The sequence below is a fragment of the Lontra canadensis genome, unplaced genomic scaffold (genome assembly GCF_010015895.1).
Source record: "Lontra canadensis isolate GAN:19392208 unplaced genomic scaffold, GSC_riverotter_1.0 scaffold52, whole genome shotgun sequence".
NCBI classification, from domain to species: Eukaryota; Metazoa; Chordata; class Mammalia; order Carnivora; family Mustelidae; genus Lontra; species Lontra canadensis.
The window spans coordinates 10,012,972-10,145,653 of NW_022631046.1; the positions used below are offsets into that span (position 1 = coordinate 10,012,972).

The following is a 132,682-nucleotide window of genomic DNA, read 5'->3' on the forward strand; positions in this document are numbered from 1 at the left end:
CTTCCAGCAGCACTCTGCAGTTAATCACTCCCTCCGTCTTCAGACGCGGTCTTCCCTTGCCTTCTCTAATAATAAACCCGTCCTGACTGCCTCTTCAATATCTCCTGCAGGTTTATCTCAAGTGCCTGGACAGCCTCGCCGTGAACTGTAATTATGAAAAACAACGCAATCCTTTTGAGTCATAAAAAAGGTGTACAAGCAAACACATATTTGGGGGGCTTCTCTTCGCTTCCGGTACGCTTCATATTACCGCGAATATAAAACTTTTCCGTTCCAGCAGACACGCCCTTCCCTCTTGCGCGCTGGACCTGGCCACAGGGCAAGAACAGGTATTCAACTTGACCCAACGCCGACACATTTGCCCGGGAAACGCCCAAGGCGCGGGACAAAAAAGGGCTTTCGGTCCAGCTCTGGCAGCGCTTCAGAAACTACACCCCCGAGCGACTCTTCAAAGTGTAGTCTGGCGCTCTTTCGCTCGCGAGCGGCGCAGATGAGTCCTCCGACATCCCAGCATTCCCTGCTCCCCAACCATCGAGAGCAGCTTCCGGCGTCGCTGGTGTGGGTGGGTGAAGAAGGAGCGGGCCCTCGCCGCTCTGTCTCACTCTCTCGCGCGCTCTCTCGGGCAACATGGCGGGCGTGGAGGAGGCAGCGTCCTCCGGGAGCCACCTGAATGGCGACTTGGATCCAGACGACAGAGAAGAAGGAGCTGCCTCTACAGCTGAGGAAGCAGCCAAGAAAAAAAGACGGAAGAAGAAGAAGAGTAAAGGGGCTGCCACAGGTAAAGGGAGTTTTATGTGTTCCCAGTCGCCGCCGGGGATGGTCGAACGGCTCGGCCCAGGCCCGGCGGGGGTGACAGAAACTGGGGACTCGAACACTGCCCGGGACTGATTCCCAGGACAGAGCGTGTGTCAAAACCAGGTTACAGATTTCTAGTGTGGGGAAAAGGCAGCTTCTCTTTCTGTGGAACTAGGGAGCTGTTGGGGTGGGGTGAATAGGGTGCCTCAGCTGGTCGTGAGGTAGTTCTGGGGTTGCTGGGCCTGAGCCCTTAGACGTGCCAGAACTCAGCTCCCACACAGATCGTGCAGCGGACTCGAAGCTGCGCACAGGGCTCAGTCCTGTCACCCTTCTGGCGGTTTGCCACACTGTCGCCTCTTTGCTGAAGGTATCTGGAACATACTTTTAAGGATGGGGGTGGAGTGGGCAAATCTCAGTGCGCTGGCCGCACCTCCCCCTACCTCCCGGGTTTACAGAGGGATTTTTGTTGCCGGCTGCACTTTTTGAGGTGTGTGTATATGTGTGTATGCCCACGCGGTCATGTCACCGAGTAGTAATTGCAGAATATGTGGTAGTGCTGCGAATTTTCACCTGCCTAAACCATAGCATCGTCAAGCTTCAGGGCTTTCAGGCCTGAATTGTGTTGCCATTTGCAGGTAGTTCGGATAGAATATTCTATAGATTGGAATGGAACTTCTCTAAATCCACTGGATTACACTTAGATTACATTATGCGTTAGGAACTTAAATGTTTTATTTTAGGAAGTCAGTGTTTTTTAGTTGTACGTGGTCCTTCGTTTTAGGAAGACAATGTTTGTGCCTGTTTTTAAAATCAGCCACACGAGGATTGAGAGACAAATGGAGAGGCCATAAGTGATGAAGATAAAGATGAGAGAGGTTGGAAAGGGTTAATATGTATCTTTCTGAAATTCTTATTAAATGGAAGTTGAAAAGGGAAAGTTGTGGGTGCTGGGACCCTTCCAGAGAAAATTTAATCCCGGACATAGTCTGGTGGCTGTTCCTGGCTTTCAGATGAAATCCGAACTCCAGTTTTTCCATGCAGATGCCCCTAATATTTAACAATTTTATCTCTCAACATGAATCCTCTGCAGTAGCCAGAATATCACTTCAGTATGTGCTAACTCGTAATACTATTTCGTTCTACACACATCTATTGCTACTACAGCTAGATTGTATTCACTTGGTGAAGGGGGAGGCTGGTCTTGTGCTTAGCTATTCAAGAATTTTGTTTTTTAGCAATGGAATTATCTTTTCGATTTATTTTGATTTTACCTAGCCTAGCTTGATGACTTACTTCTCATGAAAACTTGAAGTTCCCAGTGTTCTGTAGAAATCCTCCTCTAAGACCTTCAGCATTTATTACCTATCTCAAGTACCTGTTTTTTAATAAAGTGTTTGTTGTAGTAGTCTAATTGTTAAATACTTTTAACAATTGGATAGGGACCAACGCACGTTTTTGTTTATCCTTTAGTTGCTAGCACAGAGAAAGTGTAATAGATATTTTGTTGAATGGACAAAGCTACTTAGATGTGGGGGGTTTTTGTCACTAAGTGAATTCTGTAATGTTCACAATAATGTTTCTGTGTTTGTTTCCCAAATACTTATCAGGCAGGAAAGGACTTGTGTGTTCTCCAGGATCCTTAGAACATATTCTGATTGGAAACTATCTTTTTTAGATTTGATTTATGTTATATTTGATCAGCAGGGCAACAGGAACCTGATAAAGAATCAGGAGCCTCAGTTGATGAGGTAGCAAGACAATTGGAAAGACAAGCATTGGAAGAGAAAGAAAGAGATGATGACGATGAAGGTAAATGGTAAATTTGATATTTGTGGTTGGAAAAGCAAGAAGATATGACATTCTTTAAACAAAATGTATTTGTCCATATGGTTTATGGTTCTCTGATGTTTTAATTAATTAACATTAAAGCCTCAATGTCACAGATAAAAAGGGAAAGGTATTAACAATTCTTAAAAAGTTGGATAAGTTGAATGACTGCTCCAACACAGATCTCAACTTTTTAAAAATGTACTTGGCAAAATGCCAAGTAGGGGGTATTAAGATGATAATGAAGGACTGCTGGGGGACACGGGTGGCTCAGTTAGTTAAGTGTCTGCCTTTGGCGAGGATCGTGATCCTAGGGTCCTGTGATCTAGCCCCATGTCCATCTGCTCCCTGCTCAGCGGGGAGCCTGCTTCTCCTGCTCCTTGTGCCGCCTCCCCTACTTGTGCTCTCTCACTTTCGCTCTCTCTCAAATAAAGAAAGAAATCTTTTAAAAAAAGAAGAAGAAGAAATTGAAGGACTGTTTAACATTTATTGAACAACTAATATGTACAGGGCACTGTCCTAGGATACTTTCACATGTGTTCTCATTTTACTTTTCAAAACCTAGCAAAGTAGGTACTCTTCTCAGGAAGTGATGGTTATTATGTCATTTATCCAGTGTGACACAACTGCTATGTGTAGAGTGGAGTCAAGGTTTTGAACCTAGAACCTGATTTCAAGTCTGTTCCTTTCACTCTGTATGAAAGCCCCCCTCACTTTATTCTCAAGGAGTATATTGGCGTCCTTCTGAACTCTATTATAAATTCCCTGACCCCTAGCCGCTTATGGTATGTTGGTCCTGTAAGATTTCTTAAAGATAGTAATTCTTGAAATTCTAGAAATTGATGCTATCAGTAAGACAGTGGAGGTAATATTTGCTAGTTATTCTACAGCCTCTTTAGGTAGAGGGAGAAATGGAGCTTTCCCATACTCAATTATCTACTGTTGTGACCTACTGCTCTTCCTTAAGCATTGTCAACTTGGGCTCGTGTCTTCCAAGCCTTAGCAGAAAATACCTGCTGTACTTTGTCATGTTAGGATAATGCAGAGTAGATATTTCTCCTTCAGAAACATAAGCTCTCTGCTTTCATGGAGCTTAGAGTCAAAATTTTGGTGGAAAAGGTGCCAAGGTTCAAGAGAATAGTTAGCTTTTCCTTAAGCAAACCCTTTGTCCATTTTACCTTGGTTTGTGTTTCAATTTATGAACATATTTTGAGCTCTTAGCAGGAAAGGGGCTTGTAATTTCAAGGTTATAAAATAGATTGCTATAGACCTACAGTGTAGAGTATCACAGTATTAATCTTGAAGAGCATTCCTTGTTCCATTGCTTTTCTACAAAGTTGTACGAATCTTTTGACATTGAAGGAGAAACTTTTGTCAGATTGGAAATCGTTTTAACGTTGTTTTAAAGATGATTTTAGAACTATTGTTTTTCTCCCGTAGAGTTACTTTCCTAATTCGCTTCAAAAATCAGTATCAGTCAGTACTACTAATCTGTTGCGAGAGTTCTTTAAGAAGATGGAAAGTTAGTATTTCAGAATCTTTGTTCTAAAACAAAACAAAGAGGGGCTCGGTGGAATTGCAGGCTGAATGCTGAACAAAGGCTCTTTGGAAGGAATGGGACTTGTATAATGCCAAACAGAAGAGACCACTTTGGGCCAGGACAATGCTGAGAATGGATTCAAAGTGTATTGAATAGTGCATACTGGCCATATAAGATGATTTGTTGAGGGAGCCTTGGAGTATTTTTAAAAGAAAGTTATAGGGGTGCCTGGCTGGCTCAGTTGGTAGAGCATATGACTCTTGATCTCAGGGTCAGGAGTTCATTCCCCACATTGGGCATAAAGTTTACTTTAAAAATAATGTTTAAAAAAAGAGAAGAATGTTATAAAAAATAATTTAGTCCTCATACATATGCAGTGTTGTTAGAAAAAAAGGAAACATCCAGGAAAGGCTTGGAGATCATTTTGGAGGGCACTTAACAGCCCAGGCATGTGGTAATCATTATTTAAATTGGTGGGAAGGCAGCTGGGTGACTCAGTTGGTTAAGCTTCCAACTCATGATTTCAGCTCAGGTCATGATTTCAGTGTCCTGAGATTGAGCCCCATTTCAGGCTTTGCCTCTCCCTCCCCCGACTCTTGCACACGCCTGCATGCGCTCTCTCTCTCTCTCTCTAGTAAATAACTATCTTTAAATGGGTGGGCATAAATGAGAATGGAAGGGAAGAGTTCAGTGGAATAGTGGTTGTGGAAGCAGAATTCAGAGGACTTTTAAAAGAATTTGAATCAGGGGCGCCTGGGTGGCTCAGTGGGTTAAAGCCGCTGCCTTCTGCTCAGGTCATGATCCCAGGGTCCTGGGATCAAGTCTTTGTTGGGCTCTCTGCTCAGCAGGGAGCCTGCTTCCCCCTCTCTCTTTCTGCCTCCCTCTCTGCCTACTTGTGATCTCTGTCTTTCAAATAAAAAAAATCTTAAAAAAAATAAAAAGACTTTAAATCAGGGGAGAAGGAAGGAGAGGCATAGATGGACTCTAGAGGTTTGAATTGGTGACAGAATATTGGTGCTGTTCACTGAAATTGTGAAGTAGGGAGAGTGGGTTAAGAGATTGACTGGGGGGGTATAGGCAAAAAAGAAAGTATTGAGTTAATTTTAGATGTGTTTAATTTGAAACTGGAGTATTGGTATGAAAAGTTAATCCTGTGGGCATTTGGCAATGTGCTAGAAGTAATTCAGTGAAGTTTTAAGTTAGATTTATTAAGGTACATATATTGCCCAGGACTAAATTCACTATTTTCAAAAAATAGACTTTATGTTTTACAACAGTTTTACTTAGGTTCTCAGCAATATTAAGCAGAAGGTGCAGAGATTTCCCATATACTCCCTACCACCATACGTGCAAAGCCTCTCCCATTTTCAACATCCCCCACTGGAGTGGTGCATTTGTGACAATGGATGAACGTACATTTGACACATCATCATTCTGCCAAGTCCATCGTTTATATAGATTTACTCGTGATACTGTATATTCTATATATTCACCCTTTATAAGTCTATAGTTTGATAAGTTTTTACAAACATGCATTTGTGTAACCACAACCAAGATACAGACCATTTTCATTTAACATTTCCATCTCCACAAAAAAGTTCCCTTTTACCCTTTTGTAGTCCATTCTCTTGCTCCACCCCCTGGTCCCTCACAACCATTGATAACATTTTCTGTTATGTAGTTTTTTCTACAATGTCCTATAAATGGAATTATTATAGCGTGCAGCTTTTTTTGGTTGTTTGCCTTAGCGTGATACTTTTGAGAGTCCTCCAATTGCATATGCATCAGTAATAATTCATTACATTTTATTGCAAGTAGTATTCCAGATTTGTTTATCCACTTACTGGTTGATGGATATTCAGGTTGTTTCTGGTTTTTGTGTTATGAATAAAGACAACGTTTGCATACAAGTCTTTGTGTGGACATAGGTTTTCATTTCTCCTGGGTGGGTACCTAGGAGTAGGATTGCTGGTCATATGGGAAGTCTATGTTTTTAATCTTATTAGAAACTATCAAACTTGTTCAAAGTAACTTTATCATTTTGCTTTCCTGTCCACACTGGTTGAGAATTCCAGGTCCTTTGTATCTCTTAAGCACTTGGTATTGTTATTTTTTTTTTTTTAAGATTTTATTTATTTATTTCACAGAGATCACAAGTAGGCAGAGAGGCTGGCAGGGCGGGGGATGCAGGGGGAGCAGGCTCCCCGCTGAGCAGAGAGCCCGATGTGGGGCTTGATCCCAGGACCCTGAGATCATGACTTGAGCTGAAGGCAGAGGCTTTAACCCACTGAGCTACCCAGGCACCCTGGTATTGTTAATTTTTAAATTAGCTTTTCTAACAGGTGTGCAGTGGTATGTCATTGTGGTTTTAATTTGCATTTCCCTAATGACTGAAGATGTTGAACATCTTTTCATGTTTTTGCCTTCTGTATTTCTTTAGTGAAATATTTGTTCATATCTTTTGTCCATTTTTCAGTTATTTGTTGTCATATTGAATTGTAGTGGTTCTTTATTCTTGATAAAAGCTCTTTATCTGATACATGTTTTATCAATATTTTCTTTTATGCTGGTATTGATTGCAGCAGAAAATATTTTAATTTTGATGAAGTTGCATTCATTTTATTTCTTCATGGGTCATGTTTTTTATGTGTTATCCAAAAAGTTAAATAATTGCTCTCTGTAGGTTTATGAAGATAATTTTCTTGTATTCTCTTCAAGCAATTTTATATGTCCATTTAGAGTTAATTTTTGTACCTAGTGCAAGGTAAGAATTGAGATTTTTTTTTTCTTGCTTATAGCTGTCCAATTTTCATTCAACAAATATTAACTAATTTGGCATAATACAGAAATAGATATGAACAGCTTCTGCCTGTTAAGAATATCCTGGGATGCTGTGAAAGAAAGACTTATAAAAACATGAATTGTGGCATGGTATAATGCATGGGAGGTTAAGCATATATAGTTCATATTTGGATCCAGGCTTTACTGCTGTCTTGGCACAAGAGTTCAATAAAGAGTGGCTGTTATCCTATACTGAATACAGACCTTGAACACTGGATAAAGTAACTAGTCTCAGAAGGATGACTGAGTATTAAAGGAGGAGCTTCATCTTACCTCATTTTAAAGATGAAAAGACTATGGTAGAGAGAGGCTAAATAATTTTGCCCAAAGTCACACAGCTGCAGGATTTAGTAAGCTTTTACAAAATTGATTAGGGGCACCTGGGTCGCTAAGCGTCTGCCTTTGGTTCAGGTTATGAACTCGGGGTCCTGGGATTGAGCCCCTCATCGGGCTCTCTGCTCAGTGGGGAGTCCGCTTTGCCCTCTGCCTGCCGCTCCCCCTGCTTATGTTCTCTCTCTGTCTCTGTCAAATAAACAAAATCTTTTAAAAAAGAAAGAAAAAAACTGGTTATACTTTTTTTTTTTTTTTGAAGATTTTACTTATTTGAGAGAGGACACTTGCACTCATGTGCACAAGGGTGGGATGGGGGGGCAGAGGGAGAGGGAGAAGTAGACTCCCTGCTGAGCAGGGAGCCTGATGGGGGACTTAGTCCCAGGACCCTGAGTTCATAACCTGAACCAAAGGCAGATGCTTAACTAACTGAGTCACCCAGGGACCCCTAAAACTGGTTATACATCCTGAAGCATTCGTTTCAGGTTGAGTCTAGTGTATGTAGCAGTATGCTAGGCACTGAATATTCTTCCAGAATAAAGACTATCTTGTTTTGCTTTTCTGTCCTTATTACTTGGCACTTAAGAACTCAGCAAACATTTATTGAATGAATGAAGGTTATTTTATTTTATTTATTTATTTTTTTAAAGATTGTATTTATTTATTTGACAGAGAGATCACAATTAGGCAGAGAGGCAGGCAGAGAGAGAGGGGGAAGCAGGCTCCCTGCTGAGCAGAGAGCCCGATGTGGGGCTTGATCCCAGGACCTGAGATCATGACCTGAGCTGAAGGCAGAGGCTTAACCCACTGAGCCACCCAGGTGCCCCAAATGATGAAGGTTATTTTAAAATTGTAGTGTAGAATATGTGAATTAGATTATATGACACATGAGGAAATTGCAAGTTGTGTTTTGGGCTTTTGAATCTAGAAACCAATAATGAGTAAGTCAGCCATATTTGTGTTTCTGCTGTGTTCCTATGTTTCGTGTACCCAGTTCCATAAGACTGACCATAAACTGCAACTTTGTGGTTTATCTGGCTGGCTCAGTTGATAGAGCATGCAACTCTTAAATCAGGATTGTGAATTCAACTCCACATTGGATGTAGAGATTACTTAAAAAAGAAAATCTTTAAAAAAAAAAAAAAAAAGGTGCCTGGGTAGCACAGTGGGTTGAGTTACCAGCTGTTGATTTTGGCTCAGATCAAAATCTTAGGGTAGGGAGATGGAGCCCTGCATTGGGCTCTGTGCTGAATGTGGAGCCTGCTTGGGATTCTCTCCCTCTTTCTCAGAATAATAATAATAATAATAATAAAAGAAATTGCAATTTCATAAGTAAGAAATTGTCAAATATTGGCAATTTTCTATCAGTCCATTAAAGCCCTCTCTCATGTTACCTCCGTCTTTGCTAAATTGCTGTTTCCTATTTATCATTTAGGTGGAAAAAAACAGGATAAAATAAACTAAAAGAACATTTGTTGAGAAGAATATTTATCACATGCTTAGTTAGCCCTGTGTCTTAATTTAGGAAATGGTATGTAATCTTTAAGGAGCTCACAGACAAGTAGGGGTCATAGTAAGCCCCTAATCATTTTTCAAAAAGAAAAAAAGGTTGCACTTTTGTGTGATAATTGTAATAGAATATAGTGGTGAGAAGATTTCTTTTATGGCCCCTGCTTATCTGGGAGTAAAAAGGGAGGAGCTCTTTGAGCAGAAAATGTAAGCAGTCATTTGACATTGTTTTATGGGTGTGGATTTCATGATTTAAAATTGCTGATGCTAGCCATGAGTTACTGGCACAATGTGAAACATTTAAAAAGCTATATGGTGAACATCCTATTAAACTGTCAACTTCTAATTGTCTGCCACAGCTTCCTTTTCATCCTTATTTCATAGCAGTATGATTTGTGGATAGGTTGGTGTGCTTCATGATGAAATTTATTGAGCAGTGTTTTTAGAAATTCAGACACTTCAGTGTTTTGATACCTTTATTTAAAATGTTTTAAGTCACTATTAATCTTTTTTTTTTTAAGATTTTATTTATTTATTTGACAAAGAGAGATCACAAGTAGACAGACAGGCAGGCAGAGAGAGAGGGGGAAGCAGGCTCCCTGCTGAGCAGAGAGCCCGACGTGGGACTTGATCCCAGGACCCTGAGATCATGGCCTGAGCCGAAAGCAGCGGCTTAACCCACTGAGCCACCCAGGCGCCCCTAAGTCACTATTAATCTTGGCCATAATACCATTCTTGATCTTTTCTCCAAGTTCAGGAGTATGGTATGGACTTCATAAAAGATAGTTATAAAAACTGCCGGGGAGGTGGGGGTGCCTGGGTGGCTCAGTGGGTTAACGTCTCTGCCTTTGGCTCAGGTCATGGTCCCAGAGCCCTGGGATTGAGCCCCACATTGGGCTCTCTGCTCAGTCGGGAGCCTGCTTCCCTCTCTCTCTGCCTGCCTCTCTGCCTACTTGTGATCCTGTCAAATAAATTAAAAAATCTTAAAAAAAAAAAACCAAAACTGACAGGGGCACTTGGGTGGCTCAGTCAGTTAAGCATCTGACTTTGGTTCAGGTCATGGTCTCAGGGTCCTGGAATCGATCCCCACGTCTGGCTCCATGCTCAGTGGGGAGTCTGCTTGTCCTTCACCCTCTGTCCCTCCCCCACTCATGCTCTCTTCTCTCACTCAAATAAATAAATAGAATCTTTAAAAAGCAACAAAAAAACCCTTACAGGCAGATACTGGCAGTTTTGGATGCTCTTTTGCCAACTTTGGCTTGAATTCATGACCCTGAGATTAAGACTGAGCTGAGATCAAGAGTTGGACACTTAACCGATTGAGTCACCCAAGTGCCCCTTGCAAGCAATTTTTTGAAGTAGTTCTTAATAATCCCCATTTTGGGGCATCAGGTTCTACTATGAACCTAGGAAAAGTATATATGCCCTCTAATTTTTTCATATAATTTGATCCAGAAGAAGAACTCTTTTTCTCTAATAGTAACTATTCAGGAAAAGGTATTTTAAAAATATGACACCCCAAATACTCCTCCCTGGATTAGTATCAGGTGACATATTCTTGGTCTGGTTCTGCCATTTACTAATTGGGATTTTCTTGGACATGTCCCTTAAACATTCCTTGTTTTATCTCATAAAATTGATTTGAGAATCACATGAGGTCATGAAATATAAGTGTTGAACCACAAAGTGTATGTAAGCAAACTAGTATTTTAGGTAAAGTCACACAGTCATTATTATTGGAATTAAACTAACACTAGCTCTTTTTCCTTTTGAAAAAGACTACTAATGCATTTTTTATTCTTAAGAGTATCTTATTCAAAGTTCTTTAATTAGATTAAGTCAAGTAAAGTTTCCTTAGTGCTTTTGGTTACACAAGTCAAATTCTTAGACATTAGCAGTATTCAGAATTCTTTTCTAAGAGTATTGGGTCAGTTTTATTATATCTTGTTTAAGATGCTTTGTGTGTGTGTGTGTGCTTGCTTTGTTCCTCTGCTTATGAGGTTTAAATAAATAATGTACTTGAAATGCTTTTTTCCTAGATGGAGATGGGGATGGAGATGGAGCAGCTGGAAAGAAGAAGAAAAAGAAGAAGAAGAAGAGAGGACGTTAGTGTCTTAAGTTGATCTTACCTGACAAATAAAAAGTATCTATTAACCAGCAGGTTTGAATAGGTTTGAAATGGCTTAAGATCCCATTGTGTGTCAAGGAAATAAATTTAGGCTTATTAGAGGTGGAATTTAGTGAAACTCACAACTGTTTTTTCATTTAACAATCTGTTGGCATTTTCTTTATCTTATTCCCTTATTGAGCTAAGGGATGTTAATAATAAGTTGGTTGCATTTTACTGCAATTTAGGAATGAATTTATAATTTAAAACTTGAATAATACAGGTAACAGTTCTGTCAGGGATGAATAAAGTCCTACTACTGTGCATAATAGGATAAACATAGTTTGCAGTTCACCTGCCAGCTTTGAAATAATGAGATTCTTGATAAATATTTAATGAAGAGTACCATTATTTAAAATTTGTGTATATGGTTGAATTTTATTAATTACATTGTACTATTTTGTATTCATTTAAAATATGATCCTGCTTGTTGTTTTGTTTCTATAAATGGCAAACCAAACCTCTTGAGGGATCTGATATTCAATTAGGGAGACCAAGGGGAGATTGTATAGTCTTGGGGAATAAAAGTTGGGTTGAGAATCAGAACAAGTTCTAATCTTAAGTGCCCTTTAGGGTATAGGGACCACTGAGTATCTGGTTATACCTTCCTTTAAATCTTTCAGGCTAAAATTTTATGAATCAAAATATTGGAGGCTTGACTCATTTTTATATCTATGTTAAGAGAAATACTTAAATGTTTTTTAAGAAAGCTTTTGGCTCTACCAGGAATTTTCCAGATGTGTCACCAGATGAGGATGGGATAGCCTTCTTTTTATTCAGGCATCTATTTTCAGATCCTTCTAGTCATAGGATGTTAGTTCTGTCCCTAGCATAGTTGGTACTTAATGAGCACGGGTTACCCATGTTTTAGAAATCTTCCAGTGATTGTAATGTCATATTCCCTCCATTCAAAAATTGTTAAAAGTGTGCTCGTGAGACATGGTATTACCTGAGAATGGCTTGAGAGAGAACTATTTCTCCCAATACTCTTATATTACTCCCTAATGAAGGTAAATAAGGGGCTATTTTGTATTTGCCCTTGGTCAAATTCCTCCACTGACAGATGTTTTAGTATGATGCCATCATTTTTTATTGTGCTTCCTCTGAGGATGTTGAACTTACTTTTCATTTTATTTCTTTATGAGTACTCTCAAGAGACAGTCTTTTGTCTGGTCTTGGTATCAAGAATAATTGTGCTTTTCCTGAGTACTTAATGTGCTTTATCTTATAAACATGACCCATGCAAATAACCAAGCCTTTTTTTTTTTTTTTTTTTTTTTTTTTTAAGTATTGGCTCCTAGAGGGCTTAGAGTCAAATCTGTGGTTTTGTATTGGTAGTATTTCAGGTACTATTTTATGTTCTTTCCATGTTTTGATTTTTGTTCTCTAATTTACTGTCTCTTATTTGTGTATTTTATATATTCTTGTAGGCTATCATAAATCGCTTGTGGAATAAACCAAATAATGTAATTATGGACTGTTCACTGCCCTCATTTTCCTCATCTCTAAAGTGAGAGAATTATAAGTGATAGTTAATGGTAACTGCAGTACAAATTGTTATGCATAGTTTTAGATAATACCTTGGACATAGTATATAATAGTTTTCACAGGTTACCCAGCATTTCATCTTGTTCTTCATTTTGTAGATGAGGAAACTGAGGCTTGGCACATCTAGCCATTTGTCCAAGTCACAGTTAATAAGTGGTTGAGGCTAGACTTCAGCTCTCATATTTTGATTACAAATTTTTTTCTCTAATGATCTTTTTAGTTTTTTATTCTGTGTTAATAATTCATGGACATATAAAAGGCATCTTTATCAGAATTGTAGCTGAGATAAAGCTGAGGGCAGTGCAATAGTACTTTGTTGATAAAACTCAAGATTTCAAAAGATCAGGAAAACTGAGAAATAGGCAGGTATTAACAAGCTGAAATTTAATAGACATATATTAAGTTAGTACAGAGTGATAAGGTCTAAGGATTTTGAGTGTTAGTATAATGTGAGCCAAAAAGCAGGGAGTCGTAACTATTTAATAGGTGTAGGATTTTTAGAATCAGTAGTATAGCCTTATATTAATTATACCTTATTTGGGCCATTAATTTAAGTCAATTCTAATACCAACTTAAAAGGAACATTGACAGTTTCAGGGTTGGCAAATAGAGGTGAAAGTGTTAAGAACCATATCCTTTAACGTGATTTCTCATCATACAGAGGAAGGAATCAGTAGAAATTAAAAATAAAATTTTTTCAACTGTGAAGAATAAAGCTAGAACTAACAGATGAAAATAACAGGGAGAGAGAAGTGTAGGAAGAGCTTTCTAATAGAGTTCTTTCAAAATGAATGGATTTTCACTTCAGAGATAGATTGTCTGCATTGTTGGGAGCACACTGCCATATGTCAGGAGTATTATGGGATTCCTAGATTTAAGTGTAAAGCAAAATTAGGTGATCTCTAAGATCTTTTTTTTATATAAATTCTGCTGTTTCCTCTTAGGAGGAACCTTAAAGCGTTTCCCAAGTTTATGCTCCCATAGAGCACTTTTAAACATTATGTAAAGTCAAAAACATTTGGTGCTCATGAGGTACTGAGTGTTTGAATTAAAAGAAGAAACCAAAATATGGTTCCATGGGTAAATGATGTGGTTCAATAAATGGTTATACTTTTATTTATATAGTTCTTTTTCCCCCATTGCAGAACAAAGAGAGCAAAATGGTGTTAAACTTTAAGACACACAAAATCCATAAGGCCAGTTACAATCAAAAGGATACCACATATTTCACCTCAGTAGTTAAAGTGCTACAGAAATGCATCAAGTGTCCAATATCACTGCATAAATTAATAGACTTCCTGGCATTTTTGGGGAACAGCATTCATTACTAAAAGGCAGTTCTTTATATAGTGGGAATTCTATAACTGGTTCAGTGTATTTAAAAATTTTTTTAAAAGACAAATCTCCAGATATTTTTAAAAATCATCTTGGAACACTGGTGTCTTTTAGAATATAGTTTGGGAAATAATGTTCTTAAAATGTATGCTAAGGACTATAAATTTTTTTAAGTATCTGGGAATTTGTATATGTCTACCTAAATTCTTTTAGCACTGGGTATGTATACTCTTAACTTTTATACCTAATATACCCTTGAAATAAGTTCTTCACTTACTAATATGTAATAGCGTTATATTTTTACCTCATTGTTGTAGGGTTTCTTTCATACTTTCTTGTTTCCTCTTTGATTTTTATTTGTGAAAACCAGCCTCTCTGTGTTATTCTATTTCTGGTATAGTAAATGAAGACAAAAATACTAGAAATGTACTTTCTGCCAAGATATATTCTGTTTAAATACATAATGGAGTTCTAAGGAGTTGAATATTTCTATTCCCAAGCAACAGTAAATTGGAGAGGAGGTGGCCAGCATGGTGAAATATCTTCTGTTTTTAACCATAAGGCTATGATAGCAAGAAGGTTCCTTAAATTAGGATATACAGCAGCCATCAGGAACTGAGAAAAAATGTAATGATAACTGCTTAATTTTATTTGTAACTACAGAAGTTAATGTTTTATTTGTATCTCACAGCAAAAGTTCAAACAGACCCTCCCTCAGTTCCAATATGTGACCTGTATCCTAACGGTGTATTTCCCAAAGGACAAGAATGCGAGTACCCACCCACACAAGATGGGTAAGAATCATAAGATAACTTCCAGTTTGACTTTTGAAAGTTGTAGTTTAGCGATAAAGCAGATTTGATTTTTCTCAGAACTTTGCTCCACTACCTTAATAAAAGCTTGTGAATTGTTATAGAAAATACAGTAGAAGCCGTCTTATCCAAAATGATTGGGACCAGTAGTAGTTCAGTTAGTCAAAAAAGTATGTTAAAGTGGGGATCACAAAACTAAAAAATCTTTATTGATAAAAGTTAAACATTTGTTTTTCATCAGTCTCAGTATTAGAACATGGATTTGTATCGTACTCCACTTTTTTCTTCCCATAAGCTATATCCATAATACATTGTCTGTAAATGTAATCCATTTTGAGCTTCCATGAGGAATACAAGCTAAGTAATCTGAGGGCTGATATTGGATATTTACATTTTTTTCCTCAAACCATTTGCAGCTGCGCTTAATTTGACAGGTATTTTTTGATGACTTTATTGAGATTTTTCTGAGTAGTCAATTTAGTTTCATTGGGAAAATTATTTTTATGTACTATATAACTAAATTACATAATTATAGTAACAAGTACAGATGACTTAACACTGGTTTGCAGATGCATCACCTGATTGTTGAAAGTGTTTTGAAAGGATACATTTCACCTGGTCAGCAGACACTCAATAGTGGCATTACGCTGACTGGTTAAGAACATGGAAGCTGGGATTCAAATGAATCCCTGCTCTAACACTTATTAGCTTTGTGACTTGGGCAAGTAATTTATCATGTCTTTGCTTTCATTTCTTCATCTATAAAATGAGCACTTCGTAGGGTTGTGAGGAATAATAATATATGCAAAGCACTTAGGAGAGTAACACGCATAGTAAGCATGATGTGTTAGCTGCTGCCGTCAGCCCCTCATATTCAGCATACAATGAGCATTGGTTAGTATATTTTTACAGAGAGAATCAAGAGCATCAGTTAATCCAGTGGTTGCAATAGTTGGTTAAGAAAGCTTCTACTGTAGCCTTGTTTCATTGACCTGTAAAGACATCATTGTTTTTCTTTAAACTTTAGGAAAGAACATGATGTTGTTACATTTAATCCCCCTCCTTCAGTCCTAGTACTTTCAGTGAATAAGTATAAAGTTCTGAAATTTTGCGTCATGAGCATCTTTTCTTTGAATTTGAATTCACCAGTCACTATTCCTATCTTAAAGTGTCTATTTTTGAAATGTCACAGACATATAATTTCACATTAATTAACTTAAATTTTCATAGTAAAATAATCACATTTATTTTTAAAGACAGTCTTTTTATTTTATTTATTTATTTTTGCTTGTTCCCTCTTCCTTCCCTTCTTTCCAGACCCATGTAAACACCTAGCAGGTAGCCCTCCATATTTTTATACACTTATTTATGTGTACATCTATGTCCATTTATGTGAAGGGACTCTTTTAGTCTTGTTTTCCAAAATGGAATCATAGGCACACTTTCCTCACCTTTTCTCCTTCAGGACTATCTCTTAGAAAGCCCTCCAACTCAGTCAGAATAGCAGTTATTCCTTTGAATGGTTTCATAATATTCCGTAGTGTGGCTGTGCCATACTTTATTCCACCATTTTCTAATTGATCAGCCTTCATTCTGTCTCTGTTTTTTGCAATACTACAAACCATTCTGTAATAAAAATTTCTAAGAATATACACGTGTGTGTGTGTATTATCTCCTTATGTTATGGCAGTTTTATTATGGAATAGTTTTCCAGGAGTGGAATTGCTGTATCAAAGAATATATTAATACTTTATGATTCCCAGACTAATAACTTTGAGCATTTTTTTATTGTTGGCTTTATTGTTTTTCAAGATAGAACTATACTACAAACAGCTTTATAAGCCTTTTTAAAATTTGTTTTCATGTTAGTAAAGAAATCAACAGTATTTTTATATGTCTCTGTATATGTATGTGTTTTCTACTGATTTTTCTTTTTTTGCTAGAACATTTAAAAAATAAGTTTGGGGTTTTTTGTTTTTGTTTTTGTTTTTACAATTTTATTTATTTGACACACAAAGAGACATCACAAGTAGGCAGAGAGGCTGGCAGAGAGAGGGGGAAGCAGGCTCCTAGCTGAGCAGAGAGCCGGATGTGGGACTCTATCGCAGGACCCTGAGCTTATGACCTGAGCCGAAAGCAGAGGCTTAACCCTCTGAGCCACCCAAGTGCTTCCCAAGTGCTTCCCCCCCCCCTTTTTTTTTTAAGTTAGATCTCCAAGCCCAGCATGGGTTTTGAACTCATGACCCTGAGATCTAGAGTTGCATGTTCTACCAACAGAGCCAGCCAGGTACCCCAAGTCTCTTTTGAGTCTTCACTTCTAAAAACTTCAAGCAATGGGGTACCTGGGTAGCTCAATTGTTAGGTGTCCAACTCTTGATCTCAGCTCAGGTTTTGTTTTTTTTTTTTTTTGGATTATTTAATCATTTCAGAGGGAGTGGGTGGGGACATATGGAAAGGGAAAAGGAAAGAAGCAGACTAAGCAGACTCCCCCTCTGAGAGCTGAGCCTGTTGAGGATGGATCTCACAACCCTGAGATATGACCTTAGCCGAAATCAAGAGTTACAAGCTTAACCAACTGAGTTGCTCAGGTGCTCCTCAGCTCAAGTCTTAATCTCAGGGTAGTGAGTATGAGCCCCAAGTTGAGCTGCATGCTGGTTGTGGAGCCTACTTAAAAAAACAAACTTCAAGCATCTCGCAAGAATTAGATATTCTTCAAATTATCACACTTCATAAATTAACAGTAATTTTCCAGTATCATGTAAGTACCTAGTTCATATTTAGAATTTTTTCCCCTATTATCCCTGAGATATGTCTTTAGCAATTTTTGCCCTCTAAACCATGATCTAGTCAAGGTTCATATGGTGCATATAGTTAGAATCTCTACCTTCTTCTCTATTGCACTGACTTTTTGAAGAGACCAGGTAGTTTAGAAAGTCTTATATTTTGGGATTTCTTTTATTGTTTCCTTGTGGTGTCATTAAGCTTTTTTCTCTATGCCTTTATTTTCTGTAAACTGGAATTAGTTGTAAAGGGTTAGATTAGAGTTAGATTAAGCACTTTGGCAGGAACGTAAAAGTGATACTATGTTCTTCATATTGTATCATAGTCTGTTGCATCAGGTATAAGGTCAGGTTTTTCTCTTACTAGTTTTACTGTATTGATCACTTGGTTAATGTGGTAATAGCCAGCTGTTTCTTTTTTAAAGGTACTTTTTCCTTTTTGTAGTTTTCAAATAATCTGTGTGGGTAGTTTGGTACCATTGGAATATCCTTTTCTTCAACAACTTTTTTATTATTTCGGTATCTATCCATGCTTTATCAGTTATTTCCTTGGGGACTGCAGAATGGTGGATTTCTAATTCTGTTGTTCTTTCTACATTTATTAGCTGACCTGTAAGAAGAATTTTCCCTATCCACTGGGTATCACTTAACTTTATCAGTTAACTACAGTTTCTTATAGACAGTTAAAATATGCTTTATTTTTCCCCTTTTAAGTACCAGTTTTCAGAGGAAAGAATTGGTGTCATGTCTGTGTGTGTTCTTATTTCTGGGTTAAAAACATGCATTTTTATTTTTATTTTTTTTTAAAGATTTTATTTATTTATTTGACAGACAGAGATCACAAGTAGCAGAGGCAGGCAGAGAGAGGGAAGCAGGCTCCCTGCTGAGCAGAGAGCCCGATTGCGGGGCTCGATCCCAGGACCCTGGGATCATGACCTGAGCTGAAGGCAGAGGCTTAACCCACTGAGCCACCCAGGCACCCCAAAAGACATGCATTTTTAAATGGCTTTTTATAAATGTGGCATTTAGTGATTTAAAAATACAAATATAACTAGTTTTTAAGTTATCTATGCAATGAGTTCAGAAATGTTTTGACTGAAATTAATTGGATTCCTTTGTGTCTTTTGGTTTGACTTAGTATTTTATGCTTTTAATCTAATAAAAATGATGAAACACTGAAAAGACTCAGAAGTATGAAAGAGGTGTGAATTTACATACTCTATAAACACTTCTGTAAAGATTCTTTCAAGCAGTTATTCTGATAGTTTTGTTGCACAGATATGTTTTAAGCATTTTTAACCCACCTCTGTCAGTTGGATGAATTAATTGCACTTTCAGAGATTTATTATGAGCTCAGAAGGTTTTTTCCATCTTATTAATTTCTCTATTTTTGCTAAATAGACTGATGATCAAAATGTTATATTTAGGAAAGGGGAGAGGCTCCTTCATCATATTTTCTTAGAAATAGTACGAGCTTGGAATTATGATTTAGAGCTTGAATTCACTGCTTCTAAAAATCAGCTATGCAGCTTCAGAAGTATAAGATCATGTGAGGCATGTTGATTTCAGTATTGGGGATCTTTATTGTATTATGTTCTGATTCTAAAATGTAGTCAAATAGCATTTGGATTTTTTTTTTTTTTTAAGATTTTATTTATTTATTTGTCAGAGTGAGCACAGGCAGACAGAGTGGCAGGCAGAGGCAGATGGAGAAGTAGGCTCCCGCTAAGCAAGGAGCCTGATGTGGGACTCGATCCCAGGATGCTGGGATCATGACCTGAGCCGAAGGCAGCGGCTTAACCAACTGAGCCACCCAGGCATCCCTAGCATTTGGATTTTAATTATACTATACTTAACATTTTAACCTACAAGAAGTGAATTTGAGGAATTGAAAAGAAATGCGAATTGATAGTAACCAATTTCATTTTCATGGCTGATACCCATCAGTTCCCTGTGAAAATAGTCTAATCATTCTAGAGAAAACGTTTGAAGATATTTTTGTTTTTCACAAAATGTTTGGCTTTTGGGGCAGGGCTGTCCATATAGGTTTGGCTGTAGTATATGTGCCGGAGTTATGTCTATGTAAGAGATGTGATATGAAGAATTGTGATATGTTTAGTTTAAAAATTGATTTGAGACTTTATCCAGTACTCTTAAGCCTGAAAATGATGTTTTCTTAGAATATTTGGGTTCTTGGTTCCCAGGAAAGATTTTTAGATTCATGGGAGAGAATGGACTGGAGTTCTGTCTGGAGGTCAGGAGATATAGTTTGTCTGTCCCATCATGGAGTGAGCAACTATATTGCCGCTGAAAAAGATTGAGCCACATGTCGAGAGTATAGTTTTTAAAGGATCTTATCCTGTTACCTTCTTGTCCAAGGATGTTTGTTTGAATACTTCTATTAGGAATTGCTTCTTGAGTCTTCACTATTCTGATAAAAGTAGTTTATATACATTTAAATATTTGTGGAGTTTAAAACTGACCTTAACAGATGGTGTTGCAATATTTCAGTTTTCTGATAACATCACTATACAGATTCAAAATACATTTCTGGGGGGGGTATGAAGAGGGTGGTTGGGTTATGGACATTGGGGAGGGTATGTGAAGGTGAGTGCTGTGAAGTGTGTAAGCCTGATGAGTCACCTGTACCCCTGGGGCAAATAACACATTATATGTTAATAAAAATAATTTAAAAAATACATTTCTAAACAAAAGAAACCAAAGAAGGCTCTGTGATGCTTAAGTATCCTTAAATAGACATTTGAGTCTTTATAGCAAATTAGAGGTGTTAGATGTTGGCACACAGGTAGCTGCCGCAGTAGAAAGTAATCATAATGAACTTGACAGTGACAGAAAAACAGCATTTGGGGCCATTAACTTAGGGACTTGGTGTAGAGCAGTTGTATAAACTTCTTTAAAGGCCCATATAGGAAATATTTCAGGCCTTGGGTGTTACTCATTTCTGCCTTTGTAGCATGCAAGTAGCTAAAGACAGCATATAAACAAATGGGCATAACTGTATTGCAGTACGATTTTATTGACAAAACAGGTGCTGGCTGGATTTGCCTGTAGACCATACTTGGAGACAAATAGTAATTCCTTGAAGGCATCACTTTTGTAAGTGAATATAATTTATATATTGGTGATCACTGAGTTTGTGAGCTGTATATTCAATATTGCTTAATGTGTGAAAGTTACAACTTTTTAAAAGATTTTCATTTGAAAACAGTTACTGCTTTTGAAATATGCTGCTTAAAGGGAGTCATTGGATCTCCTCATTCCCAGATACTGGATAAAAAATGTTTGTTACTCCTGACAGCTTTTTTTTTTTTTTTTAAGATTTTATTTATTTATTTGACAGAGACACAGTGAGAGAGGGAACACAAGCAGGGGGAGTGGGGGAGGGAGAAGCGGACTCCCTGCTTGAGCAGGGAGCCCTCTGCATAGTTGATCCCAGGACCCTGAGATCATGATTGGAGCCAAAGGTAGACACTTAACAACTGAGCCACCCAGGCGCCCCATACTCCTGGCAGTTTTAAAATATGACCCATATTCTTCAAGGAAGATCACTTCACATATAGATATATAGATATAGATATACACATATATACATACATACATACATACATACAGTTAGAAAAATCCTACAAAAACACACAATATTTTATGTTTTGAGGGAGGTGTATAAAGATTTCCAGGTCAGGTTTTTGCATTAGTACTTACCCTGTGTATGAAGTTAAATGCTAATTTTGGTGTGGTCTTTTGAAGTCTCTTAGACTATAACCTTGAGTGGAAGGATGACTATTTTCTCCCATTCCTTGGTTTCTAGGACTCTCTTCTGACTTAAGATTTTTGTCTTTTTGTGTGGCAGAGTTTTAGTCTCTATGAATGAAATCTCACTTGAGGTTGTTGGGGTTTTTTTTGTTGTTGTTGTTGTTGTTGTTTTTTTCTTTTGAGTCCTAAAGAAGGTTTAACTTGATTTGGCTGGATTGCAAATGTGTGACTACTTGTATTTCAGAAATTTTGATGACATTTAATAAGAGAAGCTGAATGTGTATCGTTTTATCTAAAATGTCTTAAATTAGTATATTTTTATCTCTCCGCTTTTAAGTTTATCTGCTGTTTCTTAATGACTAATACTATGCTGTACATACTATAAAGGCGAACAGCTGCTTGGAGAACTACGAGTGAAGAAAAGAAAGCATTAGATCAAGCTAGTGAAGAGATATGGAATGATTTTCGAGAAGCTGCAGAAGCACATCGACAAGTTAGAAAATATGTTATGAGCTGGATCAAGCCGGGGATGACAATGATAGAAATCTGGTAAAAGAAATATATTTTTGTAAGAATATGATGGTTTTTTTTCTTTAGTGCTTTTTTTTTTTCTTTAGTGCTAACTCCAATTGTAATGTTTGGCATTCATTATTTGCTAAAACCTGAAAAAGTGAAGCTCCTAGAAATATCTCTGAGTTCTTGTACTGTAGATGTAATGAGGAAATTGTAAGAGGACATTTATACCTCAACCATCCTATTTTGTATTCATGTACACTTACATATGCAAATGCACACATTATTATGATTCTTATGTTCTGCTTGAAAATCTGTTATTTTGCTATCTAACAATATCAAAATTATTGGTCATAAAACATAGTTATAATGCAATGAAGAAACCAATAAAAGTAGTTATTTCTCTAGTTTTCCCTGAGAAGTAATTAGTTGTAAAAGGCAACAGTCCTCTAATTCAGACAATTTTTTAGGTGTGCAACATTGAGCAAATAAAACATAGTCAACATTTAAATTAGTCTAAGTCAAGAATCTCATTTCCTAGAAAACTAAATAAAAAGTGGATCTTGTGGTTCTGTTTCTTCAGACTTCTAATGGAAATAAATTCTTTTTATCTTTTAGAGATGAGCTGCTATTTTCATAGCATCAGAGAACTATTTATTCATATCTAGGAAGTGCTCAGGTCACTCCCAGAAACTAAGAGTATTTAGTAAACTCTCTGGACCTGATGACCTGTAGGTTATATAAGGATAAAAATGTAAAAATAATTTTTTTTTAATAGTGAAAAGCTGGAAGACTGTTCACGAAAGCTAATTAAAGAGAATGGATTAAATGCAGGCCTGGCATTTCCTACCGGATGCTCTCTGAATAACTGTGCTGCCCATTATACTCCAAATGCTGGTGACACAACAGTATTACAGTATGATGACATCTGTAAGATAGACTTTGGAACACATATAAGTGGTAAGTTCTTGGAAATAAGCCTCCACTAGCCAAAAAAAATCTAGTCTTCTTTCTGCTGGATGGGGCTACATGTTTTGAACTCTCCAGTTTTCTTCTTTAGCCTTACTTTTCAGTAGAGCTGTGTTGAGGCAGATTTGGAGATTTTTTAAGCATCCTGCTAAATGGAATATAATGGAAACTGTTGGGTGGTTGAGGTTTATTATTTTTTGTATCAAAGTGTGAAGAATTTAGTCATGCATTTCTTCATGTTGTTTCAGACATTTATCCGTATAACAACAAACATTTACTTAGATCCTTTAAGTTTCAACCTTTATATACTTGCTGGCTTTTCTAAATTCTCTCTCAAACCTCCTCAGGTTAGTATCTTTTTATCTCACTTTAGGTGAGAAAATAAAGCTCAAATAAAGTATTTAACCCGAGGTTTTGCTAAATTGGAGGAACTGAACTGATGATTGACCAGTGTCTGTGGACCCATACATTTTCTCTGCCCACATTGCTATTCTTTAGTTCCCCAGGTTTTTCTCTTTGATTTCTGTTTATAATTTTGCTTATCCACCTGGGTTAGTACTGGATTGGTACTATCTTGAAGTAATATATACTAACACTGGAAATAGTCTTTTTATTATAAAATCTTTATGTAACTAATGTATGCTTTTTTCCACTTGGATTGTGAATACTGTCTGGGTACTTGGACTGTTGCCTTCATCTGAACGCATCATTTTATTTTCCTCTTAACTAGTAAGTTTAATAGAGTAGATGCTATGAAGTAGACAGATTGACTAGTGGATAAGTCAACTTAAAGAAGAATTTTCTCTTTCAGGTAGGATTATTGACTGTGCTTTTACTGTTACTTTTAATCCCAAATATGATACATTATTAAAAGCTGTAAAAGATGCCACTAACACTGGAATAAAGGTATGTGAACTAGAAGCACAATTTCATTCAATGTCTTTTGAACCTCTTCTAGCCTGTTTAAGGTCTTTGGATTATGTAAGACCGGTCTGCTGCCCTTAGGGTTTTAAAGTGGGTAATTCTAATACACTGTACCAAAGACTTACAGAGGAAGTTATAATGTGCAAAGCAGTTTATTTTAAAATACTAATAAGTTGCTATAAAAATCTTCATTTTGAGTAAAAATGTATACATCATTTTGTTTTTAGTGTGCTGGAATTGATGTCCGTCTGTGTGATGTTGGTGAGGCCATCCAAGAAGTTATGGAATCCTATGAGGTTGAAATAGATGGGAAGACATATCAAGGTATGCTTTTAAAAACTGTATCTTATTTTGAAATGCATGTGACCTCTTACAGAATTAATTTTGCAGAATCATGTTGAGTGCTTTCTTTGGGTCAGCAGCTTTATCTCTATGTCCTGGGAATACAAAGAGGGAAAATGGGGGAGGGGGGAAATGAATGACCTCCTCATATTAGGAAAACTGTGGTCACTAGGTGGGAACTATTGTCAAGCTACTGTGGTGTAGGTGATGGGACACCAAGGGATTTATCCCAGAATGGCCAAAAGGCAGACTTGGTTTTCTGTACAGGACTAGTCAGATTGAGGCTCAGAGACAAGCCAGAGACTCTTTCCATTGATGCCTCCACCACCACCCCCGACTTTTTGCTTTGAATTCAGAATTTAGAGTCCAGTTAATTTCTTGTGTGTCTTTCCTTTAATCTCTATTCCCTTTGCCTCTTAGTCTTTCTTAGCTACTGCCTTAGGTACATAGTCCCAGAGTCACCTATGCTTTCTGCTGCTTTCCCATCATTCCAGCCTTTCTCCAGTCTCCGGGTCTGACCACTATCCCCCTTCCTAATCTCTGCTCACTGTTTTCTCTAACTGCTATTCTAATAACTTTCTCACAGAGTATTTCCTACATTTCCTTTAACCAAATCCTGTCTCTTCTTTATATTCCTCTTTGCAGAGACACTCATGCTTCCTTGCCCTCAGTAAATTCACATCATTTAGCATTTTTTGCATAACCTTGCTGATAGTGATAGAGTACTGTTTCTACCAACTACAGAAGGGGTTCTTCCTTTGGAACCTGATGTTATCTGTCCTTGTTGCTCTCTGTCAGATCCTGTGAACACCAGTACAAATCAAATTACTCTCTTAAGGCTGCTCACATGTGGATGGGAGGTATTACGGGATAATGAAGAAAACATATTGTAAGGTCAGACAGGTCTATCTGACTTAGATAAACTTAGTAATACTGTAGGGTCAGACAGGTCTATCTGAACTTAGATAAATCCTGTAAACAGAACCTAAGTTTCTTTGACTGTAATAGGATTAAGGATGTCATGTTTTCTTTTTTTTTTTTTTTTAAAGAACTGTAAATTTTATGACAATGCATGGAATTTACTAGTGTGCAATAAATTTGTGATTTCCTTCCCCCAGATTTGGGATTGGTGTCACAACAAACAATGCTTACTCAAGTCCCTCTCAAATCATCTTTCCTTCTGTTGTTTTCTAATTCTATAATTTTGGTTGGCTTGTGTTCTGCCTTTCAGGATGTATTAAGTGACAGTTTGACTTAATATTTAGTTACCACATAACATTGCCAACCTGAAATATTGGAATCAATATCTGCCTTCTTACACTTTCCATTAACCCAGTGCAAAATTTTAGGTTCTGTTGTTTCAGCACCCCTTTTTTGATACCAGTTATTGTGTTGATCAAGGTTTTTAGTGGAGGGTGGCATAATTAATTTTTACTAATTTGAGTAGAAAGTATATAGACAAATCATGATGTTGGGAAGATAAAAAAATGGACAGTAGGCTGTATTCCCAGCAGCAGTTTCCAAAAACCACGTAACAGAATGAGCCATCAAGGGAGTGGTTTTATTTACCTTGATCAGGAAGCTATAGAATTGGAAAGTTACCTTAATAGTTATTGGTCCCAGAATTAGCCTGCTACAGTCACAACCTGTATAATATACAAATGGATACTCCTATGCCCTGCTCCTTCTGTGTAACTTGGTTTTTATGTGAGGTTGGTATAGCTAAGAAATCTTAAGTAAATGTATTTTTGATTGGCCTGTGGGGTAAGTTTGCCAGGTCTTGGAGAAATAGTGATGCTTACTGAATTTTTATTTATTTATTTATTTATTTATTTTTATTTTTATTTTTTTTAAGATTTTATTTATTTATTTGACAAGAGATCACAAGTAGGCAGAGAGGCAGGCAGAGAGAGAGAGGAGGAAGCAGGCTCCCTGCCGAGCAGAGAGCCCAATATGGGGCTCGATCCCAAGACCCTGGGATCATGACCTGAGCCGAAGGCAGAGGCTTAACCCACTGAGCCACCCAGGTGCCCCTGCTTACTGAATTTTAAAGTAAATTTAACTTACCATTTGTAAAAGAAGGTGAATTTTTTTGAAGAGCTAATTGAGAGTTTTTTCTGTGCCATCCCCTAAATATAATTGTCATTTTTTCATTGTCAGTGAATTGAAAAAAACCTTGCTACCTACTTCTGCCCTGAAAGAAGGGTAGCTTGTACTGAGAATTCTAGCACTGGTAAAGCTGATTTTTTTTTTTTTTTAAAGATTTTATTTATTTATTTGACAGAGAGAGATCACAAGTAGACAGAGAAGCAGGCAGAGAGAGAGAGGGAAGCAGACTCCCCGCCGAGCAGGGAGCCCGATGCGTGACTCGATCTCAAGACCCTGAGATCATGACCCGAGCCGAAGGCAGCGGCTTAACCCACTGAGCCACCCAGGCGCCCCTGATTTTTTTTTTTTTTTTTAAAGATTTTATTTATTTGACAGACAAGAGATCACAGGTAGGCAGAGCAGCAGGCAGAGAGAGAGGAAGGGAAGCAGGCTCCCTGCTGAGCAGAGAGCCCGATGCGGGGCTCGATCCCAGAACTCTGGGATCATGACCTGAGCCTAAGGCAGAGGCTTTACCCACTGAGCCACCTAGGCGCCCCTAAAGCTAGATTTTTTAAAACCCTTTTTTATTGTGGAATTACGTCATGTGTGAAGAGATACATGCAACATAAAAATTCAGTTAAGCAATTGTGAAGACTACAATCCCTTGTGGAATAGAATAATCCCAGCAGTTCAAAAGCCCTTCAGTTCTGTATACCCTTTTGAATTATAGTAGCCTTCCTCTAGCAAACCACTGCCTGGAGTGCTGAAGTATTTGCATTTGCTTTTCTTAATGTCTTTATCACCTAATTATGTATCCCTAAATAATAGTATTGTGCTTAATTTTGATATGTTTAATAAATAAAATAGTATGCGTACAACTGTGCCTTCCTTTGTTCTTTTTTTCTTTAGGTTTTATTTCAGTTGTTCACTGTATCGCAACTTTTTGTTTTTATTATTGTATAGTGTTCCATTGTGTGAATATACCACAATTCATTCTGTCATTGGTCTTGGGACCTTGGAATTGTTTAAATTTTCCTCACTAACACACGAGCTGTGCTATAATAATAAAATTTCATTTTATATTTCTGTCATTTTGATACAAAATTCTCATTTTCACATTACCTTTTGGTCCATAACTGTATTTTTTGTTTGTAATCACAGTGTACATGGCATTTTATAACTTTTATTAACGATACCTCCTTAGATGGACCCCCATTGTGTCATCACATAATTTGTTCTTTTCCCAGTATCTCCCTTCCTCCCTTCTAGTTTTTGGTAACACTGTAAACATCTTTTCATATTCCACTAGTTTTCCAGTTTGTATGTAACTGTGCCAATGTGGGGTTGTTTAGTAGAGCCATGTCTTATTTTTAAGTCAATACTTGAAGTCTGTGCCAGAAAGCTAAGAGATCTGTTTGTGCTCCTGAAGGCCCTGAATAACTGTCTTTTCCTGTTACGCCAGTGAAACCAATCCGTAACCTAAACGGACATTCAATTGGGCCATATAGAATACACGCTGGGAAAACAGTGCCCATTGTGAAAGGAGGAGAGGCAACAAGAATGGAGGTATGTGTGCCATTAATAGTGTTTTTTATGAAGCATTTTAATTTTTTTCCAAACTGAAGTTGGTGGTAGTTGAGTATGTAGTATGTTGAGCAAAATTAACTTGCCATCTGTACTCCAATAGGAATTGGTCTACGTGAATGTGCAGATCGTGTCTGGTCAGACAACGGCTCAGTTAGATGTGGAAGTTGGCTAGCCAAAGGGTGGTTTTTTCACCACTTATTAGGCATCTCTTAGGTGCCAGTCCCTTTAGTAGTCACTAAGGATGCAATAGTGAACAAAATAAAATTCCTGCCCATGTAAAGGCTACATTCTTTTTTCTTAAGTAGGCTCCATGCCCAGTGTGGAGCCCAGTCCGGGGCTTGAATTCACAGCCCTGAGATCAAGACCTGAGCCGAGATCAAGAGTCAGACACTTCACCAGCTGAGCCACCTGGGTGCCCCATAAAGGCTACATTCAAGCAGGAAGGGTGGATAATGACTACCAGGGGTTATTTCATGTTGTTTCTTACATGAAGTAAATAATACCTCAGGCTGACGTTAACAGGTGGCAATTTAATTAGTTCTTGATTTTTCTTCTCTCCCCTGACTCTTACATATTCTTCAGGAAGGAGAAGTGTATGCCATTGAAACCTTTGGAAGCACAGGAAAAGGTGTTGTTCATGATGATATGGAATGTTCACACTACATGAAAAACTTCGATGTTGGACATGTGCCAATCAGGTGAGAGACCGTTGTTTTTAATATGTTTCTTTTCCCAGTTAGCAGCATTTTTTAAAATTTGACAAATATCCGCAGTGGTACATTCATTAAGTGTACAGTTCTATAGCCTATCAGTAAGTTTTATGGATTTTTATAATACAGCAAAGAAACTAGCCTGTTAAAAATCGTAACCGCAATAAAAACGACATAGGCAGGTATTTTCTTAAGATACAATTTCCGATGGTAATTTGAGAGGTCATAATTTTGCTAGCATTTCTAGGTTGGTTTTTTGTTGTTGTTGTTTAAAGATTATTTATTTATTTATTAGAGCGAGAGAGAGAGAGAGAGAGAGAGAGAGAGATATCACAAGTAGGCAGAGAGGAAGGCAGAGAGAAAGGGGGAAGCAGGCTCCCCACTGAGCAGAGAGCCCGATGTGGGGCTCAATCCCAGGACCCTGAGACCATGACCTTAGCCGAAGGCAGAGGCTTAACCCACTGAGCCACCCAGGCACCCCTAGCATTTCTAGGTTTTTGTTCTTAATATTTTCTTATTGGTAAACTTTCTATTTTTACCTTTTTTTCCCCCCTTAACCTTTTTGGAGAAGATGGTTGAAGGATGGATTTATACCTCCTTTATGTGCAGGTCTTTTCAGCTTGATGCACAGAAAAGGAAATTGCCATCATAGTACTGTTGACGAGTCTCTATGGGGAAATTAACACACGTGCACATAGACACATATAAGACAGCCTTTAGCAGGTCTCCCATTCAGCTGCCATGTATAATTAGGTATGGGCTGTTACACATTCTGACTTTTGAATGTTAAAAGAGGCAACAAAAAATTTTTTGAATTACTGAGTAAAGCCACATCAACTGTATAAGTTTTCCTTAATGGGGAAACTTTTTTTTTCCTTAATGGGTAACTTTTTAGCTACCTTTAATTCTGGATTTTCTCTTCTTAGGCTTCCAAGAACAAAACACTTGTTGAATGTCATCAATGAAAACTTTGGCACCCTTGCCTTCTGCCGCAGATGGCTGGATCGCTTGGGAGAAAGTAAATACTTGATGGCTTTGAAGAATCTGTGTGACTTGGGCATTGTAGATCCGTATCCACCATTATGTGACATTAAAGGATCATACACAGCACAGTTTGAACATACCATACTGTTGCGTCCAACGTGTAAAGAAGTTGTCAGCAGAGGAGATGACTATTAAACTTAGTCCAAAGCCGCCTCAACATCTTTTATTTTCTAAGCTTTGTTGGAATACGTTATACCAGAAGTAATTTGCAACATGTCTGTTTAACAGTGGACCTATGTAATGCTTTTATCCATGTTTAAAAAGGAAGGAATTTGATCGAAGGCAAACCATCCAATGTAATTAGCCAAGGAAAAAGCTTTCAAGACTTTCAAATGTTAACTGTTTTTTCCCATCTAGGAAATGCTATAAAGCTCAAATTAGTTAGGAATGACTTATACATTTTTTGTTTGAACACCTAAGAGATGCTTTTCAGATATTTATATTGCCATATTCTTAATTGAATGCTTTGAATGACTACATCCAATTCTGCACCTATACCCTCTGGTATTGCTTTTTAACCTTCCTGGAATCCATTTTCTAAAAAATAAAGACATTTTCAGATCTGAGAGCTATATTTCAATGTCTGTGGTTATAATTGTGCACAGGAATTAGCTAAACGTAAGTAGCTGAACAGGTAGGGAAACGTAGAGCCTTTTATCTTGACTGTAGACCTCTACACTGAAACTTTTCTTCCGATAGAGCGGCTAAAACAAGTTCTGTACGTGCATAAAGTGGGAGAATCTTCAGAAATTAATATAGAGCTTTAGGAATAGTTTGCCTTTATTTTCTTTTTAGAACCATATTAATCTTTGTCTTTCATTTTTTTTCCTGACATTGGAAAGATTGAGACATGCTAGTAGGACCATTATACCAGCTCGAAACCTTGATTTAGTAAAATCTCAACGTACAGATCCTTTGTCCAGTGGTAGTACTTACCAGGAAACGTATTCAGCTTACTCAGTAGACCAAAAGAGCATTTAAAACTACAAATACTAAGGGAAACTTCCTGTACTTGGATTGTGCTCTAGTTAGAAAAGTTTAATTGCATCATTGGGCTTTTTCATTAGTGAGCCAAATGACTTTAACACCCTGCCCTCTGCACTGGCTTGAATTCAAAACTATGGTGGCATTTCAGGGAGTGAGGTTACGGTAACATTATGGCAGCTAAGTGCATAAGTTGAATGTAAGATGCTGAATACTTGCTTGAACTGAGTCCCACTACAGATTCTTGAACAAATTGCTTGAATTCTTTGTAACTGATTTTTGGGGAATGTTCCAACATAATTTTAAAATTGTTTATGTACCAAGGTAAAGCCTTAATTGTATATGCTTTAGCACAATAAGATTCACTGCCTCTGGGATGCTGTTTAGTTTGTATTTTGTTTAATGTTTTTCTCATAGGAAGAAAAACCAGACTTCTGTACTTAGATCTATTATACATTAAAAAGCTGCTCTTTCAGCATTAGAGCTATAAATGAATGTTATCTTATAGGATAAACAATCTAGTTTTTAGCTATATGAGCCATGTTTATTATGGTGCTAATGTTCAAGAGCTACTTTTGGATTATTTCCTCCATTTTCTGTGATGTGCCTAGTGGCAGAGCTCACCAATTCATGCTTGGGCAGGTCTTGGGGCCTCCAGCTAGTTCTTTTGGGGTTCTGAGTCCACACCTTCTTGATGTGTTTTGGTGGGAGACAGAAAGTACCTTGATTTCTAAGTTCAAAGAGTTTTACAATTGACCTTATGAGTGAAGAATTTTGGAGCTTTGTAAGACCTCTTTAGCAGTAGTGATCTCAAACCCATTATGAGCTCCAAGCTCCCCCTCCCTGGTGTAACTGTTGGGAGCAGTAACATCACTGCAAGCCCCTGGAATAGCTGGAAGGAATATGATCTTGTAAATAGGAAAGCTGTCACTTAAAAAAATTGTATTGTTTACCTACTAGCCATGTATCTCTTGAAATCATTTTGTCATGTTTACAATGATGTACCTTACTGGTAACAAATTAGTTTGATGTTTAACAAATAGTGCCTTTAGTAAATTATTTTACAACCAAAACATGTTGTTTTTTGTTAGATCAACTTAGCTGAATGTAAAGTCTACACTGAGATATAGAACAAGAAATCTAAGTTTCTGTTCATTGGCTAGGTTTTAGTTTTGTTGTAAATTTAAGAGACTTACTTTTTTTTATATCAGTTTTACATTTGTACCAAAATTGAGCATAAAGTACAGAGTTCCCATATACCCCCTTAGCCACACACAGCCTCCCCTCAAAGGTTTTGGTTTTGAGGGATTAAAGTAAAAGGCTAAGTCACTTTCTCTCATATATTTTTACAATGAAGTTAAGTACTGAAACAAGCAACCTATACTATTAGAAACAACATAGCTTCCAGAGTGGTTTTTAAAATAATCTCCCTAAAATTAGGTGCAAAAGTGTACAGCAGCTAACCCAAATATAAAGTAATCCTTGAAATTAAAAGAGGCTAGACTCTAGTATCTTAACCACATAAATTTTTAATGAGGTATAATTACATTAGCAGTTGAGGTAACAACTTGCATAGGTATTTAAATGAATGATTTTAAACTTTAGCCATTTAATACTGAAGCTGTATTTTTGGCATAAATGATTTGTCTGTTCAGAGATAAATTCTCATTGCACTTCAGGATCAGCTGCCCCAATGACTCGTTCTCTGAAATTTAAGTAAAATTTGCTAATAGAGGTCCTTTTCAAGCTTATACTTAATAGATGATCAGTAGCCGAGAACAGCATTCCACAGGATATTATCTTTCACTAAGATTTCAACCTGTAGGGAAACCCCTTTAAAAAAGGAAAAAATGATCTTCCAGTGGTTAACCCTGAGCTAAGATGTTAAATAGCTGATCTATAGAGGTTAGTGAATAGTTACCAGCAGTTGGATTTTGAAGAAATCTAGTAAGATTATTAAGGAAGAGCAGAATATTTCATACTGTATTTTTTAATAAGATGCAAGTTTAGATAATTTTTAATTAAAAAAGTAAGGGCCCAGTGTTTGAGTATCTGAGGCTCCTAATCTTCACATAATAGGAGCAAAACTTATCCAAGCCTTTAGCTATTTAGAAATATAAAATGCTGAACATGTTGCTCAGTTGCCAATTTTTTTTCTCTTCAAGAAGACAATTTTTTTCCTTCAAAAATCTCGATATGATATGGTACAAAGCTTTTAAGAGATCTAATGTTAAACATATAAAATGAACTTATTCAAGTTAAACTGTATTTGTATATCATAATACACTGCTGAATTCAGATTTTTGATAAGACTGTTTATTTAGAATCTGGACAAACCTGTTTGCTGCCAAACAAATCATCATTGTAAGTCCCAGCCATCATTGTTTTCATGTCCACAGTACTGAAGTAATTTAAATATACTATTTATAAAGCTGTCATTTTCATTTTGGACTATGCCAAATAAAGAACAATTATTAAAACTTAATAAATTTTTGGAAAAATGGAAGTTCCGTTCACCAAAGTAATGTCTATTCTGAGCCCTGTAACACACAAAGCCTCAGGAATATAAATTAGTGCGATTGATGATTATTTAGGTGATACCTTGATATTTCACAGTAGTAGTTTAACTCCCTTCAAATGGCAAAGATAACTTCAGCAACAAATGGCCTGAAAGAAATTTTTTTTTTGGTATGACTATTAGTAAAGAAAGTATCTAATTTTCCATCTAATAAGAATTTGTATGGAAAATGCCTATAAAAGATAAATAAATGTATAAAATGATGCCACCTGAATTTCGGTAAAAGATTGCACAAATTCATGATCTGAGCCAATTAAGACATCAAAATAAAAAATGTCTGAAGTAAACACTAAAAGTTTAAAACTCCCAAGTACTTGCTTGCTGTCATTGATACACATATTTATGCTAATCTTGTTCCTGTAAAAGGAGTTTTGTTGTAGATACAAAATGTATAAACAGTGCACTGATTCCTAAGTAAAAAAACAATGAAACTCCAAATTGTAAGCCCTTTTAAAAAGTATATATAAAATCGCAAGAAGAAAGCCCCACTGTCTTTGGATCAGCTAAGGATTTCATTAGAAGAGGTATCAGCTTCTTCATTGGGATGTTGGCTACCAGACAGGAATTCTGGAGGCAAGAGTTTAGAATGTCCATTCTCAGTAACTCGCTGGGTATAAAACAAGATATAAGCTTGGGCCTTGCATACTTCATCCATAGTGCACATGCTTAGCTTGGAATCATTGCAGTGTACCCAGAACCCTAGAGTGAAGCACAGAAATACACCAATGTTTATAAAATAACTTTAGAAGTTTCTAATATAAATTAAAATGGATTTAAAGGCATTATGGTCTCAACAAGAGTTACGTTTCTTTGAAGGGAAAATAATCAGCCAATTCATTTCTATTAATGAGAAATACAGCTTGGCAGTATGTTATTCTGGAATCATCTACCTCTATTCTAGAAGTAGTCTGAAGTTAAAAAATCTTATTAGTTCACTTGACACTATCTTTAATTCTAGGTATAATCCGACCAGTTAATGCTTTTGCTGCTAATCATACTGTAAAGCAAACAGTGTGCAACTCTCTTGGTAGTTTACTGTTAAATTAATTGCATTCGTGGATTATGTGGGCTTTCTCTCCATCTTTTTTTTGGGTGAGGGGGAATGGTATGAATGGGGAGGCTCAGTCCTCGTTCAGTAGTAGTTGAAGGAAGGGGAAATAAGTGAAACCTAAGTCAATTTTGCCACCTATGAAGACTGTCCTTGAGGGTCCATGGAGGCAGTAAGTGAAAGTGAGTTTTAAAACCTGAACTCGGGGTGCCTGGGTGGCTCAGGTGGTGAAGCGTCTGCCTCTGGCTCATGTCATGATGCCAGGGTCCTGGGATCCAGCCCTGTGTCGGGCTCCCTGCTCAATGGGGAGTCTGCTTCTCTCTCTCCCTCTGCCCCTCCCTCCCCATCCTTTCTGCCCCCTCCCTCTGTCTCTCTCTCCCTCAAATAAATAAAATCTTTAAAAAATAAAAAATAAAACCTGAACTCAGAGTTTGTTCTAAATATCTGTGATCCCCAGTTCATTAATGCTCTGTTCTCTAACAAAATTAACAAGATGGAACCAGTAGACAGAGGACTTGTCCTTACAAATACACTTAAAAGATAGCAAAAAGACTTTTAATTAATGTGACCATCCTTATTATCCTATTGCTACAGCCTCTGAAAGTCAAAACAACTATAATCCTGCAGAAAATATTCCATTTTCTGCACAAATCCTTGATTTCTTTTTGTTTTTTAAGAAATGCAGAAGTATTTTTGAAAAAAAAGGGTCAGGGGTGCCTGGGTGGCTCAGTGGGTTAAAGCCTCTGCCTTCGGCTCAAGACATGATCCCAGGGTCCTGGGATTGAGCCATGTATCGGGCTGTCTGCCCAGCAGGGAGCCTGCTTCTCTTCCTCTCTCTCTGCCTGCCTCTCTGCCTACTTGTGATCTCTGTCTGTTAAATAAATCAATAAAACAAAACAAAACAAAAAAAAGTATTGTTAAAAAAAAAAGGTCAAGTGGCTTCACTTAAGGTGATTAGTGGCCAATTTAGAAATTATAAAGCCTGAATACCAGTTTCCAGGTGTGACCCAAAATAAAATACTTTCCCCATCTATATACCTCCTTCAGAATTATAGCAGTAGGCAGTGTAGTGTCCTGAGCCAAATCCTTTCCCATGGTGCATTACTACAGCAGATAAATCATAGATAAAACATTCTGGTCTGAGGGATTTCAGGGATTCCCTGCAGCAATAAGGCTCCATGTTTAAGATTTCTTCAAAGCCAACATGAACACCAATTTTCTCTCGGTTATTACGTCCTGACCACCTGTGAACAAACCAGGGTAAAATAAAAAAAAGTCAAGGGAATATAACCATGTACTAGGTTCAGACAGTCATAATAAAAGGCCTCAATATAGAATAGAAAGTGTCATATGTAAAATAATGTAAATATAAAATCCTTTCAGTGCTGAAGTTGGCTATAAATGGAAAAATTTAGGTTCATTTAACAGGTCTGGTCAGGTTTTAGAATATTTGTCTTCTGCAGCTAATTGATAGTGGAAGTAAATCAACTTTCAGCAAAGGAAATTATGGCCTAGTAGCAGTTTCCCCCTTCTAATAGACTAATTCAGGGTACCAAAGGGTTTTTAATTCTCTCTTGCCTTGTCACACCATGTGGAAGATACTCCAGAATCTAGAATTTGTTCTTGGGAGACATAACCTGGACATTTCCTGGCCAGGTATATGGAAAAAGCAGGACAAAAAAAAGGCACCTCTAATTCTTTGGAACACTTTAGAGCTCTTCTAAGAAAAAAATAGGAACTGTAACCCTTCCCTGTAAGTCAGCACAACACTCATTAGGGATAGAACTCAAATAATGCCTCTGTACTGTCATTTTCTCAGTCTGTTGGTCATGCTTCCTCTTATTGAACCAAAGCACAGCAAGCAATGTTTTTATCATGCACACAGTATGAGCTGGTGCTACGGGGGAAAATAACGTGCTGTTCAAGAAACTGTAATGAAGCCTGGTTTACAGTGGTACAGAGACAAAAGACAGACACAGATGAAAATATGATAGCATTAAAGTACTAAAACATGAGGTTATGAGAATAGTAAGCAGAGAAGGAGAAAGGAAGATGGGTTTTGTGAAGTAGGAATATGTGAAAATGCTATTAGCACACTATAAAATTGTGTGGAACTAAAGATGAGACTTGCAAATTAAATTATCTGGTGGGAGTCAGAGTCATATCCCAAAACTTCTCCCATGAAATGTATAAGAGATCCTACATTCAATGTACCTGTTAAGTAGTCAACATGGAAGTCCAAGCATATAAAAAAATGGGACTTGCTTAACACAAGTTCCTATAATTCCTATCATTCAAAAGATTCTTTTAGTTTACCATATCATTCAAACTTTACATTATTTAATGCTAAATAATGCTAAATAAATATCATTTAGATGATAATCCATCTAAATAGACAATACTCATTCCTATTGATTAAATTGGGTACCTAGTTTCTTTTCTGCTGATGGAAATACAGTAAAATGATAACAAGATAACACTATACCCCAAGTTCATAGTAGTTTGCTTCAAAGAGAAGGGAGAGCATTGAACTGGGAGGCACACATGGGGAGTGTCTAAGGTACCAGAAATGTTCCATTTCTTACGCTTTTTCAGAGGCTCCTCTATACCCCTCCCCTATCCCATTTTCCCTTTTATATTTTATATATCCGATATATTTTATACATTGGCAAATACAATAGTGCTTTTGAACAGATGAAGAAAAAGGAGAAAGATAAATGTGGTAAAGGCAGCATAAACAAAATCTCTGAATCAGAAATAAACATGGCATGAAGGGTCAAAAATGTTTTGAGCAAAAGACAGAGATAGGGTCAAATAGGTTTAACTCAAACGAGAGCTTGAAATACCAGATTAAAGCTGCAATTAGGAAGAACAGGAAGTTCTTCAACAATATCATAGCCAATTCAGCACAAATTTAAGCAACCAAAATTTAAGTCCTTTCAGTTCTGTCTTTACAGAATCTCGTTTATGCTCTTACTTCTCCATGCTCCCTGACCCTTCTTACCTGGTCATGGACTACAATATTAACCTCCTAACTAATCTTCTTGTTTTTATTCCACTTGATTTAATGCACAGTGGCAGGTCTCACCTGATTTCACTAAACTTTTTTTGTATACCCTTCCCTGTTCTTCCTCCATACTTCATGTTACTCCCTTAGGCTAAAGTGCTCCTCCTCCTGCATATGCCCCATTAATTCACTTAATAAATATTTTGGGGCAACTACTATGCATAGAACTCGGTTCTGGGCCTTGAGACACAGGCATAGACAAAGTCCTTGTCATTACTGAGTTCTTGTTCCACTGCCAGAGGGAGAGGGGTAAGTAAATAAACTACAGATTGCAGATAGTGGGTTTTGCCATTTATGCAAAAATGGGGTAATGTGATAATGAGGGTTGGGTGGTGCTACTTTTAAATAGGACGGTTGGGGAAGTGTGCTCTTAAAAATGGACATATGAACTGAGACTTGAATGACACAAAGACCCCTATGCCATCAGACTTTGGGAACATTTAGACATCAGCTAACTCCCTCTTCCAAATCTCTGATAAATCAATTTGTATATAATTTGTGATACTTAGCATTTTTCTTTCTTCTTTTTAATTTTTAAAAAATTATAACGAGGCTCCATGAACAACATGGGGCTTGAACTCAACCCTGAGATTATGAGTCATATACTCTACCAACTGAGCCAGCCAGGTGCCCCCATAGTATTTCTATTTCACTACTATTTCCGTGCATGCCTGACTATAACTTGAGGAAAGACTCCTACTTTATATTCCACAAGGAATATAGAACAACATCTTGCATGTAACAGCACTCACATGTTACTTGTTGACTATATCTTTAACAGCTTCCATAAGTAACTGAAATAACTGGGAAGTGGGGTTGAGAAGAAAGAGGTACTGGACTTTTACTTTACCTTCTGCAAAGTTTGGATTGTTTTAAAATATTTTATTTATTTATTTGGCAGGGGTAGAGATCACAAGCAGGCAGGCAGGGAGGGAGGAAGCAGGCTCCCTGCTGAGCAGAGAGCCTGATGTGGGGCTCGATCTCAGGGGACTCGATCCCAGGACAGAAGCTTTAACCCACTGAGCCACCCAGGTGCCCCAAGTTTGGATTGTTTTAAAAAACATGTATTATTTTAATTATTTGAAAAAAAAGAAAAACTTTAAGGGGAGCCTGGATGGCTCAGTTAAGTGCCTCCCTTGGGCTCAGGTCATGATTTTAGAGTTCTGGGGTCAAGCCCTGCAATCAGGCTCCCTTCTCAGCAGGGGAGCCTGCTTCTCCCTCTCCCTCTGCCCTGGCTCATGTGTGCTCTCTCTCTTGCTCACTCAGTCTCTCAAAAAATAAATATAATCTTAAACACACACACACACAAAACTTTAAACAAGCCAAAAACCAGTATGTATGAAAAACATAGTCTCGAAAGTTTTCAAATCATCACACATAAAGTAACTTAAGATCAAGCTCTAAGGTTAACATGGTTATTGTGAGGTATGAAACCATATGCTTTGCTTAACCAACAGTTTTGCAAAGTAATTTGTCTGACTAAATGTATTTCTGAACTCTACAGTCTTTTTTGTTTTTGTTTTTGTTAACTGCTCTGAATTGAACTGCTATACCTTAGATATTTTCCAAGAATGAGGCAATTGGGTCAAATACTCTTAAGTTATGAATTTAAAACTTTTATACCTAAAACATGTTGAATATTAAACTCTGTAAGCAGAAGCTTACAAGAATAATATTACAGACCAAAATGTGAAGGGTCTACTCATTGGCGATGCATTCTACAAGGGAAACTAACCAGACGCTTAGTTACTGAAAATGGTGTCTATTGATTAAGGCTAGAGATAATGACAACATTTTTTTTATCTTTAAAAAAACACAAAAGTAGATAGATGTGAAGTCATCTACTAGCCAAGTATATACTATTAACATCTGATTCATCACATGTGTTAAATTTTGAAGTACTATAAGCACAAGGAATGGTTAACTTCAAAGTGTGTATTTGGAGGGGTGACTGACTGGCTGGCTCAGTTAGTAGAGCATAAGACTTGATCTTGGGGCTGTAAGTTCAAGCCCCAAACTGAGTATAGAGATTACTTAAAAACAAAAAAATATTTAAAGCAAACAAACCAACATACAAAAGAAGTGTGTAGTTGGAATACTACTACTACTAACCTGAATCGTTTGAGATGTAGTCTGAGAACTTGAGGTAGGTGGCAAATCATAAGCTGTTTTTGTGCTTCTGTGAGTACAACTGATTTTGAAGAAAACCTTCTACGCTTTGCTGTGATATCAAAGACAGAATGAGAATCAAATTTAAAGATAAAAGGAAATATTGAGTAAACTTTAAGCACTTTAGATATGTATTACTAAACATTTTCTCTGTTACAGGTATTGTATTATGGTACAGATAAAGACATGGCCTCACAAAAAACTTAGAGGCACACAATTTAAGAGCTAGTCAGGCAGACAGACATGTAAACAATTAAGCACCTGATTTAATATACTCTTACAAATAAGGCCAAAAAATGATCTAGTGCTATAATACTTAAAAATGGATTTGGCTATGCCAATTAGAGGGTAAGTTAAAACTGTCCCTAAACATACTTTAATATACTCTTCTCAAATTCTTAATTTAAAAAAGCATCACAGTTCATCTACTGAGGCTAACTGGAATGCCGGGGTGGGGTCCTTACTAGTTCAGAACATCCTTCCCCACTTTCTGACAGAGCAGTCCTCTTCCAGCTCTGAGCCTAAGGCCTCCCTCAGTGTCTTGCTTTTGCTATTTTTGTACCAGATCTTAAACAAGCGGCACTTAGGATTCTTTTTGTTGTCTCTTCTGCTTCTCTGGAGGTCCACCCATGAATTGTGCCTGCAGCTTCTGGCTGCGCCACTATCCACTAGACTTTGCTCCGGATACCCAGGAGCTGTCCTTCAACTGATACAACAGCTCTGACTCAAGCCACAGCACCAGCTGCTTCTCACGCAGGTGGTGGAACCAGCCCCCACGAGGCTGTCCTGTAAGCTGTCTACATTTGCCACAGGTGGCCTGTCCTCTAGGTCTCTATCCCTGAGATCCAGCTATCCAGTGCTGCTGAATGTCCTGTACCTACTTTTGGATCATCTCCCTGAATACACGGCCCACGTATAGCTAGGTAAGTGATACCAGGGCGCCAGGTTGGCTCAGATGGTTAAGTGTCTGCCTTCAGCTCAGGTCACGATCCTGTGGTCCTGGGGTTGAGCCCCACATCAGGTTCCCTGCTCAGTGGGGAGCCTGCTTCTCCCTCTGCCTCTCTCTCAGTCTCTCATGAATAAATAAAAATTTTTTAAAAAGTGATATCAACTCCCTGACTTATAATTTTAAACATCTGCCTTTATATATTAAATTACAGCAGCTCTTTTAGGACTTTATTTGAGAGACCCAGTAAACACACAGAAAAATGTTATAAAACCGTATTCTGCATTTGTTCATGATATCTTTCTATTCCCAGATTTGGTGGATGAAAGCATCTAGGACCATTCACATTTATGTCCAAGCAAAAAAGTACGTCACCATTTGAATTTGATAAAGGTTCACTTTTTTTCAAACCTTATAAATCCTAGGCTATTTATCACAGAGTTCATATTAGATAGCACTCAGAAAATGTTCATATAAGTTATTCTAAAAAAAACATCAACTGATGTGACATTTCTTCAATGCTGGACTATCCAATACATCTTTTATATTATCTTAGAAGTTTAGTATCTAAAACCCTAAGATCATCTTTTTCAAACATGGAAATTAGAGAGAATACCTAAAAATGTATAGCATAAACACTAAGATACCACATACACATTGATAGAGAAGATAAAGACACCAGAAAAAGATACAGCAGCTCTGTGATGTTTTATACACAATTTCCCTGAAGAATGACGCTTCCCTTTAACTGAAAGGATTATTTCATTCCTCAATGCTGGGGGGGAGGGGCTCTCTCTAGTAGAGAGAATTTCTCATAATAGATCTTAATTGTTGATTTCTTCCATTACATATGTGAGTACCTTGAAAGTGTTTTACTTCTATCCAAAGCAATTAGAACAATGACTAATATAGAAGAGATAGTCAGTAGATGGTTTTTCACTAAATCTTTGTTTTTATGAAGCCTATCTCTATAGCAGTAGTCCAGCTATGTATTTCCTATTGTATAGGTATGCATACATACTTACATACATATATTATCTATACATCAGTGTTCTGATATGTAGCAAAAAGACTCTTAAAGCATTTTACTTAGTACTAAATAATGCATTTTCCTTTTACTAGTCCTCATCGCTACTTTATTCTACCTCACATATTAAGTTCAGATTTCTTATTTCATTAATCCTTTCCCTCCATATTTGACTATGGGATCAAAAAAAAAATTTAACGTCACCAATAATGCAAAACACATAGTTCACAAATGCCAGTTATAAAGTAGAAATATCTATCCCAGTTTCTTTTGATGAACTAACAAAATAACAGTTATTTCCAGAACTGCTACTTCAGGAATTTCTTTCAGCTTCCTCTCATTTGTGTTATCCTTGTTAATCTTAGAAAAGCAAAGAGAATATACAATCTCTACTTACAGTTACAGTGGTCACATATGTAGATTTTTCCTTCTAAAGCTTCAGTTTCTGTGAATTTGGCCAGCATTTCAGTAACCAGACATGGCTGGGAAGCAATATCTTTTCCATTGCATTGGTATCTTTCGGGAAATTCCAGTGATAAGTCCCAGAAAGGTTCTATGGTATTTGATTTGTTTTCACATGCAAGACATGTAACCTGCAAATAAAAAGATTAGTTTCTCAGATTACAATCCTATCAAAACATTTACTCTCTTCACTATAGAAGTCACTGCTGTAAATTAGCTTTTCTTCTGAAAATACACTGTCAGAATTCTGAGTAATCTGCTTCATATTATTTTCAGGGATTTTTTTTCATTATTATAATTTTTCCTTTCAATAACTGTCATTAAACCCACTAGGTACTGGTGGGGTTTATTTTATTTATTTATTTTTAAAAAGATATATTTGTCAATGAGAGAGAGGAGATAACAAGCAGGGGGAGGAGCAGGCAAAGGGAAAGGGAGAAGCAAGCTCCTCTCTGAACAGGGAGGTCAATGTAGGGCTTGATCCCAGGACCCTGAGATCATGACCTGAGCAAAAGGCAGAGGCTTTAAGCCACTGAGCCATCCAGGTGCCCCTTTCCTTACTTATCTCTCATTAATTTTCTCTCCCCAAATCCCTGTAACTTTTTAACAGTGATACAAATAAAATACTATTTGTATATTTTTATATATAGCCCTACCAGCTGATAACTTCAAAAGACAATACATTTAATGTAAATGATGCCATAGTCTCACAGGCATCCTTGCACAATTCAAAATATGAAGTTGTAACTTTCTGGAAAGAAATTTGTAGCCAAGGATCAAAAGTCCTACCCTTTGACAAAGTAATTCTAGGACTCTGTCTTAGTGAAATCATTAGAAGAAAATGTATTGAGACATTATAATAACAGAAAAATTGGAAATAGTTTACAAGTCAACAATACAGGAATGGGTAAATAAATTATGGTATATACATATAATGGATATTGACATGTTGTTAAAAAAATGATCAAATATCTTAATGACTATGAAAAACCTTTACCTTAATAATGAAAAAATGAAAAAAGCAGATAAATTTGGGGTGCCTGGGTGGCTTACTTGGTTAAGTGACTGCCTTCGGCTCAGGTCATGATCCTGGAGTGCCTGGATGAGTCTCACATGGGGCTCCCTGCTTGGCAGGGAATCTGCTTCTCCCTCTGACCCTCCCCCTTCCCATGCTCTCTCTCTCTCTGATCCTCCCCCTCTCAAATAAATAAATAAAATCTTTGGGGGGGGGGAAAGCAGGTAAATTCATCATGATTGCACAAGTAGGAGAAAATATAAAAATGTACAGAAGAGGGGTGCCTGGGTGGCTCAGTCAGTTAGCATCTGACTTTGGCTCAGGTCATGATCCCAGAGTCCTGAGATAGAGCCCTCTCTTGGGCTCCCTGCTCAGTGGGGGATCTGCTTTTCCCTCTCCCTCTGCCACTCCCCCTGCTTAAGTTCTTTCTCTCTTCCTCTCTTAATAAACAAATTTTTTTTAAATGTGCAAAAGAAAGGGTTGCGTGGGTGGCTTAATCAGTTAAAATGCCCTTTTTGTTTTTTTTAAGATTATTTATTTATATGATAGAGATCACAAGTAGGCAGAGGCAGGCAGAGAGAGAGAGGGGAAAGAAGGCTCCCGGCTGAGCAGAGAGCCTGGTGCAGGGCTTGATCCCAGGACCCTGAGATCATGACCTGAGTTGAAGGCAGAGGCTTAACCCACTGAGCCACCCAGGTGCCCCATAATGTGCCTGACTCTTGATCAGATCTTGATCGCAGGGTCAATGAGTTCAAGCCCCGTGTTGGGCTCCACATGGAGCCTACTTAAAAAACAAAAACAAAACTTTTTTTTTTTTTAAGATTTTATTTATTTGACAGAGATCATAAGTGGGCAGAGAGGCAAGCAGAGAGAGAGAGGAGAAAGCAGGCTCCCTGCAGAGCAGAGAGCCCGATGTGGGACTCGATCCCAGGACCCTGAGATCATGACCTGAGACAAAGGCAGAGGCTCAAACCAATGAACCACCCAGGTGCCCCAACAAAAACAAAACTTTAAATAAAAATAAAAACAAAAATTTTAATGTATAATAGAAAAAAAACCTAGAAGAAAGTGTACCAAAATATTAATAGTTTTATGTGTGGGTTGTGGGGTTATGGGAGAAGGGGATGATTTTTCTTTTGCTGCATAGATTTACCATATCATTTGGGTTTTTATGACTATATATTACTTCTGTTTATAATAGTGCATTTTAACTTTGTTTTAAAGTAAGCTCTGGGCCCAACATAGGGCTTGAACTCACCACCTCAAAGATCAAGAGCTGCATGCTCTACCGACTGAGCCAGCCAGGCTCTCCTATTAATGGTGCTTTTTAAGCTTTTAGATAAAAGTGGTGGAAAATAAAATTGCATGCAACACAAGAAACAAGTCTTACTTGATAAATGGCACAATGTAGAACTTTGCATTTCTGAAACATTAAGTAGAATAAACATCAAAGATAAACCCTAATAATTACATATGAAATACTTAAGAAACCTGGCTGGCTCAGTCAGTAGAGCATGCAACTCTTGATTTCAGGGTTGTGAGTTTGAGCCCCACGTTGGGCATAGAGCTTTAAAAAAATTTAAAATATATATATTTAAGCTACATTCCAGAAAAGTACACTATAAGGACAAAAGATTGTATCATTACTGTGAAAGTAGAACTGAGGAGCAGAGGCAGGTGTACAAGGGGAAAGAAAGGACCTGTACAGCCCAACTGCCTAAAACAAAAGATTTTTAAGCTCTGTGTGATGGAAAAGTAGAGAGCCTTATGTCTAGTAATATTTTACCAATAAGTCCACTCATTATAGAGAGCTATTAATTAGATGGAAGATTCTGGTTTCGTGATTCCTTTTCACAAGGGAAACTTTTATAGCTGTAATTAAAATAAAGGAAAACCATTTAGGATTATTCTCAATGAAATCACGTCTATTTACTTTAAAACTTCCCTACTTATTTGTTAAAGCTTTCAGGCTTTTCCCCCTTTGGTTTTATAGAAAGTCCTCCAGGGCTACTTCTTTATTCCTGAAATTACTAAAATCCATTCTCAGGGCAGCAGCATCTTCAAATCTATTCCTTGTGGGGTTAAACCCTCTCTTCTCAATCCCTCAGAAAATGAATTTAATATTATCAACCTAAAAAGCTGTTTCCTGATTCCCTCTCCCCACAAAAAAAAAATCATTGATACCATAGGTGAAAAACTACTTCCGGTGATTCATGAAGGAAACATGTAAATCAGTGAAACACTGTAAATGAGTGAGCTGACTTCTGTAAAAGTAATCTATTTTTTTTTAAAGATTTTATTTATTTATTTGACAGAGAGAGAGATTACAAGTAGGCAGAGGAGGCAGTCAGAGAGAGAGAGAGAGGGAAGCAGGCCCCCTGCTGAGCAGGGAGCCTGATGCGGGACTCGATCCCAGGACCCTGAGATCATGACCTGAGCTGAAGGCAGCGGCTTAACCCACTGAGCCACCCAGGCGCCCCAAAAGTAATCTATTTTGATGTGAAAATAGTACTAGCTCTAACGCACTAGAAATACAGAGAAAATGCATTTTTAGGCTTCATTTTATGAATTCCCAAGATGAAAATAAGTTAAAAAAAAAAAACCATACCTGACTAAGAAGTTGTCCATGAAAAATATTATTCACAACATTCAGAACCTGTTTGATAAGTTTCCTTTGAGAAGAAGGGATAAGAGCTGGTAACCTAGTACCAGTTGTCTCCAGTTCATGTTGTATTTTATCCAAAAGTTCACAAAGAAATTCCTGAGCATCCTGTTGGGCATAACCACGAAAAGCTGGAATTAGTCTCCACACGGAGTGCAGCATGGCAAATGGTGAGACCAAGGCCCACTTTCCAGACCACATGACTTGGAACAAAGTATGCAGTTCATGACAGAGAGAAATGTACTGGGAACTTGGCTCCCTTGGCTGAATAAGTTCCATCTTTCTACTCTTTGACGCTCCACCACTTAGTCCTAATGACAAACTTGGATGTCTGGAGGGAGAACTGCCTGTATCTTTTTCTTGGCATTCATTCATTTGATATACTGTATCTGTGATTGGTGGGTGCTTATAAGGTGATCTTGTCTTATCACTAGCTGTCACAGCCAGCCATCGGTTCAGATCAAGTTTTAAAAAACATTGCCGAAAAATAAGTAAATGACTCAACACTTGAAGAACAGAATTCATATAGCAAGTATTTCCCAAATTTCTCAATCCCGTTACACCAGGGGTTACTATTGGTCTTCTTTTACCTGAGGAGTCACTGGCTTTTTTTAATCTTACATCTTCTGAGGTAGATACTATTTTATCTTTTGCTGGTGATGCTGGGGTTTGTGGTGAAACTTGAACAGGAACGATTTCTACTGTGGTAGACTGAGCTAGACCTTGCAAACGTAAACTCTTTCTAGGAGGTATAGTTTCCAGTTCTGCTTTAACCTGAAACTCTAATTCTTGTCGTCTTTTCCTTACTTCTCTTTTTGCTATTTTTTCCTGAAATTGTTCCTCTTGCCGTTTTCTTCCAATGGGTGATTGCTCAAACCAAGTTCGAAAGATTTTACTCATTAATATCCTTCTCCTGTGCCAAAGAGCAGTATACATTTGATCTTCATTTTGAAGCAGAGATCGGGTGCCATCCTGTAAGTAGTAATTATCATCACTCGTACCCATAGACCGCAAAACCCTTCCACTACGAGTGGTGCACTGATAATTTTGACTTTTGATTGCACTTAACATACTTCGTAGTAACTTCATGTCTCCAGTTGCATTATCATTAAGAACATAATCATCACAAAGGTAACAAAAAACATACATCTCATTCACCTCCAGCGCGACAGGATGACTGCTTTCTTGAAAGTGCTTGAGTGCATGTTCTTCAATGTATCTTCCACAGGCAACATGAGAACAGCTAAGGCAAGCCCAAATCGACTCAGTTGTATTGCAGTCCACACAATGCCACTTCTGAGGGTTGAGGATGGAATGGTCTTGAGCAAGCCGCAACTGCCCAATATGTTTGCACTTATCCATTGTTAACATTTATTTAGTCTAGCTGAGAAACGCATAATCCAAACAAGTCTCTGTTCACGATACCTGAAGCATCTGAAAACTAAGCAGAATAATACCATTTTTTAAATAAAAGAGCCAATATTTTTATAAGGTATTTTACCAAGAATTATTTTATCTATTTTTTAAGATTTGATTTGTTCATTATTCATCTCAGAGAGAGAAAAGGGGGCGCCTGGGTGGTTCAGTCCATTAAGCATTTGCCTTAGGCTTGGGTCATGATCCTAGGGTCCTGGGATTGAGTCCCTCAAAATAGGGCTCCCTGCTTGGCAAGGAGTCTGCTTCTTCCTTTGCCCCTCCCCCCACTCATGTGCGCACGGTACTCTCTCTCTTTCACAAAAATAAAATAAACAAAATCTTTTTAAAAAAGAGACAGAGGGAGAAAGTGGTGGGGTTATGGACATTGAGGAGAGTATGTGCTATGGTGAGTGCTGTGAAGTGTAAACCTGGCGACTCACAGACCTGTACCCCTGGGGCTAATAATACATTATATGTTTATAAAAAATTTAAAAAATTATTTAAAAAATAAAAGTATTTTTTACACAATATATTTTTTACACAATATTTTTTTACACAGTATTTTTTACACAATATTTTTTTTTACACAAGTGCAGGGGAGAAGCAGAGGGAGAAGCAGACTCCCCACTGAGCAGGGGTTCCTGATCCTAGGACCTAGAGATCATGACCAGAGCCAAAGGCAGAGGCTTAATCATCTGAGTCACCCAGGTGCCCTTCAAGAATAATTTTATAGGGGCACCTGGGTGGCTCAGTGGGTTAAGCCTTTTCCTTCGGCTCAGGTCATGATCCCAAGGTCTTGGGATCGAGCTCCGCTGGCTCTCTGCTCGGCGGGAAGCCTGCTTCCCCTCGAAGCCTGCTTCCCCGCCCCCCTCCTGCCTCTGCCTGCTTGTGATCTCTGTCTGTCAAATAAATAAGTAAATAATTAAAAAAAAAAGAAGAAGAATTTTATAAATTTGCTTCATCTCCTCCCAATTTCTGGGCTGCCTGTCATAATACCATAGGCAGTTCCCACCATTCCCTTGCTCTAGAGGTCTGTTAATCTCTCATCTGCCTTGCTCTGAAAGAACACACACTTCACTTTACTTTCTTTAAAAACGAGTGTCTGGGGGGCTTAGTTGTTAGGTGTCTGTCTTTGGCTCGAGTCGTGGTCCCACGGTCCTGGGACTGAGTTCTTGCGTTGGACTCCCTGCTGGGCAGGAAACCTGCTTCTCCCTTTCCCACTCCCCACTGCTTGTGCCCCACCCCTGTCAAATAAATAAATAATCTTAAAAAAAAAAAAACTTTATAATTTTTAAAAAATTTTCTGCCACCATCTACTGGTAAAGAATGGGTAATGACCCCTTTTCAATGAACTAGAATAAGATCTATCCTTTTACCCAACAGTCAAGGGCTGTTTACAAAATTACATTCTGTTTCTTAAAAATTGGGGCTGGCAAGACTCAAATATATCTCACAAATATCTACATTCTGAGAGCCCTATCCACATAGTTATTAAAGCATAACCATAGTTAAAAGCATGAGATCTAAAACAAAAACTTAGAGGTAAGAATTCTACCTCTGCTATATACTGTTTATATGTCTGATTTGAGCAAATATTTTAACGTCTTTAAAATTCTTCTGTAAAACAGGGAAAACTCATACCAACTTCAATGAAGAACGGAGATAATATAAAATATTTGTCTAACACACAGTAAACACCCAATAAATGGTAGCTATAATGAACATCTATTTATTTAAATAAATCACAGTATTCTACCTAATTACCATTTTAAATTTAGCTTTCCACCAGTAAATCAATAATGACCTTCAATTCATGGCTCTGTAACATACTTTGAATTTGACAGACTTGACAGTTTACCTGAGGCTGGCAGAGAGATAGAAGAGGAGAATGCTTTTGTGTTTGAATAGCATCTCAGGACTGTGCAAGGATAAGTAAGCAAAAGAAAAAAGAAAAAAGGAAGAATATGAACTGGATGGCAATATAATAAATTTTTATATTCTGGTGGGCCTACACACTATCTGAAGTTAGAAGTGTATTCTAAAATCAAAAACAAAACCCCACCCCAATAAAACAAAACAAAATGAACAAAACCTATATGGCTTTGACCCAGAAATGTGTTCCTTTATCATAATAGAGTCACAAATACTTTTTGCTACAACTATCTAAAAATAGGGGCACCTGGCTGGCTCAGTGGATGGAGCGTGCAACTCGATCTCTGGGTTGTGAATTTGAGGCACATGCTGGGTTAAGAGATCACTTGAAATAAAATCTTTAAAAATAGATAAATAAAAATAAAAATAGTAATCTAGTTAAAAAGTAGGGGTCACAAAATACTTTATTGGAGTGCCCGGGTGCCGTAATTGGTTAAGCGTCTGTCTTCAGCTCAGGTGATGATCCCTGGGTCCTGAGATTAAGCCCGCCTCAGGCTGCCTGCTCAGCAGGGTGTCTGCTTCTCCTCCCTCCGCCCCTCCCTGCACTCAGGCTCCTGCATATGTGCTCTCTCTCAAATAAATAAATAAAATATCTTAAAAATTTTTTTCTTCATTGATTTAACACAAATTGAACACAAGTTTCAGGTCACAGGTGGGGACCTAGTTACAAAACACTCAGAACATTTTATGGAGCATGACTGATGCTCTAAATTTTTTAGGGCAACAAGACAATATGAATTTCAATGGTACTTGCAGGTGCTACCTCCTGGGACCTAAGAAAGCTGCAAAGGTAAAGCTGATATTTGGTTCCTTCCCACCTCTTTTTTTTGTACAATTTCCTAGCAGTCAGACAGGGCCTCTCCCTCCACTTCTTAACTTTTTCAGATGTAGGCTGTATCTGAATAGGGATGTAAGGCTGACCAGTCTTAACCCTCACATGTACACATATTTCAAGCACACATTTTAAATTTATTTCTTGTCCTCCAAAATTTCCTGTGGTCCAAAACCTGTGCAAATACAGTATTTTATTAGAACTGCTGGCATTCAACAATAGTTGCTAACGGCAAAATTAAGACATCAGTGAATGATATGCTCCATTATACTAAATCCTTGCAGGTACTGAAGCTAAATATCTCATTCTTGACTCCTCTTTCTCTCTCGTCACATCAGTCCTTCAGGAAAATTGGTTGGCTTTATCTTCAAAATATATCTAGAAACTGACTACGTATTACCTCTGCTGCTCTCACTCTGATCCAAGCTCCATTAAGTCTCACCGGGATGACTGAATAAGGCTTCTTAAATGTTCTCCCTGCTTTGATTCTTGCTGCCACCAAAAGTTCACACAGCAACAGCACACACTGCCTTTAAACCCAGACCACCAGGGCCCAGACCTGAGACTTTAGAGGGTCCCATTATGTGGAGTCAGCAGAGTCAAGGGGATATGGTCACCTGGAGCCTGCAAACATCTCCAACTCCCCTTTTGGACCCATTCACCAGTACCTGGGACCTTGGAAATTCCTGCCCCAATCATCACCAAGCCTGCTTCCAGGGCCTACAGGCAATAAAAAAAAGCCACTAATGAATTCTGTAGAGAAGAATGACATGATTAGATACATAGGTTACAGATGGATCTGAAATAGCAGATCTAGAGAAAGGATGACTGATTATAAGATATTATTCCTCCAAGCATTATAAGAAAATTCTAGCTGTAGCAGTGTTAAAGCAAGGACAGGAGCAGAGGTAGATTAGTGTTAAAGCAAACATTGGCTGAAAGAACTGGTTCAATATGGAGATTAAGAGAAAAATCTAGGGCCCTCTTCTACTTTTATTTATCTTTAAAGATTTTATTTATGAGAGTAAGAACGAGAGAGCAGAGAGCTCAGCTTGGGGCTCAACGGGGTGGGCTCGATCCCAGGACCCTGAGATCATGACCTGAGCCAAGGGCAGATACTTAACCCACTGAACCACCAAGGTATCTTATCTACTTTTATTTTTAAAAGATTGTAAAAAATAAAATAAAAGGATCATATAAAGAATACAGAGATAATTTAGTTAAACATTCATTTCTGGCAAGTCAGACAGTAATTATTAGTTCAGCTTCTTGAGAGGAGGGAAATGCCGTTTACTTGCACTCAAGGGAAATTATTTCATTCTAAAAAATGTTTTTTTTTTTTTTAAGATTTATGTATTTGAGAGAGAAAGAGTGCAGAGAGAGAGAGAGAGAGAAGTCTGTATACAAGCAGGGGGAGGCGCAGAGGGAGAGGGAGAAGCAGAGTCGCCACTTAGCAAGGGATTCCCAGTGCTGGGCTTGATCCCAGGATTCCAAGATCATGACCCGAGCTGAAGGCAGGCGCTTGACTAGGCCACCCCGGTGCCCCTCATTCTAAAATTTTAGAGGTGGTATGAATTAACACATTGCACAACATTCAGAAAAGAAGATGCAAAATAAAAAATACCTAGAAAGAATACACATAGTTTATTCTGGGGTTATCCATATTTTCAAGTATCTAAAAATTATGAGCATGTTATTTGTGTAAATTTTATGCAGGAATATATACATACTAGTGTATATTTAGCTATGTATGTGCTCAATATAGCCTCTTTACTCCTTTCTCTATATTCTGCAAATAGTTCCCAGTTATTACTAAAAAATCTATTTAGATGATTTTAAGGTCCTCACTACCCTTCAACAGGAAGTGGCCTATAATTAAACAGCATGTTTCCATTCAGTGAAATATCATGAAAAGTGTAAAATGTGATGAGATGCCATTTCTCAGGGAGGCTATATAGCAGTAGAGAGGTATCACAGCAAAATGGTTAGAAAGCACACTCCGGAATCCAAAAGGCTGAGTTTAACACTTGGTTGTATTTACTATGTGACCTAGACAAATCACTTATGCTCCACTCACCTCAGTTTTCTTATTTAAAAAAAAAAAAAAAAAAAACAATGATGAGAAAACGAATACAGTTGTGGAGGGAATTAGAGAAATTTATAAAGCACCTAGAATAAATCCTGACACTTAACGTGGCTCTCAGTACATGTTAGCTGACAATGCTACTGCTACAACTACTACTAATTTCCTTCTAGTTTCATCACTTCTAGCCAGGGATTCAATCTTCCCAGCCATATGTGTACTAAGCCCAACTACGGTGCTAACTGATAATTAAGATGTTGGCTGAGAACTAAGGTCTGACCTCTCCCAGGGTATTTGCATTTTAAAAGATCTCTCAAAGATAAAATCTTTTTTTTTTTTTTAAACCCAAAGAAGTGAAACCAGGGTTGCTCGCTTAGCTTAGTTGGTAGAGCATGAGACTCTCGATCTCAGGGTTGTGAGTTTGAATGGCATGTTGGGTGTAGAGATTACTTAAAAATAAATTTAAAAAAATGTTTGTTTTAAAGCAAAAACAAAACCAAAAAAACCCCCATAAAGATGTGAAACCAGAATGGTGGAATGACAGATCAGGGAATTAATATTTTAGACCAGGGGGCCCACTTACCCTGTCTACTTATGAAAGAAACCAGGAGAGGGCAGACAACCAAGAGAAGGGCAGGGAAGTAAACAAGCGCTAGCAAACCAGGTTGTTGCCACCTGAGATTTCCAGTTTGCTCTGCTGCCTAGACCTAAAGCTCCAAGACACTTACTAAGGTATCCCCAAAGGGGCCTCATCACACAAAGATCTAAAAGCTTGGAGGAAAAGAAAAGGGGGTCGGTGTATTTTCTTGACACTTCCTATTTTCCTCCACTGGGTTAAGAGCGCTTCTTTTCATTTGCTAATTCACTGCAGAGAAGCTATGTATTGCCTGTTTCGCTTGCAGGTTGGCTACGTAATTTTTAGCAGTATATTCACTTTAAAGAGAGATAACAATATTTCTGCATCCTCCATGTAGAGTCTGATAAAATATTACCTGTGCCTATATATAATAGCAACACACAGTCATGATGTTTTGAATGAAATCTATATATAATGATTAAAATGATCTATACTACCATTTTCTCAGACATTTAAAAAATGTTTCACACTTAAAATTCCAAATAATACCGGGGCACCTGGGTGGCTCAGTGGGTTAAAGCCTCTGCCTTTGGCTCAGGTCATGATCCCAGGGTCCTGGGATCCAGCAAGCCCCACATCAGGCTCTCTGGTCAGCAGGGAGCCTGCTTCTCCCTCTGCCTGCCTGCCTCTCTGCCTACTTGTGATCTCTGTCAAGTAAATAAATAAAAAGTCTTAAAAAAAATTCCAAGTAATACCTATAAAATGCTTTTTATAAAACCAAGTATGCGGGGCACCTGGGTGGCTCAGATGGTTAAGCATCTGCCTTCAGCTCAGGTCATGATCTCAGGGTCCTGGGATGGAGCCCCACATCATCTGGAAGCCTGTTTCTCCCTCTCCCTGCCACTCCCTCTATGTGTTCCCTCTCTCGCTGCGTCTCTCCTCTGTCAAATAAATAAATAAATAAATAAATAAAATCTTAAAAAACAAAACAAAACAAAACCGTATTTTACTTATTGAAAGCTGATTATTTTACATAGGTTTAACATATAATTAAAGCAATTATAGAATAGAAAACTAAAATGACTAGAAGAGAAATAAAACATTTGATTTTATTATATATAGTATTTTTAGTTAAAAATCTACATCGCAAAAAAAATCAAATCTCATGGGTAAAATATTTAACTTGTTACAGTTCAACAGCACAAAATTGCTTATACTTACCACCTAGTGAAAATTATCTCAAATTAATTTTCACTTACTCAAATTATGGCCCTTTGCAACATAACCGTCCAGGCTTTAAGCATGTAGTAATACCTTTCTGACATCTATTTCAATAGCTCCTCCTACTGGCACAGTTTCAATGATCAGATCTAGATAGCTGACCACCAAACCTTTCTGAACCAGTCTTAGGCACAATGCAAACTCAGTTTACCTATACATCTTGTCTTCAGAGAATTAGTTCCTTTTCCAATATCCTCTTATTAAAGATAGTATAGTATCATTCAAGTACCCAGGCTAGGTTTTTGGTTTTTTTTTTCACTCGTCCCTCTCATCTTTTCCATACAAACACTCAATTTATCCTATATATATATAGTCATCACTCCCCAAGTCTTCTCATTTGCAGTTATCATTCTTATTATGCACTTTATCATTCCTGAGATACAGCAGTAACCTCCAAACCTGAGGTACAGCAGTCACCTTCCAGTCTTATCCAGACTCTTACTCTCTTCTATGATATTATCCTGGTGAATCAATCTTCAAGTTTGCTTTGAGCCTTTAACTCTTAAAATCCTGCTTCCCACGCGCACAGTCCCCCCACCCCCGACCCCTCCCCAGTGCTTGTGCTCTCTCAAATAAATAAAATCTTTAAAAAAAAAAATAGGAAGTCTAGGGACGTCCTGGAGGCTCAGTGGGTTTAGCATCTGCCTTCTGCTTGGGTTGTGATCGTGGGGTCCTGGGATCCAGTCCCGCATCAGGCTCCTTGCTTGGCAGGGAGCCTACTTCTCCCTCTGTCTGCCACTCCCTGTGCTTGTGCCCATGCTCTCTGACAAATAAATGAAATCTTTAAAAAAAAAAAAAAAATACTTGAAAGAGAAAAAGAATAGGAAATTATGGGGGCTCAGTGGGTTGAGCCTCTGCCTTCGGCTCGGGGGTCGTGATCTCAGGGTCTTAGGATCAAGCCCCACTTCCGGCTCTCTGTTCTGTGGGGGGCCTGCTTCCTCCTCTCTCTCTCTCTGCCTGCCTCTCTACTTGTGATCGCTCTGTCAAATAAATAAATAAAAATCTTAAAAGAACAAAAAAGAATAGGAAATTATGGATCACTAAAACTGCTCCCCACCCTCAACCAAGTGGCCATTTTTCCCTCAGGGAGAGTCAAGGCAGTTTCCTGATATTTTATAATATCCTACTTTCTCCATCCTTAACCACAGCCTACCACATGTCTTGTCCCATTTTGTGTGTTTTCAGGTACCCCAAAAAGATTTTATACAAAAATTAACTGACACATACTTTCTGACCCCTGATTAAAATTGTTTTAGGCACCTGATTGGCTTAGTTGGTACACAATGCGACTTTTTAAAAAACATTTTATTTGTCAAAGAGAGCGCAAAAGCACAAGCAGGGGGGACAACAAGCAGAAGGAGAAGCAGGCTCCCAACTGAGCAAGGAGTCCAATTGCAGACTTGATCCCAGGACCTTAGGATCACCACCCGAGCTGAAGGCAGACGCTTAACCAACTTAGCCACCCAGGTGTCCCCAGGATGCAACTCTTAATAGAGGATTCAGCTTTTTGGGGGAAGAGGGGAGTACAGGGAGGAGCAGAGGGGGATGGAGAGAGAGAATCTTAAGCAGGCTCCACACAGCGGGGAGCCAAACACAGGGGGCTTGATCTCACAACTCTGAGATCATTACTTGAGCTGAAATCAGGAGTCAGGAGGCTTTACCCACTGACCTGAGCCACCCAGGAGCCCCTACAGCATTCACCTCAATCATGGTATCATGAATTTGAGCTCCATGCTGGGAGTAGAGATTACTTAAAAAGAAAATAATTTTAAAAATAAAAAATAAAAAAATAAACAGGGGCACCTGGCTGGCTCAGTTAGCGGAGTGTGCAACCCTTGGCCTTGGGTTGTGAGTTCAAGCCCCATGATGTGTGTAGAGATTACTTAAAAAAAAAAAATCAAGTCTTCGGGGTGCCTGGGTGGCTCAGTAGGTTGAAGCCTCTGCCTTCAGCTCAGGTCATGGTCCCAGGGTCCTGGGATTGAGCCCCGTGTCGGGCTCTCTGCTCAGCGGGAGCCTGCTTCCCCCTCTCTCTCTCTGCCTACCTCTCTGCTTGTAATCTCTGTCAAATAAATAAATAAAATCTTTAAAAAAAAAAAAAAATCAAGTCTTTTTTTTTTTTTTTTTAAAGTAGGCTCCAAACCCAGTGTGAAGCCCAACACAGGGCTTGAATGCATGCCTTTTGAGATCAAGACCTGAGCTGATATCAAGAGTCAGATGCTTAACCGACTGAGCCAGCCAGACACCCCCAAAGAAAAATCTTTAAAAAAATAAAAATAGGGGCACCTGGGTGGCTCAGTGGGTTAAAGCCTCTGCCTTCGGCTCAGATCATGATCCCAGGGTCCTGGGGTCAAGCCCTACATCGGGCTCTTTGCTCAGCGGGGAGCCTGCTTCCCTCTCTCTCTCTGCCTGCCATGCTGCCTACTTGTGATCTCTGTCAAATAAATAACAATTTTTTTAAAAAATTAACATTCCACTATTAAATTTGTTATCCTCAACAAAATGATCTTTTCAGTTGACCACTCCCTTTCCACCTATTTTATCTTAAGACACTTAGAAAACATGGAAAGCTACAATATCGTTAGCAAGCTTTGGAAATTCCTACAGGAGGTCAGTTACTAAAGATCAGTCACATAAATGTCACCTCAATCCTCTAGTCATTGCAATTAGTAGCACAATTTTCAGATTCTTTGCTTTAAAAAATATGTTTTTGTTAAAGATTTTATTTATTTGTCAGAGAAAGAGAGATACCACAAGCAGTCAGAGAGGCAGGCAGAGAGAGGTGGGGAAGCAGGCTCCCCTCTGAGCAGAGAGCCCATTGCGGGGCTCCATCCTAGGACCCTGAGATCATGACCTGAGCTGAAAGCAGAGGCTTTAACCTACTGAGCCACCCAGGCACCCCTAAAAACTATGTTTTTATGAAAGACAGGAAGTTACTGGAAAAATAAACATACAAAAAAATAGCCAAACTAATTACTATTTTAAAAAGTAACACAGAATAAGGGATCTGGCCAATATACATACCTAAAAATTATTTTAAAATCTGAATAGATGTTAAATATTATGCTTTATTAAGAAGTTTCTCCCTTTTCATAGCTCATACTTAGTCAAATAATCATGACATTTGCATTTTATATAGTTCCCAGTGTGTCTCATAGCACAGTTTCACATTTAAAAAAAAATTGTTTAAAAGTCTTGAAAGACCACAAGATCAATCTAAACTCCTCAAAATGGCCTATACGAGCCTTCGAATTGTGGCACAGTATATACTTTTCTGCTCTCATCTATGACCAGCCACTTCCCACACATCTTTTGTTAAAATGTTTTTATACACAGATGACCACTTTGTGAATAATTTCAATTTTTAAAATTTTTCATAACTGGGATATTTACTACTGCTTCAGGAAATTGGTGTGTACATTTTATATACATTCTACTTCAGTTAAAGAAAAAACATATGTACCACTGGGCATAAAGAATAAATATTTAGGGATGCTTGGATGGCACAGTGGGTCAAGCAAAGGACTCAGTTTCAGCTCAGGTCATCTCTGGGTAATGGGATCCAGCTCCACCTTGGGCTCTGTGCTCAGCATGGGGTCTGCTTAAGACTCTCTCCCTATGTCCCTGTCCGTGTGTGCATGCGCTTGCTGTCTCTCTAAAATAAATCTTAAAAGGGGCACCTGGGTGGTTCAGTTGTTAAGCTTCTGCCTTCAGCTCAGGTCATGATCCCAGGGTCCTGGGATGGAGCCCCACATTGGGCTCCCTACTCAGCGGGAAGCCTGCTTCTCCTTCTCCCACTCCCCCTGCTTGTGTTCCCTTGTTTTGTCTCTCTTTGTCAAATAAATAAAATCTTTAAAAATAAATTTTTAAAAATCTTTTAAAAAAGAATATTTATCTCATTAGAGAACCTTCTAAAAGGATAGATTTTAAAGAGCTGGCATATGTTGAATTTTAACAAAGATAATTTTTACAATAAAACTTAACTATTTTTTTTAAAGATTTATTTTAAAGATTTATTTATTTATTTGAGGTGGGAGGGACAGAGTGAGAGGGAGAGAGAAACCCAAGCAAACTCCATGCTGAGCAGGAGCCCCATAAGGGCTGATTTCACCCAGAGATCACAACTAGAACCAAAATCAAAAGTCAGCTGCTTCCAACTGAGCCACCAAGGTGTGCCACAAAACTTAATTTTCTTTCAACAGTACCAAATAACCTAAACAGATCCTCTAAAAGCTATTAAAAGTAGGAAGATCTGTTATTTTCCATAATAAAAGATAGAAGGAAATGGCAATTTCAATAGGAAGTAGGTCTTATGAATTACTAGCCACCTCAATCTTTGCATGTATTTGAATGAGAATAAAAATAACCTTATCCATGGTAATTAGGGCAAACCCTACCCAGTCCTTATGAGCAGTTTCCAAATTTCCATTTATCTTATTAGTACCCTGTACTCTGAAGAGATGTTTGCAAAATGCCAAGGGTCAAGCATAGTGCCTGGTACAAAGGGCTTCAAAATTTTGAAGTTAGAAATTATTGAACGAACACAATGAACTCCCTTTTCCCTCTTAGGTATGCTATTATGCCTATTATGTGCTTTGGCACCTCTTGTCAATCATGATGTATTTCCTTTCCTTTATCCCTAGAAAGGCCCTGGTTATTCTTTCTTCCTCTAGAGACCTAGAATCTATAATTACTCTGATCTCGCTTGAAACTCCTCATTAAACGAAAAAGGTACCTTTTTACCCTGGACCTTCTTCATGTCTCTAACACTGCCTCCCCAGAAGCACAGAGATTGAATCTAGTTGATGATGTTCTAAGAAAAAGCTCGTGGAAAGCAAGTTCTGCCACCAGGTTATTTGATTTCCTCACCCATCACTATTTTTAAGTATTTCAATCATGGGCAATTTTGTTCCAAAATATTTATCATTAGTGTCATGCCACCATACTTCTACATCAATCTGGTGCTAATTTCATAACAGTGGGGGAAACGTTCGCAAAAAATTTGAGCATTGTAATATGGGTCTAGAAAACAGAATTCAAATACTTTGTGTAAAATGCCTAGACTATCATTCTAGCACATTCATGACTTGGCCTATCATGCATAAATTAGCTTTTCCTGTGTTATGGAGAACTCCACTAAAAGTGAATTCTTAATAATAAAGTTTTATGGTATCTGAAGGTGCTGTGAAAAACCACCATACTTTAATAATCTTAATCACTGCCAGAAAGCCAGTATTATAAAATCCTCCTATATTTTAGTTACTTGTCACCTATTTAGGTTGGGCCTAAGGGCAGAACAATTTCCCACATTTCCTGCCTTGATTAGACTCTTAAACCTGTGTCCTAGTCTGTCTAATCCCCCTGAACCAGACAATTCCAAAAGAATCCGGCAACCCTGTTTGTTCTGCCTAACATTACAGGAAGGAGAAAAACTTCCAAGCATCCTTTTTCAGCCACCAAGAAGCCAAGGTGTTGCCTTTCTCTGTATCTCTGTACCATTCAAAAACACGAACATTTACGGGGGGTTTTCCTCTACGTTAAGCAAATAGTCAGGTACTGGGGATACAAACAAAATACAATCAGACTCAGCCCTCAACCCAGTGAGCAGAAAATCCTCTTATATACCACCAATGCTATAATACTCAGTAAGATTCAAGTACGTAGAGGAAAAGTTTGGTAGCGGGTACATATGATAACGTATTCCTTTGTGTAGTAGAAAACGAAAAATCTGTGACAAGGGGGGTAGAGACAATTAAGTAGAAACAATATATGTCAAATATTTAATCCGAATCTTCAACAGATTTTCCATTTTAAGAATTAGAAAAAGCGTATCATTGTATAGCATGCTCAACACAGATTCACTTAGCACTTAAATGTTTGTAAGCTAAAAGATCTTGGACAATTAAAATTTTGAAAGAAAAACAAGATAAACGTTCAATCAAAACAGCTAAAAAAAAAAGTTCAGCTTTCTACAATATATGCATCGAACTCCTTGTTCAATATTAGAATATCTCTAAATTTCAATACGGATAATCTACAATGAAAAATCCTAGACTGAAAAATCTGCCATCCATTGCAAAATTAATAGCTAGTACCCCAAAAGTTAGAGAAATCAGAGCAGGAAGGAGAGAAACTAAACAAGTCAAAACGTTAAAAATCTCTAAGTTCTGGGGGTGAGGTGGGGGAAATTAAACAAAAATAAAAATCTCTTTCGAGTCCCAAGATGCTAAATTAAGGATAAAAAGATTAAGGTTCTGAGAATACGAAGTTTTCCTCTCTTTCAAGACAACTAAATATTGAATCTCACTGAGATTATGAAATATTCTATAAACATGTGCTTAACTCCTGTTGGCTTTCTGAATTTGATCAGAGTGAATAGCCAATTCTTTTTCCTTGTTTACACTGAATACTGGTTTTAAGGACAACTCAAAATGGAATTCCAGGCCCAATGTTACCAACCCCCTACTTTTTCCCCACAGGCAGCTACTTCACAGATAATAAGGAATTCAAGTGCAGGGCCTGAAGGTCCTATTTCCATGCTAATTTCACAATCCCGTTACTTGCAAGATATGACCATTAGAGTTTAAGAGTGGGGGAACTCGGGAGGGCTTAAAGACAAAGCGACTTAAACTTAAACTTGCTAAATTGTTTACCTCCAAAATTAAAACTCCAAGAAATTACCCAGTTACCAGAAGAATTTACACCAGGTCAAACTTGGTTGAAACAATTACCACGTTTCTTTTTTTTTTTTTTTTTTAATTGGGAATGGGGGCAGGAGGAGGGTGTCCTACCACCTCTTAAACTTGAGCATTTCTTTCTTCGAATGCTGACACATTTCTTATGCCTCAAAAATGGGTTTAGCCTATTAGCATTCCTTCCCCGAAGGCCAGCGGGGATGGTTTAGGAAGCTGGTATTCAAAAATGGCAAGTGTCTCTTAAGTGGTAGCAGGTGCTGTTAATGCAGGGACTCAATCCATGGAGGGAAGGCAAGCCTTTCCTCGCCAACGGAGGGCTAGAAACTGCCCTTCCAACGCCTCCCAGGGGGCTTGGAGCATCACTTGGCGGCAATCGGAGCAGGGGTAGGATTCGGTTTTTATCGCCCCAGAACCAGCTCTGCCGAGCGCCCCAGCGCGCATCAGATTCGCGATCACAGCTCCTCAACGCTCCCGAACGCCGGTCAGTGAACATCTTCCCCTCCGCATCCCCGAAAGTCTTGCTATTTCACCCCTTCTCCCAACTCGTTCCCCTCCAGCCCAGCGCGAGGTGGCTACGCGATGACCGGGGCCACAGGAACGCGGCTCCTCGCAGCATCTCTGGGCACTCTTGAGGTGGTCGGGCGCCGGGACCCCGGCCAGGGCATCGCACAACCCACCGAAACTTCCCAGAGGCGCCAATTCTAACTTCGCTGGACCCGCCGCTGCTGCCACCGCCTCCTCCTCGCGCCCCTGGGCTCGCTGCCCTCAGTCCGTCCGCAGCACCCCCGTCCCTCCCTTAGGGATCCCCCTACGTCCTCCGCGGCGGGGAAACGCCGCCAGGTGCCTCCCAGCCCCGGGGGCTCCAGTGGAACCTCCGCTCCCGCAGAGACCCCGTTCGGGCAACCGCCGCAGCCGCGCGCCGGTCACGCACACTCACCAGCCCGAGCCCGAGCGGCCATCTTTGCGCTCACCCCGGGACCCCCGCCCCCGAGTTCGGTGGGGGCCGCGGCGGCGACGGCGGCGGCGGTGGTCCGGTTGAGCGGCTACGTCACTAGTGACGATGCCCCGCCCCGCTCCCCCCGCCCCGCTCCCCCCGCCCCGGGCCTTGGGAGTGTTGGGGGTGCAGCTCCATTCCGCGGCTGTCTACCCGCTGCGGGAGCAGGCCTGAGGGGCAGGAGACCCGGGTTCCCCGTCGGCGTCAGGGGATGCTTTTCCTGGCCTGCGTATGGCTCTGCGTAGACGGTGGCAGCTTCTTCCCAAGGCAGGCTTCGCACCTGTCCTCACCATCGGGCCTGGGACGGCACAGCCACTGTTTAGCACTTTTCTGTAAGATGCAGAATAGAATATTCCACGGACTTTGGTACTCTGCCACAGCATTTCTGCGACTCACACAGCGTCAATTTGTTTGGTAGAGACGCGTGCCAATTCCGTTATTTTCAAAATGAGTGCAAATTAACTGGCGTAGAAATTCCTCGAGAAAAAGTTTCCTTTCCGAGGTGCAACCTAGGTGTGAGCTCCAGGTTATCCCCCTTGAATTCGGTTTCCTCAGTCAGCAGTTGGGCAAGTAAGGTTCCACATTCAGCAGAGAGATTACTTAAAAAAAAAAAAAAAATCTCATTTAAAAAAATATTAAATGAAGGATACATAGGTCAAGCCAACTATATCTGCCATTCCTATTCTTCTGAGAGTTCTTTTTTTATAAATTATCTTGTGTATGAGTATATGGCCCCTTCTCTCTCTTTTCAAGAGTTTTTAGAGTGGGACGAATACCAGACCCAAAACCAGTCAATCTGTAGGAAGCTCTTCCAAAGCGCTCCTTGGGGCTCTGACAGTGGAGCATGAGGCTCTTGATCTTGGGGTTGTGAGTTCAAACCACATGCTAGCTATAGAGATTACTTAAAAACAGAAATCTTAAAAATAGCTAGCTAAATAAATAAAAGCACTTGTCAATCTGCACAAGGTGAAAGGGGTTGGGGTTAACTGAATAATGATTTAAAGGCATGTTGAGAAGGCAAACTAGACACCACGCAGCAAAAATATATACTATTCACATTGTACAACACTTGTGATACATTAACATTTCAATAATGGTGGCAAGATCACAAGTGAATTTTTTAAAGATATTATTTTTAAGTGATCTCCCCACCCAATGAGGGGCTTGAATTTAGAATCCCAAGGTCAAGAGTTGCATGTTCCACTGACTGAGCCAGCAGATGCCCCTCAAGTGATTTTTATTTTCTCAATCTTCTGCAATGATCACAATTTTTTAAAAACCTTTTTTGAAGAATTAAATAGAATAAAGATCATTAATAAAAAATGGTAATCAGAAAATAAGTTGCATGTGGCCAAAGTGATAGCATTTCCTGAGATCAGATTTCCAAAAGGTGGTACTTAAGCTGGGTCTTTTAAGGACTAAGATGATTTGACTAAACGAAGAGAACGTGAAATGGGAGCACAACAAAACAAGGGCAGGCTGAGTGAGGCATAGGAGGAGGTACGGAGTAGACAGTTCTCAATAAAAGGTCTTGAGTACAAAGGTGTAAGCTAGGGAGAGGTGCTGGATGGGAAGGATGAGCTAGGGATAAGAAATCATCTGGAGATTATTGTCAATTGTGTTAATAATTAAAGATAAGTAATGAGAGAGATTGTAGCTTAGCCTATATGTATTGATTGTACTTACTATTCATTCAAATTCGAAAATTTCTTCCGCTACCATTTTATTCTGGGTCTTAACTTAGGCCTAAATTATGGCATGTCTAGCTTGTTTCCTGACACCCCTCTGGAACCTCTCTGGGGGTAATCGAGAGGTTTTTCTCATGTAATTTTCCTATTTGTTTTACACCCATCTCATGAAATCTACGCTTTTTACTGCAACAACAACAACAACAGTCTTCTTCCCTTCACATGTCATCAAAAGTCTTACCCAAACTTACCCATTATAACCTCAAAATCAGTCTTTCCCCTTATCAACCTTTGACTGCTAGGTCAGTCTCTTTACGGTCTCACACACTTAGGGCACTTCCCACCTTTTAAATCAGGGCAGATGTTTGTCTCCTAAGTAGAAGGCCCTCCAACTTTCACTCCTGCAGATCATTACAATCAACTTCTTCCCCAGCTGGCCTAAGCTCTCACCTCCTGGAAATTGCTTTCCTAGTAACTAGGCTTTCAGATCCCCATCCCTCACCCCCCAATACATTATTATGCAGTCACAGCTTTTGTTCTGAGTTCCGCGCCTGGTTCTCTCTGCATCGTAACCTCTTTGGGGACAAGGAATGTGCACTTGCTCTGCTCGGGTGTCCCTCTACAGCTCTTTGTATGGTGCTGGCCAAAAATTCTCTTAAAAATGCTTAATGAATTGATGGAATTAGATGTTCCCTCGCATAATATGGGACTGTGGAAATGATGTGGGGGGGGGGGTTTCCCTTGTTTCCACAGTCCCCACACTGGGAGAAATGGCAATTTGCCCTTTTTCTAAGGTAAGTAGACAGTTTCCTAACAAGATAAAATTTTAATGATTCTGATACCTCAGTTCTGAGGCCATGTCCCACTTGTGAAGTAGGTAGAACATAAACCTGTTGTTTCTTGGATCCTGAGAGTGTGAATGAATTAAAGGAAGACAAAATCCTGCAATTTTTGTTTAACCTTACAGCTGCTTTTCAGTCTTTGTGCTCACTTTTAGAATTTTCTATTCCAGTCTTTCATGAAAATGAGAAATATCTTAGGAATCCTAATTGACAAAGAATTTAGGAGCCTGTTAACTTTGAGGAAGATACAAGAATTTCCAGTTTGTTAGACTAAATGTTCCTATCAATAGTTTTAAAGTTAGGAAAGGTTCACTTGACAAATATTTTTTGGACACCTATGTGCCTGGCACCATGCTAGGCACTGAGATGTCTATGACCTTAATTTCAATGGTAGAAAGAGATAAAGGGTTTAATGGAGGAAATAGGGAAAGAAAATACTACAGGACTCAGACCTAAAGTTTGATTAAGGTGTAGCAACACCCTGCAGTTGATTTTTTAAAAATAGAGTGAGCCACAGAACCTTTAATTTGAGGAAAATATACAAGAAAAAAGTTGAGAGAGTAATACTGAAATAGAATGGCAGATGACAAGATATGGTCTTAGTAAATGAATATAGATAGAAGAAAGTGAGCAGCAAGAAATGGCTTTAGAATTAGCCTTTTTAATTCTCTCTTTTTTAAGTAGACTCCATGCCCAGTGTGAGGCTTAAGATGGAGAATCCCATGCTCTACTGCTTGAGCCAATCAGACACCGTTTTTAATTCTAAGAAAGAAAGAACAAGGGCTCTAACAGGTAGGGGGAGTCAAATGCAGGTTAAGAAGTAGAAGATACCAAAGCTGATTTAATTTTTTTTTTTTCAAAGATTTTATTTATTTATTTGACAGAGAGGCAGGCAGAGAGAGAGGAGGAAGCAGGCTCCCTGCTGAGCAGAGAGCCCAATGCGGGGCTCAATCCCAAGACCCTGAGATCATGACCTGAGCCAAAGGCAGAGGCTTAACCCTCTGAGCCACCCAGGTGCCCCCAAAGCTGATTTAATTTTAAAGGACTGTTAAGTGTTCACTTGGTGGCCTGTGAGGGTAACTTGTACCTTGGAAGTGAATTTCCAACATAACCCTACTGGAAACTGAAACTGAGCCCAGAGTTTTGGCAATAGCAGTAGCAAAATTGTGAAGCTAGAAATTTTGTGTCTCCTTTTTTTTTTCCGCCTTAAAGATTTTTATTTATTTTTCAGGGAGAGAGAGAGCACAAGCAGGGGGAGAGGCAGGCAGAGGGAGAAGCAGGCTCCATGCTGAACAAGGAGACCGATGCCAGACTCAGTCCCATGACCCCAGGATCATGACCGGGAGTTCAAGGCAGATGCTTAACTGACGGAGCCATGCAGAAACCCTGGAGTGTGTGACTCTTGATCTCAGAGTTGTGAGTTTGAGCCTTACATTGGGTATAGAGATTACTTAAAAAGTCTTTTAATAAATAAATAAATAATAAAATAAAAATAAAATGAGATTTTAAGCATTGTGGAAATAAGTGGGATAGATATTTTCTTAAGCCTTGAAACCTTTCTAAGGATAACCTAAGGATGGGTGTGTGTATAATGCTAAAACATGTTTATCTAGTTATCACAATGTATGACAGTTTATCTAGTTCTTTAAATGTGTTGCATGTTTTACTTCTGTCTCCTCTGTAAAGTTAGGAAAATAGTGTCTGTCCTGTTTTTCTTACAAGGATGTTTTAAAGATCAAATGAACTTTTGCATGTGTAAACCCTTCTGAAAGTGTAAAGAGAAAAAAGTATATATATTTATCATTATTATTTCTCTCAGGATTATTGCTATCTTGTAAAGTTCTTTGAGGTCAGGAACTGAGTTTTGTTCATATTTATAATCCTTTAAATTGAGTTTCATTTCTGTACTAAAGGAATAGTTCACTGGAGGATAAACACTGTAGACGTTAAAATTAGTTACAGTACTGTGAGAAACATTTTGAACAAAGTTTTAGACTCCCTTTCTCATAGAAAGCAAAGAAAGGATCTGGAAAAGTATAGAGATAAAGGACAGGGGTTAGAGTTGAAATTTTAACTTATAATGCTTTAGTAAACCATGCCAAGAAGATATTAAGAATACCTTTTTCTTTTTTTAAAAGATTATTTATTTATTTGACACAGAGAGAGAGACAGCCAGGTGGAACAAAGGCTGGGGGAGGGAGAGAGAGAGGAAGAGGGAGAAGCAGGCTTCCTGGTGAACAGGGAGTCTGATGTGGGGCTGGATCCCAGGACCCTGGGATCATGATCTGAGCTAAAGGCAGACGCTCAATGAATGCAGCACCCAGGCACCCCCTAAAAGTACCTTTCATGAAGGAAAGTACTCTTTCTTCTTCTCCTTTTTCTTTTTCTTCTTCTTCTTCTTTTTAGTTAATTAAGTTATCTCTATACCCAATGTGGGACTCGGACTCATGGCTCTGAGATCAAGAGTGGCTTCTTTTTCCAACTGAGCCAGACAGTGATCTTTCATGAGGAAAGATTATCGAGGTATTTAAATTTTATTTTAACATTGTACATGTTTTTAAGCCCATTCTTAAAAAAAAAGTGCGGGGGGGCACCTGGGTGGCTTAGTTTGTAAGTAACTGCCTTTGGCTCAGGTCATGATTCTGGGGTCCTGGGATCAAGCGTCTCATCAGGTTTCCTGCCTAGTGGAGAGTCTGCTTCTCCCTCTCTCTGTCCTTCTCCTGACTCATGCTCTCTGTCTCTCTCTCTCAAATAAATAAGATATATATATACATATATATATATATGTATATGTATATATGTGTGTGTATATATATATATATATATATATAAAGAAAAGTATAGGTGGTTAACCATAATTGTTTGTATAATTATTTACATCTTCTCAAACCATTTAGAAATTGAAATACTTCAGTGTTGCGAAAAGCCAGAAAGCTGAATATAAAGCAGCAATCAATGCAGCAAAGTACTACATCAATTAAAGGAAACTTCATACTGTAGTTTCAAGATATATGCATGCAAAAGAAAAAAAAAAAAAAAGCCGGGGTGCCTGGGTGGCTCAGTGGGTTAAAGCTTCTGCCTTCGGCTTAGGTCATGATCCCAGGGTCCTGGGATGGAGCCCCGCATTGAGCTCTCTGCTCAGCGGGGAGCCTGCTTCCTCCTCTCTCTCTGCCTGCCTCTCTGCCTACTTGTGGTCTCTGTCTGTCAAATGAATAAATAAAATCTTAAAAAAAAAAAAAAAAGCCAACAATTCTGGGGCACCTGGCTGTCTCAGAAGGTAGAGCATATGATTCTTGATCTTGCGATTGTAAATTTGAGCCCCACCTTGGGTGTAGGGATTACTGAAAAAATAAAATCTTAAAAAAAGGAAAAAAAAAAAAAGAGCTAACAGTTCTTCATGTGCAGGAGCTAGGATGATCACTTTGCTTTTCTCTGCCATCTTAAGGTGACTTCCTTTCAGGCCAGAGGGCCCACTTGGTGACATCATTGCTTCAGCTATCTAGTGTATGTAGGCTTCTCCTTGTTCAGCTAACCAGAGATTAATGAAATTCTAGAAAACAACATTTCCAGAGGAGATTCTTCAAGGGAAAAGAAGTTGTATGTAAAACAGATAGTCTTCATCTATTTCATTTTATCTCTGGTCCTAAAACTAGTGTTTATAGAACTAAGCACAACATAGGCTTTATACAGGTTTCTTAATTTTTAAATGAGATGTATGGCTCCTGATCTTTAGAAAAATAATGAAGAATCAGCCAATCAGTAGAAAACAAAAGCTGACATAAAAGAGGTCTTCTTAGTAACAATGAGGTTTTTTTTTCATCTCTTCGCATGAATGTCTTAGAACGGATCACAGAAGGAAACTCGTATAACTTTACTATTTAACACTTATGAAATTGTTTCTTCTTTTCATGAAAATGAATGATAGTATTAAAGAACGACTTAAACATTTAACTTTTTTGCTTATGCTTATAACATTTTACTGAATTAAGACAAAACTGGCTTAATATTGTCATTAGTTAATCACAAAATTAAACTGGGCAAAAGAATTATAATTTGACTAGTCTCATTGTGAATAATTTTCTCCCTTTTTGCTTACTACTGATGTACGTGTAATGAAGATTAGGGTTATTCCTACAAAAAAGTCCTATAAAGTATGCGTTTGATGTGTTGGTATGATGGGATGCCAGGGAAAACCAAACAAACTTCCTTGGCTCCATTATGAGGGTCAGAAATACCCATTTTATTAACATAATTTAACAATTAAGGTTAAAATGCAAATCTGGGAGGAGATAATTTGTTCAGCTTCTATCAGTATTTTTTTCCAAGCAAGATCCACATCAAACATGGGGCCTGAAACCACAACCCCGAGATCAAGAGTTGCATGCTCCCTGACAGAGCTAGCTAGGCACTCCAAGCTCTGATCAGTTTTACTATCTTAATGCAAATCAGTGAATTAGATAAATGAATAGTGCTCTGAAGATAATGGGAAATAGCTTTTTAAACTTGGGGAGTGACAGGAGAAAATGAGAAACACTCATAGATATTATGTTGCCTCAGAGGTCTGATCAAGAGTAGAACAGCATCAGGGTACTCACTGGGTCTTTGGGGGAAATAGAGGGACTCTGAATGAACAAAAAACATTTTATCTTAAGATTAGCGCTAGTTAGGAAGTCCAACACTTTAAATATCTCTCAAAATGTTAAGAATTATTTCTTCATAGTCAGCTCTGGGCCTAAGAATAAAAAGAACCTTTTTTGCAAGTCATTTAACCTTCATGCATCTCATGAAAATTACAAAACTGACTCAGCAGAATTCACATTGTTGTTTTGAGGATTATGTGAATGCTATTGTAAACTGAGAAGTACTACATGAATTCAAAGTAAAACTTAAGTACAAAAGGTGGAGGGGTGCGTGGGTGGCTCAGTCAGTTAAGCGGCTGTTTTCATCTCAGGTCATGATTCCAGAATCCTGGGACAGAGCCCCATGTCAGTCTCCCTGCTCAGCAGGGAGTCGCTTCTCCCTCTGTCTTTCCCCCTGCTCATTCTCTCTCTCTCTCAAATAAATAAATATCTTTAAAATAACAAAAGGAATAAAGTATACCTTTTTTTAAAAAGTGGATAATCTTTCTATATAATTTACAAATTCTTTTACTGACACCAGTAAAAATCAGAATTGCGTTATTCCTTTTAGATGCTACAGTATGTAACACAGAGATGTGACAAAATTTTTAAATGATAATAGTTCCCAGTAAATGTTAGCTGCTGTTATTATTGTTGAATCATATCTTACTATGTAAGGTACTTGGTTGCTAAGCTTTTCTGCTTCTTCCATTTCTCTGTTCTCTTCCTTTTCACTGGCTCCTAAACCTCTGCTTTTAAACATGCAGTTTCCCACATCCTGAAAGAAATTGCCTGACTTATAGCTTCTTGTCTCAACCACTTTATTTCTATTCTCCCTTATAACATCAAAAAGCTTGGATCAGTAGATCTCAGTGGCATAGAAATAGTTGCCATGAAACCATGTTTCATCACAATCGTTAAAAACTCATTTTCCTTCAGTCTCCTATTTAGACATATGTCTTGCCTCCCCCTGCCCACTTTACTTACAGTTTCTTTCTTCCTTTCTTTTTTTACTTACCATTTCTTTTTTTTTTTTTAAGATTTTTATTTATTTATTTGACAGAGATCACAATAGGCAGAGAGAGAAGAGGAAGCAGGTGAGAGAGATACTTAACTGACTGAGCAGAGAGCCCGAAGTGGGGCTCAATCCCAGGACCCCAGGATCATGACCCGAGCCGAAGGCAGAGGCTTTAACCCACTGAGCCACCCAGGCGCCCCTACTTACCATTTTTTAATTCATCATTAGTATTCTCTGTACCATTATAACCTCAATGATTTTATGTATTGTCATCCACTAATAGAACATTTTATGGGTTAGGGGCGCCTGGGTGGCTCAGTGGGTTGGGCCTCTGCCTTTGGCTCAGGTTGTGATCTCAGGGTCCTTTGAACTCAGTTTTCACCAAAATGAGAGAAGTTGGATCCATAGCAAGTTGTGACAGGCTATTTTTTTTTTTCCTTCTTTTCAGGTGAACTGGCTCCTGTAGGAATGGAAATGCAACTTTGGAGTCACTTTGTCTAGGCAGTGTTCTAACCACATACTCTAAATTGTATAGCTACCAGAATTTGATGGATGACAACATAGATTTTAAACTAAGCTATGTAGTCTAATTTGTTCAACTTTTGACTGAGTGGATTTTATTGAAGCCTTTGTAGTGATACGGTAGGATTTAGATGCATTAGTTCATACATATTTTGTTTTCTCAAGTAAATGCATAACAGTATAAACTAGCTAAAAAGAGCTCCTTAATTGTTTTTGTTGGCATGTCAGTGTTAACAATTGGGACTTGAGTGTTTTAGATTTCATCTGAAATTAGTGGTTCAGATACAACAATAAATGGTTTTCATGGTTGTCATCTTTGATTAATGTAATATTAAACCTCTTGAGTATATTACACCACTACTTTTGTTATTCAACTGACAGATTTGAAAAATAAAAAAGACAGAATATCTGTCTTACAAATACATTAAATGTATGTATAGTCTTTGATTTTGTCAGTTAAGATACCTTTGCCTTTTTCAGAGGCATTTGGCTTTCTTCTTTTAGCTGGTTTTGTCACTAAATCTACCAACATACTTTCAATAACAAATCTAATGGGGGGAGGAGAGGATTATGAGTTATCTCAAAGATATATTAAGGACCTCATTTCTAGTGGCGTGTGGGTAGCTTAGTCGGTTAAACATCTGCCTTTGGCTCAGGTCATGATCCCAGGGCCCTGGGATAGAGCCCTGCATCAGGCTCCCTGCTCAACGGGAAGCTTGCTTCTCCCTCTTCCACTCCTCCTGCTTGTGTTCCCTCTCTTGCTGTCTCGCTCTGTCAAATAAATAAATAAAATCTTAAAAAAAAAAAAAAGGACCTCATTTCTATATATATATAGACTGAGGAAAGGAGAAGTTATACATTAGTTATAAAGCCTTTTACTGCAGAACAATTTATACCTTAAAAAATTTTCACATACATTATCTTTATTCATCCTTATCAATACATAGCTTGGGAAATTAAGGTATTAAGTGACTTGTTTGAAGCTACACAGAATTCATCAGACCTGGGATTAGAAAACAGTTCTTCTTGGGTGCCTGGGTAGCTTAGTCAGTTAAGTATCTGTCTTTGGCTCATGATCCAGAGTCCTGGGATCAAGTCCCATGTTGGGCTCCCTGTTCAGTAGGGAGTCTGCTTCTCCCTCTGCCCTTCACTCTGCTTGTGCTCGCTCTCTCTCTCTCTCTCTCAAATAAATAAATAAAATATTTTTTAAAAAGAGGGAAACCAAGTTTTCTTATGACCAACCATTGTTCTTTACAGTATATCTTATAGATACCATGGAAATGATTTCTTTTGAGAAATAGTTACTAAGACACGTCCAACCCCTCAACTTATCTACTTGTGAAAAAATTGTACTTAAGCCTGACTGTCTAAATCAGACAGAATGTAGTGTGTTAGAATCTCCAAGCAGAATTTGTGTAGGAATAATGAGAAAAATTGGTTTAGAGAACTTTAACTACAGTTTATTTCCTGTTAGATTCCTGCCTTGCTAAGCTAATTTGACATATATTTCAAGGTGTCCAAATTGATTGAGATGTTGTTCTATCATAAGTTATAGAAGTACTTCCATTATAATTTATTCACTCATAGGTAAACTCATTGCCTTGAAGAATGGAAAGAAAAACAGGTAAGAAAAGACGGTCTCAAAGAAGAAACAGAAATACATGTGCTTTCTAAACTACTCATTGTAAGAATGGGTGGGGGGATCAGCTGGCTCATAATTAAGGCTTTACTCATCTTCCTTATCTGAGCTGTAACTTTATTTTTTAAAAATATTTTATTTATTTATTTGACAGAGATCACAAGTAGGTAGAGAGGCAGGCAGAGAGAGAGAGAGGAGGAAGCAGGATCCCTGCCAAGCGGAGAGCCCGATGTGGGGCTTGATCCCAGGACCCCGGGATCATGACCTGAGCCGAAGGCAGAGGCTTTAACCCACTGAGCCACCCAGGCGCCCCTGAGCTGTAACTTTTTTTACTCCATCTGCATTTTATGTGAAATGCATTGATGGTCACAAATCTGTTTCTTCTGTCACACTCAGTGATATAGAAAGTGTCCTAATAAACACTAGCATCCAAATAATAAGTGGGACAGTGTTGGAGTGAAATGACTGGTCCAAAATCATACAGGGATACTTAGCTTCCTGGATCCCCCTTAAAGCAGAGCTGTTCCCTCTAAGACTTGGTGATTCAGTAACCTCATGTTATTAGAAAATTCTCCCTTAAGGGAAACAAAAATTTGTTTTCTTGTAACATTTACCCTCTGGGCCTAATTCTGCCTCCCAGGACCTCACTGCTTGTACTGCTTTCTCCAAACTCCTGCACCCTCCTCAGCCCACCTCAGTCTCTTATGTCTTATGTAGCTTAATTTCAGAAGTTGTTTTGTTTCCTGAGGATATATCCCAACCAAGAGTTTTCAGTATGTAAGATCTTTTTCTCTTTTTTTCATTGCCCACTTTTGCCTACTTGCAGAAGATTTAACATACCTTTAATACATTTTGTCCTTCCTCCTACAATCCCCTGTCTCCAATCTCTTCTTTTTATTTTTACTCCTTATTTTAGATAATAGAGCCATCATTTAGTCAATCATTTATTTTAGGTACCTTAGGATCATTTTTTACTCTCTACCCTAGCATTATCCATCACATTGAATAGGGGCCCAATCTTGCCAGTTCTATGATTAAAGTGTCTCTGAGACCCATTTCTTTTTCCATTGCTACTGCCCCAGCTCTCATTCTTATTATCCCTTGTTAGAGCCATTATAATTAGCCTCTGTGCTGGTTTCCCTGCTGCTTTTCTCTCTGTGCCACCCTACTACATGGTCAAAAGTTGACAATTTGATGAGAAAAATGAGGTATGCATATAATAAAAAATTAGAGAATAGCACAAGATAGAATTTATAATCCAATGCTTAAAGTTGTGCATGGGCCACTTAGTTTCATGTAAAGTCAGTTAAAGGTGGTTATCACCCTGAAAATTTCCGGAGAAATCTGTCTGGAAATGGTGTAAGGGACAGGTGAGATATTGACATGCAGAGGGGAGTTTAAAAAAATGCCCCACTTTTTAATGAATGAATTAGCCAATTTGTTAATAATGACAACAATAAAATAACTACCTATGGACATTGGGGAAGGTATGTGCTATGGTGAGTGCTGTGAAGTGTGTAAACCAGACGATTAACAGATCTGTACCCCTTGGGCTAATAATACATTATATGTTAATTTAAAAAATTGTTTTTGAAAATAAAACTTTCAAAAATTTGAAAAAAAAATAAAATGATTACCATCTAATTGAACACCTATATTATGTTAGTTTGCAGGATGGGCATTATTGCCTGTCTTCCTGGCCTTTCTGATCTGGGCTGCAGATAAGGTAACTGAGCTCTGAAATTTTGAAATAGTTTGCCTAATATCACAGTGAATTTCAGAACTGGGACTTAAACTCATGTGTGTTTGGTTTTTAAAGCTCAGGGTTGTTTTGCTGTTTCACTAAAACTCATTCATTTATCTCTGGCAGTGTAGAAATTAGTACAGACAAATAGTGTTAAAGAAGATTGCAAGCTCATATATCTGATTTTTGAAGTTATTTCTTTGGCACCATGGGCTATGTTCATTAACTTCATCATTTATAATCAAGGGATAGATTAGAGATAAGACATCACTACTGCCTTCCAGGAGTTCAGTGTGATGGGGAAGACAGGCAATACAATGTGATCAAAGTTATAATAATGAGAAAAGATCAGCGATGTGGTTAAGGCTCAAAAAACTGTTACTTTATAGCCCTGCTTCTGACAGTAACTAGTTGTTTCTTTTTTAAAGTAGGTTCCATGGGGGCACCTAGGTGGCTCAGTGGGTTAAGCCTCTGCTTTTGGCTCAGGTCATGATCTCAGGGTCCTGGGATCGAGCCCCGCATCGGGCTCTCTGCTCAACAGGGAGCCTGCTTCCCCCCTCTCTCTGCCTACTTGTGATCTCTGTCAAATAAATAAATAAAATCTTAAAAAATAAATAAATCAGAATTTAAAAAAATAAAGTAGTTTCCATGCCCAACATGGGGCTCAAAGTCAGGACCCCAACATCAAGAATCATATACTTTACCAACTGAGCCAGCCAGGTGCCCCGATAGTAACTTGTTTAGACAAGTCATTGTCTAAAAGAAACAAACAGAAGTTTGTTTTTTCTCTTCTGTAAAATGAAGAGGTATGACTAAATAAGGGAACTTCTTATTGAAAATTCATTGCCTTTTAAACAAAGTATTTTTTAAATTTTTTTTTGTTTATTTTAGTAATCTCTGTACCCAACGTGAGGTTCAAACTCATTACCCTGAGATCAAGAGTCACATGCTCTTTGGTCTGAGCCAGCCAGGTACTCCCTCATTATTATTTTTATTCCTAACCTTTAGTTCCATTTTTCCTTTTCCATTTCATTCATTTGCTGACTTATTTATCATTCCTTCAGTCCACTGAGATTTATTGAGTATTTTCTATGTTCCAGGTGCTTTGTGGTACACTGGGAACACAAACATAAGATATGGTAACCCCTTCCCTTACAGAATGTCATTATTACTTGGAGGTAAATTTAATGTAGTGTCACAATAGAGGTATTTACAAAGTGCTGTGGAGTACAATGGACAGAGTGTAGGGTGGGATGATGATGAAGATGGTGAGGGGGAAGACTTGACAAGGAACTGACATTACAAAGACTCTTGAAGACTGAGAAGGAATTTGCTAAAACAAGTACACATGGGGGATGACTGGGTGACTCAGTGGTTTAAGAGTCCAACTCTTGATTTCGACTCAGGTCATGATCTAAGGGTTGTGAGATCAAACCCTGTGTAAACCTCCTCACTCGGTGGGGAGTCAGCTTGAGATTCTCTCCCTCTCTCACCCATGTGCTGTGCTCTCGCTCTCAAATAAATCTTAAAAAAGGAGAAAATGTTCTAAACTTGCTGTCTTTAATCCTTCTCTTCCCATTATATTTTTTAAAAATTTTTTGATTAATTTTTTAAAAGATTTTATTTATTTATTTGACAGAGGCAGACAGAGACAGCACAAATAGGGGAAGCAGCAGGCAGGGGGAAAGGGAGAATCAGGCTCCTCAATGAGCAGGGAGCCCAATGCAGGGCTTGATCCCAGGGCACTGGGATCACGACCTGAGCCAAAGGCAGCTACTTAATGACTAAACCACTCAGGTACCCCTTAATTAATTTTTTAAAAAGATGTATTTATTTTAGAGAGAATGAGAATGTCCAAGTGGCAGGAGGGGTAGAGGGAGAGAGAGAACCCACAACCAGACTCCCTTGCTGAGGGCAGAGCCCTACCAGAGTTTGATCCCAGCACTCTCATCATGACCTGAGCCAAAACCAGTTGGCCCCTTAACTGACTGAGCCACCCAGGCACTTTGTAGTCCCATAATCTTTAAAAGTTAACCCAGTTAGGCTTTCATCTCTATCATTCCATAGAAGTAGCTCCTGTAGAACTACCTAGTAATACCAGCTTCTGAATTTTGATAAACAGAGGTCAATTCTTAGTTTTCATCATTAGGGGCATTAATGCAATTGGTCACTTTCTCTTCCAAGAAATATTTACTTTCTTTTGTGTCCCAGGAATACCACACTTTCCTAGTTTTCTTCCTCCCTCATTGGTTGTTCCTTCTCAAGCTTTTTTGCAGAATCTTTCTCTTTTCATACTTTTTATTATCTAATTTATTTATTTATTTATTTATTTATTTATTTATTTACTTTCTTTTTAAAGATTCTACTTATTTATTTGACAGAAAGAGAGAGACAGTGAGGGAATACAAGCTGGGGGAGTGGTAGAGGGAGAAGCAGGCTTCCCACTGAGCAGGGAGCCCAATTCCGGGCTCGATCCCAGGACCCTGGGATCATGACCTGAACTGAAGGCAGAGGCTTAAACAACTGAGCCACCCAGGTGCCCCTATTTATTTACTTTTAAGTAAACTCTGTCCCTAATGTGGGGCTTGAACTCACTGTTATAAGCCACGTATAGGAGCCCTTATGATAAGGAAAGAGATTAAAAGGCATCTTTTCCTGGAACATTTTGGAAAATTGAACTTTTATTTTCTTTTTAGCCCTCAGAAGGAAATATACAGTTATACTGTTCTATCCCAGATTATGAGGTTTGGACTAGAAAATGTTTCACCAAATGATGATTTCACCAAATGATAGGGATAGTTGTCATATGCAAAACTGTCATCTAAGAAGGACCTCTCTATCATTCTGTCAGCCGAAGAGCAGCAGTACTTCATGGCATACTGGGCTGTCTTGGACTTCCTCTGGTTTGGTTATTGGAGGTATTTTATTACCAGCCTGTTTTTGTGAAGCTGTGCTTGTACTGGGTGTGATCCGCTGCCTCCGGGATTGATTTAGCCAATTTGGCTGGTTGGACAGGCATCTTCTCTATTTCTTCCCACTTGTTGTTTCCTTCTGCCAGAAACTATGCTCTTTCAAAGAGACTACCTTCCCAAATGAAGCTGTATTTTATAAGTCTTTGTCTTTCTGAAAGTCTAATCTAGCATGAATCTAAAAGATGATATTAGAGTATGATGAAATGCTATTGTGTCAAAACTCTGAAAGTAGGTGTGACTAGGAAAGATTTTCAGGGTATGAATTAGAATAAAATTTCAGTGATTTTGCAATCAAAACAGACCTTGATTAAAATTCTTTTTTCTTCCCCTGCATAGTAGGTAAACTCACAGAGTTGTTTTAAGGATTGAATGAGTTAATATATGTAAAATAGGCATGGCCAATTACTTAGGCACATGATAAATGGTAAGTATTTGCTGATGGTGGTAATAGTATATTATTATGGTGACATATTTTATTGCTGCAGATAGCAATAGCAATGGTAAGAATGAACTACACAGTTAAAAGTACTAGGTTAGAGGGGTGCCTGACTGGCTCAGTCAGTAGAGTGTGCAACTCTTAATCTCAGGATTGTAAGTTATCTCAGGATTGTAAATTTGAGCCCCACATTGGGTATAGAGATTACTTGAAAACAAAATCTTAAGAAAAAAGTACTAGGGGAGCCTAGGTGACTCAGTCAGTTAAACATTTGCCTTCCGCTTGGGTTATGATCTCAGGGTCCTGGGATCAAGCTCTGTGTGGGGGTCCCTGCTGAGCAGGGAGTCTCCTTCTCCTTGTCCCTCTCTGTTGCTCCCCCTGCTAGTGCTCTCTCACTTGTACTCTCTCTCTCAAATACATAAATACAATCTAAATAAATAAATAAATATTTTTTAAAAAGTACTACATTGGGTGGTAGCAATTGATGATCTTTCTTTCTTTCTTTCTTCTTTCTTTTGTAAAGATTTTATTTATTTGACAGAGAGAGAGAATACAAGCAGGGGGAGTGGGAGAAGCCGGCCTCCCACCCAGCAGGGAGCCCTACACGGGATTCTATCTCAGGACCTGAGCTGAAGGCAGATGCCTAATGACTGAGCCACCCAGGCACCTCCAGTTGATGATTTCTAACTCTGATAGCCACTGTACTTTATTATAGAGTAGGGAACAATCAATTTCTGGACTATTCAGTTTCAAGTTATGTTGGTCATACATATTTACTGATTTGTTTTTAAATTATTAGAAGTTTATTAAATTTTTTAGTAGTCTCTACACCGAACATGGGGTATGAACTCACAGCCTCGAGATCAAAAATGTATACTCTTCTGACTGATGCAGCCAGATGCCCCTGTTTGCCATACATCTAATATGAGGACAAATGGGGGCGTCTGGGTGGCTCAGTGGGTAAAGTCTCTGCCTTCAGCTCAGGTCATGATCTCAGGATCCTGGGATGGAGTCCCACATTGGGTTCTGTGCTCAGCAGGGAGCCTGCTTCCCCCTCTCTCTGCCTGCCTCTCTGCTTGTTTGTGATTGCTCTTTGTCAAGTAAATTGATAAAATCTTAAAAAACAACAACAACTGTATTTTTCTTTTCTTCATTATCTTTTTTCTCCAGTAATTTACTATCTACCTAGTAAGGATATAGCCCTGTGATCCCTGGCTTCTTTATTTTTTTAAAAAGATTTTATTTGGGGCACCTGGGTGGCTCAGTGGGTTAAAGCCTCTGCATTCGGCTCAGGGCATGATCTCAGGCTCCTGGGATGGAGCCCCATGGTCGGTCTGGGCTCTCTGCTCAGCGGGGAGCCTGCTTCCCTTCCTCTCTCTTTGCCTGCCTCTCTGCCTACTTGTGGTCTCTGTCTATCAAATAAATAAAAATCTTAAAAAAAAAAAAAAAGAATGGAGGAGTTGAGTTTTAAAAAAAAGATTTTATTTAATTATTTGAGAGAAAGAGATACCATAAATGGGGGTAGGAGCAGAGGGAGACGCAGATTCCCTGATGAGCAGAGAGTTTCATGTGGGATCATGATCTGAACCACAGGCACTCTAAAAGTGTCTAAAGACAGTCTACTGTGAGTCACCCAGGCACCCATTGCTTTAAAAAATATATATATTTATTTTTTTTAACGTTTACTTATTTTTAGTAATCTCTACACCTAACCTGGGGCTTGAACCAGAGATCAAGGGTTGCACGTTCCACCTACTGAGGTAGGCGCCCCTGCAGCTTTTGCTTTTCAAGGTACTGTGTCCTGGAGCTAGGTTTCTAGCTCTCGTGACTGAGTGTTTTTAGGAATAATTGCAAAGAAGCAGGAAATGTGGATGACCATTTTTTCTTCAGTTAGTGCAACCAGTGTAGGAAAGATGCTTATTGGAAAGTAGATCAAGATTGTAGTTTTTTTTGTTTGTTTGTTTGTTTTTTTTGTTGTTGTTTAGGTTTAGTTTTGTTGGTTTTTGGTTTTGGTTTCTAAGTGAGCTCTAAACCCAGTGTGGGGCTTGAACACACTGCCCAGAGCTCAAGAGTCACCTGCTCTACCTACTGAACTATCCAGGTGCCCTATGAAGGTAGTTTTGATATAGAATATGCTTCTGTAATTCTCTAGCAAATAGTTTTTAGGTTTGGAAGAGACCTGATAAAGTCCAGGCCAGTGGTTGATCTGGACATCCTTGGCTCCCTTCTTCATTTCCCTCCCATCATCTTCCCCTGTCTTATGATCCTAGTCACAAGGAACTCACAGTTTCCAGAGGCAGCCCTTCTGTTTTAGGACTGCTGTTGGTAACTTTTCCTGATGTCGAGTAGAAACTAGGCTTCTGGTAGCTTCTTATTTGTCCTACAAATGATTGAAAGAGCAATTTTCATAGATCTGAAACAAGTTTAGTCTATTTTTATTGCGTGGTTGACAGAAGTGAACCCTCAATGTGCTCTATCTCATTATGGATTTATGAGATTACCATTCTTTATGCAGTACTTTTGTTTTTCAAAGTGCGTTCTGTATAGTACATTGTATTTTGTCTTAGGCTGTCATCTGAGAGGAGGCTGGGATAATTACACACACACACACACACACACACACACCCCTAATCCTTATGAGGTAGATATTATTTCCATTTTACAGAAAAGGAAACTGAAGTTAGATAACTTCAAAATAACCCAAATAGAAAACTACATTGGCATTTAGATCTCAGAGGCTCTAAGAGATTAATGCCTGGCCTTTTGAATCCTTGGACTTTTCACTGCAATATGCTGTCTGATCAAATGGAGTATCTTGTGGTAGCAAGAAGGTAAGAGACCTGAGAAGGTCACAGAACTTGTTTTGGAGCTGGAGTCAGTCTTAAAGTCTCTTGGTTTTGTTTCTACTTGCTTGTGTAGTATAGTGGGTGTTATTGGCTTGAAAGTATAAATTTGGCTCCATTTTTTTTTTTTCCCCCAGTGTGCTTGCAGACAGAGGTGCCTCTTTGATCCTTGGATTTAAAAAGAACCTGTTTGGGGAGGGGGGGGAAAGAAGCTATTGATGTTTTTAGGACTGTATGAATGGCAATCTGCTCCAAAATTGGACTGTGCCTCTACTGTGAGATGATTCCACTTTAAGATTTCCAGTTTGATTGCTTTTAAGACATAGTATAGAACCCAGTTCTTTCCATAAGCCTGGCCAGTTCTCATGGAACCCAGTGCTGAGACAAGAAAATACAGTCATTTCCCCAGAGGATTAGGGAGCGAATGTAGGTACAGGGCTACCTAGCACCATCCTCAAATGGTCAGGCTTTTTGCCAGATATTTTAACAATAAAGTCAAAGTTAATTGATGGGTGTGATCAAGACTAATAGTCAAAATGAAAGGCTTTTCTTTTCCAAAACAATCCAAACTCCAAACTCCGCAGAGATGGTTTAAATATACATCAAAGTCCAAATCTTCTACCCTAACAGGACAGAAATCAATCACAGTTCTCAGAATTCTCTTTTTTCTCAGGCTCACCTGTCCACACTTCAGAACTTTCTGAATTCTCAGACTTTACACCGATGGCAGACTCCAGCTCCACTCATCCAAAGCTTTCCATTTTGGTCAGTTTAAGTTCCTAAAGAGGCAGCTGCCATCAGAAGGCTAGTTATTATGAGCTCACGCAGGGCTGTGGGGGAGGGGTGAGCTGGCCTGTGGGGTCTCCCCTATCTAGGAGCTGGTCACTCCACTTCAAACAAATCTGCATCACACTGGGGTTTCCACCCCTTTTTCTATGTCAATGATCCCCATTTGTCCCTAGTGCCTGGGGTTTCAGGTCCTGGTGAGCCATTCTCATGTTATCTTCCTTTTGTTTTTAGGCTGAATTCTGCCTTAACGACAATTATCATTTATTCTGTACCTTTTAGTTTGGTGGTGAATGCTGTGGTTTTGCTAGCCTTTCAGTTGCTGTCATTCAGGCCCTTTCTAAAGAACAGGGGCTGAAACATCAATTCCTTGATCTGTCTCTGGCTGGCTGAGAAAAATCTTAGTGTTGGAGAGGGTTTTGGAGTCCAAATTTCTCTTTGAATTTCCTTAGGTGACAGGAAAGAGTGGGGGAAAAAATAAAAAGCAGCTCTTCCCATGTTTCTGAGTCTCTCGTCTCTTAATCCTCTTTTGAAGGTCTTCTGTCTTCACAAAACACACTTTTCAGAGTTTCACAGACCTTCTGATACCCACGAAGGTACAGTCTCCAAATTAGGAACCCTGCCTACTCTAGTGTCTTTCTGGAGTCATAGGGGTTCTGGTCCAGTGTGAAGGAGTAAGTGGAGAATGTGGCAAGGGACTGATCTCTCAATTTTTCATCATTTCCATTAAGCACTTTTAGCCTCATGTGTTTGAAATTCTGGGAGCACTGTGTACTATGACATATTAATTCCCAAGTTGCTATCATATTTTCTTAGAACTTTGAACATCAACGCTGTAGTTTCGTAACGTTTTTAGGGGAAATGAAGCTCTGAGAGTCCACATCCATTGCATGTGGCAGTAAAGTGACCTCTAGTGGACTTTCCTAGTAGTTTCCAGGAAATTCTGGAAATAGCCGCTGTTGGAGGGATAGGTCATTTAAATTAGATGAGCTATTCAGCTGCTTACTGCCGGGAAGTTGGGTCAGTGCTGGGTAAGCTTCAATGCCAAGGCTGGGACAGGTGAGGGAGGTACTTACAGATGAAGCAAGATTTATCATTCATAAAAGTGGCTGCAAAAATTCCCTGGATCAGATTATGAACAATGAATTAAGACAAACTCACTGGATTGGTTTTAGAAAAAAGAATGTTGTGTCTTTGAATAACACAGAGTGAGAATGATAGGAAGTCACGATAGACCTTTAGGCAAAGTGAGGGAAGACATATTCCACATTTTATGTTCCTCTTCTTCTTCTTCTTCTCCTCCTCCTCCTCCTTCTTCTTCTTCTTTTTAAAGATATATTTATTCAGCACCATGATCAGACTATTACATTTAGCAATTGGCAGCAGGAGAGCAAAAAAATAAACCCAAAAACCAAAAAATTACATTAAAATCATTTCTTGGAGTGCTTTACATCTTCCATGGAATGGAAACTAAAATAACCTGTTATATAATCAATCACAAATATTCCTCAAGTTTTTTGTCCACAGCGTGAGTATTGTCTAAAACATGTCTTCTTTGTGGCAGCTTGGCTCTGCCACCACTGTGTTTGGCTGAGATCACAAACCTGTTTTAACCTGTAGCTTCGCTCTCACTTCTCTGGCTCTCCTCTCCTGCTCAGCTTTGTTTCCTGGCAGTCGTTAAAACCTTCTGCCACTGCTGTTGCTACTGTTGCTGCTGAAACCACCGTAGCCACCTTGGTTTCATGGTTTGGCAAAGTGTTGGCCTCCACCACCCTAGGGACTGGAGCTTTAGCCTCCAAAATATCCTCCTCTCATGGGTCCAGATTTTGAAGATCGATTATTGTAACTGCCAAAATCATTATAGCATCCACCACCTCCAGAGTTGCTTCTAACATTACCAAATACATTATAGCCATCCCCACTGCCACCATATCCACCACCACCTCGACTCCCAGCAAAGCCCCCTCACCACTGAAGTGTCCTCTATGACCAAAGTTGTCATTCCCACCAAAACCACCTGCACGACCACCACCAAAGTTGCCAGAACTACTTCAACTTCTTTGGCCGGATGAAGCACTCTCCACCTTTTGCTTAGATAGTGCTCTCCTTACTTCACAGTTGTGGACATTCACAGTGTGGTATTTCTGAATGACAGTCTTGTGTACAGAGTCATGGTCATCAAATGTTATAAAAGCAAAGCCTCTCTTGTCTCCACTGCCTCAGTCAGTCATGATGTCAGTCACTTCAGTTTTCCTATATTATTCAAAATCATCTCTTAGATGATGTTCTTCAGTGTTTTCTTTAATGCCACTGACAAAAATCTTTTTCACAGCCAAGTGAGCACCATGTCTTTGGAATCTTCTCTTGAGACAGCCGTCTTTGGTTCCATAGATCTTCCATACGCCTTGGGTGGCCTTGCATTCATGGCTGCATCCACCTCCTCCACAGTGGCATATGTGACAACTCCAAAGCCTCTGGAGTGCTTGGTGTTTGGATCTCTCATGACCACATGGGACACTCTGACTTAGACATGGCCCTGGTTGGAGGGGAGACTTCAATGATGCTTACTCAGGGGTGTCCACGGGCAGAAAGATTTATGTTCTGTTTTGAGTCCTGGGAATTTTTATTGGGAGGAAGAAAAGGAAGTGAACATTTTTTAAAAGTTCTAACTTAGAGCAAAGCATCCTCTCATCTCTGTCTCTCTGTCTCTGTCTCTCTCACTCTCATGCTATACCTTTTAACTAGCCCTTCTCAACAACCAAAAAAAGGGCAAGTTCCATGTACAGTCATTGCCCAGGATCTAACCTGGGTCCTTTACTGGCCCTGGATTATGCTTCCTGCCCACTGGATCTGCACTGATCTTGGTTACCCGACTTGCTACTCAGAACTCTTCAAGAATGTTTACTTGGACTTAACTCTCAGCAAGTACTCACCTTTTTTTTTTTTTTTTTTTTTTTTTTTATAGCAAGTACCCACTCTTGGATGTTTTAAGGAAGATACCCTGCCTCAACTCTGTCCATAAAGACCCAAACCATGGCAGCTGCCGGCCCACTCTTACACTAGGAAATAGCTGATTTGGACATTTGTTTGGGGCCTTTTGTCTAATAATAATAACCCCTCCTTTCCTTGACCTTTCTAACCTGGTACTTAGTCTTGTACCTGTGAGCCTATTTCTCAAGTCACTACCCCCTGGCTTTGGTCCCAGGTCTCATCTATCTCTATAGGACTCAGGCTCCCTTAGTTAGGTCTGACCTTTTGGGGACACTGTTACAATGGGGTTTATATAATGCCCTCAGGATAAAGTGATTGTATATTAATAATGAGAATGTTTTTTTCAAAGGAATAGGGAAAGTCAACATATAATATTCTTTTGATTAACATTTAAAGATTTTGTTAAACCAAATTCTATCATACATTTAAATTTGAATGCCTTTTTCTAAAGTTTAAATCAAGAATACAGAGGTGTATACTCAATACACATAGAAAATTTGAAAAGCCTAAATAATGGTTAGAAAAAAACAAGTTAAATGTGAATTTCTTTTTTTTTTAAGATTTTATTTATTTATTGACAAAGAGAGAGAGCACAAACAGGGGGAGCAGCAGGCAGAGGGAGATGGAGAACCAGGCTCCTTGCTGAGCAGGGAGTTCAATGTGGGGCTCAGTCCCAGGAGCCTGGGATCACAACCCTAGCTAAAGGCAGACACCCTACTGACAGAGCCACCCAGGCACCCTGTGTGTGAATTTCTGGTTGTGCTAAATTATTATAAACATTTGCCTGCCTATAGAATTATCATCTCATTGCTTATCTTTCTAGTTGCATTGAAACCCTCCCAATGAACCATGTTTACATCTGTGACCATTCATGATCTTAACAATAGGGCTTAATGCTTCTTTTTCATAAATAGCAGCTCATATGGTCCTCATAACATATATGGGCTATAAAGTTGCAATCCGAGAAGAATTCAGAGGTTAGTGGTATGCATGGTTTAATGAAGGATGACACTTGACAAAATACTTCAAGTTTAGCTGGTAGTAGAAGAAGCCATTTGAGAATTAAGTTCAACAGGAGTATAAAAACTGTGTTTAGGTTTGCCATGATTGGGTGAATCTAAAGTATAGGATTCCATGTTCTTCTAGCATGAAAGAAATTATTTTTTTAATCAAGATTTTTGTTTATTTATTTGAGAAAGAGAGAGGGAAAGCATGAGAAGGGGGAGGCAGGCTCCCCACCCAACAGGGAACTTGATGTGGGGCTCAATCCCAGAACTTTGAGATCATGACCTGAGTGAAGTCAGAGTTTTAACTGACTTTATTCTTTTATTTTTTTAAGGGGGAGGCAGGCTCCCCACCCAGCAGGGAACTTGATGTGGGGCTCAATCCCAGAACTTTGAGATCATGACCTGAGTGAAGGCAGAGTTTTAACTGACTTTATTCTTTTTTTTTTTTTAAGATTTTATTTATTTATTTGACAGACAGAGATCACAGGCAGGCAGAGAGAGAGGAGGAAGCAGGCTCCCTGCCAAGCAGAGAGCCCAATGCGGGGCTCAATCCCAGAACCCTGGGATCATGACCTGAGCCGCAGTTAGAGGCTTTAACCCACTGAGTCACACAGGCGCCCCTACCTGACTTTATTCTTAAGGCATCCCGAAAGAAATTATTTTTAAAGTAGTAAATAAATTTACCTCCAAAGTGAACTGCGACTGTTTTTTTGAGTGTCAAGATGATTTCTAATTTCCCATCAAAAATAAAGAAAAGAGGACCCGCTAGCTCAGTTGGTGGAACATGTGACTTGAACTTGGGGTTGTGAGTTCAAGCCTCAGTGATAGGCACAGAATTTACGTTTAAAAAAAAGGTAAAAATAAGAAAGAAAAATGAAGAAAAGATCTTAAGAGTTGAAAAGCAATATTTACCTCTTTATATTGAAGATTTGAAACACTTTTTTACTTTTCCCAGAGAAACACTTCCATTAGTGCATTTTGCCATCAGGGGGTGCTCTGGGATAATACTTTTCAGCAAAATAGCTATCTTTTCTGCTCTGCTACCTGAAAAAAAGCAAACGTTTACATTTGTTAATTCTATTTTGTATCCAGATTCATTGACCCTCAGAAAGTGTCAGTTTAAATTAAAAAGGTGAAAAGAATATTGAGAACAGTTTCAAATATAAATAGCCAGTGTCTGGCTCCTAAGGAAAAGACAAACACTGGAAGATATTTTTGTGAGGATTTTGTTTCCTTTTTGAAGGGATTCAAATCACAGTAAGCCAAAGCTGCACCTGAATTTTACTGAGTTGGAAAATGAAAACCATATCTCGGGGATTAGCATTTGCTCTTTAACTTTAGTTCTTTTTTGTAGCATTACTTTCGCTATGTCTTTGGCCAATGCTATAAGGATATATTATAGTTGAAATTGCTCTCTTCCAAAGTTGTATCAGTGTTTCTGTAATTAACTTATTCTTAAGGCAGGGGGTTAGGAACTAAGAATTCCACAATAGTTCCACTGCCACCCCTGCCACATTTATTGATCAGTTCTTAGGTTCTATTCTTGCCTCTCTAGGGTTGGTAAGATGGGGATTGAGGCAGTGGGGAGGAAACTCAATTCTGTTTTCATGGACTGGAAGGGAGAATCAGAGGTGATCACAGTAGCTATGCCAAGCACAGAATGCTAACTAGTCAAGGTCACCAAAATGACATTTAGAGAGATGGCTACAACATCTGGTGGCCAGAACAGAGGGTCCTCACTCTTTTGGTCTAAATTACTCATAGGATTTTACTGCAAATATCTGTTGATGTCGGCTCCTTCCAGCCTGGGTGGAAATGACCTTGATATATAGCAGAAAGATAGAGGGAAATGTTACCTCTTCGATAATGGAAGATTATATAGTCCCTCAACTCATCTCCTTGGGCAAAAAGAGGTAAGCCTTCCATTTTTAAAATGATCAAAAGTTGATCATTTAACTTTCTCTATGCAAAAAGGAAATTTAGTTGAGGATTTATATAATGTAATTTGGGAGATTTTATTTGAGAATAATTTCTAGACATCAGTTTTTAGTGTACTCTTTATGCACTGCATTAATTTTAAAAAACAAGATATATTCATGCCAATATATTTTAAAAATACATTTTCCTTAAATATGTTTTAGGTTCTACTTCCCAAATTGGCTTTTACATTTTACCTTTATGGCTTTTCTTTCTAGAGGTGATACGGAGAAAAGAGGAAAAGAAAGAGTTCTGGGTAAAGAAAAATGTACACAAACTTTCCCTCCCACTTAATTTTGATATTTACAATTACATTTTTCTTGTTCTTTCTACCCATAGAAAAAATAACCCAAACCTTTCTTAGACTCTTTGATTATAGTAGAACATCCTAAGGAAAAGATTTTCTTTATTAGAAACTATAGCAGATTATCAAGAGGCCAAGAACTAAAACAGAAAGAAAATGTTCTCTAAGATTTGTTTTTGTTTTCTGTTTTTCTCATGGCTGCTCATCTATAAGTTACAAAGTTTTAAAATTTAAAGTAAGCCAGAAACTTACTGATTTGCTAGATGGTTGTCTCCTATTTTGTGAACTGATCAAGCAACTGAAGGGGGATGTGCAGTCACTAGACTGGCTTCTGACCTGCACACACATTTTCTTTTTTTTTTTTTTTTTTTTTTTTTCAATTAATCCTTTGCACAGAACAGATGCTCTGGGTGCAGTTTTAGGCCAGAAGAATGTCCAAAATATGTGGGTGTGAATTTGGCCAAAGGGTTAGTTGAATGTGGAGCACAGATACCAGCCTGGAAACAGGTCACATTTTAATGAAAAATGCACATTCAGCATGGCATTGTGCTTTTCAAAGAGGTGATTCCCAGCCATGGAGAACACAAGGGAGAAACAGGCATTCATGTGGAACTGCTTTAAAACAGAATTCTTGTGTATCCTGGCTGGTGGGGCAGGGCTCAGTAGTACCCCTTGGGAAATGAGATAATGGAATTTTGCTAGGCATAATTGAGTTGGTTTTTTTTTTTTTTTAACCATAAATCGTCATTCTTCAAAAAGGAAAAGAAACTTCTACAATCAAATAAAGGAAAGACTTCATAATTATAACTGGCCATGCTAGAAAAAATATCTTTCTGAGAGGGGAAAAGGTGTAGTCCCATTCATATGCTCAGAATTTGACTAAGCAGAGAAATAGAATTTTCCTTGATTCACAAGAAAAGAAAAGAATAGTGAAGAAAACAAAGTGACAAAAAAAAAACAAACCTCTACCTTTACATGTTAAAAAGTGAAATACAGAACTCACTTAAATACATATTTTGTTAGAAATGATTTTATTTTTTCTCAAGAAATGTGTGTGTGTATACACGTGTATTTTAAACATTTGAAATCATCTGTAAGTATATAAGCAGCATAATTGAGCTTATTTTTAAGAATGAAAGAAATATAGAAATAATAAACTCAATCACTTTTAAAATGGGAACAAAATGCTTTTTGGTAGTATTAACAAATAGAATTTAATTTTATGTCATTATTATGATTAGTTATAGATGGCATACAAAAGGAGCAACAGAAAGTGTCTTCTAAAAAAGTGAATGCATTAATGGAGGTATTATATTTGAAGTAAAGCAGGTGATTGTTTATTCTACCTTCTGCTGGTTAGTTAGGATGATGAGGGGATATGAAGTTAGGACATCAAAGAAGAATGAAAGAATCTTTGTGTTGTTTAGTCTGAAGAAGGCAAGACTAGAAAAGTCAAGAGGAGGAAGAAGAAGGTTGCTTCTGTATGAGTCCTCCAAGCTGAATTTTGTTCAGTGAATGGACAAAAGAGGGATCAGTCAAATTTTGGTGAGTACCACCATTCTTGGTACCAGTTCCCATGCTGTTCCCTCCCTACTTGAGGGCCTTACCCTTCATGATGGTCTTACTCTCCAAGGATGGGCCTTTAGGCTCCCGTCTGATTGGGAGATTATCCTAAAATTTTTTTTTTTAAATTGTCAAAAGACAATATAAAAAGAAAAGACAAGACACAGAATGGAAGAAGACTTTTGCAACCTGTAACACCAATGAAGTACATACTAGTATCCAGAATAAAGAACCTCTTAAAAAAAAAAAAAAAGACTATACTATATTAAAAAAGGACAAAACAGGTGAAGGGCATTTCACCATTTCGTACTAAGGGATATCTAAATCACTGATAAAATACATGAAAAAATTATTCAACTTCATTTCTAATCAGGTCTATGAAGATTAGTGGGATACCTTTTATACTGACTAGATTTTTGAAAATTAGAAAAATTGGGGTTTGGTCAGGATAAGAAGCAATAGTGGCTCTGATACACTTCTAGTAGCAGTCTAAGTTGGCACAACCACTTTGGAAATTAGTTTACATCATCAAGGAAAGTTGAGACACTCTTATTCAATGACACAACAATTCCACTCTGGAAATATACTATGTGCTTATGTTTAAGTTCATGTTTAACAGTGTTTATAATGATAACACTGTTCATAATAGCCCCTAAATGGAAACATCATAAATATCCATTCATATGGAATGGATGAATAAATTGATGTATACTTGTAAAATTGATGTATACTTGTACAATGGATGAATAAATTGATGTATACTTGTAAAATTATTCAGAATTGAAAATGAGCAAAATGCAGCAATAAGTAACAATATGGAACAAAAGAGAGTACATACAGTATAATTCCATTTCTATAAGGTTCAAAAATAGGCAAAACTAAATTATTTAAGGATACACACATGGATGGTAAAACTAAAGGAAAGCAAAGACATGATCATAATAAAAGTTAAGATAATGATTAGCTCCAGAGGGATGGAAGAATAAAAAGAGGTCCATTCTCCAGAGTTAGCAAGTATTGGTGATTTCTAGAAGGAAAGACGGATATAGAAAGTTCATGAGTTGAAAACAAAGTGTGGGAGTGCCTGGGTGGCTCAGTGGGTTAAAGCCTCTGCCTTCGGCTCAGGTCATGATCCCAGCGTCCTGGGATCGAGCCCTGCATCAGGCTCTGTGGTCAGTGGGGAGCCTGCTTCCTCCTCTCTCTCTGCCTGCCTCTCTGCCTACTTGTGATCTCTGTCTGTCAAATAAATAAGTAAAATCTTAAAAAAAAAAAAAAAGAAAGGAAACAAAGTGTGTCTAGAAGAAGAGATATCTAGAAGTAAGGCATTCTCTAGAATTACCAGATTGACCTTTTGAAATGTTTTAGAAGATAAATAAATAATACAAGCCTAAGTCAGTATGGATTTATATTTCTGATTCATTTATAACTTAAAATGTTATGAGAGTAGACTATTGGTAAAATTGTAAAATAGGAAAAAAATTTTGCCTCCATGACTCAAGTCTTCTCTTTTGATTTTTTTTATCTCTTTGCCCAAATCCCATGTCTCATTTCTAATTTTGTTTAACGAAGATGGTAGCTGCTCCTTGGCTTAAGGGATTAATTCTCCAAGAATTAGCATTTTAAGAGATTTTTTTAAAAAAGACTGAGAAGCTTTAAAGACTCTAAATAAAATCTCGGATGATGGAATTTAAGCTATTTTCACAAGGTGGTTCACTTGTAACATTTTGTGGCTGCTTATAGATGATCCACTGAAGAAGAGACCCCTTTTTGCTTGAAAATTTGTTTCTTTTGAAACTGACAAAGACTTAAAGTATTTTGCCTGTAGTTTTTGGTATGATTTAGAGGTAAAATCTCTGTTAAGTCAGTGAACTGTAAATAGAGATACACATTTTAGGGCCCATGTATGAGGGGACTATTCTCAGCTCCAATTGAAATATAAGCAACCACTAAAATATGGAACTTAGAAGTCCTTCATAAAAGAAACTGGGAAAAAAATTATACTCTTGACTAGAAAGGAATGAATTTTTTTTATTTAGAAAGTATAAATTGTTAAGATCACTAGTTTAGCAAAGTTAGAAAATATATATTATGTGGAAATACAAGAATAAGTAATTCATTGAATTTAAAGTGTGGCCCTTAAGTAATTAACCCTAAGATTGGACCATCTCTTGGGATAGAAACATCATCAGAAAATACCAAATAGCTAACTGATACACTTGGTCATTTGTGGAAGCAGCCAACAGAAGACTTTTAAATAACTTGGACTATATTTTGACTGTTGAATACCCAAAATTCATGCAGTGACAGTAACTGCTAAGCCAACTCGAAACTGTGGGCAAAAATAATTGCTCCTATATTGGTCTAAATGTAGTGTGACAATATCAAGTGACAAAATATGTAGATACACATTCTCTTGAGAGTTTCATTAGTTTCTTTTCTGAGGGGTTGGGGTTATTTGTAATAGATTTCAAAATGGTTCTTTGAGCTTCTTGATGGATCTTTGTTCTAGGGTAGCCAATCTTGTTAATACCTTATTTTCTGTTTCTCTTATCCAATTTTTATGGAAATACCACAAGTACATAAAGACATACATATTCATTTATTATCTGGAACATTTTATTTTATTTTTAAAGATTTTATTTATTTATTTGACAGATGGAGATCACAAGTAGGCAGAGGGGCAGGCAGAGAGAGAGGGGGAAGCAGGCTCCCCGCTGAGCAGAGAGCCTGATGTGGGGCTCGATCCCAGGACCTTGAGATCATGACCTGAGCTGGAGGCAGAGGCTTAACCCACTGAGCCACCCAGGCACCCCTCTGGAACATTTTAAAAGAAAAATTGGAGGCTGGCTAAAAACCCACTACAATGGGGTAGTTGTAAATAGTATATATAGAGAGAGTTGTATATAGTACAAGATGAAAGATAAAATGGAATAAATGAAAGATAAAATGGAATATTATTCAGCTATTAAAATGAATGAGCTAGATTTATAGTACAGATAAAAATTATCCTCATTCCTACTACATTACCTTGTCTTTCCCAGACCGTGCCTCTGGCCTCATGGGGAGTTCCCTACAGTTAGTTGACAGAGGAAGAGAAATCCTAGTCTGGTTCTTAGGCAGTCTGTGCCATATGTAGGCACTACTTGAAAATGAACAGCTATAGTACTACAGTCCCTTTCTGGGATATGAAGGACAATGATGAAGGGAAATCCTTTCAGTGGGCAAAATGTGAAGCAGTGTACCTGGTGGTTCATTTTTGCTTCGAAGTAAAAACAGCCAGATTAGTGAATATACACTAATTCATGGGTTGCAGTTTGGCTGGCTGGTAAGAGACTTGGAAGGAAGATGATTGGAAAATTGGTAACAAAGAGATTTGGGGAAGAGGTATGTGGATAGACCTTCCTGACTGGGTGAAAAACGTGAAGATATTTGTGTCTCATGTGAATGTTCACCAAAGTTTGTCCTTAGTAGAGGAGGACTTTATAACCAAATGGATAGGATGACCTTAATAGAGGAGGGCTTTAATAACCGAATGGATAGGATTCCAGTCTGCTTCTTTCCCAAACCACCCCTGTCATTGCCCAGTGGGCTCATGAACAAGGTGGCCATTGGTGGCAGGGACAGAGGTTATGCATGGGCTCAATGACATGGACTTATTTTTTTTTTTTTAAGATTTTATTTATTTGACAGAGAGAGACACAGCGAGCGAGGGAACACAAGCAGGGAGAGTGGGAGATGGAGAAGCAGGCTTTCCGTGGAACAGGGAGCCCGATGCAGGGCTCGATCCCAGGTATCATGGTATTTCACACAGCATTGCTTCTCGTCAAGGAACTTGCTTCACACCAAATGAAGTGTGACATTGGGCCCATGCTCATGGAATTCACTGGTCTTAGCATGTTCCTCACCATCCTGAGGCAGCTGGCTTCACAAAATGCTGGAATGGCCTTTTGAAGACTCAGTTATAGAGTGCCAGCTAAGTGGCTGTATCTTACAGGGCTAGGACAAGATTCTCTGGGAAGTTCTATATGCTCTGTATATTCTGGTGTTCTCTCATAGCCAGGATTCATGGGTCCAGGAATCAAGGGGTAGAAATGGGAGTGGCACCATTTACTGTTACCCCTAGTAAAATTTTTCTTTCCTGTCCCTCATGTACTCCTGGGCTAGAGTTCTTGGTTTCAAATGGAATAATGCCTTTACCAGGAGACACATCAATTATTCTACTGAATTAGAGGTTAAGACTGTCACCTGGCCACTTTGGGTTCCCCATGCCTCTAAACAGGCAAAGAAAGGAGTTACTATGCTAGCTGGGGTGAATGATCCTGATTACCAAGGGGAAATTGGACTGTTACTTCACAGTGGAAGGGAGGAAAGGTATGTCGGTTTTTAAAACACTATTATTATTATTATGATCAACCACTACACCCAACATGGGGCTTCATCTCACAACCCCAAGATCAAGAGTTGCATGCTCTACTGGCTGAGCCAGCCAGGCACCCCTGGCTATCTCTTATTATTACCATGCAGTTAAAGTTGATAGAAAACTACAACAATCCAATTCAGGCAGAACCAGAGATGACCCAGACTCTTTAGGAATGAAGGTTTAACTTACCGTTTCAGTTAAGGTACTTGCTGAGGACAAAGGGAATACAGAATAGAGAGTGGAAGAATAGTTTTAAATACTAGTTATGACCATGTGATCAGTAATAATGAGGTCTATAATTATCATGAGTACTTTTTCTTTATTATGAATATGTTACTGTGTGTGTATAGCAAGTATCTTTGTTTTCTTCCCTTTCTTATCCTCATATCATATAAAACATTTTGACTTTATATCATAATATTTAAGTTACATGATATTAATAAAAGACTCAAGAACTTTGCATCTTCTTCTGGGGAAAAGGTTAATGTTTTTTCAGTTGTACAAAGGTTAGTTGTATCATGTTAGGTGGAAATATAACCATGTTGTTATGGACGAAATGTTTGTTTCCTCCCCAAATTCATATGTTGAAACCTCATCCCCCTAATGTGAAGGTATTAAAAGATGGGGCCTTTGGGATGTAATTAGGATCAGATGAGGTCATGAGGGTGAAGACCTTGTGAATGGCACTAGTGCCCTTATAAAAGTCATGAGAGAGCTTCCTTCTTCTCTCTGCTCTCTGCCATGTGAGGATACGAGAAGTCAGCAGTCTGGGATGCCTGGCTGACTCGGTCAGTAGAGCATATGACTCTTGATATTGGGCTTGTGAATTCAAGTCCCACACTGGGTGTAGAACTTATTTAAGAAAAAAAAGTCAGCAACCAGGAGAGGGTTATCACTAGAACTCAACCATGCTGGCAACTTGTTCTCAAATTTCCAAACTTCAGAACTGTACAGTGAGAAATAAATTTTTGTTGTTTATAAGCCATTCAGTTTATGGTACTTTGGTATAGTAACCTGAACTAAGGTACTTGTTATCTTTAAGAAAAAATTAAAAGAAAATTTAAAGTATGCTGTACCCCCAACATGGGAATACATGACCCCGGCTGAGCCAGCCAGTGCCCCTAAGGCATTCATTATCTTTATTTAGATATTAAGTATGGTTTAAAGAGTGCCAAGTTGATAAGAGGAGGTCTTGTGATGATTAATTTCATGTATCAACTTGGCTAGTCTGTGGTGTCCAGATGTTTGGTCAAACACCAATCTAGATGTTGCTGTGGTATTTTTTAGATGTGATTAACATTTAAATCAGTAGTTTGAAGAAAGCAGATTACCTTCCATAATGTCAGTTGCTGAGCAATGCATACCATAAATTCCACTTTTATTAAAAATTCATATTCAAACGTATTAAATACTCATGGAAAAATGTCTGGAAATAATGCACACCAAACCAACAGTGATTACCTCTGGGAAATGGGACAAGGATTGAGGTGAAGAAAGAATGTATCTTTCCTTTTTAATTTTATAAAATTTCTGTAATTATAAAATTTTCCCAATCAGAATGTATTACTTACATTTGTCCTTGATTCCAGAGGAAGATCATACTTTTCTTTATTTTGATTTTATTTTGGCTAAAGGATCAGTTATCACCTTTAGTCTGACAAGTTTTGGTTCCCAATACTCACCTACACTGTATGGAGGAACTAGCTCTTGCTATGTATGTCAGAGCATAGCTATCCCATGGCCATCTTCCCTCCAACCTGCAGGCTATAAAATGTATTTTTTAAAAAAGATTTATTTATTTATTTATTTATTTATTTGACAGACAGAGATCACAAGTAGGCAGAGAGGCAGACAGAGAGTGAGAGGGAAGCAGGCTCCCCGCTGAGCAGAGAGCCCAATGCGGGGCTCGGTCCCAGGACCTTGAGATCATGACCTGAGCCGAAGGCAGAGGATTTAACCCCCTGAGCAACACAGGCACACCAACCTGTAGGCTATAGAAGTGTGCAGAATAAGACTGAGAATAATACAACTTGCTTGAGATTCCATATTTAATAATAAGTAAATTTAGTAACATATATTATTAAAGCTAGAAGATATTTTGTGTGAGTAAAAGTAGACTTTATTAGTAGTGTACTTGAAGTGTTGCAAGTTGGGTTTCCCAGGCCACAGACTCAGACAGAGCTGAGCAAGAAGGATGTTTATTAAGCAGAGCTCTTGGGATCAAAACTTGTCAAAACATGGGGAAGGAAGCAGAAGGGTAAGTCCAGCTGTGATATGCACCAACCACAATCTCAGCTGACCCCACAAAGAGTTCTGAAGCTAGACTAGCCTTTCAGGGTTGCCTTTCGTTGGCCCTAGATGGCCAAGTCTTTCTACTCCTGCAGCAGCCAGTCATTGGATGTGGGCCACCCTGGAACGGGTGTGGTTTCCTGCAAAGCTACTCTCTGCTTCTCAGACTATCCTGGAAGGGGCTGGCTGACAGCTGACAGCTGATTGAGGCAATTTCTGAAAGGTGTTAACTCAGGGTAGGGCTGCCTGCCAACAGTTCTGCCAGCAGCTGGAGCAACAAGTCCTTCAGTGACGAGGGATCTGGGTGGCACCATCACAATACCTGTCTCATTCACCCTTCTTATTCTGGGGATCAACTTCTTAAAACTGTTCATTTGTCTTTTTTTTTTTTTTTTTAGAATATAATATGAATCAATATGTTAATTCATTGAGATAATTCATGTAGGATACTTATGGTGCTTATTAAGTGTCATTATTATCATCATTATTAATACTATTATCAATATTATTATTCTCACCTAGTTGGCAGAGAGATATCTTGAAAAATACATTATTATTATTTTCTAATAATAAAAAACATTATTATTATTATTATTTTCTAAATTACATTTTTATTAAGCATGGAAAAGGGCTGGTAGAAGTGGAAAAGAATACTATTATGTTGTGCATACATTATATCAAGTTGATCTTGAAATAGGTTCAAATTTTAGGTTGTCTTCCTGAGGTATGAGTGCTAGTCCCTTTTCACATGATAAAGGGAATTTTGTTCTTCCTTTTGCTTTTAAAAAAAAAAATTCTCTGTCATTCGATGGTTCCTAAGAAATTCTCTTTTCTGGTTTATTAAGGGAAAAGCCAGGTCCAGATTTTAAATTCATTCCCTTGATAAATGTAATCCCATCATAAATCATAACAATAAGTGAAAAGTTGGCTTCTGCTCTAGAAAAAAATAGTCATATGAGACTATTGTTTTAATGCTGCTGACATTTGGTTTTGTACATTTGACTGCTGTTCTAGTGAAAAGTATCTGTTAATGGAAAAAATAATAGAGGCTAACACTTACTTTTTAAGTATTTCACCTGTATTCACTTAGTATTTTATCAGTTTTATGAGGTAGATACTGTTACTATCTCTCTTTTATACAGCATGAAATTGAGGCTCAGAGGGGGTAAGTTAAGTGGCAGAGCAGGAATTAAAACCCAGGATAATTGGACTAGAAGCTTCATACTTCTGACCATTCCACTTTACTGAGATGAAGGACTGATTTGAATCCATCTCTCTCAATTAATCAGTCATTTATTGAAAACATACTATGAGCCCAGCGCAGCCCAGCTTGGGGAAAATAAAAAATTATAAAAGCCTTCTCTGTGTGTTTACAATCTAGTGGAGGGGTTTCAGGATATTCAAGGGGAGTGTTTCCTAAACTGTAATTATTTATTTACCATTTTTCTTTGTTGTCATGTTTGCCACATGAAGTATTACTTCCCCTGCTCTGAACTATCTTACCTCCTGAATTTGTACACTGATATCTCTCAAGTGCATTAAAAAAAAAAACAAAACACAAGGAGGGGTGCCTGGGTGGCTAAGTCAGTTAAGCGTCTACCTTCAGCTCAGGTAATGATCCTGGGGTCAAGCCCCACATAGAGCCCTCTGCTCAGTGGGAGCCAGCTTCTTCCTCTCACTGCCACTCCCCCTGCTTGTACTCTTTCTCTCTGTCAAATAAATAAGTGGAAACTTAAAAAACAAACAAACAAAGGCTCAAAGATGGTTTTTCCTGTATCTTTTATACCTTCTTGAAAGATGATTCTGTACTTTGGTCAGTACAATAAGACACTGAAGAAAAAGAAGCTGAAGAATGTTATTTTGTTTTACTATTGCACATGCCTCTAGGTTATTTAATATTTCATTGTTTTATTATTTTAGTCTTTTTAAAAATCACAGTTGAGAATAATTATTTGGTAATGAACTTATTCCAAGGTTGATGAAATAGCAAAATATTTCAAGATACAAGAGAAATAAGATCACTAAGATCCCATAATTTATATTTATTTATTTATTTTAGATTTTATTTATTTGAGAGACAGACTACCCTGATAGTGAGAGAGGGGCAAAGGGAGAGGTAGCTACCAGCAGGCTCCTGCTGAGCAGAGAGCCCGATGTGGGGCTCAATCCTAGGACCCTGGGATCATGACCTGAGCTAATGGCAGATGCTTAACCAACTGAGCAACCCAGGCACCCTTATTTACTTATCCTAGAGAGTGAGTGAGCAAGTGCGGGGAGGGGGAGAAGGGAGAAAGAGAAACCTTAGCAGGCTCTGTGTTGAGCATGGAGCCCCACACAGGGCTTGACCCCATGACCCTGAGACCCTGAGACCTGAGACCATGACCTGAGCTGAAACCAAGAGTCAGATGCTTAACTGACTATGCTACTTAGGGGCCCAGTGGTCCTCCAATTTTAATCTCTCATATCATCCTGTAGTTTTTCTTCAAAAACTATACATATATATATATCTTCTTACTATACTTTAAGGACAAAAGCTATGTTTGTTTTGCTGATTACAGCAAATGATCTGTAGTGTCTGACAAAGTGTCAAGTGAATTGAATAAATGAACAATTATTTAATCATTGTGGATAGTACCCAATCAATTAGCATGGGCAAAAGTAAACACTTTTCCACATTGAGCACATATTCTGTTAAGAGCACTTTGTAGACTCTAAGAAAAGATCAAGACAAAATCCCTGCCCTTGAGGATCTTGCAGTCTAGATGGATGTAGGGCAGGGAGCAAGGACAGGGACATTAAAGGGTTATGCAGATGGAAAGGTATAGACAATCTATAGTGGTCTATAGGGAGCTTCATTATTCCCTAGGAACTTAGCTTCATAGGAGAGGGTCAGCATGGAGGGTTCCTTTTTATCAGGGCAGAAAAAACTTTTGCATATATTTAACTGTAGCCTCTCTCAAGAATTTTTAGAAATTTTATTTCTCATTTTTCTAATCTATCATCTATTCTGGGTAATTCTTTCAACTTAACCTTATATGATCAATTTAAATAGACCTTCTTTTTCTGTTTTTGGAACATAGGGATTGGTGGTGAATGTTGATATTCTGCTTTGAGAATCATTATCTAGTCACTTGCCAGTTTTCTTTTCTCCAGGCTATCTGACTTTATTTTTAAAAGTTTTCACCATAAATTTTATTTTCCTATCTTCCAGTTCTAATTAGTGCTCCCCTCTGACTTATCTCTACAAATTTTGGGTTACATTGTGAAGCTGAGATTTGACCATGGTCCTTATAATAGAATCATTATTTTCCTATTTATGGCTATTTTCCTTTGTCTTTGTCTCTTTGTTTTTTTCTTTGTTGGCCATACAAAACAATTCTCTCTCTCTTTTTTCCCCTATGCTTTATTTTACAGGTTTATTAGCACCAAGTTTTCCTCTAATTGTGGCATATAGTTAACTTTGTACAAGTCACATCTCCTCTGTGGTAAACAGAACACTGCCTCCTATATTCATGCACCTGTGTGCAATTCTGCTGGATCTGGGCTGGCCACACTTTAGCCAATAGAATTCAGAGGAAGTGACACTGTGCTTGTTCCAGGCTTCAGCCTCAAGGAGACCTAGCTTTCTGGGGAAAGCCAGCTGCTGTGTAATATGTTTACCCCGAGACTGCCATCTGTGAGCAGTTGTCCAACACATGGCCTCACCATAAGGCCGACCTAGCCACATGGAGAGGCCATGGGGAGGAGAACCAGACTCTGGACAACAGCCCCAGCTGATCTTCTAACCGACAGCTACACCAACTTGCCTGCCTATGAGTAAGGCCATTGCGGAAGTAGATTCTCTAGTCCGAGTTGCACCACCGCGGATGACACCATGTGGAGCAGTGACAAGCCTTGCCCAACTTACAGAGCTGTGAACAAATAAACCATTGTAAGCCACTATATTTGGGGGGCAGTTTGTTAAGTAGCAAGAGACAATTGAAACATTCTCTCTGGGAAAGACCCTTGGTTTGTTTTGTTTGTTTGACTTCTAATCTGTGAATTAGTTGCACAAGATACTCTGTACATACTATAAATTCTCTATTAGAGTGTGGTATACTTTGTTCCACGGCTCCTCAAGTTCTGCCTACAGCCCTGTGCTGCTCCTCTAGATTCTTACTTGATGTTAATTTGTGGCTGGTCTCATTGAATTTCTTAGATCCCAAATCTCTAAATTGCCAGAGTCATTGGAAATACTTATTTTGTCCTCCAGTGTGCTAATACTGCTCTCAGCTTGGTGGCATGTCATGTGATGAGCTTGCCTTCTACTTCATCATTTCCCTCAGCAATCTCACAGCTGCTTTCTCACAGCTGGACTGGCTGATTCACTATCTTTTTTTTGGCCCTCAGAAAATCCTACTGGCATAGTTTCTAGGATTCAGAAACTTGCCTTTCCCACCATTTTGCTGTTTCTGGCTCAAGTACCCTAAATGGGTCACTTTTCTAAGATACCACATGCCCATTCCTGTGAATTTCTTGTGAATACTATGTTCTATTAGAAAGCTCATGAGAAATACTTCTCTTTTTTCGTGGAGTTTTGGCTCAGAATATTTCTGAAGCAATCATCATCAATTAATTATGCCTCAAAACTTCCATGATAGGGATATGAAACCAGTAATTTTTTTCACATCACTTTGAATTCATGTCTTAGGATATTACAGCACATTTGCTCTCCTTGAGCTGAATTCATTCCAGAAAGAACATGTTTCTTAGTAAATATTGCCCAGTTATTTTTGAAGATATTTAAGCTTGGAGAATATTAAAGTAATTGATTCTCAACATTTTAAAAACTACTTTCAATTTTAGCCACTGCTGGCCATCTGTTTATTCACTTCAGAAAGAGTTCCAAACATAGCCTAGAGTCATCATGAGTAATCTTAACAGACTCACTGGAGCATATGCTATAACCCCAGTCTTCCCAGGATTTCAAAGTGCTTTAGAAAAGAACTGCATGCCATATTAAGGGCCTATTTATCCTGTCTCATACATGATATACTCAGAATAACAGCTAAGCATGTTATCTGAGATAACCGCAAAATAGAAGATTTGATCTATACAGCAGGTAGCTTGTAAGGTTAGTACAACACAAATAAATTCCCGTGATGCAAGGTTACTAGTTGTAGGACAGAAGGCCACTGTTTCTCCTGCCCACCAACCTCCTCAACCTTGGAAGAACACTAATTGTCACAGGTCCCTGTGTACGGGCCTAAAATCTTTCTGGGGCAATATGATTTACCTGGTGTTATGCTTTCCTACTATACTGGACATTAAACGTTTTTTAAAAAAATCCAGCCTCTCATCTGCAGGAACTACTTCTCTACTTCCTGGGATTCTGATGGGCTACAATTCCTAGGGCCTCACTCATTTGGCCATAGCTGGATGAAAGAAGAGAGGATTCCTTCTGCAGAAATAGCTAGATTAATAAATAATTAATAAATATTAATAATTAATAAATAGCATGGAGCCACACACAGATATTTTCTCAAACTTCATGGGGGCTGTCTTATATTAGAAAAAAACTAACAAATAGGAGTAGGGTGTGGACGCAGAGAAAATAAAATTTGCCAGTATTGGTGTGGCTTAAGGATATAGCTGTATTTGAACTTTTCAGACAAGTTACTTATCAGCTCTTTCACTTAAACTAAACTCATTTAAACTGTGTTTGTCTCATTTGCCATCAAGAGTCCTAATTAAGAGCAATGTATTCTTTAAGGAGAATGTATGCAACTATAAAAATAACTTTCTTATCCAGTAATCCCACTTCTGGACATGTACCCAAAAGAAATGAAACCATTATCTTGAAGAGATGTCTGTACTCCTATGTTCACTGCAGCATTATTCACAGTAGCCAGTGTATGGAAACAACATCAGTGTCCATCAGCAAATGAATGGATCAAGAAAGTTATACACACATATTTTTATACATAAACACACACACACACACACACACACACACACACACACACACGTCTACTTATTCAACCTGAAGAAGAAGGAAATCCATTCATTTGCGACAATGTAAAAGAACCTGAGGATATTATGCTAAGTGAAATAAGCCAGACAGAAAAAGACAAATATTGCCTGGTATTACTTACATGTAAGTGTAAGTAATGGAGTAGAAGGGTGGTTACCAGAGGCTAGAGGAAGGGGAAAAGGGGAGCTATTGATCAAAGGGTACAAACTTTCAGTTATAAAATGAGTAAGTTCTGGAGATCAGTACGGTATGGTGATTGTAGCTAATAATAATGTATTATGTACATGAAATTTGTGGAGAGTAGATCTTAATGTTTTTACCCACCCACACACATCATAACTATGGGAGGTAATGGATATGTTAATTAGCTTGATTGTGATAATCATTTCATATTCATAATGTATACTTAAAACATCATGTTCTACATTTAAACATATGCAATTTTTTAAGAGATTTTATTTATTTATTTGACCAAGAGAGACAGGCAGGCAGAGAGGGGAAGCAGGCTCCCTGCTGAGCAAAGAGCCAGATTTGGGGCTTGATCCCAGGACCCTGAGATCATGACCTGAGCCGAAGGCAGAGGCTTAACCCACTGTGCCACCCAGGCACCCCTAAATATATATAATTTTTATAAAAAAATTAATGAAGGAATTAATGAATGAAATACAGAGTTTAAACTGAAAATCACTAATCAAAGTGAACGGACAAAATTCAAGTCCAAAAAGGAGGAAGGGAAGTAGTAAAAGGAAGGAGGAGACAGTCTTAAGCTTGGAAAATCTTGAAGGATTATTCTAGTTTTCATTTTAAGCATAAAAATATGTAATTTCAAAGCTGGCAGAGGTATTAAGTGCCTTAAAAACAAGTTTACTGATCTGTGGTTATAAATGTCCTTTTTGCTGCTCCTGACACTCCATCAGAAAGTAGCTCCTGCTCAGTGCGTTCATCACGTCATCAGCACGTCTCAAAGTCAGTATCATCTATCCCTGCATGCATTCCTAAGGAGGTACATTGGCTAGAGTTCCTTAATTCCTTTTATTTCTCTGGGTCCTATATTCCCAATATTTTAGGCTAAAGTGAAGCTACAACTGTATTCCTTGGGCTAACGTCTCCCTGTAGGTGCCAATAAATTTTTTTGAAAAAAGATTAAGATGGAGATTCTTGTCAAACAAGGCTCTACCTGTCTGGATTAAGGAAATCACTTCTAGCTCTGGTACTCTTGCCTTCTGAAAAATTATGAGATTACATGAAAATTCTATTCTAAAATATTAACAACTGTCTCTTACATTTTGAAAAAGAAAGCTCTGGCAACAACTTTTCTTTTCTCTGTTTCTATGAGTTCTATTTGCATATAATATGGGAATTATATATACAATATTAAATATATATACTACATATATTAAATATATATACAATATTTCATGATACCTTCTTTCCTTCCTTTTTTCTTTCTTTCTCTCTCTTTCTCTTTTTTTTTGAAATAGATTCCATGCCCAGTGTGGAGCCCAATGCAGAGCTTATTCATGACCTTGAGATCAAGACCTCAGCTGAGATCAAGAGTTGGACGCCTGACCGACTGAGCCAACCAGGTACCCCCATGATACCTATGTTTCTAACACTTTTTAAAATTCATTCATCTGTCAAAGGACACTTAGGTTTCTATACCTTGGCTATTATGAGTAACTCTGCAATGAACATGGGAATGTGGATGTCTTTTTAGGATAGTGATTTTATCTCCTTTGGCTATATATCCAGAAGTGGGATTGCTGGCTCTCCTATACTAGTTCTATTTTTCATTTTTTGAGGAACCTTTCTCATATTTCTATGATTAGAATTGGATTACATGATTACGTATTAATCCCCCTCATAAGAGGGATGGGATTCCCTTTAGAACAAGGTTTCTTAATTTTGGCACTAGTGGCATTTTGTACTGAGTAATTGTTGTGAAGGGCTATGCTGTGCATTGTAGGATGTTCAATGGCATCTCTGGTTTTTTTATCCAGTAGCACCCTCCCACCAGTAGTGACAACCAAAATGTCTCTAGACATTGCAAAATGTCCCCTGGGAGGCAAAATCATCCTGAACTGAAAACCGTTGCTTTAAATAATTTAGGATTATCTGAAAATGACTCAGGTTTTTACTAAGCAAATGGGGATATATACTTGAACCAATCAAGGTTCTGTCAGGAAGGTAATGGATCCGGTTGGGTAGCTAACAATACCTTGTTTAAACACATTGCATATTAAACATAAAGGCATAACGGGATCAGTATGTAATTTAAAATTTTAGTTTTCCTCCATCTTACAGGTCTTCAAAACAAATTTCTGGACAGTTCAGTGAAATTAGAAGTGAAAAAATGAGCTTATGTTGAGGGATTTATCTTACAAAGTAAAACTGAATCAGGCCACTTTAAGTAGGAAATTATAGAAACCCAATCCAAACTACTTATATGAAAAGTGGAATTCGCTGGCTCATGATGATAAATCATAGCCAAATTTTATCCAGTGCTTCCCCCTGTAACAGGAGATGTTCAAGTGTTTCTCAAATGTTAATCAATCTAATTCTCATAATAATTCTATGAAATCCTTACTATTATTTCCAGAAGGAAATAAGTCATAGGGAAATTAAGTAATAGTAATCAGCCACTAAATGGTCATACTTTGTAAGTGTTACTGGAGTCCTGAGGAGGAATTGATTAATTCTGACCTGGATATGAGAAGATCTCATAGAGAAGGGGCATTTTTACTTTGCTTGGAGGGAAGGGTAGAATTTTTATATTGATGACATATTATTGTATTGAAGGTGAGGAATAGAGAGGAGAAAATGTTCTCTCTCTCTCTGGGTAGTGTTCAGTTAGGGCTGGACTCTGGTAAAAATTCTCTGGATCCCCAAAGTAGAGCTCTACTTAACTTACAAGCCCGCATCCATTTCCCCGACAGGTGCACTCATAGCTCTGTTGTGCCTAGTTAGGGATGAATTCTGGTATTAGCTGCAAAGTACTTGGAGCCAGCACTCTGACTTTCAATTCTTCTTAGGAAGCTTGGCTCACTAGACTAAACTGTTTCTACCTGTCTTCTAATGGGTCTCTTGCCCTGCTCTAATTTGACTTCGATTGGAATTAGGGTCATCACATACAGCCCACAGTTTGTGCACTGTAGAATTCCAGGGGCAGCACTCAGAGAAGCCTCTTCAATGTCTGCAAGAAGCCATGAAACTATGATGTTATAACCCCTAATACAACCGCTGAGGCCTCCAAGCCCACATCAGTAGGAAACAGGCTGGGAAAATTTTGAATCTCCAAGAAGGACATAGTCTCCACAACTGACTTCAGATGTGGCTACAGAGGACAATGAGCGTGAAAGAATCCCTCAGATAGCAGAACCAGGCTGATCAGATGGGCGAGAGCAGTTATTCTTTGCCAGGGCAGGGAAACTTTGTAGTTCCTGCTCATTAGGATTTGACAGTTGCTATTGACCAGTAACAACTATGTATTTCCCATCCTTCCCTTCTCTGACCTGGAGTTTTATTGTGGCTATCATGTCTTTGCTACACCACTGCATATTGGATGTCTCCGTTTATGAGTTACTGTTGCAAAAGGAACCACATCCAAACCTGACTTAGGACTGCCTAATGCTCAGAGACCTTAGACCCCAAAATGGGTGTGGTAACTGACTGGGATGTTGTGTTGGTTCTCTTGAGAAGGAGTTGAATGTGTTCTTATGTATCAGAAGGGTGTATAGCAACACTTGGGCAGCCAGAGAGGCGATTTGTAGAAAATCCTGCTCACTGGTCTCTGATATCCATTCTCTCAATCTTCCATTTAGGAATAGAATCTCTAAATTTTAGTTGGGCACATAGTTTTCAAGATAGAAATAACATTTTTCAGCTGTACATAAGTGGGTGGGCCATAGAGCTATGTCCTGGTCAGTGGGATGTGAAAGGAGATGATCTGTGCTTTTAGGGAGATATCTTCACTCCTCTTTTTTGCCCTTTCACACAGGCTGCAATGTGGTAGTTAATTGTTTGACTGTATGGTTGGGAACTGCATTTAGTAAATTTTCTTTGCAGGAATTGGCAAATTTCCTTAAAGGGTATGATAGGAAATACTTTGATTTACATGGCATAGAGTTTCTATCGTAACTACTCAAATCTGCCATCATAGTTTAAAAGCAGCTACAAAAAATACTTATACAATTGGGCACAGTTGCGTTCCAATAAAGTTTTATTTACAACCAACTATAACGTTTCTATCCCTGATTTAATAGAACAATAAGACAGATGAAATCTAGGCCCCTGGATGACCTCATGGAAGAAAACCACCCTACATTTCTCTTCATCTACTAGCTCAGACTTTCATGTGGAGAATTAAGTCTTTATTCTTATTTAAGTCACTGTTATGTTGGATTTTGTTAAGATGTTCAAACCAATATCTTTTTTATTTTTTAAGATTTTATTTACTTATCTGATGAAGAGTTAGGGACCACAAGTAGGCAGAGAGGCAGACGGAGAGGGAGAAGCATGCTCTCCTCGGAGCAGGGAGCTTGACATGGAGCTTGATTCTAGGACCCTGGGATCATGACCCCAGCTGAAGGCAGCCACTTAACCGACTGAGCCACCCAGGCGCCCCTCAAACCAATATCTTAATGTAACTGTATCTTACTGTAAGAATTCCCTAAATACTTTTATGATACACTGGAAGCTGGATATGATACACTGTATTATGATACACTGGAAGCATTGTTACTCTATTTTAATCACAATTATTTCTACAAAAAGAAGTGATGATTGGGAAAATAACTTTCAAAATCTCATGGCAAGTCTGTGATGATATGGGGAAATGCTCTCATTTCCCTTGATTCTGAAGATGTCAGAAGTGGCAACTAAAGTTTCTTTTTTTTTAAATTTTTAACCTGAAATCATTAGGGAAGTGGTCAGGAGATGTTAAATGACCTCTGAGCAAGTTATTTACTAGGAAAGATTTAATGAACAACATTTCATTAAATGCACATTAGGTAGTTGCAGGCTCCTACCTGCAGTTCTGTTTAAACATAAATATCCTAAAGGCAGCATACTTGTAAAGGAAATTCCAGTATGTTGCATAACATACTCACGTTTTACTCATCTCATTTTACTCAATTGTATGTACTATTATCTAGTTCCCTAAGTACCTTTTTAAAAAATTCATAATCAATATGAAATTGCGAATAGTGCAATAATTCCTTTCATGCTGCTTACAGCCCACTGTTTTCTGAAGAGCAAGGTAATTAAAACAAAATAACTCGTCATTTTGAAAGAAAATCACTAAATGAAACAGGCAATTGGAAGGAATGATATATAATTATTTTTGAGATTTTTGAGTTTGCATTAATTGTTCATATTAAAAAGTAGATCTTCAAAGTGCTCTTTCTCTGTTTTGCTTTCTTTCTTTAGTGAAAGAATCTGTACTCTCTTTATGTTCTTTGTAGTAAATACATTCATTCATTTGCTTAATTTCACCTTCTTGGCTTCACTGTTTTACAAGTACAAAGTGATGCATATATTGCCAGCTTGGAGTCTTGCAGTAGTAGGTGTGGTTGTATAGCAAATGTCATGTTTCTTATTTGTGTGTTATTTTCTAAACATATTCAAGGCAGCGCCCCCTGAGACAGCTGTGACAATAATGCCCCACCATGACAACAGAGGAGCAGTGCCAAAGCTCAGCAAAACAAAATTTACTTGGCAGGGGAGAGAGAATAGAGGCTTTTCATAGCCCTTTGGAAATGCTAATAAAGTCTCAACCTTGAATCATGTTTGCTTTTTATCTGGGAAACCCTTTCCAGTTATGATACCATCTGTATAAGGAGAAGGAAGAGATTCCAAGTTGAAAGTGTATAAGCAGCAGATTTATGAGAAGGGTTAGTCCCAAATCCAGGTGTTTCCTTTTCACCTGGGAGAACAGTGCATTTGGGGACATTTTAAAGCTCACGGTCAACTTCTTTGGGTCCTTAACTTAAGACAGTCTGGAGCTTGGCAGACATCACCACCAGGGGTGGTGTTGTATTAAAGTGCATGAAATACATTTGCAATGTGTAAACAGTTGACTCAGAGCTCAGATTTTGTTCTCATGAATAGCTCTTTTAAGCTTCCCTGCCCTTTTTGTCCATATCGTATAGTTAGGAAAAAAATATATTATTGTATGTGATAGCTCAATTTAAAGACCCACACTAAACCAAGTAAGCTCAGGCTTCACTTTCATACCCACCCTGCAGTATCTGGCACTAATCTTTTAAATAACTTGTCAGAGGAATATCTTTTGTGGGTGTGTTAAAAATGTTCATGCTGTTATATCCCAACAACGCACGAAGGCTTGAAGCTGAGCTGTTGTGTGGAAACTCTCCCCTCCCTTTCTCTGTCTCACCCTCACTGGAAGAATTAGATGGATGGTGCTTTTCTTCTGTGGTTTATCTGTGTTTTCAATGGCATAAATCCCATGAAGAGATGGGCCATTCAGAATTCTAAAAATCAACCCTTTAATATATCTGCTTGAAAATTTCTATTTCCTCTTTGCAGCTTCTGAAAAACTTAGAAACTCGAGGGGTCATATATAAAAAGCTGTAACTATCCTTTTCATAATTTTTAGAGTTACTAATTTATAGCCCAAAGAATTATATAAGCTGATACTGTTTAATATAAAGACAGATAATACAGGATCATGGGAAACCCAAGTTGTATCACTACATAGCAAAGAACACCTATTTGTTATGATTTACTGTCTTAAAATCTATTTTTTCCTATAGAAGAAACAATATTATTATTAGTGGTTCCTTTGAATGCTTACTATTATTACTTTTTAGTACTGGATGTCAGAGAATATTTTCTTCTTTATTATTTTCACATATACTCTTATAATAAGAAAATCAGATGGAATAAAAACAACATAGGAATATTGTTTGTGTCTATGTAAATAAACACGGCTTAAATAAACTTGATAATTTAGTACTATGAATAATAATATAAATATACACTGAGTAGTCTCTGTAATAAAATGTTGAAAGTTCCATTTACATGGATTTTCAAATTAAAGTGATTTAGGGACCAAAACATACTTTCATAATAAAATCATTTCTCAGTCTTTCAACAAACCAAAATATATGTGTATATTGGTATACAAGTAAAAAAATGTTTATTATAGAAAATGTGGAGAATTTTTACCTGAAATGTTATTAGAGATCATTACAAATACTTTAAATTTTATCTTTCTAGTCTTTTAAAAGAAATGGACACAAGCATATATTTGGGGAATAAATTGGCATGGAGTCCTGTCCCGCTGCCATGAAGCCACCATTGCTCCATTCACAGCTCTCCACTTGTAGCTGTTGACCTGATATGATCACTCATGTCATTTGGACAGGGGTTTAGAGGGTGGAGAAAGAGACAGAGATTAGTGACCAAAGATAGATTAGGAATTAATACCAAGTCAGGCAAGAAAGATGTAAGTAAAGGGTGTTAATTGAGGTTGGTCAGAGGGGGTCTGAGAAGCAGAGTAGACACTTTAATCTATTTTAATGAATGCTAATCAGCTGGTTTAGTGAAAATCTCCTCATGATATGCTAAAACACAATGGCTTATGCAAACATTTGATAAACCATTCTCAAGTGGATACAGTCTATTTATTAAGACATGACCCTGGGAAGAGATAGCATGGTTGTATTCTTCCTCATTCATTTACAGTGTGGATGCATGTGCGCACACACACACACACACACACACACAAATGTAGCTGTGTGAATTAAATTAATTATTACTATTTTTTGTTTTTTTGTTTTTTGTTTTAAAGATTTCATTTATTTGTTGACAGAGAGCACAAGCAGAGGGAGCAGGAGAGGGAGAAGCAGGCTCTCCATTGAGCAGGGAGCCCCCATGTGGGGCTTGATCCTATGACCCTGGGATCATGACCTGAGCCAAAGGCAGATGCTTAACTAACTGAGCCACCCAGGTGCCCCTAAAATAAATTTTTAAATAATTAATTTGATTGGGGCACCTGGGTGGCTCAGTCGGTTAAGCATCGGCCTTTGGCTCAGGTCATGATCCCAGGGTCCTGGGATTGAGCCCCACTTGGGGTTCCCTGCTCAGCCGGGAGCCTGCATCGCCCTCCCTCTCTGCCCCCTCCCCACTCATGGGCTCCCTCGCTCGCTCTCTCTCTCACACACACACAACTAAAGAAAATCTTAAACCATTTATTTTAGAAGTGGTAATAATATTTTGAACACAAATGTAACCCAAAGGTACTAGGCAAGAAATAATTAAAGGCATTCTACATTGAGCCTAGCCAGATGGTCTAAAAGCTATTTTCTGGAGTTCCTGGGTGGCTCAGTCAGTTAAACATCTGCCTTCATCTCAGGGCTTGGGATCAAGCCCCATATCAGGCTCCCTGCTCAGTGAGGGACCTGACTCTTCTCCTACTCCCCCTGCCTGTGTTTCTTTGCTTGCTGGGTCTCTCTCTGTCAAATAAATAAATAAAATCTTTAAAAAAAAATAAAAGCTATTTTCTGCGTGCATTGCTACGTTAGGAAGAATGGGGAGCTTTCTTTTAAGGGATGGAGAACCAGCCCACCCAGGAAAGTTGTCTGTTGTTACCTGGGACAGTCTCCCTAGTGGGAAAAATCCTTGGAAACTCTTCTTTTCCATCTAAAAACCAAAGAGTAGGCATAAGTAATTTCTCCTCTCCAATTAAAACAGAGATCAGAAGGATAATTGAAATTTTATGTGTCAGAGCTTATCACAGAGGAGATTGTCAGGGATGAACCCACTGGAGGGAGAGGTGATGATATTATGACCCTACAGATGTAATCACTGTTGTCACTGATCCTGTGGTACTCTGGCTGGGACTTGGGTCTCTTAGTGTGGTGGTTCCATATGTAAGCATCAGTCTCAACTGATTTTCACATGTTCTAAGTTAGAATTTTTGGGAGTGGGGCTTGAGATTCTATCTTTTAAACAGTTTTTCAACTCAGGCAGGTTAGGAGCTGCTGTCTTAGAGCTTTATAACTTTTAAATTGTGATTGCTGACTCTGGTTATTAGACCTAGTGAGAGTTTCTTAAAGTAATGGTCCCCAAAGTGGGATGTCAGAAGAAAATATTAGAAATACTTGTATGTTTATGCTTTAAAAATCTCATTTAAAAATGTTGTATTTGTGGGGGTGCCTGGGTGGCTCAGTGGGTTAAAGCCTCTGCCTTTGGCTCAGGTCATGATCTCAGGGTTCTGGGATTGAGCCCCACATCGGGCTCTCTGCTCAGCAGGGAACCTGCTTACCCTACCCACCTCTCTCTGCCTGCCTCTCTCCCTACTTGTGACAGCCTACTTGTGAATCTCTGTCTGTCAAAAAAATAAATAAAATAAAATAAGAAACGTGTAAAAAAAATGTATTTGTGGGACACCTGGGTGGCTCAATTGGTTAGCGTCTGACTTTTGCTCTCAGCTCAGGTCTTGATCTCAGGGTGGTGAGGCCCAGTGTGGAACCTACTTTAAAAAAAAAAGAAAAAACATGAAAATAAGTTCTTTTTTTTTTTTTTTAAAGATTTTATTTATTTATTTGACAGAGATCACAAGTAGGCAGAGAAGCAGGCAGAGAGAGAGGAAGGGAAGTAGGCCCCTTGCTGAGCAGAGAGCCCGATGTGGGACTCGATCCCAGGACCCTGAGATCATGACCTGAGCCGAAGGCAGCGGCTTAACCCACTGAGCCACCCAGGCGCCCCTGAAAATAAGTTCTACTTCTTCTTTTCTTTATTTTTTTTTAAAGATTTTATTTATTTATTTGACAGAGAGAGAGAGAGATCACAAAGAGTAGGCAGAGGCAGGCGGGGGGTGGGGGGGGGAAGCAGGCTCCCTGCTGAGCAGAGAGCCTGATGAAGGGCTTGATCCGAGGACCCTGAGATCATGACCTGAGCTGAAGGCAGAGGCTTAACCCACTGAGCCACCCAGGCACCCCTACTTTTTCATGTTTGATTAAATACATAATACATGAGTATATATTAATACATATTATATAATTTATAAATTACTTGTATGGTGGGACTTCTGCTCAAAATGTTTTACTGATAAGGTTGAGTAGTGAAAAGAAAATTTGGAAACCACTGCTGTAGAAGGCTGGGAAAATTAAAACTTAGCCTTACAATGTTTGGTCTTCAGAAGCAGATATAATAGACAATACATTTCTAGAGTCACTGGTATCTTAGAAAATGACCAATCCAGACAGGATAAGGTTAAAATCCCAGGAAAAGGAGAAAATGGATAGGAATTGGGGTTTTGGCCACTGATAACTTGAGAGGCAATATGACGTAGCCAAAAGAGAATAGGCTTAGGAATCAGCAGATCTGACCCAAACTTTGAGTTCTGCCACATCACAACTTTGTGATCCGATCTCTCAGGTGGTTTCTCCATCTGTGAGACAGGGATAGAAATACTTAACTGACACAAATGCTTTGAGAATTAAGTGAGATTACATGTTTAACAGAGGTTAGCACATAGTAGGTGCACTATGAAATGATAGTTATTGTTATTAACAGCTCTAGTTGGGAATATAGCATTTATTGAGGCACTTTAAGGTAGCATTTGATAGTTTGGGCTCTGAAGTCAATTTGCCTGAGCTGGAACCCTGGCATTCCCACCCATTAACTGTGTTATATTGGGCCAGCTGATGATAGTAATAATAATAATGACAATAATAATAATAATAATACCTATCTCCTGGGGTTATTGTGAGGAGTTCTTGTTATTGTACTGTTTTAAAGAGATTATATACATAGAACTTGTAGCTTGATGTCTGGCTAATAACATATGCTTAATCAGTGTTAACTGTTATCATTATCATGGTCATCACTATCATCATCATCATCATCATCACCATACTTGCACCAGGGTTTTTTTTTTTTTAAGTGAGAAGCTACATGATACTTAAACAATTATAACCATGTAGTTGCAACTCTGTAATTAATAACTAAGTAAACTGACCAATAAATCTGCAGGTATGGTTCATGTAACAGTGATTCTTAGATGGTTGTATACACTAAAATCTGTGGGGCTTATGAAGAATATAGTTGAGTCCAACTTTATTTTAAGATTTTATTTATTTCTTTGACAGAGAAAGAGCACAACTAGGCAGAGCGGCAGGCAGAGGGAGAGGGAGAAGCAGACTTTGCGCTGAGCAGAAAGCTTGATGCAGGGCTTGATCCCAGGACCCTGGGATTATGACCTGAGCCGAAGGCAGATGCCTAACTGACTGAGCCACCCAGGCCCTCCTGAGTCCCCTCTTTAGTTTTCCTGAATCAGAATTTTTATGACAGAGCCAGGCAGCTGTATTTTCCACAGGACACATGAGTGATCCTGAGAACCACTGATGATAATGTTCTCTTAATAGTTTAAGTTCTCTTCAGTTACTTCAAATTTCCTCAAATCCCAAGGAAATCATTCAGGTAGTGCTAAATTAGAAATGCATCCATGATCCACTTGACTGTCTGATTATTATTTGGTGCTTAGCAAACTGTACTCTGGATTTAGACTATTAAGCTACTGGTTTGGAGTTTTAAAATGCCTGCCTTTCATTAGGAGATAACATTTTGCTTTTTATTTTCACTAAACCACCATTGTACTTTACTGTTTGATATAAATGAAAATATTCTTAATCAGGACTGAAAGAGAATTTAAGGACTAACTAATCCAATCTCCAAACTTTATTGAGAAGCTATACTTTACCCTATGTCTAATTAGTAGCAAAATCAGCTAAAATTCAGTTTCTTGATTTCTGGCTTTGTGGTTTTTTTGTTACAACATGCTACTTCCAATATTATGAGTTCCCAAGTATAATGGGTAAGCTGGCTGCAATTAGCAAGCCCAGGAGTAGGTCTTCTGCTTGGTGTTGTCATAAACTGGGAACTGCTCCATGGTTGGGTGACCACTCTCTGAGCAGGTGCCTACCAAGAGGCAGAACTGAGTGGAGATCCCCTTTCCTTCCCCGGGAGGAGTGGTGTGGGTGTGAGCTGCAGGAGTCTGTCAAGTTTAGAAACTTGAAAGGGGGTTGTGTGGCTGAGATAAAAATGCTAGGTCACAGGCTGGGTGAACACAGAGTGTGGATGGAAACCAGGGAGATGAGTGATTGACTGCTTTTCTGTGAGGGCTCATTGAAGAATGGGGGCACAAAATTTCAGCTCCAGGGCTGGAGATCAGGGTGCCACCATTTTCATCTCCCAAAGTGGAGTTGAAAGCCTTCAGGAAACAAAAGCCACATAGAGCAGTCTGGAGCCACATACACTGAGCCCAGCCCACTGGCAAGACCAGGTGTAATACCTCCCGGCTGAAGATATTTGAGAATCAGTGCAAGAGGCTCCTCTCCTAGAAGATCAGCAGGAACATCCAGCTAATACCAAGTTTACCAATCATACAGAACTGCAAAACTCCAGCACTAGAGGAAAATAGTATATAGAATTTGTGGGGGTTTTTTTTGTTATGATTCTATAGTCTTTTTGTTAATTTTTTTTCCTTTTCAACTAATTTCTTATTTTATTAACTCTTTTTTAAAGTCTTTTTTAATTTTCATTTTTACTTTTACATTGATGTGTATATTTCATTTTTTGCTTCATTTTATTCCATTTTATTTTTGTATATGTATAAGTCTTTCTTTACAACTTTGGGATATAGTTTGTTCTAAAAAATGGATCAAAATATACCCAGGATCTAGTTTATTGTTCTGTTCTGCTCACTTGTTTGATTTTATTCTCTTTTAACCTTTTTCTTTTTTTTAGATTTTATTTATTTATTTGACAGAGAGAGACACAGCAAGAGAGGGAACACAAGCAGGGAGAGTGAGGCTTCCCACCGAGCAGGGAGCCTGATGTGGGGCTTGATCCCAGAACCCTGAGATCATGACCTGAGTTGAAGGCAGACGCTTAATGACTGAGCCACCCAGGTGCCCCCCCCCCCCTTTTATCCTTTTTGGTTTCTGATCTCTTCTGATTTGTCTAGTGTATATATTCCTGGAGTTATTGTTCCTGTTTTGTATTTTGTTCTCTCTTTCATCTATTCTTCTCTGGGCATAATGACAAGATGAAAGAACTCACCCCAAAAAAGAAAACAAGTAGCAGTACTCACTGCCAGGGACTTAATGAATATGGATATAAGTAAGATGTTAGAACTAGAATTCAGAATGATGATTGTAAAGATACTAGCCGGGCTTGAAAAAAGCATAGATGACCCTAGAGAATCCCTTTCTGGAGAAATAAAAGAACTAACATCTTATCAGGTTGAAATAAAAAGGTTATTAATGAGATGCAGTAAAAAATGGAGGCTCTAACTACTAGGGTAAAGGAGGCAGAAGAGAGAGTCAATGATATAGAGGACAAACTCATGAAGATTAAGGAAACTGAGAAAAAGAGAGATAGCTACAGGATCACAAGGGGAGACTCTGAGAGATAAGTGATACCATAAAGCAAAACAATATTAGAATACTTGGGGTTCCAGAGGAAGAGGAAAGGGGGGGCAGAAGGTTTATTTGAACAAATTATAGCTGAGAACTTCCCTAATCTGGGGAAAGAAACAGGCATTCATGCCCAGGAGGCACAGAGAATACCCCCATCAAAATCAGTAAAAAGAGGTCAACACTTCAACATACAATAAATAGTCAAGCTTGCATATTTCAGAGACAAAGAGAAAATCCTGAAAGCAGCTTGGGACAAGAGGTCCTTAACCTACAAAGGTAGAAATATAAGGCTGGCAGCAGACTTGTCCACAGAGACCTGGCAGGTGAGAAAGGACTGGCATGATATTTTCAGTGTGCTAAATGAGAAAATATGCAGCCAAGAATACTTCATCCAGCAAGACTGTCATTCAGAATTGAAGAAGAGGTAAAGAGCTTCCAGGACAAACAGAAACTAAAAGAATTTGTGATCACTAAACCAGCCCTGGAAGAAATATTAAAGGGGATCCTTTAAGTGAAGAGAGGGCCCAAAAGTAACATAGACCAGAAAGGAACAGAGACAAGCTACAGAAACAGTGACTTTACAGGTCATACAATGGCACTGAGGCCATATCTTTTAAAAATTACCCTAAATATAAATGGACTAAATGTATCAATCAAAAGACAGAGGGTATCAGATTGGATAAAAAAGCAATATCCCTTGATATGCTGTCTGCAAGAGACTCATTTTAGATCCAAAGACACTTCCAAATTGACAATGAGAGGATAGAAAACCATTTATCATGCTAATAGATCAAAAGAAAACTGGAGTGGCAATCCTTATATCAGACAAATTAGATTTTAAACCAAAGACTATAATAAGAGATGAGGAAGGACACTATACCATAATTAAATAATAAATTAAACACTTCAATAATAATACAGTAATAGTGGGGGACTTTAACACTCCACCCACTGCAATGGACAGATCATCTAAGCAGAAGATCAACAAGGAAATAATGGCTTTGAATGACACACTGGACCAGATGGATTTCACAGATATGTTCAGAGCATTCTGTCCTAAAGCAACAGAATACTTATTCTTCTCTAGTGCACATGAAACATTCTCCAGAATAGATCACATTCTGGGTCACAAATCAGGTCTCAACTGGTACCCAAAGATTAGGATCATTTCCTGCATATTTTTGGATCAAAATGTTTTGAAACTAGAACTCAATCATAAGAGGAAATTTGGAAATAACTCAAATACACAGAAGCTAAAGAGTATCCTACTAAAGAATGAATGGGTCAACCAGGAAGTTAAAGAAGAATTTTAAAAATTCATGGAAACAAATGAAAATGAAAACACAACTGTTCAAAATCTTTGGGATACAACAAAGGGAGTCCCAAGAGGGAAGTATATAACAATACAAACATTTCTCAAGAAACAAGAAAGGTCTCAAATACCAAGCTAACCTTACACAAAAAGGAGCTGGAGAAAGAACAGCAAATAAAGCCTAAACCCAGCAGAAGAGAATTAATAAACTTTAGAGTAGAAATCAATGAAATAGAAACCAAAAGAGCAGTAGAACAGATCAAATAAACTAGGAGCAGGTTCTTTGAAAGAGTTTATAAGATCAATAAATCCCTGGCCAAACTTATCAAAAAGAAAAGAGAAAGGACCCAAATTAATAAAATCATGACTGAAAGAGGAGAGATCACAACCAACACCAAAGAAATGCAATTATAAGAAGATATTATGAGCCACTATATACCCAAAAAATGAGGCAATCTGGAAGAAATGGATGCCTTCCTAGAAATATATCAACTTCCAGAACTGAAACAGGAAAACATAGAAAATGTGAACAGACCCATAACCAGCAAGAAAATTGAACCAGTAATCCAGTAATAAAAAATTTCTTAAAAGTCCAGGGCCAGGTGGCTTTCTGGGAGAATTCTGCCAAACATTTATTTTTTAAAGATTTTATTTATTAGGGGCGCCTGGGTGGCTCAGTGGGTTAGGGCGTCTGCCTTTGGCTCAGTTCATGATCCCAGGGTCCTCAGATTGAGCCCCGCATGGGGCTCTCTGCTCGGTGGAAAGCCTGCTTCCTCCTTTCTCTCTCTATCTGCCTCTCTGTCTACTTGTGATCTCTGTCTGTCAAATAAATAAATGAAATAATTTTTTTTAAGATTTAAAAATTTTATTTATTAGAGAGAGAGATCACAAGCAAGGGGAGCTGCAGGCAGAGGGAGAAGCAGGCTCCCTGCTGAGCAAGAAACTCAATGTGGGGGATCATGACCCGAGCTGAAGGCAGACGCTTAACTGACTGAGCCACCCAGGTGTCCCATCTACCAAATATTTAAAGAAAAATTAATACCTCTTCTTCTGAAGCTGTTTCAAAAAATATAAATGGAAGGAAAACTTCCAAACTCATTTCATGAGGCCAGCATTACTTGGTCCCAAAACCAAAGACCCTGCTAAAAAGGGGACTTGTAGACCAATATCCCTTATGAACATGGATGCCAAAATTCTCACCAAGATACTAGCCAGTAGGATCCAACAGTACATTAAAAGGATTATTCACCTTGACAAAGTAAGATTTATTCTGGGCTACAAAGGTGGTTCAGTATCAATCAATGTGATACACTACATTAAGAAAAGAAAGGATAAGAACCATATAATCCTCTCAATAAATGCAGAAAAGGCATTTCACAAAATACAGCATGTTCTTGATTAAAACTCTTCACAGTGTAGGGATAGAGGGAATATACCTCAATATCATAAAAGCCGTATACAAAAAGCCCACAGCAAATATAATTCTCAATTGGGAAAAACTGAGAGCTTTTCTTCTAAGGTCAGGAACACAGCAGGGATGTTTACTCTCACCATTGTTGTTCAACATAGTACTAGAAGTCCTAGGCTCAGTAATCAGAGAACAAAAAGAAATAAAATGTATCCAAACTGGCAAAGAAGAAGTCAGACTCTCATTCTTTGCAGATGATGACATGATACTCTTATATGGAAAACCCAAAAGACTCCACCCCAAAATTGCTAGGCCTCATATAGGAATTTAACAAAGTGACAGGACATAAAGTTAATGCACAGAAATCAGTTGCATTTCTACACACTAACAATGATGCAGAAGAAAGAGAAATTAAGGAATCGACCCCATTTGTAATTCACCAAAACCATAGGATACCTAGGAATAAACCTTACTAAAGAGGCAAAAGACAACTGAGAGAATAGTAGGGGAAGTGATAAGGTTTTATGAAATATGAAAACATATTTAAATCTTTCTACTTCCTAGAGCTGATTTGTGTGTGTATGTGTTTGCACGTGGGTGTGCATGGTGTATTTTTTCTAAATGTAAACTACTCATACATGTTCCTTGTGTTAAAAAAGTAGATCCTTTATAGTGCATGTAGAGTTGTATCTTTGCACTGCCTTACATTTTACATTTTAATAATTCTGAAATTGCCAACTGTCCATCAGAGCTGTGCATCAAAACCATTTTTTACATAGTTACTTAATGGAAACTTAAGCCATGTGTAGAAGTTTCTATAATCTGATTGTCATTTTTGTTAGGTTATTTGCATAATACTATAAATATTTAAATTTAAATTTGGGTTCCTTATCATTACTTAAAATAATTTCAAAAAGATTACACTTTGGGGGGCACCTGGGTGGCTCAGTCAGTTAACCATTTGCCTTCAGCTCAGGTCATGATCCTAGGGTCCTGGGATTGAGCCCCATGTTGGGCTCCCTGCTCAGTGGGGAGCCTGCTTCTCCCTCTGTGCCCTGCTTGTGCTCTCTCTCTTTTTCTGTAAAGTAAATACATAAAATCTTAAAAAAAAAAAAGATTACACTTTCATGTAGCAGTGAAAAGTTACTGTGTATTTGAAGGGAATGAAAATAGATCAATAGGATATACATTTTTTCTCAGGGAATAAAAGTTTGTCATTCTAAGATTGATTTGCTGTCCATATTTTCTTGGTTAGCAAAAATCATATGCTTTCCAGGTTCCAAAAAGGGAGCCACCCACAAATACTTTGTTTCACTTTGTCAGTGATGTGAGCAAAATAATTATGTATCATGGGCCTGGCAATGCAATTAAAGCCAATGAAAATTACTAAATAAAGGAAAAATTGGTATGACAGATTCAGATATTGTGAAAGACTCAGGCAATAAGTATGTCAAAATTTTCTGGATAATATTCAAGGGAAGCTGTCTGACTTCCAGTCATATGCAATTCAACTAATAAAATAAAAACAAATGCAGAGTGCAGAATAAATCTGGGTATTCTTTAATTAATCTGCTTTGAAATTATTCTGTTAAACCTGAAGGTAGTAAAGAGGATCAGCAAGTATACCAAATCAAGGTTGCTGATGCCACATATCATGTTGTCTATAAAAAGTGATTTGGAAGTTTAGGAATAGGAAAAGTCTTTAACTTTAGTTGTAATACTGCATAATAAAGTGGAATGTTATTTTATGGTAAGTATATGGTAAGTATATGCTATTATTAAGTAAAACATTTTTGTATACATTCAATATATTGTTTTAGAATTTTAGAATCAAACTATTTGAGATGCAGGTATGGATCAAGACTCCTCTGTCTGCTACCTCTTGTTTTTTTCCTTGGGGAGAGCTGTTGTGTTCTACTTAAGATTCACTACATAGTCTGAGTTAGGACCAAGAGAACTACAGGAAGGGGGATGTAAGCCTTATCTTTATCTTACAACAGTGGGGAGACTATAAAAAGAACTGGGTTGGACTTGGTAAGCTGAGTTTGGACTGTTAATGCCTGAGCTGTGATGTTATTTGGGAAAGGAATGTTATTTGAATGTTATTTGTGATGTTATTTGGAAAGGAAAATATATTGAAGTGATTATCCTTGAGACTCCCGGAGAAAGTTTATACATTTGTGAGTGGGGGGTAGCGGTTTCCATGATGACAGTGGAAAGTCTGTTGTCACTCATCTCAGAAGAGGCAGTTCCTGGGACTGGAAATAAGGCAGGACTTGGGTAAGCCTTAGACTGAAGGCAAAAGAGGGAACTCTTCTCTTAACTGGACTTTTTGGCATTTTGCTTGGGCTTTGCTACATGGACATAACCAGTACACTACTAGTAGTGGGGGTGAGTCAGAGCTTTCCACATGAAGGCAGATTGAAATCTAGGCATGGTTGTACCCTGTGGTTCCCTGAATGTTGGCTCTTTGTCCCATAGGCTCTGGGAGAATCCATATTTTATAGCAGTTGTAAATTGCTTCTCATGTAATACTGGTGTGCATTTATCTCTTGGGGAGCATTTTATTGGTGAAGATATCTGAGACCCACTTCTAAAAATTCTAATTGAGTAAGTGTGAAGTGGGGCCCTTAATCTTGTTTATAACAAATACTCCAGACAATTCTAATGCATTTAGTTCACATTTTAGGAGATAATCTTAGGCTATCTCCAGTTGGCTACTTTCGAACCTTGGTTGAAGTCTCATTAGAAGTGGTAGTATGCTGTGATGAAATACTGCAAGAGCCTGTTACATGCTTAAAAAGATGTGGCAAAGGGGAGGGTGATGACTTACCCCCCAGACCAGAGAAGTAGGAGTAGTGGTGATGACCAGGATGATGAAAGCCATGTTTAGTAGAATGCTGTCTCAGGAGGGACATCATGAGAGGCAGTGGACTTAGGCTGCTAAGGAGGTGGCAAGGTTGCAGTCTGCGAGGATTTTTCAGGGAGAAAAATAACAGGAAATAATTTTGGAGTCAAGGATCTACCTGGTTTAGGGTAAAGGGGCTTGAGAGCATAGAGTGGTTCCCAGAAGAAGAAAAGACCATCCTTTTCCCTCCCTACTCCACACCCAGATATCAAACAGTCAGTAAAGACTGACTTCAGTATCCCTCAAGACAGTATGACCTGCTGCTCTTGGGAATCATTCCCATCAGTCAGGACTTCCCTGGCAGCTCCTAGTCGTGCTGCGGGTCTTGGGGACTTTCTCAGGTTTTAATGTTTGGTAACCACCTCTCAGCTCTCTTCCCAAAATTCCTCAAGCAACACAGTGAGTAGAAATGTTAGTCACCTCTGAAGAGTGTTCGGGGTCTCTACCAAAGCCCTGAATGGCCTCACCAGTTGGGACTCCATTTGTCTTTCAAGAAATTCCCTGTTTGAGATTATGCAAGAGGAGTAGGATTGTGGAGTCCTAATCAGTGTCCTGTGTTCTCTCTCTTCTTTAGGACCACATTCAGGGCCAGCTTCCCTTTCTCTCCCTTGGCTCAAGAAACATTCTTGAATTTTCCATGGGTACCCCCTTCCCAGTGTTCCTCTCACGCTGCAGGCTGTTGGTAGTAGAACCCATCACTTTCCCCTGGCAAGGTCCATTCTCAGGGGTCTAATGTGCTTGGCAATGGCTCGAATTAGCTCTTTCTGTATTGCCCTAAGTACAGGATCATAGAGGCAGACTCGGCACAGGTACTGCTGTAGGGCTGGATCTCAGGGGAACTTAAGGTAGATTTACAAACTAAACCTTGAAAAGCATCCCCAGGAAGCACTCATAATATCAATTTCTAGGCAAGAGTAAGTGAAAAGAAGCTTTTCTATGTTAACGTCAAAGAAAGGCGGTTTTGACCTTTTGTTCTCAATAGATTGTTTGCTTGAGTTAAGAAATGTTCACATGGAATAGTTGTCATTAATATGGGTGACCTAAAGGTTAATATAGCTTAGGAAATGCTTTTCATTGTTCTGTATTGTTTGTTTCCCTTTTGTGAAATTCTGTGGCCAGGGAACTGCATAGTTCCAGTATGCGGTCCAGTAGCACATTACTAATTGCATTCTTTAAGATACAGATTTATGTTGGCTTGTTTGACCATGCCAGGAGGGAAACCAGTGTGGGGGGTTATAAAACGTCAAGGTTATAAACTTCATGAGGCTTTCAGGCAAATGAGGAATTTTTATTAATTCTTTAAATGCAAATGTCTAGTAATATCTCTACTTGTCATACCCCCTGCAGCGCTCCAGGTAGGAAAGGATTTCAGCCTGCTCAGTTAGGGGCCAAGTAGAGGAGAAAAAAACAAAACAACAACAACAACAAAATCCTGATTATTCAGAGTCTCTTTGTTGTCAAATAGCATAGATAAATATGAAAGAGCCCCCTTTCCCCCTGACTCTGTCCTTAAAAAAAAAGTGTATCAAATACAGATGCAAAACAGAGGAATCATTCTCATTTTGTACCCCCTGGAAGGACACATTTTAGAATGAAATCAGCAAGTACCTTGGCAGGCACCCAATATATCAGGTAAATTGTTAACTACTTGACTATTCTTTTACAAGAGCAAAATTGAGTGGGATATTAAAGCAAAACCTCTTCATTTTAAACTAGTGGTTCATAGTCCCATTTTAGATGCCCCTAAATAGTGCTTCCAAAGAACTTTTAAAAGTGTTCTTTTCTTTTTTTCCTTTTTGTATAATAGGAGCAAAAGTCTGATGACAAAATCAGCATGTATCAATCACCTTCCTATTCTGGTCAAGGGCATACTGGGTTATGTGAAAAAGGTCCTAAGTCTGTCTTCTTGTGATCAAGTCAGCATGGAATGAACTTTTTATACTTTACCATATTGTCTGTAGCCAAATATTATTCCTGACCTGGATTTTTGTTTATAATCACAGTAGAGGTTTAAAGAAAGTTAAAAGAGGAGATTGCTTTATACCAGTAGTTTTCAATCTGTGGACTCAGGATTCCTGAGAAACTGGAGAATTAGAGACAGGGTTCTCTCTAATTGGCATGTGAAATGCTGTTGTGTGTAGATCAATAAATGTCAAGTCTTACATATATATGCGCTTTATGAGGTAGAGCACCCCATGGGTTTTTATTCATTTTTGGTCTGTCAGTGCCTTCCTCAGTGCCTAGGACACACTAGGCATTCTGTAAATAAATAAATGAATAAAGGAAATAATGAATATTATTTTTCTAATATATGTGAGTGCTGTTATAATAAATAAAATGTCAATTTATTTAACAAGTACTACTAAATTAATATTTTATCATCATAGTTTCTTGTTTTTCTATTATGGTAAACTATAAACAACATAAAATTTACCATTTGAATGATTTTTAAATGGACAGTTCTGTAGCATTAGTCATCATGATTTCTTAACCGATACTATGGACATAAATACTACCTGGGGGTCCCAACTAAACTTCACAGTGATCTTCATAGTCCTACAAAGATTGGAAACCACTTATGTTCAGTTTTTCTGACAGGAAGTTCTCTCTTCTTGACAATATTCAGTGTCCTATATCTCACCTCTTCAAAGAGTTTCATGATTAGTTTGATAAAAGCATTAAAGGGGCGCCTGGGTGACTCAGTCTGTTAAGCGTCTGCCTTCAGTTTGGGTCATGAACCCAGGGTCCTGGGATCGAGCCTCACATTGGGCTCTCTGCTCAGTGGGGAGATTGCTTCTCCCTCTGCTCTTCCCCCCTGCATGTGCTCTCTTTCTCTCTGTCAGATAAATAAAAAAAATCTTTTTAAAAAAGCATTAAAAAATGTTCTTGCTTAAGTACTGAGATGAAATCTGTCTTCTTGTATTTTTCCATTGGTGTTAGTGATTCTAGTTTGAAGAAACAGACTCAATACATTATGCCTTCTTCCAAGGAACAGCCCTTATCAGTTACCAGCTTTCCAGGTTTTTTTTTTTTTTTTCTTTTTAAACACCTTTTAAAACACCTTCTAAAACACCTTTTAAAACACCTTAAAACACATCTAACCAAAATTCCTCCTACTGAGATTTGAAATTGAAGGATTAAAAACTGTGCTGCTTTCTATCAATTCTAGGCCTTAACAAATATGAATAGCTATAAAAAGCATTTGTAGGTTGAATGGATTGGGCTTGTCTTTTCCACACCTCAAAGACCAAGCCCAGTGGAACAGCTCAGCCTTGTGCTTATGTGGGAAAGGCCTGATCCAAGACAGAGCCGCCTTCACTCCTCCTGTCAGTACTGATGAAGCAATACTGGGCTATCCTCCTCCTCTCCCCACTTCCCTCCAATCAGCTCAGCACATAGGAGACTTGAAGCTTTCCCTCACAGTCTTACATGTGCCAATTTTTAAAGATTTGTTTATTTATTTCAGAGAGAGAGAACACGCATGCATGTGCTTGTGGCGGGGGGAGGGTGTGTGCGGAGAGAGAAAATCCTTAAGCAGACTCTCCACTGAGCATGACAGCTGATGCAGGGCTCTATCCCGTGACCCATGAGATCATGACCTGAGCCTAAACCAAGAATTGGATGCTCAACTGACTGAGACACCCAGGTGCCCTTCATGTGCCAACTTTCATTTTTATTTATTTGTTTAAAGATTTATCTATTTTAGAGAGAGAGAGAGTGAGAAGTGGTGCAGGGTGGGGCATGGAGGGTCAGAGGGAGAAAGAGAATATCTAGCAGACTCCCACCTGAGCACAGAGTCTGATGCAGGGCTGTGCTGGGGCTCAACCCCACTACCCTGAGATCATGACCTGAGCCAAAATCAAGAGTTGGATGCTCAACTGACTGAAACACCCAGGCGCCCCACATGTGCCAACTTTTAAAGACGTCTTTGAGCATAAATCTATCATTATAATTTCCTTTCCTTCATGTCTTCCCTTCTGTTTTCCTTTTCATTAGATATTTGGGATACGTTTAAAAAAAAAAAAAAAGCCAAACGAAAATGTTCTTTTTTTCTCCTATTTTCTTCTCTTGTCTCTCTTTTCTCTCCACCATCCTGCCTTGTGTCCCATAGACTGCTGATTTTCTTTTGTGGTTTGTTTGCCAACAATAACATCTTTCTGAATTATCCATCTTAATTAAAAATGAATGTCAGTGTTAAACCAGACTCCTGGCCTCATGTTTTGATGAAGAATTATTATACTCAGAACACAGTGGACCTAGTGCTAGGTCACACTCGAATGAATGCCCAAGGAAGGTTGATTATTGAGTGAAAGACAAAATGATAAAACAAGTTAGTTGGGGTTGCCAGTCCATACTTGGCTGTTTCTTGTGTTTCCCTGATTACCAGAGCCAGAATTAGCAATGAGTGGGAGACCATGCTTTCTTTTTCCAGCTCCCACCCCATGTTGACTCATATGGACATTTCAAAAGAATCCCTAAGTTCAAAATAATTTGTAATGAATACAAACACTTCATTTATAATTTTGGCCTTTTATTAAGGTCTATAAAGGAATGTTGTATTTGATGGTTAAATAATGTGTATGGGAACCAAAATCTAAATTTAAGTTTTGACTTGTTTCCAGAAGTCAGTTCTTGGTTGAGATCTTGAATGTTTATCTCCTTGGTAGTTACTTCTGCAAGTGATCCTCTGACAAAACCTACTCACACCGTGATATAGAATCAACAGCGGCTACATTTATCTTGCTTTCCCCCCTCTTATTTAAAAAAATCTCTTCTGCTCACTCAGAATTTGTCAGTATCTGTTTAATTCTTTTGGGTATTGTTCTAATGAATTACCTGAAAGAATTGATGAAAGCCAACTAGTTCTAATTAGGACACCACAGTTGAATTTATCTCAACTGAGCCAATTGGGCTATCAGTTTTAAGGGCAGTATAGGCGTTCATAGTAATAACTGATCTGTCCCCTTTCACTAGGACAAATACTTTTGTAATTGCTTACAAACAAGGAAGAATTTCTGATTGCTCTTTAACAGAAAACAGGAAATTCTGTTGGTCATTATCCCATGATGATCATCTAAATATGCATCTGATGATACATCCCAGAGAATTCTAGGACTGGAAGAAAGCCATTAGATCTTATGGTCTATTTCACCACAGTCCTTTATGTCGATCTTAAAGAGTCTAAGGCCAGCTCTTATCATATTAAGTTGTATTTTCTCTACAAGAGTTGACAGTGTTAACTTCCTCTCTTGGAAGCAGAAACATTCCCCTTATTCCTCTCTGAAAGCACTTGGGAGTGTCTGTAGTGTAATATGTAGGTGTGTTGTCCTCTACCTGCGGAAGGGACATTGCTAACCTATCATTAATATCCTTCAAATGACAATTTCTTCCAAAACAAGTCATGGGAGAAACAAAATGAGGAACTGTCACAGATAAAATGGGACTTGAAACACATATCACCCAAGTGCAATCTATGGGCTTGGTTTCAATCCTGATTTGAGCAAAACAACTGTAAAAAGATATTTTTGAGGGGCGTCTGGGTAGCTCAGTGGGTTAAAGCCTCTGCCTTTGGCCCAGGTCATGATCCAGGGTCCTGCGATGGAGCCCCACTTCGGCTCTTTGCTCAGCGGGGAGCCTGCTTCCTCCTCTCTCTGCCTGCCTCTCTGCCTACTTGTGATCTCTATCTGATAAATAAATAAAATCTTTAAAAAAAAAGATATTTTTGAGACAGCTGAAAAATTTGACCATGGACTGCATAGTAGATGATATTAAGAAATAATTGTTAGTTTTGTTAGATATGTTCATTGTACTGGGTTGTGTTAAAAAATTCTTTTTTTTCCCCAAGATTTTAAAAATTTATTCATGAGAGACAGAGGGAAAGAGAGAGAGGCAGAGGCAGAGGAAGAACCAGGCTCCCCAAGGAGCAGAGAACCCGATGTGGGACTCGATCCCAGGACCCTGGGATCACAACCCAAGCCAAAGGCAGATGCTTAACCATCTGAGCCACCCAGGTGCCCCCCAAAATTCTTTTCTGTTAGGGATTCAAAATGAAGTATTTATGGTTGAAATGATAATATATTTGGGATTTGCTCTAAAATATTCCAGAAAAAATAAGATGAAATAAGATTGGATAAATGTTTATTATTGGAACTGTATACATGGGTCTCTTTAGAGTACTTGCTTTAATTTTGTATATCTTTGAAAACTTCCAAAAATATAAAGGTTTTTTTAAAGAGAAAGAGAACATCTTTTATTTTCCCCACTATTAATTTGTTGTTTTTATTATTGTAGAAGCAGAGAAGAAATATTATCCAGCCCAGGTCTTGCCTTTATTATTTTTAATAAAGATAAAATCATTCAATAATTAATCACTAAATTAAATATAATGGTTGGTTATTTTTATTTTTTAGTGCTAATAAAATAAATAATATTTCAGGTGCTTTATACATCTCTTATTTAATTAATAACTATAGAGCAGGTTATATTATTCTCCTTTTGCATTTGGGGAAACTGAGTTTCCAAGAGGTTATATAACTAGTACAAAGTTAATGGAACAATCTGGAAATGGAGCCTGAGGTCTGGACACAGATCTAATTGCAAAGCCCATGTTCTTTGCACTATTGTCCTACCACCCATTCTGTCTGTAGTTTGGGGACTTGCTGCCTTGAGACATCAAAGTCAACTGACTAATTATCAGTAGAACTCTTAAAACATAAACCAATATGTTACCATGCTGCAAACCTCCCAAGGACTTCCCATCTCAGATAGAGTAAAACCCAAAATGTTTATACAATCCAAAGGGCCTTCAATAGTTGTCTCCCTCCTTGCCATCCATTCCACCTCATCACTTTTAACTCTCCCCTTTGTTTACTCTGTCACAACCACGATGGCATGTTCAGTGCTCTTCCCAAAAGGTACAGAGCATCCTGCTTAGTCCCTTTACTTGGGGGCCTTCACTCTGCCTGAAATCACCTTCCCCCAGATAGGACATGGTTCACTTTCTTCTCCCTCCCTTCATTTCCTGTGGTCTTTGCTCAAATGTCGTCTTATCAGAGAACGCTTCCCTGACCAACTAATGGATGAGCCCCGCCACTGAAGTTTTCTCTTTTCCTCTTATCCTTCTTTCTCCTCACAGGGCTTATCACTACCTGATGTTCTGTACTTATTTGTTTGTTTCCCTTCAGTAGAATGCGTATCAGTGAAGAAAAGGGATTTTGTCTGTTTATTCACTGCTCTATCTCTAGCACCTAGACCAGTGCCTGACATATAGTAGTTGCTCAATTATTTGTTGAATCACTAAATGACTCTCAGCCTCATCAGCCCAGTGATCTGAGTCACCTGGTCACATACATCATGCCCAGGCTGGGCGACCAACTAGGATCACTGTCACTGATGGGATCACTGTCAAAACCAGTGGCCCCTGTCATGTCCTGCATTCTGATGTGAACATCATAGAAAGATTAACATTGGCAGATCCATCATTTCCTAGCTACCTGACTATGAGCAAATTTCTTAACTCTTTTTAGTTTTAGTTTCCTTATATGTAAAATGAGATAATAATTATTAGACAATTACATGATTATTAGATACTTATATAGAATACTATACAATTTGTCCAGTTCAAATCTTCTTTTTATGGTAAATCAGAAGTTCCTCCTTAAGCTCTAAAAACTTTGTCTGCTTTCATAATTCCAGACATCTGATCAGGCAGCCAAGAGCTCTGAAAGGCTTTTGGCTGGAAATTGAGGATTTATTAAAGCCAATGTGCTCTCCCTCTTGTTTGAGCATGTAGATGACATGGAATAACCCTTCTGATTTATTAAATTTGTTTTTCCAGTGTCGTTTAGGCTGCCACATGATCACTTCCCAGTTTGATAAGAATCACTTCATAATGGGGATTAGATGGTACAGAAATGACAGTGGTCTCTGGTAGATCTATCACATTCTTTTTTTTTTTTTTTTAAACCAAGAACCTCCAGCATGCCAACTTTGCACAAAGACTTATTGTTGTTTTAATTTTCCAGGTCTTAATAAATTAGCCATTGTTATGGGATAACCTCAAAACATTGAGAGATCCTGGCTGGTAAGAAAAAAATTTTTTTAATGAAGCGAAAGTAGGGATACATTGACAAAAAAATTTTAATACCATGTAGTATTTTTTTTTAAAGTTTGAGTGGAAAGTGGTAGAACCACAGGAATGTACATTAACAAAAACAATAAGCTAATTAAATAACACACAAATGTTGTATTGTCTGGGTACTAATGCTTGAAGGTCATGTCTTAGTTAATAATAGTGAAGGGAATCTACTAAGGGAGGATTATTTGACAAGAATCATTCCGTTCTACAAGTTATGTGTAGGTTAAGATAATCAACCATTCTTTTTTTTCCATATGGGTAGAACTATAAAGAAGAGAAACCTCTGCATTATACATTTCTAGCTTATTATTTGGTGTTGTTTAACTCACAGGATCTTGGGAAGAAAATAGAAGAAGCAAGAAGAGGAGAGGAGAGGACTGTGCTCCTGGGGCATTAAGCTGGGGGTTAGTGTTACAGTTAGTTAGCTATGGGGAAGGAGACTGAGGTTTGGGCAGGCTGTTGGGGTTTAATACCTAACAGAGCAGGAAGCAATGGAGCACTGAGCCATGTGGCACTTCCCCTGCCATCTCTATACAAACAGCAATAGTCCAAAAGCACAAAGGTAGTTCTGACACCTGGAGCTGGGTTTCCTGGTGACTATCTCTGTCTTGGCATTTGGTCTGTGTTTACAGTCTAAGCAATAGATAGGAGCTAACGAAGCAAAGGAGGGAAGCACAAAATAATGACATAACATAAAGGTACTGTCTACTCTGAGCTTTTGGAGGGTTCAGGAGGGATGGAGAAGTTAGCTCTACTGCATTTGCTTTGGTTCATCTGTGGCCCAGGCTTGCTCCATTCAAGAGTCTACAGTTACCCAGTGTTGCTTCTTAATTACTGGAGGGCAGTCAGGACTGTGAAAAGCATGTGATATAATCACAAGCTTTCAGGGAAACCTGTTGGGATTAATGATAATAGCTGGGTGCCAAGATCTCCTTGATATTGGGCATAAAGAAGGTGCTCAATAAATATTTGAAGCAACTTAATGCTGACACAGGCTCAAGTCATGGACTCTGTTTCTTTACCAATATAACTCATGGTGTTATAGGTCTATGTTGGAAAAGCTAAGAGATATTCAGGGCTGGTTTTCTCACTTGTGTGTTCCTGTTTCATGAGGGTGTAATAATACAGACAGGTGGAAGTCATGAGGAAAAGCCAAGAACAAATTGTAAGACACGAGGCTAAAAAAAGTTCAGTGGGCCCACATCCTGTCTCAGAGACCCAAATGACAGAGTCAGGTGTCAGCTCTGAGTGTGACTGTGCTGTGTTCCTTTAAGCTAGCTTCTCTAAGATGATATTTTAGGGCCTTATGCAAGTTAAATTTAAAAAGATTGTTTGGAAAAGCTATGAGATACGATCTATGTAAGCAATATTGGATCCTTAGTGGAGTAAATGCAATGGGTCACTTTTGACAAAGGTAGTGCAGAGCCACTCTAAGAAGTGTAACTAACTCCTGAGGCAACAAAGGACACTAGTTCATGAGACTTTTGCCACTAGATGGTTGTGTGGATGAAGGCAATAGCATGGAACCTCAGCCTTGTACTCCTCTCTGGTCCCTATCAGACAAGAGTGATTCAGTCTAGGTATCACAAACTCTGAAGTTGGTCACATAATGAAACAGTCTGAGAGCAGAGACCAGTTAAAGCTGCTTCTGAAGATGCCTGATGTAATGTGAGAACAAGGCAGCTCTGAGTTGTTCTGTCATAGGGTGGGCAGCACCTGATGACCGTAAGCACCGTTACTCTTTGCCATATTGCCAGAGCAAAGACTGAAGGAAGAGGCAGAGATTACAGATGGATTCTGTGGCCAGGAGATGCAGCTAGAACCCAGGAGTGATGCAAGCTGAGAGTTCATGTGTCACTGCCAATTTCCCGGTGAGCGCTATGGCCAAATGAAGTAGTGTTGTGGTCAGGGAAACACATTTTTACTAAATGGTAGTGACCGAGAAGAGTTAGCAATTTCTAATTGTTGTAAATCAGAGTTAAAGCAGAATATTTGTTTCCACCTTATCTTTTGTGATTTGAACACTGAGGTCATTACTTCCTAATTTCCAGTTTTATGACTTTCTCCATTTCCTGCTAGCATCAGTCAGCTAAAGAATATTTGGCTGGTAGACAACAGGAAAATACCATGCATAGCAGTTGAAGATGTATGTGTGAGGGAAAAATATCATGGCCCTATAAAATTAACAAGAAGAATCCTGGCATATATCCAATAACGACTTCTCATTTTTAAACCATAGCTCATTCCAAGTAATTCTTGTGTTCTAAAAAGAACACCTGTTCATCTTTCTGTAGATCTGTTGGAAGTCCAGGCATGAGAATGTAGAAAAAATTTTCCAAGCCAAATTACTATGTAATACCAATGGTAATATTTCACGGTGTGAGACATTTGTTGATGTATTTGCCTTTTAGGCTTCTTGGGAAATGATGCATATTGAGCCACATAGTAGACAAAGTGGTTGCTTTTTAGGACCGTTGCTTGCTCACACCCTATCCCTACCTCATTCTACTGCTAAGAGTCACTAAGGGGCCAAATGGGACTTCAATTAGAAAGAGCATATGCACAGGGTAGATATCCCTCAAAGATCAAGGCTGAGATGAGGAGGACTAGGGAAGGAATAGAGCCTGTGCTAGTAAGTTGGAGGCCACCACCATGTTCTGATCTCCTTGAACTTTTGGTATGCTCTGGGAGAATGGACAGGGATGGGCTGGGGGAAGGAGAGCAGCAGGGACTGGGGGGAACAGGACTGAAGAGCAGCAGCCTGGAATTGTGAACAAGCCAGGCTGTGGTTTCATGCTGCCATCTGAAGCCCACTGGCAGAGGAGTTCTCTATGTGGACACAAAAGAAAAGATGATACTTCTAAGTGAGTACTTCTAAATGAGCACTAGATGGAAGGTGGAGGCAGGGGGTCAGGACCAGATTTTGATTAGAAAGTTATCGTAAGTCAACTAAGGTCAGCCAGGTCAGGGAGAAGCAGGCAAAAAAAGATTTTAATAGTAACAAGCATTAAGAACTTGATTTAAGGAACCTACATCTCTCTCAGAGGTCAGGATCTGGGCAGGAGGTCTGAATAACAGATCTGCTTCTTTGCCACCAATTTCCCCTCTCTCAAATCCATCTCATACTGCATTTAAATCCCAAACTTGGTATGTATTACTCCTCTGCTTAAAAAAGCTTTGAATGACTCCCTGTTGTTTAAAGACCAAGTTCCACCTCCCTGGGCAGGTATCGAAGGATTTCAACAATCTGGCCTTAACCTCATAATCACTTACCTTCCTAATCCCACCATTCCTGACAGAGTGGTACGTTTTTGTTTTCATTCAAATATAATTTGCTTTCCTGCTGCCGGAGAACCCAGGATGAGACAGCAGGGTCTTACCCTCATCTGTCCTGGTGTCCTGTTATGGAACATTGGGTTAGTGGACCATGTTGTCAGCTACCATAGCCCTCTCTCTGTTCACATCCTATATGATGTCTCAGTAACATCTGACCATCTCCTTGAAACACTGTTCTCTCTTCTCTCATGTCCTCCTATTTATTCTCCAACTGCATTTGTTCCTCCTAAATTTTTGCTGTTCTAGGTGCAAGTTTCTACCCTTTAACAACGTCTCTCTAACTCTCCCACACTCTGGCCCATGCTAATGACCTTTTGGTTCTGTTTCTATGAGTTTGAGTTTGGTTTTTTTAGATTCTACAAATAAGTGTGATCATACAGTGTTTGTGTTTCTCTGACTTACTAAGCATAATGCCCTCAAGTTCATCCATGCCGTCACAAATGGCAGGATGTTCTTCTTCCTCATGGCTGAATAATGTTCCAGTGTGTGTATATATGTTCAGCACATCTTCATTATCTATTGATGGACACTTAGGTTGTTTCCCTATCTTAGCTATTGTGAATAATGCTGCAGTGAACAGGAGAGCACAGATCTCTCTTTTTTTTAAAAAATTTTAAAATATTTTATTTATTTATTTGACAGACAGAGATCACAAGTAGGCAGAGAGGCAGTCAGAGAGAGGAGGAAGCAGGCTCCCCGCTGAGCAGAGTGCCTGACGTGGGGCTCAATCCCAGGACCCTGGGATCATGACCTGAGCCGAAGGCAGAGGCTTTAACCCATTGAGCCACCCAGGTGCCCCACAGATATCTCTTTGATAGCTATTTTAATTTCCTAGGACTTTCCCAACACCTTGCAAGTTTCCTCTCCCTCATTTGAGCTTCTGCCATTGCCTATCTGGCCTGCTGGTCCCAGGAGGATGAGGCATACAGAGTATAGTCATTGCTTGGCCCTACAGATAGAAGAGGAGATGTCTTGATTGAACCACCAGCCAATCTGCAGATGTGAGCAAAAATAAATTACTGTTGGGGCATCTGGGTAGACCAGTTGGCTAAGCATCTGACTCTCGATCTCAGCTTGGGTTTGATCTCAGGGTTGTGAGTTCAAGCCCCATGTTGCACTCCATGCTGGTTCTAGAGCCTACTTAAAAAAAAAAAAAAATTATCATTGCTTTATGCCAGTGAATGGTAGTAATGGTTATGTAGCAGTAGCAAATCAATATATTATCTATTTGCCTATGATTTCCCAATATAAATATTCAGC

General features: G+C 38.5%; 2 protein-coding genes and 1 pseudogene across 7 annotated transcripts; 1 reads left to right on the plus strand and 2 right to left on the minus strand.

Moving 5' to 3' along the window:
- Positions 1–545: 545 nt before the first annotated feature.
- METAP2 (methionyl aminopeptidase 2) lies at positions 546–30,006 on the plus strand. 2 transcript variants are annotated; one of them, XM_032874260.1, is made up of 11 exons: positions 546–778; positions 2,497–2,604; positions 10,882–10,947; positions 14,584–14,686; positions 21,646–21,807; positions 22,550–22,731; positions 23,552–23,646; positions 23,892–23,988; positions 27,557–27,660; positions 28,264–28,379; positions 29,318–30,006. In XM_032874260.1, exons 1-11 carry the CDS (start codon positions 628–630, stop codon positions 29,568–29,570), a joined length of 1,437 nt encoding a protein of 478 aa, XP_032730151.1. In that variant the 5' UTR covers positions 546–627; the 3' UTR covers positions 29,571–30,006. The 2 variants fall into 2 exon arrangements, with proteins under 2 accessions (XP_032730151.1, XP_032730152.1); XM_032874261.1 differs by having other exon boundaries at positions 2,500–2,604.
- Positions 30,007–33,318: 3,312 nt separating this feature from the next.
- On the minus strand, positions 33,319–80,379 carry USP44 (ubiquitin specific peptidase 44). 5 transcript variants are annotated; one of them, XM_032874255.1, is made up of 7 exons: positions 80,203–80,379; positions 78,966–79,060; positions 45,340–46,834; positions 41,652–41,847; positions 39,225–39,333; positions 35,084–35,289; positions 33,319–33,696 (listed from the first exon to the last, which is right to left on the minus strand). In XM_032874255.1, exons 3-7 carry the CDS (start codon positions 46,762–46,764, stop codon positions 33,497–33,499), a joined length of 2,136 nt encoding a protein of 711 aa, XP_032730146.1. In that variant the 5' UTR covers positions 46,765–46,834; positions 78,966–79,060; positions 80,203–80,379; the 3' UTR covers positions 33,319–33,496. The 5 variants fall into 5 exon arrangements, with proteins under 5 accessions (XP_032730146.1, XP_032730147.1, XP_032730150.1 ...); XM_032874256.1 differs by lacking the exon at positions 78,966–79,060; XM_032874259.1 differs by lacking the exons at positions 78,966–79,060; positions 80,203–80,379 and adding an exon at positions 78,860–78,927.
- Positions 80,380–82,049: 1,670 nt separating this feature from the next.
- LOC116877448 lies at positions 82,050–83,344 on the minus strand (annotated as a pseudogene).
- Positions 83,345–132,682: the final 49,338 nt, after the last annotated feature.

Excerpts from the sequence above, each read along its gene's own strand:
- METAP2 (XM_032874260.1), top strand. The coding sequence starts at position 628 with ATGGCGGGCGTGGAGGAGGCAGCGTCCTCCGGGAGCCACCTGAATGGC. Across the intron at positions 2,605-10,881 it reads AAGAGATGATGACGATGAAG|ATGGAGATGGGGATGGAGAT; the intron begins GTAAATGGTAAA and ends CTTTTTTCCTAG. Across the intron at positions 21,808-22,549 it reads ATGACAATGATAGAAATCTG|TGAAAAGCTGGAAGACTGTT; the intron begins GTAAAAGAAATA and ends TTTTTTTAATAG.
- USP44 (XM_032874256.1), bottom strand. The coding sequence starts at position 46,764 with ATGTTAACAATGGATAAGTGCAAACATATTGGGCAGTTGCGGCTTGCT. Across the intron at positions 41,848-45,339 it reads ATGGACAACTTCTTAGTCAG|GTTACATGTCTTGCATGTGA; the intron begins GTATGGTTTTTT and ends TTTTATTTGCAG. Across the intron at positions 35,290-39,224 it reads CTACATCTCAAACGATTCAG|GTGGTCAGGACGTAATAACC; the intron begins GTTAGTAGTAGT and ends GTTTGTTCACAG.